This window comes from Giraffa tippelskirchi, chromosome 8, assembly GCF_054371585.1.
Source record: "Giraffa tippelskirchi isolate mGirTip1 chromosome 8, T2T-mGirTip1v1.2.pri, whole genome shotgun sequence".
In the NCBI taxonomy this organism is placed as follows: Eukaryota; Metazoa; Chordata; class Mammalia; order Artiodactyla; family Giraffidae; genus Giraffa; species Giraffa tippelskirchi.
Genome location: NC_137282.1, coordinates 138,094,643 through 138,231,224, shown reverse-complemented (window position 1 = coordinate 138,231,224; position 136,582 = coordinate 138,094,643). Strand labels below are relative to the sequence as shown.

General features: G+C 39.4%; 4 protein-coding genes and 1 long non-coding RNA gene across 11 annotated transcripts; 3 read left to right on the top strand and 2 right to left on the bottom strand.

The window, feature by feature from the left end:
• Nucleotides 1-9,988: 9,988 nt before the first annotated feature.
• Nucleotides 9,989-39,367, bottom strand: LOC145517712 (uncharacterized). 2 transcript variants are annotated; one of them, XR_014062278.1, is made up of 10 exons: nt 33,272-36,680; nt 32,988-33,167; nt 32,874-32,886; nt 30,542-30,669; nt 19,980-20,129; nt 18,054-18,148; nt 16,114-16,184; nt 13,963-14,093; nt 13,450-13,575; nt 9,989-10,244 (listed from the first exon to the last, which is right to left on the bottom strand). It is a non-coding gene; the product is annotated as an uncharacterized LOC145517712 (long non-coding RNA). The 2 variants fall into 2 exon arrangements; XR_014062277.1 differs by lacking the exons at nt 32,874-32,886; nt 32,988-33,167; nt 33,272-36,680 and adding an exon at nt 39,205-39,367 and having other exon boundaries at nt 30,546-30,669.
• Nucleotides 18,742-31,739, top strand: LOC145517709 (cysteine-rich secretory protein 3-like). The gene is made up of 8 exons (XM_081520818.1): nt 18,742-18,957; nt 20,073-20,143; nt 24,583-24,699; nt 26,128-26,215; nt 27,654-27,802; nt 28,361-28,455; nt 29,004-29,092; nt 31,182-31,739. Exons 1-8 carry the CDS (start codon nt 18,948-18,950, stop codon nt 31,307-31,309), a joined length of 747 nt encoding a protein of 248 aa, XP_081376944.1. The 5' UTR covers nt 18,742-18,947; the 3' UTR covers nt 31,310-31,739.
• A 90-nt stretch (nt 39,368-39,457) lies between the features above and the next one.
• CRISP2 (cysteine rich secretory protein 2) lies at nt 39,458-61,366 on the top strand. 6 transcript variants are annotated; one of them, XM_081520820.1, is made up of 11 exons: nt 39,458-39,548; nt 40,495-40,515; nt 40,761-40,855; nt 44,105-44,141; nt 46,793-46,863; nt 50,388-50,504; nt 51,346-51,433; nt 55,325-55,470; nt 55,875-55,972; nt 58,527-58,615; nt 60,791-61,366. In XM_081520820.1, exons 5-11 carry the CDS (start codon nt 46,795-46,797, stop codon nt 60,916-60,918), a joined length of 735 nt encoding a protein of 244 aa, XP_081376946.1. In that variant the 5' UTR covers nt 39,458-39,548; nt 40,495-40,515; nt 40,761-40,855; nt 44,105-44,141; nt 46,793-46,794; the 3' UTR covers nt 60,919-61,366. The 6 variants fall into 6 exon arrangements, with proteins under 6 accessions (XP_081376946.1, XP_081376947.1, XP_081376945.1 ...); XM_081520821.1 differs by having other exon boundaries at nt 40,495-40,660; XM_081520819.1 differs by lacking the exon at nt 40,495-40,515.
• Nucleotides 61,367-86,085: 24,719 nt separating this feature from the next.
• Nucleotides 86,086-107,050, top strand: RHAG (Rh associated glycoprotein). Its single transcript, XM_081520815.1, has 10 exons — nt 86,086-86,266; nt 96,784-96,967; nt 97,574-97,724; nt 99,551-99,698; nt 99,893-100,059; nt 101,890-102,027; nt 102,572-102,693; nt 104,774-104,847; nt 105,057-105,130; nt 105,863-107,050. Exons 1-10 carry the CDS (start codon nt 86,113-86,115, stop codon nt 105,935-105,937), a joined length of 1,287 nt encoding a protein of 428 aa, XP_081376941.1. The 5' UTR covers nt 86,086-86,112; the 3' UTR covers nt 105,938-107,050.
• A 7,081-nt stretch (nt 107,051-114,131) lies between these two features.
• Nucleotides 114,132-136,170, bottom strand: C8H6orf141 (chromosome 8 C6orf141 homolog). The gene is made up of 4 exons (XM_081520814.1): nt 135,217-136,170; nt 132,175-132,454; nt 116,905-117,068; nt 114,132-114,696 (listed from the first exon to the last, which is right to left on the bottom strand). The coding sequence occupies exon 1, from the start codon at nt 136,076-136,078 to the stop codon at nt 135,500-135,502; it is 579 nt and encodes a 192-aa protein (XP_081376940.1). The 5' UTR covers nt 136,079-136,170; the 3' UTR covers nt 114,132-114,696; nt 116,905-117,068; nt 132,175-132,454; nt 135,217-135,499.
• Nucleotides 136,171-136,582: the final 412 nt, after the last annotated feature.

The window sequence follows — 136,582 nt, the reverse complement described above, 5'->3', positions numbered from 1 at the left end:
TGACAACCAAAAGTATAAAACATGGGCATAATCTTAGCCAGAAACAGTCAAATTCTTCACCAGAAACAAATCAATGGAAAGACACAACATAGTCTTGTATAGGAAATCTCAATAGCATAAATGTACTAATGTTTCCATAGTTAATTTATACTTCAAATGTGATCTCAATAAACATGCCAAGAGTTTTCCCTCCTACCAGGAAAAAAAGTTTATTTAAAAGTTCATATATTACAAAAGAATTTTAATACTGCTGACAGAAAATTACCAAATGAATTAAATTAACAATAAATACCAATTTAAATTTTGCTTGTACTTCTTTTTAAAAGATATGGTATCAAAAGATATTGTGACTTTTAGTGGCTATAGAAGATAACATAATTCACCACACCATCTTTTGTCATGTTTATATATCAATCACTAAAATATAAACTTATCACTATTTGAATGGATAGAACAAATTCTTTGAACATCATTAAATGATAAAGCATATGGGAATACACAGAAGATACTAGTGATAACTATAAAAATTTCAGGTTGTAGAAATCAACTGCTAGGATTTAAACTTGTGCTACAAATACAAAAGTTGAGAGTAAAATGAACTTTTTAATGATAAATGTATCTTGGAATGTTGACTGAGGAGGGAAAGATGAATTAGAACAGACAGTAACAATTATTAAAGCATTCTTGTCACTTGTAAAATTCAAAGCCTTTTCATAGACAAGGATATCCAGCCTGCCTTGTTAGGTAAAAACTTATTAATGCAATTATAAATTTACATTAATCTATAAATGTAAATTTATAAATTTGCACGTGGTCCTAGGGAGAATACCAATACAAACACCTGTACAAGTTGGTTGTACAGGCAGTCATCCTGATTGAAAAATATTGCTGAGATTGTCAGAAAAGCATCACCAAAAAGTTCATTTGAAAATTATTTGCCTTTAATTTCTAATTTGTTTTCTTGCTTTCTTTATTTGTAATCACCATGCTGTGTATTTTCCAAAGGTAAAATATGTCATCCCCATAAATCACGCCACTCATCTTTTACCTACGCGCAAAATTCTCAATGTATCAACTTCCCCCTCAGATAACAAAAGATACATTTCCCTTCCTCATACTTTTAAAATAACAGTGAAGATTTTAATCTCTACTCATAAATTGCATAGATACACAAATATTTATAATGACCTTGGTATTTGAAGATACCACCGTGTATGACAGTAATTTCTGTATATCTAACCATTTGTTGCAAATCTAATTCCCAGGTGGCGCTAGTGGTAAAGAATCTGCCTGCAATGCGGGAGACCTGAGTTTGATCCCTGGGTTGGGGAGATCCCCTGGAGAAGGAAATGGCAACCCACTCCAGTATTCTTGCCTGGAAAATTCCATGGACAGAGGAGCCTGGCGGGTTATAATCCATGGGGTCGCAAAGAGTTGGACACGACTGAGTGACTGAGCACTATCTAATTCTAACGAGTGCTATATCCATATTCAGATCATGGGTACAGTTCCAAAATACAGGTCAAAATTTACAAAGAGTGATCAAATTAGTTTTTATTTGTCTGAAGTTAGGACTTCAGAGACTTCCCTGGTGGTTCAGTGGTTAGGACTTTGCCTTCCGATGCAGGGGGTGCAGATTTCATCCCTGGTGGGGGAGCTGAGATCCCACATGCTTCATGCCCGAGAACCAAAACACAACGAAGCAATATTGTAATAAATTCAATAAAAACTTTAAAAATGGTCCACATCAAAAAAAAAAAAAATCTGTTTTAGAAAAAAAGGTATTAGGACTTCAGTTGAATATTGCCCTTCAGATTCCTTAATTTCTAAGACTCCATATTTCTAGCAATGATTGAGTGCTCAGATTTTAAAACTTTGGTTTAGAGCATTGAGCATAAACATAGCTCTAAGTTTAAAATGATGGGGTCATGCATAGTTCTATACAAAATAAGTAACATCAAGTTCAACTAAAATTAATATGAATATCTTACATCTTATATATAAAAATTGTCATAGTTTGACTAAACCCAATAAACATATAAACTGAATTATTAAACATCACAAATAAGCCAAGAAATATGGTGTTTCTACTAGTTTAAAATATATTGAAATTAATTAATGATGCACACCATTTCGATCCCTGGGTCAGGAAGATTCCCTGGAGGATGAAATGGCAACCCACTCTAGTATTTTTGTCTGGAAAAAATCCCATGGACAGAGGATCCTGCTGTGCCACAGTCCATGGGGTCACAAAGAGTAGGACATGACTGAGCAATTAAACACATAGGTAATGTCATATTTTGTCATAAGGAAGCCAAGCATGGGTAGCAAGTTTTCTGTAGAAATAGACACATTTTTCTAGGGGAAATTAAAATATAAAATCCAAGTTGTTTTGCTTTGATCTGTTTGTTACCTTGATTGTGTTGATGGTACCACAGATGTTTGCATCTGTCCAAACTCATCAGATCCTATATATTAAATATGTGCCATTCTTTGTATCAATTATACCCCAATAAAGCTAGTTTTTAAAAATCCAGCTAGATTTGGTAGCTCTGTTAGTGCTCAAAAACTTGTCCATTCTTTAACGACAACTCACCTTCAACTTTCTTCATGTACCTATGTGTTATTTACCCACAACATGTGCCTCTTCTCTTGAATTCTTACAACTATTGCAATGAGCACCACACATTGTCACCAATCATGTGCACTAACATATTGCTCTATATTTTTTCAAATGCCAGTCTTTTCTCTTCCACAACTCAGGGACAACTGTTCACACTCCTCATAACGTTTAGTTCTATATATTGGATATGTCGTACATACTGAATGAATAATCATTGAGTAACCGATTAGTTTTCTAGTGACTCTATTCTTTGGAACAGTGGTTCTCAACCTTATCTTCAATTCTAACAATCTGGGGAGATTTTAAAAGTGACTCTATTCAGGATATACCCAGATCAATTAAATTATGACCTCTGTGGGTAGATCCCAAGCATCAGTATTTTTTCAAGACAAAATTTTGGGCTAACTATTTTTTTAAAACCACAACAATAAATTCCAATATGTATGCAATCTTTAGGGGAACAGTGGTGTGCCCTAAGAATATTATATCAAGTTACAATATTTTTAATGTTCAGAAGCCACAGCAAAACAGATTCAGGTACAAGGGACTGTAGGCCTTAAAAACTTCATTCCTTAAAAACTTCTTTGGTACTGTACTTAAGCCACCCAAAGGAAAAATACAATTAAGAAATTAAGTAAGCAGAAATCATAATATGTTCACATAGATGAGGTTCTCTTTTACATTGTGAATCCCCAGTTTATTAATTCAATTGCGACATCTGAATTTTGCATATTCTTATGTTAACTATTCTTCTGCTTCTCCTCCTTGCCAGGAACTCTCTTAAACCAGATTCTTAAGACCCAGTGTTTATGGGATACCTACTACTGTATCTGAACAGTAATCTCTAAAAATACCAAAACTAGTTTCCTATTTTGGACACTGAAGGAAGATTAATAATGTTAAGTTTCTCGGGTTTTTTTCCCCCTACATCTGAAAGGCAGAAGGAGCCTTTCAGGAGCATGTAACAGCCATTAATACCAGATACATTTGAGTCATGAGTTTCTGCACATTTAAAATTTGCTCTGAACTGCCTGAAAACTATTATTTTTTTAAGAGAACAAACATTTTAAAAACCATTCAGCGGTAGATGATTACCAAAATGCCAGTCTTTTTATCATCTTCCAAATAGGTCCTGTATTAACTATGTTAACTTTGCGGTGGGGAGGGAGAGGGCAAGGGAAAAGGCTGACTTTGTTTTATAAAATAAATAATAATATAAAAGAGACTGTAAGAAATTACCACAAATATTTACTATTTTTATTTATGAGTGGTGAGATCTTAAATGATTTTTTAAGTAATGTTCTTTCAAATGTATTTTCAGAATATGTACTATGTGATCATAATTATAACCATGAAGTTAATTTCTGGCTTTATCATAGGAGTTTGAGCAAGGAGTACTCAACTGGGAGGAATTTGTTTCCATCTCTTCTACCGATCTTACTTTTTTCTTATAAAATGTTCAACAAAACACTAATATTTATTAAAGCCCTATTATGTAACTACAATTTTAAGAACTGACTTACCAGACTCAGTTCCTACTATGAAAAATGTCTAGTCGTCTTGTGAAAATCTTGTCTGGTATATATATTTTTCATTCGTTGTCACTGAATTTTAGAATACCAAATATAAGGCTTGTTTAACAAAATATAACAATTCCTCTCCCCAATTTTGAATACCTTTTTACTAACTTCCCTTCTGCAGAGTTTCCTGTTCAGTAAAATACCAGGAAATACAGGTAAAGACACAGGTAATACAGGTATTAAGACACATAAGTGTATAATCCTTAAGCTATTTATTAGTTTTATGAACCTTATTATGATAAATGCAAATTTCATCATACTTAAAGTACATTTTACAAAATCAAAAATCTAGTGCTGAATAGGTCTTTTAACACCATTTACTATAACCTCACTGCTTTGCTGCTGCTGCTGCTGCTAAGTCGCTTCAGTCGTGTCCGACTCTGTGCGACCCCATAGACGGCAGCCCACCAGGTTCCCCCGTCCCTGGGATTCTCCAGGCAAGAATACTGGAGTGGGCTGCCATTTCCTTCTCCAATGCATGAAAGTGAAAAGTGAAAGTGAAGCCGCTCAGTCGTGTCCGACCCCTAGAGACCCCATAGACTGCAGCCTACTAGGCTCCTCCGTCCATGGGATTTTCCAGGCAAGAGTACTGGAGTGGGGTGCCATTGCCTTCTCCACTCACTGCTTTACGCGTTTCTAATTGCTAGTATTAATGGGACACTTACTACATGCTGAATATTTTTATAAAATGCTTTCCATACATTAAATATATTTAATCCTCACAACAGTAAATACTATTTTTATCTTTGTTTTACAGATAAGGAAACTGAGAACTGGATTAAACAGAAACTAGTAAAATTCAGTTACCTAGCAAATAAATGCTGTTGCTGCTACTTAATCATTCATTCATGTCCAACTCTTTGTGACCCTATGGAAATACACATTTAATAATGAAAGAAAGGGAGATCGAACCTTGTTTTCTCTTTTCCTAAAACAGAGACTCCCAGAATTTTAGGAGTGGGAAGGGCTTTTAGATTATTTAGTGTGCCCTCTTATTTTTCAGATGAGATAGCTGAACTACAGAGAGGATAAATGCTTTTACCGTTCTTCACATCACCTACATGCATATGGGCACTAGTTATAATAATGCAAATATTGTCCCATACAGTGGTAGATGCTGTTTAGAGATTTCACACAACTTCTGTTCCAGAGGCATTCTCTGCTCTCCAGCTGCTGTAGGTGTTGACTACTGTATCCATAGCCACTAAAGAGGATTGCCTGTGATCTATGGGATTCACCTTGCTGGGAAGTCTCATCATCTCGTCAGTGCTAGTAACTGCCTGATTCATGGTTAGAAAAGGATTATCTGGAACCCCACCCCTGTTGATCGGGAAAGGCTGGACTTTACCTGAGACCACAGTTTTTCTTAGCTCTTTGCCCTTCCCAGAAATCCCTCCTTCACAGCTTTTCCCTGAAGGGCACTTCCTTAATGATCCACATGCAATAATCTGTACCTCAGCTTCTGTTTTTACAGAACCTGACCCAAGACACATGTATATATATAGGTATGCTTGTATGTAAATGGCTTACACACTGAAGGAAAGAATACATAATTAATTTAAAATTCACATATTTTGCTCACATAGTTAAGTATATGAATATAAGAAGAAACTGGAGAAGATGTGGCATGCATATATATATGTATATATATGCATATAATGGATAATATATGGACTATTATCCAGCCATGAGAAAAGACATCCTTTTGTATGTGACCACATGGATGGATCTTGATCACATCATGCTAAGTCAGACAAAGAAAAACAAGCTTCTGTGATATCACATGTGGAATCTAAAAAAGCCAAACCTATGAAAACAGACGATGAAATAGAGGTTACCAAGGGATATAAGGTGAAAAGATAAGATAGATGTTGTTTTTAAGGGAACAAACTTACAATGAGTAGTAAATAAGTCCTGGAGATCTGTACAGAGTATACTGAATACAGATAATATTATATTATAATCATCAAACTTGCTAAAAGACTAGTGCTTAATTATTCCAACCACTAAAAAGAAAATATAATTATGTAACATAATTACTGTACAATAGCAATCATATTCAATATTACAATATACAAATACAAATAAGATTAACATGCTGTACACCTTAAATTTACACAATCACATATCAAGTATATCTTAATTAAAAAAAAAGAAATTGGTGAATTAACTGTAGGGACTAAGGAAATGAGAAAGCAATGCCAATAAATTGGCACTCAAACCCTCCTTTTCCTGAAAATTAATGTCTCTAAATTAAATTATTATATTGAAGAATAATTCAACAAAACAACTCATTTATAAACATACAACTTATTTATGAGATCTTAGTTAAATTAATGCTAATTCTAAACTGCATCTAGGCCTATGCCCCTCAATTTCTTTGTGAGGATACAGAGATGATCAATCATTCTATTGAAGGTCACTCTGACAGTTTTTAATAGAACAGGTCTTTGAACACTTGCACTTCTGATTAAATTATACTGATTCTTTTCTATGACATAAAAGAAGAAAAAAAGATATTATAAACACTCCAGCATTAGCAATTCAATCCAGCAAAATTCATTTATAGAAACAATGTATGTACTCAGCAAATACTAGGCCTTGCAGAATAATAAAGATGTTAACACCAGGTACTGAGTATTATATGCCAGGTATTGTAAGCTTTGTGTACATTATAGTTTTCAATCACCAAAGCAAACCTATGATATTAAAATCTGTGTTTTACAAAAGAGAAATCTGAAGCTCAGAGGCATTTCTCAGACCTGAAATTTCCCAAAGACTATGCTCTTAACAGTAAACTATAGGTATTTGGCAATTAGGAATTATAAATCATAGAAAGCTGGGACATGAGACATCAGCTATATAACAAGGATCCTGTTTACCTTTGTAGTAACTAGTTAATTTTGAGTGATCAGCACCAAAATGCCCAAAAAAGGCATCATCCAGTTCCTACTGTGTCTGAGAGGAGAACTGGTTAGGGAAGGAGGAAGCTGTGCTTTATTTATTCATATTATAGCCAATTTGGTTAGAGTATATTGGTGTTATAGCCAGCCTACTTAGGGTGTACTGGTCCAAACCCAAGAAGAGAAGATTAATTTTAAGAAGTAAGAAAAACAACATTCCCTAAACAGCATGTACTTATTAAAAACGATGGTCACTGAAATACTCAGTTACAAGTTCCATTAGGATAATTGGAACTGATTAAACTATATACAGGAGGAGGCAATGGCAGCCCACTCCAGTACTCTTGCCTGGAGACTCCCAGGGACGGGGGAGCCTGGTGGGCTGCCATCTATGGGGTCGCACAGAATCGGACATGTCTGAAGCGACTTAGCAGCAGCAGCAGCAGCAAACTATATACACAGAAACAAGTGATTTGCCCTTTTGACATAAAGCTAGCTAGGTGGCTCAATGGTAAAGAACCTGCCTGCCAATGCAGGAGCCAGGAGACACAGGTCTGATCCCTAAGTAGGGGAAATCCCTTGGAGGCGGAAATGGCAACTAACTCCACTGACTCCAGTATTCTTGCGTGGAAAATCCTATGGACAGAGGAGCTTGAGGTCTACAGTCCATAGGGTCCCAAAGAGTCAGACAAGATTGAGTGGCTGAGCACACAACATATACACACCTAGATACACAAATAAGAATAAGCTGGCAGATATTTACTGATAAAATTGATAGGGATAGGTCACAAAAGACCAACAATGATCATGCTTGATATAAATACAGAAAAAGAAAAATAATGAGAGGTGAGGGAGCAAAGATGGTTGCAAACAACCATTTTGGAAGATCAAGGTCTTTCTGTCATTCTGATATATGTGCGTGGTATTTCATGATTCAAAGGATCCAGATACTTTTTCATACTTGTGTCACTTAACAACAGGGGTACTAATATTTGAAAAGTAAGGTAAATTCCAACTAATTGTGTACCTAGTGATCATTTAGATCACTTAACAATCATTTAGATTGTTGACTGAAAAAAGACACACAATAAGAGATCTGTGAGTTCAGTTTTATTGGAGGACTTATGTGGACTGTAGCCCAGGATACAGCCTCTCAGACAGCTCTAAAGAACTGTTCCAAAGAGATAAGAGGAGGGGCGGGTGTCAGTATATATATATGATTTGGTGAAGAAGGGATAGATGCAATCAAGCACACATCTCAGTAGAAAGTTGCTGCCAGTCAGAAGGAGCAAATGTCTCCATTAATTATTTCAGTGTTTTTCTAGATATGAGAGAATGCAAGAAAATGGGCTTATAAAATTTTCCCCTGAAAATATCTATCTGAAGGCCTGTTCTGTCAGCTTCACTAGCACACAAAGGGCCTCATTCCTGATCTCCACCCTGAACTCCTTTCAGGATGTGTGGAAGGTCAGTGACTGCAGTGGCTGCTGACTTCAACCTTGCAGAACTAGATGGGGAGGGACATTTTTTTGTTGCTGTCAAGCCATGTTTACAAATGCAAAATAAAAAAAATTATATTAAGCTTTAATGAGTCAAAACGTAGCTCCATTTCTTGTAGCATTTTCTATCCACTTCTTAGGCTCATCCGGTGGCTCAGTGGTACAGCATCTGTCTGCCAATGCAGCAGACGCGGGTTTGATCTCCCTGGGTCAGGAAGATCCCTTGGAGAAGGAAATGGCAACCTCACTCAGTATTCTTGACTAGGAAATCCCATGGACATAGGAGCCTGGCAAGCTATAGTCCATGGAGTTTCAAAAGAGTTGGACATGACTTAGAAACTAAACAACAAAATTCCTCTTCTTATGGTAATCTCTCACAGAAATACCTATATCTTAGTCAAACCATCTGTCTCAAAATGTGCAGTCCCATAGCTTAAAGTGTTAGGGGCAATTTTGTCCAGACATAGAGGGAAAGAAGCACATAAAATAGGAGGGTACTAACACTACAAATTTTTACCAATGGCATGCAATTTACATATGTTTTCTCATCTTAGCACTGTTAAATAAAATATTATTTTTCCTAATTACTTAACATATTTACAAACTGTCTTTAAGTAATGTGACTGTTGATCAGGCATTGGTCTGTTCTAGTGTATTTTTGCATATGACCCAAGAAATCTAGTATAAACATGAAAATGAACCAAAATTATTGAATTATATACAACCTTGTGCAATCTATAAGCTAATATGAGCAGGCAGAAATGTCTGCCGATGATACATATATGCTGCTTGTGATTAATTGATTTATACTTCCTCATTTATAAAAATTCAATACTTGAAAACTTTACATTTTAGAGACAGAGGAAACCTGAGATTATTTGTTCAGCTCTTTTCCTTTCTGAGATGTGGAAACATGCTTAGAATTACTAACTAAGCTTTCATAGACAAATAGAATCAAATGATGATAATTTAGTATGTAATGTAGGATCAATGGTATGCTGAATTTCATATAGCCAGGAAATAAATGTTAATATCAGGAGAACTTATAACTTAGAAATACCAATAAGTTATGGGGTCTCTTTCCATTTTGTTTTGAAAGACACTGTGACCTTGCATTTACAAAGATAAAGACTAAATTATTCTCCAAAATAATAAGGTTCATCCAATTACTAATGAATATAGTTTAGATCTCTGGAAGAAAGCATTGCATTCTCTAGAGTTCACAAAAAATGATAAACGAGATTTATTCTTACAGAAAAAAAGTAATCTTGAAAACTCTGTTGTAATGAGCATAGTTTGGTTAAGCACGGTCAAAATCCTGATTGACAAAAATGTGGATAAATTGTAGCATGATATGCACTTCAAAGAATAAGTGTACAGTAGTTAAATGTGAAATAGCTATTTACTTTTTAAAGTTGTGTGGGGAATCACAATATAATGTCAAAAGTTCAGTTAGACAACGAGCAATGAAATTTGAGACTACTGGTATTATGACAAATCCGGTTTCCAACCTTGTTGACAGATTTACTTGCACAATCAGAATCTGTCAGAGCAGGAAATAGGTATAATGTATATATACTTCTCTAACGTCATTCTCTCCACTTGTCTCCTTCCCAACGATAAAGCAGATAACTTCATCCTGCCCCGAAGATCAACAGTAAGTGGCAATATCTTTATTTTCAAAGTGAACATTTTATTGTGGCAAAGTACTTAATGCCTTGTCAGTGAAAAAATGATACCTAGTAAATGACTCTGTGGTTTTCAAGCCTGTTCATAACCTTTATTGAGAGTAATGGTCTTAAGTTATTCTATTCTTTTTAAGCTAAGAAAGTAACATATAGCTCTAATATTAACAAAAAGCACTTTTATCTAATGTAATAAATTAGTTTTTACCTTTTGTTCCAGAATAAGCAGTATAATTAATTCCTATGTCTGTGAATTTTGGAAATAATTATACCAGAATTTCCTTTAATATAAAAATGAAAACCTATGGTTATATGTGTGTGCATACTTCCACAATAATAACTTAAGGAACATGTTTGAGTCAGTGCTAATGAAGTAGATGAACCTAGAGCCTATTATATAGAGTGAAGTAAGTCAGAAAAAGAAAAGCAGATGTCGTATATTAATGCATATATATGGAATCTAGAAAGATGGTACTGATGAACTTATTTGCAGGACAGCAATGGAGACTCAGATACAAAGAACAGACTTGGGAGAAGGAGAGGGAGGGAGGAATTGAAGGAGTAACATTGAAACATATATTACCATATGTAAAATAGATAGCCAGTGGGAATTTGCTGTATGCTGTATGATACAGTGCTCTGTGACAACTTAGAGGGGTGGGGTGGGGTGAGAGGTAGGAGGGAGGTTAAAGAGGGAGGGGATATATGTATATCTATGGCTGATCATGTTGAGGGAAACTAACATAATATTGTAAAGCAATTATCCTCCAATTAAAAATTTTTAATAAATAAAATAATATAATTTTACTAATATTAACATATATGGACATTATATAATATAGACATTATTAAAATAAGTATGGGAAGCTATTGCTAATAGTTTTAAATCCACCAAAACAAATAGCACCAATCTTGAGACAAAAAAATTCTAAAGATTACCAATCTAAGATAACATATCCCCTATGAAATGCAGTCAAATAAAAAAAATATTTAGAAACTTTCCCAACAAAAGTCAACCTTTTCAGGCATTTACATTTATATAAGTGATGTAAATATAATGTCAGTTGAATTTATTTTATATAAGGAGGCAATTTCTATGTAAAACTTTATATTCCTTGGCAAATAAGAAGTGATCCTAGGTAAGCAAATATCAAGAGACCACATACTTACCTCTGATGACCTGTGAGCAGGTATTCACTTCACAGAGGAAAGGTTTTACTTTAAAAATATTTTATATTAATGCTTTTCTCTTCTGTGGTTAAATGGCATCCAGGAAGCTTAGGGAAGACATATTATTGCCAGAGAAGATTTCGTGGTCCCACTTCTGCTATTTAAAACTAAAACCTACAATGTCTATATGACTCATACTCTGGAGAAAAATCAAAGGAAATTAAACTGATTTCAAGTTTAAAGCCTGGGAGCTACTCTACTATGATAGGGCTTCTGAATTGAGGTCATATTTGTAAGAGGAAGAGATAAATTGTGAGGAGGAGTGTCAGAACTCTTGAGTAATGTTTAAATCCCCATACTGCTAAGAATTCCAGTAACATTTTTCAGTAAATTCAAGTAAAGAGGAGAGAATTCATCTTTGGGAAGAAGAAATAATTGCTTTCTGGGAACTTCAATGTGATATTTAGATATCTTTGTAGATTTCTTACATGATGAAGTCTATAAGGTTTGCAAACTCTTATAGGCTGCTTTCTGTCTCACATGTAAGTGGTGAGATGAAAGAACTTGTTATATTGAAGATTAAATATTACATTAAACTATATTTGAAAAATATTGCATCCTATAGTTTTCTGAGGTCTTCCCTGGTGGCTCGGTCAGTAAAGCGTCTGCCTACAATGAGGGAGACCTGGGTTCAATCCCTGGGTTGGGAAGATTCCCTGGAGAAGGAAATGGCAACCCACTCCAGTATTCTTGCCTGGAGAATTCCATGGACAGAGGAGCCTGGTGGGCTACAGTCTATGGCATCACAAAGAGTTGGACATGACTGAGTGACTAATACTTTCACTTCACATAGTTTCCTGAACTGTGGTTAGGTATATAAATATGTCTATAACTATTATGTACACATTATGTACACATGTGTTAATACTTTTAATGGCATTTTTTTCTAGTCCCCAAAATTCTTTAAAACATTTCCATTCCCTTTTTTCAGGAGCAAGAGCTTTGAGCCCAAAACCTCTAGTTTTATCCCCCAGTTCTGCTTGCAAGTTTATGGCACTTCATTATTGAATCTCTGATGCTGGGACTGCCCATCTGTAAGCCAGGGTATTGAGCACATTATTGTGAGTTTAAAGTGAGCCCATAAAGAAAAACCCAATACTTCATAAGAAAGATGTGCGTGCATGCTCAGTTGTGTCTAACTCTTTGGCAACCCCATGTACTGCAGCCCCTCTGTCCATGGAATTTTGCAGGCAAGAATACTGGAACTGGAGTGAGTTGTCATTTCTTTCTCCAGGGAATCTTCCTGACCCAGGGATTGAACCCATGTCTCTTGCATCTCCTGCACTGGCAGGCAAATTCTTTACCACTCTGCCACCTGGGAAGTCACCATATAATGGCATCATTATATATGGCTCACTTAGGGCAAGGGGCTTCCTGCCTGTTCACAATAGCCTATAGATTGCATGAGGTGGTACATAATTCAACAATTTTGGTTCATTTTCATGTTTATACTATCTTTGTTGGGTCATATGGCAAAAATATACTGAAACAGACTTAATCCCAGCATCCTTTCCATTTGCTGCCATTCCTTAGGTTCACCTTAGGAAGAAACAGCATCAAGAGGAAGTAGTTCTACTAATTCATACTCACATAACCCTAGGGAGTGGGATGGAATAGGTGTATGAATGTAATAGCAATGTAGAATAGTCCACACATTTCTTTGCATCTGATGAAGGTTATGTTCCCCTGTTACTATCTTGCTGATACATGGCCCCAGGACAGGTGGCTAGTTCTGTTGCTACAGAATTTTGCAATAATGGGGAAGCAGTGATTATCTTGAGGCAAGAGCAAAAATTAAAAGGCTTGGCTATCACTACACACTCAGGCCAGCTATTGCCTCAGGATGCAACCTCTTCCTCCACTTCACACCCATCACACACACATACACACACATCAACACATACACACTAGAGGTCATGAGAGACTTACTTCTCCCCAGATTTTCTTCCTAACTTTTTGATATTTCTTGAAAGTCATGATTCTATTTTGCTTCTGTCATTCCTTCCATATCCACGTTGGAGTGAAATAAGACGCCTGCTTATATTGACATCCTGACTGGAATAGAAACCCAAAAGTTTTCTTTGTAAATGGACCCTTTTATGAACTCTCTTCTTAGGAACAAAGCACATTCTCCTTAGTTTATACTTTGAAAATTCTTATTTCCACAATATGGACTTTTAAGGCGATGTATGCATGCATGATTTTTATAAATGTGCTTTTTATCTTCTAATAAGCAGTGATAGCATGTCATTAGAGAAAATAATATTTTCTTTTTCAAGTGAGTGTTTCAAACTTAGCAAAGAGTCTGACATCAAGGTGAGGAAGGAATAATATGTTACAGTTTAACTGTATTATATACATTTTCACTTTAAAAAGACTTGTTCTGCTCTTAGTCATTAGATATTAGGGCTTCCCAGGTGGTACTAGTGGTAAAGAACCCACCTGCCATTGCAGGAGACATTAAGAGATGCAGGTTCAACTCCTGGGTCAGGAAGATCCCCTGGAGGAGGGCATGGCAACCCACTCCAGTATTCTTGCCTGGAGAATCCCCATGGACAGACAAACCTGGCAGGCTACAGTACACAGGGTCACAAAAAGTCAGAGATGACTGAAGCAACTTAGCATGCACATGTAAACCATCAACATTTGGAATTAGAAATTTTTCAAATCCTGTATTTGGCTTTTCTCTAGTCACACTTAGGAGGGATGACTAATCACCTAAAAAGGAAAATGATGAAAAGCAGAAGGAAAATCATGTAAGGAAAGCTGCAATGACTTCTACATTGCAAAATGGCTTTTTAAGGGAAATAGGTGGAAAGGAATTTAAAGTTTGTTGCTAAGGAAATAGCAGCTGAAACATATAACTACTCACATTTAGAAATCGTCTACATGCAAGCAGACAGAAAGAGGCAGGTATTTTTCCTAATTCTTTCCATTGATTTCGGTATGACTGTACCAAACATAATTGCAAGTAAATCATATCTGATCTGTACCTGCTATTTAAGGAGGCCGCTGAAGGAGAGAGGTGGAATGGAGCTAAAAGCACTGGTCTTACAGTTGCTGATGGACTTTTATTATATTTGCATCATCTGACATACTTATTTCCAGAGCCCTGTGCTATGCTGGATTTTTTCCCCTCCTTCTCCAAAAGCACCAGAATGGGCCAAGGCAAAAGAAAAAGAAAACCTTTCCCTCCACTTTTGCACACTTTGGGAAAGGTTCAACAAGTTCATATTCTAGGTGCTTGAATCATGAGCTACCCTAATGATATGCTGAGGGTCAGAAAGTGGATGAGAATCATATTTTGTTAACTTGAATATGTCGAGTATATTCTAGCCTGCTGTCACAGATAGTGTGCAAAACTTGATGACTGACTGTTAAAGGAAAGAATAATAACTGAGTGTCACTGATTTGCAGAAAAAGAAGGACTTATTTTTCTCTTTGGCTTGCAAATTCTCCTCAAAGCCCACTTGAGCCCACTGCCCAAGGAATGTACGTGTCCAGGGACACTAACCTAAGAAAGAGCCCTCTGGAAACTTAGCTTCTGAAGCTCCGCCACTAAGCACATAAAGAGGGAGCTGTCTTTAGCCATAAGGCATTTAAAAGAATGAAAACGGTAGTCCTTCCTTTCCACACTCACGGTCAAATTATAGAAAAAAGTTAAAAGTACATGAAAAAATTGAGAGAAATAAGATCTTGCAGATGGGTCAGAGAAAATGAATATATAATCAAAACTTTACATGGTAAGTTTTAAAGGCTCCCATTCAGTGGCAAGATCAGTGTTTTTGGAGTTAACTTGTGAGTTTCGTTGGGAAGAGGCACTTAGAAATGTTTCTGAAGGATGTGGCTAGAATCCAGAGTTGAGGATTAATATGATCTAAGGCACTAATGGCACATGATCAAAGGATAACTAAAGAAGCCTGGCTAGAGTTAAGGAAAATTAAAAAAAAAAAAAAAAAAAAGACTATCTAATGAATGATGTCACAGGTTGGCTCCTCTAGGAACAATATCTGAGAAATGGAAACTTTATCAGGAAATGCACTTGAGATCAATTCCTCTGGGAGGAAGTCGGGGGGAAGCAAAATTAGGCAAAGGTGTGATGTAGTCTCATTGGAGACATCAGCCAACCAACTACTTCTGAGTAGTTCAGAAGTTGGGATGGTGTTTCAGAGTTGTCTCTACTTGGAGCAAAGAGGTCAGGCCTTTATATCCCACATCTGACAGCCACAGGATGAGGGTGATTTAGGATGGAGCATGACCTTGGGCCAGGAGGCTGCATTCAGCAAAGCCAATCCCTGAAGAGCCTGAGAACTGAGAGATTTCTGCTGGAAGAGCAAGCATCCCAAATAATAATAAAAATAGTAATGATAATGCTAGGATGTGTGGGGATATGTTGATATTTTTAATGTTTTCGATTGCTTTGATGTTATTTATCTTCTCAAACATCACAAAATTCATATAAGATGGCCTTATGTCACCATATTCTAACTTGATAAATGAATATTTTCAATTTTATATAACTAGTTAAAGATAAGCTGGGTAAAACAATATCAACAATGATAACAACAAAGTCCCAGGCTTGTCAATACTTACGGTGCTTTCTTTCCTTCATGACAATACCAGGTGCCAAAGTTTAGATTTGCTCAGTAAAGGGCCAGGTTTCCCTGAAAAATACAAATGGCTCTTTTTAATATTAAATTTATGTATCTGCTTTATACAGAAATAAGTTCATTTTTCTTTCCATATTTTTCCTTTCCTGTTTTCATATTTTCATTCTTTTCACCCACCTCTTCCATTTGCCCAACTAAAATCTAAACAAAATCAACCTTTTCCTATTGCTTTGAGTGAAATTTTAATGGTATAGAAGAGCTTAAAATTTCAAAATCCTGTAGAAACACTTCTATAATTTGTATCCTTCATAGAACCCTTATAGGAATAAGCTATCAGTTTTGTGATTTCTAATCCAATTAAATCCCTTCTCATAACAGACAAAAATACTTCATTAAAATGCCAACAAAGTGCTCCATTATTTCAACAAAGTTACATAAATGAGGGTTATTATAATGGCTTATGTTTTGAAGTCAAGAAGGATATCCTAAGAAAATATTATTTGCACTCTCCAAGTCTTAGAAGTTTTATATTTGAAAAACAACAGAAAATGATTGACTTAATTGTTAATATTCTCTAATTTTTTTCTAATTTTCTCAAATGTGTTCAGTCATTTATTGGCTATTTATCAGCTACAAAAAGATTTATATTAATAGTAATGTAGGACTATTTCTGTCAAGGCAGAATGCTTGACATTCTTACCCAGAACCCCACACCCCCCACAAAAGTATGATACTGTTTAGTGGGAAATGTTTATTGAGGTTAAAACAAATACTGGATTCTGTCCCAAGTATCCTCTAGGCAATGAGTCTGTCAGAAGGTTACTTAACACCTCTGTGCCTCATTTCTTTATTTACAGAGACATAATAATGCCTAAACCATTAGCTTCACTAGGTGGCAAAAAGAGCAGCTAAGACAATTAATCTGACAAAGGTCAGAGGCACTTTTCCAAGAGTGCCTTCACAATAATACTCAAATTATAGTAATATAGACTGGTTCAGATGGTAAAGAATCCTCCTGCAATGCAGGAGACTCAGGTTTGATTCCTGGGCCTAGAAGATCCCCTGGAGAAGGGGGTGGCTACTCACTCCAGTATTCTTGCCTGGAGAGTTTCATGGACAGAGAAGCATGGCAGGCTACAGTTCATGGGGTCACAAAAAGAGTCAAACATGACTGAGCAACTAACACTTTCACACTTTTCACTTCACAGACTCGTTATAGAAAAATGCAGAGAAGAAAATAACACCTTATCACATGAGGATGAACTCATTCTTTTGTATTTTTGTTTAATTTTATTTCCTGTTTGCCTAGCTTTTTGTCTGATCATTTATTTTGTAAGAGAATGGTATGAGGTTCTATTTTTGCTGCTGTCTTCCAGGTGAATCATAATGTCTGCATTCCCAAACTCCTGAGCATCAAGGTCCCCAATATCACTATGCCATACAATTTCTTCTGTTACCCTATATTAAAACTAGTCCCAGGACTTCCCTGCTGGTCAACAGCTAAGACTCAGTGCTCTCAACACAGGGGGCCCAGGTTCGATCCCTGGTCAGGAAACTAGATGCCACAGGCCACAACCAGGAGTTTGCGTGCTGCAACTAAGACCCAGAATAGGCAAATAAAGAAATATTAGGAAAAAGCCTGACCCCAAAGAAACCTGTGTCATAGAGCTTTTGTCATATATCCATGAGAAAAGCCAAGGTACGTTGTTATATGGATGATGAGTGGCAGTCAGTAAACACTAAACGTAGATATGCAGCTTCAGATTTCCAATGACTACATGTCATGGGCCTTGGAATGCACTTGAAAGTAATCTGACCCTCAATATACATGAGAAAGTATATTAGTCTGCTGGGACTGCTATTACAAAATACCACAGATTGGGTGGCTTGAGCAACAGAAATTTATTTTCTCACAATTCTCACCTGAGACCAAGGTGCCAGTACGGTCAGTTTCTGGTGAGACTTCTCTTCCTGACTTGCAGACAGCCACCTTCGTGGTGCCTCACATGGGCTTTTCTCTGGGTTCGTGGAGACAAGAGAGGGAGACAGAGAGAGGGCTTGAACATCTCTTCTGAACTGAACACTAATTCTGTGAATTAGAACCCGTTCTTATAACCTCATTTAATCTTAATTACTTATTTAGGGCCCCTGATATAAATATAGGCACACTGGGGAGTTAGAGCTTCAATACATAAATTTTGGAAGGGCCCATACTTTTTCACAAAAGGCTAAGCACCTCCCAGGTATCATTTGGTGTTCCACTTTTTTCAAAAAAACTTAACTTCAAAATATAAACATTTTCCTTGTTACAAAATCATCATAAAATAACATTTATGTCTAATATGCTTAAGCAAGAGGATGTGTTTGAATTTATTTAGACATTTTACCCCTGTGATATTGAATATTTAATTCATTACTATATTCACCTTCATAAATATTAATGTGATGAAAAAATATGCGTAAAGTTTTACCAGTGTATATTATTATTTTCTGGGGATTCCAAGAAGTTGAGTTAGTGAGGCAAATGATGTGAATATATTAAGGGTGCTCATAGGATTGGGTTGGTATTAATAATACCTTGAAATGTGAGAACTGTACCTTTTGTTTTTAGATCCAGAAGGAGAATGTTGCCTTTTTGGAACTTAAGACATTGTAATAAAGAGAAAGACTTGAATGGGAATGAATGGGGACACTGGGCAGAGTTGAAGAGAGCTGTTGAAATTACCAAAGAAAAGCGTTTACTCCTTAGTCAATTTACCTAGGTCTGTAGGAAATGCAAGCATATGAGCCAGAACTCTGACAGGAAAGAAGGAGCAGATGTTCACCGGTAATTTGAGATGTTAATTGGGGTTATAAAGGATTAAGCAAGGTGTAAGGAAACCAGCAAGGGCTAGTCCTTCCTTTCTTTTTTCTTTTAATGTCCTCTCCCTCCTGAAACTCCTGAACCTCCCACCCACCTCCTTCCACATCTGATCCCTCTATGCAGAGCCCCAGTTTGAGTTCCCTGAGTCATATTGCAAATTCCCATTGGCTATCTATTTACATATGGTAATGTATGTTTCCGTGGTACTCTCTCCATACATTCTACCCTCTCCCTCCTCCTCCTCCCCACCCCCCTACTGTGTCCACAAGTCTGTCTATGTCTGTATCTCCACTGTGCGTTTTGTGCTAAGTCGCTTCAGTCATGTCCGACCCTTTGCTGTAGCTCACCAGGCTCCTCTGTCCATGGGATTCTCCAGGCAAGAATACTAGAGTGGGTTGCCATGCCCTCCTCCAGGTGTGTCTCCACTGCTGCCCTGTCCTGCAAATAATTTTCTCCAGACCATCTTTCTAGATTCCATATATATATGTGTGTGTTTTATTATCACAGTTGGGCAATGTGGAGAAGCCATTCCTAGCACCTGGAGAATAGTTATATGGAAAAACTGTGCAACTAGGGCAGAACTGGACTTCCCTTGTGGCTCAGTGATGAAAAATCCACCTGCCAATGTAGGAGACACAGGTTGGATCCCTGGGTCAGGAAGATGCTCTGGAGAAAGAAATGGCAACCCACTCCAATATTCTTGCCTGAGAAATCCTATGGACAGAGGAGCCTGGCAGGCTACAGCCCCTGAGGTCACAAGAGTCAGATACAACTTCGCGACAACAGCAACAGGGTAAAATTGAGTTATTTATCACCAACATTCACAGGTGATCTTCAAGGGCTTCAATCCAGGGCTTCCATTTGTTCTTTACTGTTCCCATTCGAGGCTCAGGTCTGGGGCCGAATCCATTATCATTCTACTGACTCCTGGTGACACTTCTTTTTTTCATGTCAACTAATGAATCTGGTGTAACTGAGATCCTTACTTTGTATGTTTTGTTTTTTCCCCGTGTTCCTCAGAAGTTCATGCACTAAACATTCCAATGCAGGTCTTTGTTCCTTTTGTTTTGTTTTTCCAGCAATGGCATTATTCACGGTGGTTTTGTTCCTGGCTGCTGTGTGGCTTCCATTCTTTCCTGCAAAGGGACAGGTATGGTCAAGGGTAAAAATCTTTTCACAACAACTCATGCAACTTTGAGGGATCAATGTTTGAAAGTAAAAAAGACCGGAGTGTCTGGTACATCGCAAAGTACTTCTCAGTTGCTCACTGTGCTTAAGTCTAAGGCTGTGGCAACCAATATGGTAGCTTCTAGCCATGCGGGGATGTGGAACACTGGAAATATGGATAGTGTGAGTTGAGACCTCCATAAATACAACACAGTATGATTTAGTGAAAAAAGAAGGTAAAAATCTCATTAATAATTTTAATATTGATCACATAATAACATTGTAATATATTCATCAAGTGATATATACTATACTTAACAATTTTATATGTTTATTTTTTCTTTTTTTAAATTAAAATTATATGTGATGCCTTAATTATATTTCTGTTGATAGCACTGGCTTGTGGATTTAAAAGCTAATGATACTTCTCCTCTCCCAAGATCTTTTCTGATTTACTTTTATTTAATACATTTCAACGTGACTCCCACAAAAAATTAGCAATATATTTATATGATCTCAAATTAGCAAAACTTCTTCCCACACATCACCACATTTAATTTTTATAATTACCCTGTGAGAATAATTTTATCTATATTTTAAATTAAAAGGCAAGAAAATTTACAAAGATATTAAGTATTTGGATTTTGCCCATAATTTTACAATTAGTATGTGTTAGGTAAGATGTTCTACTTATTTCTAATATGCTGCTTCACTTTAATAATCTCCCAAACAGGATCAGTCATGTTCTGCAATGATTGGTGTGGAGATGCCCATATAAGGTGTCGACCTCCTGATCAGAGAACCTCTCAATGTGAGGAGCTTTGGTCACTGTTGTCTGTTCCCACACCCTCCTTTGACTCTGGGCACACAAGATTAGCTAGGACTCCTCAGACCACAGGTTTCTGACATTGCATTTAACCTCATTTAGCATTTATAAATATAGCTAACATTTACAAATATAGCTATTGTGTTACCATAATCAAAATTTCAATCCAAATACAATATATTCATCAGCTGGGGTTTCATTCAAGTAGTTTGCTATGTTCCCAATTTCTTCCCTGAAGATTCCTTCCATGGCCCTTTCCAGTCCCCTGTTACATGTCCAGTCCATCTCCCAGTCTTTATTTATAAAAGTATTTAAAAGGGAGATATCATTTGGGTCCTTGGCACCAGTGAATGTCTCTTGATCAGATACTCTACACACCTTCTGCCCAGAGTATCTTCTCCAGATGTCTGGAGAAACACAGAAAACACAATTTATCTTTTAAAATCCCAGCCCAGACCATATTTTGTGAATCTTTTCTAAGCTCAATCAAGAAGAATTAATCCTTCCTCCCTTTATATCTAGTAGATCCCTCCTATCATTTCAGTTATCAGGTTATAATTATCTATTTATGTCATATAGCCTAACCAATATGAACTCTTTAAAGATAAATAGGTACCACCTATTATCCATTGTACTCTCAACACTTTTCATATCACCTGTCACTTAATAAAAATTTTATCGATGCTTATTTTTAAAACAAACAAACAAAAGACATGTCTTCTTCAATAGAATTTATCTACAAAGCAAGATAGGGCAAGAAGCAGGAAATAATGACTTTTCAGAAACCAAATTTTGATATGCTTTGAAATGAAACTACATTTTTCAGAGTCAAAAGGACATATCCAGGAAGCTATTCTACAATTTGATGTATTTAGTGCAAAAGTAATTGTGGTTTTGCATTGTTGAACTTTGCTATTTGATATTGGAATACACTCTTAAATAAATATGGCTAGGTATACATCATTTTAATATGCACTTCTCAATTTTTTTTTTTGCTAATGACGTTGCTTGCTGTTTATTTTGTGTTTATTTTAGACTAGGGAAATGATGTTAGACAAAAAGCAGATTTGAGCAATTTTCTTATTTGAGTTCAGAATGGGTTGGAAAGCAATGGAGATAACTCTCATCATCAACAATGCATTTAGCCCAGGAACTGCTAAGAATGTACAGTGCAGCGATGGTTCAAGAAGTTTTGCAAAGGAGACAGGAGCCTTGAAGATGAGGAGCGCAGTGGCCGGCCATCAGAAGTTGATTGCCAACTGAGAGCATCATCAAAACTGATCCTCTTAAAACTACAAGAGAATTTACCAAAGAACTCAACATTGACCCTTCTATGGTCGTTCAGCATTTGAAGCAAATAGGAAAAATGAAAAAGTTCAGTTAAGGGGTGCCTCTTAAGCTGACTGAAAATAAAAAATATCGTTTTGAAGTGTCATCTTCTCTTAGTCTATGCAACAACAAACTATTTCTTGATAGAATTGTGACATGCAACAAAAAGTGGATTTTATACAACAACTGGCACTGACCAGCTCGGTGGTTGGACTGAGAAGAAGCTCCAAAGCACTTCTCAAAACCAAACTTGCACCCCAAAAAGGTCATGGTCACTGTCTGGTGGTCTGCTGACCATCTGATACACTACAGCTTTCTGAATCCCAGCAAAACCATTACATCTGAGAAGTATGCTCAGCAAATTGATAAGATGTACTGAAAACTGCAACACCTGAAGTTGACACTGGTCAACAGAAAGGACCCAATTCTTCTCCACAGCAACATGTGACCACACTTTGCACTACCAACACTTCAAAAGTTGAACAAATTGGGCTATGAAGTTTTGCTCTATCTGCCATATTCACCTGACCTATTGTCAACCAACTACAATTTCAAGCATCAAGACAACTTTTTTGCAGGGAAAATTCTTCTGCAACCCAAAACGGCAGAAAATGCTTTCCAAGGACTCATTGAATCCCAAAGCAAGTATTTTTATGCTACAGGAATAAACTAACTTATTTCTTATTGACAAAAATGTATTGATTGCAATGGTTCTTATTTTGATTAATAAAGATGTGTTTGAGCCTAGTTATAATGATTTAAAATTCACAGTCCAAAACCACAATTACTTTTATACAGAGATTGGCCACAACTGGTACTTCACGTCGGCATCCTTGCTAATTTAGGAATTAATAGCTGGGAAAGCACCCAGTCTGGTACCACGCATTCAATATTGGTCCTTGTCTTTAGGAACATACAAACAGGCAGGAGAAATGGACACATAATGAGATCATGGCAATAAAGTGTGGTGAGACCCATGTTCACAGTATTTGTAGAACTTTGAGGAGACTTAGCACTGGGGGAGGGAGAGAATAACTTACCCCAGAGTGTCAGGAAAAATCAACAAAGGCCTTGTCTGGGCTTAACACTTCAAAATTTTGCTCATGTACATATAACATCAGTTCAGTTCAGTTCAGTTCAGTCACTCAGTCTCTTCTGTAAATTTAAGTCACCAAATTGCTCAAACTTTCTGAAAACTATTCACACACCCTACTCTACCTCCAGACACAAGCCTCCCCAATATACATACAAAGATACACCAAAAATATCAGCACCTGACTTAATACCCTGTTAATTATATTTCTGTTACTAAAAGGAACAAAGTCAGCAATAGTTCATTAATTGGAATGGCATTGCTTCCTCCAAATTGCTTTGGAGATTTTTTTATAATATTGTCAAACTGTCTTTTGAGAGACCCCATAAAGTCTGTCACATAATAGGTAGAATTATTTACTGGAATATTGAGTGCACTTGGACTCCGCCTAAACATGCTTTCTCTAAATACACAAGCCTGTCCATTCAAGGTTCCCCGCACATCTAAAACAAAGGTTCCCAACCTCCAGGATCTAATGCCTGATGATCTGAGGTGGAGCTGATGTAATAACAATAGAAATAAAGTGCACAATAAAGGTAATATGCCTGAATCATCCTGAAACCATCTCCTACCCACCAGGTCCATAGAAAAATTGTCTTCCATGAAACCGGTCCCTGGTGCCAAAAAGGTTGGGGACCACTGGTCTAAAAGGAGCCACCTACCTCAACCCTTATCACTCCCTTTCTGCAGCCTGATTGAGTGTGAACAAGAATGTTTAATGGCTCCAATCTTGTAACTTTGTCATTGTGTTTTCATTTATATGTCTAGAAAACTCACACTGAGATGTCTCTTCATTCTAGAAAGTGGCATTTATAGCCTTGGAGGTGTTTTTATTTTTTGGCTGCACCACGCAACTTATGGAATCTTAGTTCCCTGACCAGTGATCAAACCCGTGACCCCTGGAACAGAAGCACAGAGTCACGGGACCACCAGGGAATTTCCATCAAGGCATTTTTAATCATCACGGCATGAATTACAACCTGACTCTTAAAATTCAACATTATTTCTTTCTTAAAAATTATAGTTTGGGCTCAGATTCATTGGCAGTGCTTAATAATACTGACTTGAACTGAACATGTCTGAAAATAATCTTTTTTCTCTTAAATTAAGTTATGCATTCTTCTATACAATTTCAAAACTTTTAAAAACTAATCCTAAGCTGACTTTCCTTCAGGATCGACGTCTTGCTGATTTGTCGACCACCTTGGAAAATGTCCAAACTGAGATTGTAAAGAAACACAATGACCTAAGGAGAGGAGTCTCTCCACCTCCCAGTAACATGCTGAAGATGGTAAGCAGCAGTCACATAAAAAAAAGTGGCTTGAGCTGGCTACAGTAAGAGCTGGCACCTAGTAAATTACATCTCTTAAGAGCTCTTCAGCTTCGGAAGTCCTGTCTCTGCTTTGTGATTTCATTTGAGCTGTGTTATGGACAGAGAAGAAATTCTTCTTCTTTTAAATTCCACATACTATTTTTTGCTTAAAAATCATACTTCCTCTTCCTATATTCTATTCACTAGAATAGTTTAATCTGTCAGAATCTATACTCTATCATGCGTATCTCAGAGTTTACCATCTTTGAAAGTGGAATTTCTCCTCCCAGAAAGAAAAATGCATCTACATACATACATATATAATCAGTATGAAGTTTCAGGGTGTCTGTGGAACCCCTGAAGCCTCTCCATGAACCCCACTGCTGAGGTTAGTATGTGCCTTCTGATCTTAATAAGCCGACTTTTAGATACTTGCACTAGGCTTTTTCTGTTGTTTTTGATAAAAACAGCTGTCTCATAACTTCTCTGGCTGTGTGCTCCCTTCCTTCTAGTTCTTCTCTGTACAGTCATAACTACAATACCATCACCCACACCATCCTCATGATTAATGTCCAAACCATCTGGGCTGTACTTTATGACCTAGACCTTTTCTAAAAGATATGTTATTAGTAGGAGAAATCCAAGTTTTGTTGACTTTAAGGAAGAGAGCATAAAAATATCTTCCCACTGCAAATGTTACCACTCTCTCCCCCAAAAAATGGCCAAACATCTTCTGAGGTGCCCTATTGCCACTCTGAAAGGCCCTATGCAAGCGAAGGGCCTTCATTAGCTCATTGTCTCATTAGTCTCCTAAATTTTGGTTTATTATAGTGAAGCAACTTGTCCAGTTTGAAGGGCTATTTAAATTGTGGGGGGCAGAAGTAAAAGCAAATCTTTAGATATCAGTGAGAGATATCTTTCTGCTCAGTATTTCTTCTAACTTAGGATCAAAAAGGCCTTGATCTAGGGTAAATAACAGCCTACTTTTCTAGGTCCAGTTCTGGAGGCCACATGTCTCCCAGATGTACTTACTTAAAAAAAAAAAAAAAAAAGGAACTAAGAGTAAAGTATGCCAGCTCAGTCCTATAGGAAAAATAATCTCAACACCTCCGTGTGTTGATCAATATTTAGAGAGGATCATTACTAAAAACTGAGGTGTGTCTACTGTGCCATCAAAAATAGACCATTAACTCTCTTAGATTTTTCGATTACTTAGGGTAGATGTACAACTTTGTGCAGCAGAAAAAGACACGTGAAAAAGATATCCGTGACTATCATGATAAGCAGAAGATGCACATAGAGAAATTTTGTACTCCTATAGAATAGTCCATTACTCTAATCATAAAGCTTATGCTCCTTTGTAATTTAAGTCATTGAGTGCATCTTTTTTTTCTCTTCTTGTTTTAGCAATGGAACAGCAAGGCAGCAGCAAACGCCCAAAATTGGGCAAACAAGTGCCTTTTCAAACACAGTAAGAAAGCGGATAGAATAGTAGGTATGTAATTTAATATATTTGTTGAGTCCATGAACAAGCAAGACCATGAGCACTATTTTTGACCTTACGTTAAGAAAGCTTTGTGAATAAATGTTGCTTCTAATGCGGCCTTTTTCAATTTAAAAACTCTCTGCAGGAGAAAGAACTCTGAAAAGTACCACATTGTGCTTATTGCGTGTTTTATATTTTACAAAAACTGGCTCACACAATATTGTATTTGTGCCTCTTAACCATCCCCTAAGTAAAGCAGTCATGAGTCATCTCTTCCTCTATTTTATAGAATAGAAAACTGTCAGAGAAAACAGTTGTGATTTTTAAACCTATTTATATTTGTATTTATAACATATGTTTGATTATATCATTTTTGATGACAGAATGTCAACTCTTTTGTATATTCTGGGTACTTTCCATACAATCATTACTATATAGATTAAAAAATAACCTGTTAGACATGACTTCTGCATCAAGAAACAGTCACAATAAGATAAAATATCTTATTATTAAATATTGGATAAAATATTTACTGAAATTATCAAAAATGACATAGATTTAGGCAAGCCCAATTTGAAAGAAGCAAATGACTTATCTGTTTTAAATGTAGAACTGTCATTGTTACTTGTATTTTTTTACTATGATTTAGTGAAATCAGGAAGAGAGATGACTATATTCAGTAGAAGATTGGAACAAATTGTCTTGAAGATCCCAATCTACTGTTAAAATCTTAGCTTCTTTCTTTCCTTCTTAAAGGATTTATCCAAGAGTAATTTAGTTTTCACTCCCTTAAAGTAGCATGTAGACATTATATTTAAAGCCATCTAATTCGAAATATTCAATTTGCAAAATATATTGAGATATATATTGAAAAGTATCTCGAAATATTTCTATTGTGCTACAAGGCACTTCTTTCCTTATTCTTTGAGAATTTGGTCTGCGATGCTCTTATTTGCTTATTAAGGGGAGACTCATAATCTTTGAAAATATTGTCTCTTCTAGTGCCATTTGCTTCATACTGGGGTTTTAAATTAAAAGCTGAGTGCTAGCTTTTTTTCAAAGTTCATACAGAATAACAATCATAAACATTTATTTAGGGTCCTATGTATAAAATAATCTCTGATGAATGTGGGCAAGAGTCAGAAAGAAATTGAGTTAGTCTCCGCCTTCAGCATACAAAGCAGAGTGTGCGTTAATGCATACACTCATGAAAAATTTAAAGTGTAAACAAATGAATCTAGGGAGAGAAGATACTAAAGAAAAAAAAACTTGATGTACTCAAAACTGTGCATGTTGAGGCCATTCTTAAGGTGTTAAGCACATCTGACTTCTTTCCAGCTTATAGCTGATGAGAAACTCCCTCATGGATTAACAGCTATGAACGCTGCAAAGAACAGGGACTCTGCATGTTTATGGCTTTCCCCATGAATGATCTGTTTCTTCTCAGGTACAAGGAACTGTGGCGAGAATCTCTTTATGTCAAGTTACCCTTCTACATGGTCTAATGCAATCCAAAACTGGTATGATGAGGTCCATGATTTTGTTTTTGAAATAGGGCCGAAGAGTCCCCAAGCAGTAGTTGGACATTTCACCCAGGTAAGGGGAACAGATAAAAACATTCTGACATCAATACTTTAAAAAGGAGGCTTCTCCAAATTTTGACTGGTTCCAATGTTGAACTGAAAGGAAGATCTCAAATGAGTCAAGGGTAGTTTTACTGTGTTGTGGGTATTTCAGCCATGAGCTATCATTTGTCAAAAGCCTGTACACTTTGAATGGGGAAATATATCCTGTATTTTTCTTACAGCCTAAATGGATTAAATAGTGAATGTACATGGAAATGTAGTATTTTAAAAGATTTTTAGGGAATTTCCTGGCAGTCCAGCAGTTAGCACTCAGCACTTATACTGCCGTGGCCTGGCTTCCATCCCTGGATGGGGAACAAAGATCCTGTAAGCTGCATGGAGTGGCCAAAATAAAATAAAAATAAAAGGTCAGTACTTCTACTCAGTAATTTAACTAAATATATTCATAAGGTGTGCAGAAACATAATATATCAGTAACATTCTTTTCAGTTTTGTATTTCTTATTATAGTTTTTTATATATAGTTTCTTCTCTAATGAACTCGCCTATCTTCACTTATGTGCTCATAGGTTGTCTGGTACTCATCTTTCCTTATTGGATGTGGAGTTGCCTACTGTCCCAAACAAAGTCTAAAGTACCTCTATGTTTGCCAATACTGTCCTGCGTAAGTATGTACTTTCAAGTTTGCTGTCAATACATAATGCCATCAGCAATCTAGTATTTTAACATTATTATCTAATGGACAAACCAGACTTTTAAAAAAGAATTTTTCAGCAGAGGGGAGGAGGGATAAAAGTTTAGAAGAGTTTTTTTTTAATTTGAGGCACAACCAATTTCTCCCTGTCTCTCTATGGGATATGTTTACCTCTTGCCAGCATGTGGGGATGCACAGCCTTACCAATTCCATCAAGTTTACTATGAGGTAAAAACTGTTACCACACTGAAATGCACTCTGTAAATTTTAGAGCCTATTATTAGCCCATTTCAGCTCACGCTTTTAGACTAGGGTCAAGAAAGTAAGTACACATGTGAATTATTCTTACTGCACATTGTGATCTGAGTACACTTGGGGAATGTTAGTTTTTCAGTCATTTGACATGATTTAAAACACTGAAAGATATTTAGGCCCATATGATGATGGATGCTTCCCTTGGAGCATAAATTAAACTTAAAAAATGAAAAATGCTTGACATTTTCTCTTTCAACTTTCAGTGGTAATATTGTTGGCAGACAACATGTCCCTTACCAAAAGGGAACACCTTGTGGCAGGTGCCCCAACCATTGTGACAACGGACTATGCAGTAAGTTTGAAACCATTCACTTGTTAATATATTAAAATGACCTGACATGGCTAAGCATTGGAAAATATTCTGAATGTAACCAACTTAAGCAAGGCCTTCCTCCAAAAGGCAAAATTAAAATTATTCAACAGAGTGCCTTTAAGCAAAAAGTTTACACTGTTGAGAATTCTTACTTGCGATGAAGTCTGTTACTGTACATAACCTAGAGAAACATCTACCGCCAATGTATATTTGTAGCTGTGTTAAACCCATGACATATTGGCATATCTGAAAAACTTTCCATGGAAATTAATCATTGTAACTGAATATGAACTTTCTTTTCATCCAAGTTAATGCCATTATAGCAAAGATGGAATTTTAAAAAGAAAAATATGTACAAATATAACAATGTGATACCATGGAATATGACTTAACCTGAACAGGCATATTGAAAATTATAATTCCTTATATGTTAATGAGTTCATCATACTAAATTCCTCATGTTTCCCATAGGGTAATTTAATCATCAAATTTAGTTTAATGAACACTTGCACGTTTGTCTGCTAATAACTTTTATACACTTTTAAAATGTCAATCAAATCTGCTTATAGTGTTATTAGCTCACAGAAACTTCAAAAATATCTTAGCAAAAGAAGTGAAATTAATGTCATATAATGTCGGACACGATTGAGCAACTTCACTTTCACTTTTCACTTTCATGCATTGGAGAAGGAAATGACAACCCACTCTAGTGTTCTTGCCTGGAGAATCCCAGGGACGGCGGAGCCTGGTGGGCTGCGTCTATGGGGTGGCACAGAGTCGGACACGACTGAAGCTACCTTTTAAATGCATTCACCTAACTGAACTACAGCACTCTCTGGCAGAATTGCTCAGCCATAATTCATAATACTGATGATATCAAAGCTTTGTATAAATTAAGTACAGAAGAAAATAATTACACCTGTGCTGAATACTATTTGTTGAGGAGCTCAGAATTTATCTTAGTAGTAATGAGCAACCAATTGAAAGATTTCAAATGGAAGAATGGTGAAATCAAAATTGTGTTTTACAAAGAGCTCCCAGCAATAGCATGCAGAAGCAATTGGATGGGAATCCAGCTTGGATACTGTTGAAAAACATGGGTTTAAAAACAAATATCTTTACTGCATGAGGGCAAAATGAATGAAGAGAAATGGACAGTGATAAGAAATAGGAAGAATGTAGAAGAGCCAGTGTTTATTACCTGGGCTTGTTGCACACTGATGAAAAATAGGGGGAAAACATTGTTAATCAACTATATTTCAGTTTAAAAAAAAAGAGAGAGAAACTAGAAATATAGAAGGAAATGAGTTCAGGTTAATTCCTAGTGCCTGGTTTAAATTATGCCACTTCTCTGAGTCCGGGTGAAAGGAGGGGAGAGTTGGGAAGCAATACTATAAAACTGCCAAGCTTGTAGGTAGGATAATGTACTTGCTTGAGATGTGTTGAGTCTGTGGCCACTGAGGGACATCTGAATGGAATTGCCCAACAATCACGGTGTAATTTCCTTTTGTTTTTGCATTTTTTCACCCACATCTTCTTAAAATGATTTCTTATTCCTGAAAGAAAGACTAGTAGTATTAGAGTCTACAGCAACAGAGTCCAATATAACTTTTTGCATTCATGGAAATGTTAAATAATTGCACTGTCTCTCAAAGTATCCCTTGGACACATTGGTTACTGAGCACTTGGTTTTAATTTTATTTTATTTTAATTCAATTAGGTTTAAATGTAAGCAATCACCTGTCTAGTGCTGATCATTTTGGACAGTGCAATTCTAGAGAGATTCATTGAAATTCATTGTACTCTGTTTTCTGAGGAAGGAAAAGAGGCCAATTCATTTTAGAAACATTTCAAAAGATTAAAATTTTAAAATAAATGATGAGCTAATCAATTAGTTTAACTAAGAGACCTTGTGTGTCCCTCAAGCTATGAAGTGCTCGTCACAGTGTAATGATGCCAACATGTTTGCTCAATTTTCTCTTTCTAACTCACACTGAATTTACTGTTTGTGTTGTTGCTATAGAGGAAAATGATAATGAAGTGACTACTTTCTTTGCTTTTATTCCAGCCAATAGTTGTGAGTATGAAGATACCTATTCTAACTGTGCATCTTTAAAAGAAACATGGACCTGTAACTCTAAATTTGTGAAGACCAATTGCCAGGCTGCCTGCAACTGTGAAGGCAAAATTTATTAAATTCCCAGTACTGACCGAGCAGGGCTACATGATGGAAGCCTGCATCATCTACTCAGATTTGATATTTACTAACAAGGAAATCACAGACATGTTAGCTACAAATTTGATTTCAAGTAGTAATGAGTCTTTTTCTCCTGGTTCTGCTTTTTATTTTACAGACTTTTTTTTTTCATACAAAAAAAATTTAATGTAACCTAATCTATGACAACAACTTTGGATTTTGATATAAATTGGGTGATGTAAATTTAATTGAATTTAATCAAGTTGAAGATTCTGAAAGTTGTATTCTCTTACAAATATGATCACTAGAAATTTGAACTGAAATTGAGAACCATGTATAAAATAAACAAGCTACAAGGATATTTTGTATGGCACAGGGCTTGTAGACAATATTCTATAGTAACTATAAATGGAGTATAACCTTTAAAAATTGCAAATCACTATGTTGTACACCTGAAACATATAATGTTGTACATCAATTATACCTCAAAAAAGCCTGAGGAGGAGGTAAAGAATTGTCCTCAAAAAAGCCTGAGGAGGAGGTAAAGAATTGTATCAGAAAACTTGGGAGCCCCAAGGCCTGGGAGATGGGATAGAGGAAGCTCTGACTTAGAACTCATTTTTCAGCTCCTACAGGCAATGCCCAGACCAGCTCGCTTGCCAGCCTAGGCATGTTCTCCCAGGCTCCAAGGCTTCCTGCTTCTCCTCCATCTCTCAAAACCTGGCTTGGGGCCCTTAGCTGGAGGGTAACCCCATGCTGGGGACATGCTAAGTCAAAAAGAAAGAAAGAAATTGAGAATCATATTTCTAGAACAAGATGTATGAAAAGGTCAGAATGCAGTATCATTGTCTCATGAATCCTGAACTACAGTCCTCATTCCCAGTCCCACTTTATAGCTAAACATCTTCAAAGATATATATGCTATCTTTAATTCTTTCTCTCCCAGCCACCCTCTTCCCACTGATGTCTCCCATTTTTACAATTAAATTCAAATCATTCTTCCTAAGGTAGCCTCCATCTTCATTTTGCCAAAATCAGTGAAGATTTTTGGATCTTCATCTGCATAAATTGTACAGTAGAATGTGACCACGCCTTCCTTTTTAAGTCTCTCTTCTTTTAGACAAATCTTCCTTAAAGAAGAATTCAAAATAATATATTTTAAATATACCTCTTCCTTCAGGAGGTAGAACTTCGTCCACTCGCTGTTGAGTCTGAGCTGAACTTAGGACTCGCTTCCAAAGCGGGAAGTATGAACAGTGGAGAAATCTGGCAAATACCGTCCTAACTAAGTGATCAAAATTCCACATCATTACTGACTCAGTAATGAGTCATGTGGATTCACATACCACCGTATATGATATAAATAGAAGAGATATCACTCCTATGATGCTCTTTGCAACCCCAGTCTTATTATGCAATAAAGCATCAAGCAAACCTAAATAGAAAATACCCTGATCAGGACTCCTCAAAGCTGTAAAAATCATGAGCAATAAGGAAATTCTGAGAAAACATTACAGACCAAAGGACAATAAGGAGACAGAACAACTAAATACAATGTGGTACCTTGTATCGGATCCTGGAACAGAAGGAGGACATAAATGGAAAATTGATGAAATCTGAAAAGGATCCTGGGTAATTTTATCAATAGTATTAATTTCTTAGTCTTGATCAATGTACCTGCTGCTGCTGCTGCTAAGTCGCGTCAGTCGTGTCCGACTCTGTGCGACCCCACAGAAGGCAGCCCACCAGGCTCCTCTGTCCCTAGGATTCTCCAAGCAAGAATATTGGAGTGGGTTGCCATTTCCTTCTCCAATGCATGCATGCATGCATGCTAATTCAGTTCAGTCGTGTCCGACTCTGTGAGACCCCGTAGACAGCAGCCCACCAGGCTCCTGTGTCCCTGGGATTCTCCAGGCAAGAATACTGGAGTGGGTTGCCATTCCCTACTCCGATCAATGTACCAGAGAGATGTAAAATGTTAATATTTGGGGAAACTGTAACTGGGTAGAGAGTGTATGGGAATTCTCTGTACTATATTAGCTAAATTTCTGTAAACCTAAAAATACTCCAAAATAAAAACGTTAGTTCCTCAGTCGTGTCAAACTCTTTGCGACCCCATGGACTGTAGCCTGCCAAGCTCCTCTGTCCATGGGATTCTCCAGGCAAGAATACTGGAGTGAATAGCCATTTCCTTCTCGAGGGGATCTTCCCAACCCAGAGACTGAACATAAGTATCTTATATTGCAGGCAGATTCTTTACTATCTGAGCCCTAATAAAAGGTGTATTACAAAATTCTTTATTCCTTGGTTCCATGACACTTCATACTTTTCCTCCAGATTATCTGGTTTTTCTTTCTCGGACTTCCGCCCACCACCCCACTTCCCTCGCCCCTTGCTCCTGCCACCAACCATCAGGTTTCAATTCCTCTATTTCATTGCTAAATGATTTTTTTTCATGGGCCTTTCATACTGCAGATGATTGGAATGTCAAATCAGACTCACTGGTTTATCCAGTGTCAAGCTTCACTTATTATTTCAAGCATAGGCATAGCCATAAAGCCAAGGGACAGCAGGGAGACCTCAAGGTCACTAAGGCAACCCCCTGCTGCTGTTTGGCAGCACATTTCTTTATCTCTAAAGTGACAGACTTCCAGATTAATCAACTTTCAAAACCTTTTTATAGACTTCTCGAATACTTAGGAAAATATTCATACTCTTAAACTGATCTGTAAGAAGCTGAACAATCTTCTTTATACCTGCTTTCTTTCTAATGTTAATTCATTCCGCTCTCCACCTTATTTCTTATGCTCCAAGTACAATGGTCTCATTAAATTCTCTTAAGCATCTCAAGATCTTTCTGACCTTAGGGCACTTTATATGCTATTAGCTTTGTCTAGAAGTCACCACTTGATTATTTGCCAGAACAGCTCCTTCCTATGAAATGTCATTTCATCCAAGAGATTCCTTGGTGTAAATAATCTGAAGAACGCCCCTCATTCTCTCACATAACTCCCTGCATTTTTCATAGTAATCACCAGAATGTGTCATAATTAATTCCTGTGTTCAACAAATATTTGTTGAAACAGTTATGGCTCAGGTATTTAATAAGGTACTTTGAAACAAAGAGATAAACAAGACAGATTAAGTTGCAAACTTCATGGATTTCACATTCAAATAGGGGAGAGAGATAGAAAACTATTTTGCAAATAAATACTTAATATAATGTTGGAAGTGATAAGTGCCATGAACTAAAATGGGCAAGAGAATAAAGTATCATGAGGACTGGCTCTAGGGGAAAATGTTTATTTAAATAGGATAGTCAGGTAACTCCTCTCTGAGATGATAACACTGGGTTGAAAAAGTAATAGAAGTGAGAGAACAGCCAATAAAATGATTTGATTGAGAATGGTAAGTACAAAGTTGTTGACCAAGGAAAAAACTTGACATATTTGAGAAAAGGCAAGGAGCCTAAAATAGCTAGAGCAGAATGAGCAAGGTAAAGATTATCTTAAAAAGGGGGTCAGAGGACTTCCCTGGCAGGCCAGTAGTTAAGACACTACAGTTCCACAACTAGGGACATGGGTTCGATCCCTGGTCAGGGGACTAAGATCGCACATGTTGCATAGGGGGGCCAAAATTAAATAAAAAATAAAAAGGAGGTCAGAAATAGAAGCTTAGTCAAAGGGTGCCTTCTGAGGCAAGTAAATAATTGATATATTATTATAAGATGGCAGGCCATGAGAGTATACTTAAGAAGAGAGTGAGATGATGAAATGCATGTTGTAAGAGGACCAGAGTAGAAGCAAGAAATGAGTTAAGAGATTATTGACTAAATGAGATTAAGTTAAATTACACTAGATTATAGATGTATATTATACCTGCATGTGTGTCTACCATATATATTGTACAATTTCAAGATAGGTTTATTTAAATCATGACAGAAACCAAGAGAACTATTCCCAACTCAGGTTATTATTACCCTATGCCAAAGCCAGACGAAGACATCACAAGAAAAGAAAACTGCAAGTCTACTATTCTTCATGAATATAAGTGTAACATATAAGATTATTCACCATGAGAAAATGAGGTTATCCCAGGAATAAAAGGTTGTTTCAACATTTAAAAGTCAATTAATGTGACATACCATATTAAGAAAATAAATACATCATACGATCATCACAAAAGATGCCCCAAATACACTTGACAAAATTCAGCAAACTTTAGTGAAAACAATTTTCAAAAAACCAACAATAAGAAGGTAACTTCCTCACATTAAACAGGAACACCTTACAAAGTCCTCTAACTTTATACTGAGTAATGAATGCTTTCTCATTATATCATTTTATAGGTGAAAACATCATTATAGTGCTTTTCAATCTGAGATCTACTGTCAAGAATAGAGCAAGGATATCAGCTTGCCCCACTGTGTCCACGTTTTAAGTTTATAGCTAATGTAATTAAGTAAAGGGAAGAAATGAAAGGCATGTGGATTAGAAAGGTAGAAACTGACTTTCTTTGCACATTAAAATAATCTTTTTTGTAAAGATCCACAGGAATATATTAAAAAGAATTAATAAGGGAGTTTAGCAAGGTCACGTGATAATGAGAGGGAGAGCATCTTACATGGAGAAGAACAGAATAAGAACTGCAGTAGATTTCTCATCAGAATCCATGCAAGAACCGAGTCCTCCCAACTCTCAGGCACTTTTAACACTGTTCCTTTCAAAGCTGCTCACTTATGGTTTCACGGAAATATTTAGAAGTGTTTGTAACGTCTCTCTCAGTAACAGAGATGTGCTTTCTATCTGCTCTCAAACAAGTGGAGACTTAACACTGGAAAGTTCTATTCTATCCTGGATTTGCCCTTATACCATATTAATCATCAACACTGCTTTATTATCTCCTCACATCCCAACCTTTTGTTCTATTTCTACTGCTCTAAAAAGAGAAATTGTCACCACACTCCTGTTTTCCCAATTTCTCAGCTCTGTAAATCTCCTGGCACAGTGATATCAGGCAGCTTTCACAAAATAATATTCAGTCATATACTTTCCCCCATCTCTAAACATCAGCTTTCCTATGTTATGCAAAGAAGCTACTCTCCTTAGACTTCTATAGAGTTCCCCCAACATAGGGCTTCCCTGATGGCTCAGTTGGTAAAGAATCTGCCTGCAATGCAGGAGACCCCGGTTTGATTCCTGGGTCAGGAAGATCCACTGGAGGAGGGATAGGTTATCCACTCCAGTATTCTTGGGCTTCCCCCGTGGCTCAGCTGATAAAGAATCCACCTGCCATGGGGGAGACCTGGGTTCAATCCCTGGATTGGGAAGATCCCCTGGAGAAGGGAAAGGCTACCCACCTCAGTATTCTGGCCTGGAGAGTTCCATGGACTGTATAGGCCATGAGGTCACAAAGTGTCTTACATGACTGAGCAACTTTCACTTCCCCCAATATTTTCAACAGCCTATCGTTCTGATAAATATGCCTTTTGATACATATTTAAATTTCTGTTCTTCCAACCGTTACAAACTCTTCTTCTTTCTGATCAAGTGACATATATTTTTCAAAGCAGCTCAGATGTCACTTCCACCATCTATCTTTTACCCAGATAATCTCAAGGCACAGAACTCCCAATTACAATATATATTCTTTGTTCCAATTACTTGACACCAAACTATACCACCTGGTAATGTTCACATATGTGCGTCTTTCCCTCATTATTGTAAGTGTCAGAAAAAAGACCATGATGTGTCCTTCTCGCTGCACTCCCTAAGAATCTAGGTCAATATTTATTCACTCTACAAATATTTACACTACCACCTAGGTAACTGATCCTGTGTGGTAAGCTTTGGAAATACAGCAATAACCAAGAGAGACATCATGTCTCAATACATGCTTTCTGACAGTATCCATCACTGCAACACTCAAGCTGCTCTCATTCTGACAACATCTATGGGAACAAATAATAATTATAGGTATGGTATCTTCAAGAATGAAAAACAGGCTATTCACAGTAATTATAGATCATCACTAGATAACAATGTGTTGCTTTGTACTGAAAAAAGAACCAGGACTTCCCTGGTGATCCAGTGGTTAAGAATCTGCCTGCCAGTGTAGAGGACATGGGTTCCATCCCTGGTCCAGGAAGATTCTACGTGCCGCAGGGCAGCTAGGCCCCTGCGCCGTAACTACTGAAACTCACAGACCTAGAGTCTGTGCTCCACAACAAGAAAAGTTCAGCATTAAGAAGTTCATGTATCCCAATGAAGATAGTCCCTGTTCCCTGAAACTAGAGAAAGCTGTAAGCAGCAAAGAAGACCCAGTGTGGCCAAAAATAAATCAATAAATAAAATATTTTTAAAAAGAACCAAAGTTCTAAGCAATTTTATTTATTAAAAGTTGAGCAGCTATTTTGCGGCTACAAGTATTTGAAATGTTAAATTAGTAATTAAAGCAAGATACAAATGAAAACGGCTTCCTGGGTGGTACTAGTATTAAAGAGCCTGCCTGCCAATGTGGATTCAATCCCTGGGTTGGGAAGATTCCTGGAGGAGGGCATGGCAACCCACTCCAGTATTCTCATCTGGAGAATCGCATGGACAGAGGAGCCTGGCAGGCTGCAGTCCTTAGGGATGCACAGAGTCGGACACGACTGAAGAGACTTAGTACCCATGCACACAAATGAAAACATGACTATAGTAGTGAAAAACAGAGATCCATGGATGGACTTCATGAACGTTCGGAAGGGCAACTGTCAGGAGTTACCTGTGACTGAACATAACCATAGGAGTAAAGCAGTCTAGGAAAACTTCTAAATTCCAAGATCCTTTCAGTTAGTGGTACTTGAACTAAAATAGCAGTAAAGGAGAAAGAAAATAGCATCTGTGTATTGGCCACTTGGAATTTTTACATTGCCGAGGGAAAAAGGCTCTCAGCCTCAGGACATGTGGCGGTCATAGTTACAGTTGTTCCTACAGGAGTCTAAGGGTTGGAATGGGAAATGTCAAGCCTCTTTATATGGGGTACAGACAGCTACTGTGTGATGGATCTTAACCTTCTAGTCAAAGCTATGGTTTTTCCTGTGTTCATGTATGGATGTGAGAGTTGGACTATAAAGAAAGCTGAGCACAGCAGAATTGATGCTTTTGAACTGTGGTGTTGGAGAAGACTCTTGAGAGTCCCTTGGACTGCAAGGAGATCCAACCAGTCCATCCTAAAGGAAATCAGTCCTGACTATTCATTGGAAGAACTGATGCTGAAGCTGAAACTCCAATACTTTGGCCACCTGATGTGAAGAACTGACTCATTTGAAAAGACCCTAATGCTGGGAAAGATTGAAGGTGGGAGAAGAAGAGGACGACAGAGGATGAGATGGTTGGATGGCATCACCGACTCAATGAACATGAGTTTGAGTAAACTCTGGGAGTTGGTGATGGACAGGGAGGCCTGGCGTGCAGCAGTCCATGGGGTTGCAAAGAGTCAGACACTACTTAGCAACTGAACTGAACTGAACTGAAGATAAGGAGTTAATTCATTCTTTTAAATCTTGAAAACAACTAAGCACAGAAGTAAATCATCTATGACTTGTCTGCCCTCAATGAGGATAGGCATATCTTCAACCAGTGCCTGCTGAACTTGGAGCCTGCAGCCTTGGATCAGGACTTCTGGGCATTTTTCCAAGACTTGAATTTCCAGACCACAGAATTGTTGTGGAAGGGAAAAAGAGGAGTGAGACCACGGCAAGTTTGTGAGCAAACCATCAAAATGCCAATTTTATCTGAGTGCATTGTTGGCAGTACACTGGTATTGGGCAGCAAACTCAAGTATCTATGGACTTTTCCAATCAGCCCTTTAGATTCTGTTAATTCAGGAGATACTGTTTGGAAAGGAGCACCTCCTTTCTCAGCCACCTTCTGGACATTTTGAATCCTCATATCTCCGTCCTCCTCCTCCTCCTCCTCCTGCTGTTCTGTTTAGGTGTGTGAGCAGACATTTATTTTTCCTCATCAAGTGATGGTAATGGTGGTAAATGTGTAGGGTTTTCACGCGGCGTCTCTGGAAGGAGTCCAAGGAGTTGAGCGAATAATTCAATTGGCCCGTGGCTGCGCTGAGGTCATAAAGCCGGGTAACGTCACCCCCACGTGGCTGGTACGGTATTTTACAACCGCAGCAGGAAGGGCGAGCCAGCAGGTGTCTGGCTGCAGCTCTGTGACAGAAGATCTCTGCTCTCCAACCAGGGTAAGAATTAGAGTGGACTGGAAAACTGGAAAACCCCGGGGCTGGGAGGTGGGATGAGTTCGAAGGGGTGAGGGGTCTACTCATCCTCCACGCCTCTTCTCAGGTTGGTACATGAGCTGTTTCAGTTCAGATGAAAGGGTGGTCAGTTTGGTTGCTCCGCACCTAGCACAGAGGAACCTGACGGGCTATGGTCCGTAGGGTCGCAAGGAGCCGGACACGACTGAAACGACTTACCTAGCACACACCTAGGCACCAAAGATTCTACATCCTCTCCAGGGTGTCCTGTTGAAATTCTTTACCTATCTGAAAAGTAAATCATTCAGTGCATGTGAAACACTCTGGGACATAGCAGAAGGCTGAAGTCATTTCTAGCTCTGGCTTTTCATGAGATCAAACTAAGAGCTTTGGATTTTATTTATGTAATGAATGAACAGTTATTAGAAACTGTTTATTATAAACAATTAGGATTATGGCTGTGGACTCTTCTGGATTTTATGTAATCTGCTGGCTTCCAGGAAAAAATATGAAGAAATATAGGTGGGACCCTTCCCCCAGATCCACTCAATGCATGCCCAACTATATATAGAAATTACTTTCTAGAGAGTGTATGGGTTGGAGGTATAAATAAGGAGTTGGGAGTCTTCAAAATATATTTTATATGTTATATTTATATTTTGAAGTCTTCAAAATATCACAGTATACTGTGATATTCCAAGAAAATTAGTCAACCAACAGTTAACTGAGCTTTTTTAAGAAGGCCACATCTTTGTTAATGTGTGAAGGAAATACCAGGACATCAAAACACAATCTGATCTCAGAAGGAGATTATGGTCTTAGTGATAAGATCCAATAAATGCAGTAAATTATTGGAGAAAATATCAACTAAATAATTGAGTCAAGTTGTAAGTTTGTGACAGATTGTTGATCTACCTATCTCTTCTTCCAGCTTCCCTGGTGGCTTCAGATGGTAAAGAATCTGCCTGCAATGCAGGAGACTCAGTTCTGATCCCTGGGTCAGGAGGATCCCCTGAAGAAGGGACAGGCTACCCACTCAATATTCTTTCTTGGAGAATTCCATGGACAAAGGAGCCTGGCGGGCTATAGTCCATGGGGTAACAAAGAGTCAGACACAGCTGAGCAGCTAACACTTTCACACACACACACCTCTCCTTCGTGTCTTTGTTTTAAATGTTCTCTTTTCCCTTGTTCTAGGATTATGAAACCATACACCATGCTCTTCCTGCAGACACTGTAGAAGAACCATGTAACCCTGGTCTTATACGAAAGGGCACAGTGCTTTTCCATTTGTAAGTATCCAAGGAAAATAATGGGATCCATGAATGTGGGTTTAGAGGAATAAAATAACAACTTTTCTTTAAATATACTCTCACAAAAAGTGTCATTGCTTTCATTGATGCGACAAAAACGATTATAGGCTGGGTGAGTGAGGGCGTGGGAGAGGAAAGAGGCAAAGAAGAGTATGTGGCATCTTTTGTCTACTGAATTATGGAATTATGGGTTACCTAATGCAAACCTATAACATGATTAAGCTATACAAAATCATCAGGCTCATGTGTATGTCTTTCAATGAGTGATGAGGATACAACAGCCCAGATGTTAGATCATTTTCCTATAGTTAGCCAGAAAGTCTCCAGTGACACTGGGCCTTGAATGTAAGAATATATGATTAGATTATACTGATTTTTTCTTCTGACACCTGGAAGTAAAAGCAGGTTTTATAAACACTTCTAAAACCAGCAATTCAAACAGTATGCATTTACTTAGAGAGAGTATGATCTCAGCAGACTACCACTCATTGCAAAGGATAATAATAAAAATATTAATCATTTCCTTTTATTGAGTATTCTATACCAGGCAATGTATTAGGTGTTTTGTGTATATTATGTCATTCAGTGTTCAAAACAAACCTATGATATGATAATCCACAGTCTATAGGAAAGAAAACTAAAGCTCAGAAAAGATTTCCCAGAACTGATGCTTTCCAAAGACTATCCAATAAACTGTAGAAAGTTGGTAAATGAGAAGCAAAAGTCATGGAAAGCTGAGCACGGATGTTCAGCTTTAAGGTAAGATCCGGGTTACTGCCACAGTGAATAACCAGTCTTCAGAGCTTATTATAAAAATACTCAGCCAAAAGGCAGCATCTATCCCCAAGAAAAAGAAATGCAAAAAAAGCAAAATGGCTGTCTGAGGAGGCCTTAAAAATATCTGTGAAAGAAGAGAAGCAAAAAGGAAAGATATTCCCATTTGAATGCAGAATTCTAAAGAATAGCAAGGAGAGATAAGAAAGCCTTCCTCAGCGATCATTGCAAAGAAATAGAGGAAAACAATGGAATGGGAAAGACTAGAGATCTCTTCAAGAAAGTTAGAGATACCAACGGAATATTTCAAGCAAATATGGGCACAATAAATGACAGAAATGGTATGGACCTAACAGAAGCAGAAGATATTAAGAAGAGGTGGCCACAATACACAGAAGAACTGTACAAAAAAGATCTTCCTGACCCAGATAATCACGACGGTGTGATCACTTACCTAGAGCCAGACATCCTGGAATGTGAAGTCATGTGGGCCTTAGGAAGCATCACTATGAACAAAGCTAGTGGAGGTGATGGAGTTCCAGTTGAGCTATTTCAAATTCTAAAAGATGATGCTGTGAAAATGCTGCAGTCAGTATGCCAGCAAATTTGGAAAACTCAGCAATGGTCACAGGACTGGAAAAGGTCAGTTTTCATTCCAATCCCAAGGAAAGGCAATGCCAAAGAATGCTCAAACTACCACACAATTGCACTCATCTCACATACTAGTAAAGTAATGCTCAAAATTCTCCAAGCCAGGCTTCAGCAATACATGAACCATGAACTTCCAGATGTTCAAGCTTGTTTTAGAAAAGGCAGAGGAACTAGATATCAAATTGCCAACATCCACTGGATCATCGAAAAAGCAAGAGAGTTTCAGAAAAACATCTATTTCTGCTTTATTGACTATGCCAAAGCCTTTGACTGTGTGGATCACAATAAATTGTGGAAAATTCTGAAAGAGATGGGAATACCAGACCACCTGACCTATCTCTTGAGAAACCTGTATGCAGGTCAGGAAGCAACAGTTAGAACTGGACATAGAACAACAGACTGGGTTCTAAATTGGGGAAGGAGTATGTCAAGGCTGTATATTGTCACCCTGCTTATTTAACTTATATGCAGAGTACATCATGATAAACCCTGGGCTGGAGGAAGAACAAGCTGAGGTCAAGATTGCCAGGAGAAATATCAATAACCTCAGATATGCAGATGACACCACCCTTATGGCAGAAAGTGAAGAAGAACTAAAGAGCCTCTTGATGAAAGTGAAAGAGGAGAGTGAAAAAGTTGGCTTAAAGCTCAACATTCAGAAAACTAAGATCATGGCATCTGGTCCCATTACTTCATGGCAAATAGATGGGGAAACAGTGGAAACAGTGGCTGACTTTATTTTTCTGGGCAACAAAATCACTGCAGATGGTGATTTCAGCTATGAAATTAAAAGATGCTTACTCCTTGGAAGGAAAATTATGACCAACCTAGATAGCATATTTAAAAGCAGAGACATTACTTTGCCAACAAAGGTCCGTCTAGTCAAGGCTATGGTTTCTCCAGTGGTCATGTATGGATGTGAGAGTTGGACTATAAAGAAAGCTGAGTGCCGATGCTTTTGAACTGTGGTGTTGGAGAAGACTCTTAAGAGTCCCTTGGACTGCAAGGAGATCCAACCAGTACATCCTAAAGGAGATCAGTCCTGGGTATTCATTGGAAGGACTGAGGTTGAAGCTGAAACTCGAATACTTTGGCCACCTCATGAGAAGGGTTGACTCATTGGAAAAGACCCTGATGTTGGGAAAGATTGAAGGCAGGAGGAGAAGGGGACGACAGAGCATGAGATGGTTAGATGACATCACCAACTCAATGGACGTGAGTTTGGGTAAACTTTGAGAGTTGGTGATGGACAGGGAGGCCTGGCATGCTGTGGTTCATGGGGTCTCAAAGAATTGGACACGACTGAGCAACTGAACTAACTGAACTGAGAGTTTAGTATGCATAGGAAAAGTGAGAATATGCTTGACTTGTGTGCATGCTCAGTTGCTCAGTCATATCTGATTCTTTGTGACCCTATAGACTGTAGCTTGTCAGGCTGCTCTGTCCTTGGGATTCTCCAGGCAAGAGTGGATTGCCATTTCCTCCTTCATGAGATCTTCCCCACCCAAGGATTGAACCTGTGTCTCCTGCATTTCCTGCATTGACAAGCAGATTCTTTACCACTGAGCCACCTGGGAAGCCCTGTTCTTTACTTACTCATGTTAAAAGCTAAATGGAAGCTAAATAATGTCAAAAACAACATCAGATAACTGGCAATGGAATTGGAAGCCATTGGTGTAAAAAAAATTCTGTTTTGGAAATGTATTGATTTAGATTTACTTGAAAATCAGAATGTTCTAAAACAGAAATAGATGTAACATATATTGTGCTTTAATCTCCTCTGCACACTTTTTCTTCCTACAGACAAAGCAGACTCTTCATCCTGCTCTGAAAACCAACAGTAAGGCATAACTCATTTATTTAAATGTGAACATTTTGTCAATCATTTTTATTTTGCCAGTGGTAAAATCATATGTTTAATAAATGTATCCATGATTTTCAAGCTTAATGGATAAATGTTAATTGAGAGAATGATCTTGGGTCAATTCTACTCTTACTATGCCAAGTTGAAACAAATGAATTTTTTACATCTGATTCTGAAATACATAATATAAGTTCCCCTTTTTTGGAAAATTTTTTCCAAAAGTTTCCAATTTTTGGATATGTAAGTTTCTATTTTTTACTTTGAAACAATTATACTAAAACTATGTTTAATAGAGAAATGTAAAATATGACAGTCTGTATATATTATATACCCTTCCATGTTAGTGATTTTTATTACGAACATATACATTTATATATTAACATAGGGATTGTTAAAATAAAGTATCTCCATTAGACTGCAAAATGATTGATTTTTCCCAGTAGAAACTATATTTTCCTTTCAATGTGCATTGACTTGGACATCATAATTGGATGAAGGTTAATTTCTAACACTCAGTTCAGTTCAGTCGCTCAGTCATATCCGACTCTTTGAGACCCCGTGAACTGCAGCATGCCAGGCCTCCCTGTCCATCACCAACTCCCAGAGTCCACCCAAACCCAGGTCCATTGAGTCGGTGATGCCATCCAACCATCTCATCCTCTGTCGTCCCCTTCTTCTCCTGCCCTCAATCTTTCCCAGCATCAGGGTCTTTTCAAATGAATCAGCTCTTCACATGAGGTGGCCAAAGTATTGTTGGAGTTTCAGCTTCAACATCAGTCCTTCCAATGAATACCCAGGACTGATCTTTAGGATGGACTGGTTGGATCTCCTTGCACTCCAAGGGACTCTCAAGAGTCTTTTCCAACACCACAGTTCAAAAGCATCAATTCTTCAGCGCTCAGCTTTCTTTATAGTCCAACTCTCACATCCATATATGACCACAGGAAAAACCATAGCCTTGACTAGATGGACCTTTGTGGACAAAGTAATGTCTCTACTTTTTAATATGCTGTCTAGGTTGGTCATAACTTTCTTTCCAAGGAGTAAGTGTTACTTTAAAACTTTTCATTGGCATAGGTCAATTAACTCTGCTATAAGCCTCAATCCCTTCATTGGCAAAATATTGCCATACCTACCAAGGTATGAGAGTGAGATTAGACATTGCATTTTACCATAAACTATCCATAAATGTTCATTCCTCTCCCTTTGAAGATCATACTATTGAGATGAAAGGCAATACATGGAATAAGTATGAATTGTCTACTCTTTACAAATTAATAAGAACTAAGAAGTACTGGCTTCTCTGGTAGCTCAGATGGTAAAGAATCCACCTGCAATGCAGGAGACCCAAGTTCAATTCCTGGGTCAGGAAGATCCCATGGAGAAGGAATAGGCTACCCACTCCAGTATTCAGGCCTGGAGAACTCCATGGGCTGTATAGTCCATGGGGTTGCAAAGAGTCGGACATGACTGAACGACTTTCACAAGAAGTACTGCAGATAAATAATTTAGAATTTTCTTTCCCTCCAAGAATTTGGGAGTACCAATTTCACAGGAAGAGAGCTAATCAAGGTATCATTCCTTAATTTACAAAGTGAGCAGTTTATATGACTAATGGTGGAGAGGGAATATGAGTTCTTCCTAAACTTAGTTCTTGTTGCTTTATCTAAAGGACCAAGGATTTTTTGACACATTGAGGAAGGGAAACCTGGGCAACCCAATGCTGAGTGTGGTTTTAAAAATTAATAAAGATATTAAACCACCTTTCTACCTAATCATGGATTCAGCAGGTTTGAACAGCCTGGACTTTCAGTACATTTGTTTTATTTGCATTTTTTCTATACTCGGAAATTTGATAATATAGACAGGTATAAGGAAAAAAATAAACATCACTTCTAATGCCTCTGTTGGAGAAATAACTGCTAATAAAGTATTTGTACATTTATTTCTGTGTAGTCACAACCCTGAAATCTTGATTAGAGTTGTTTGTAAATAAAAAGACAAACATCTAGTTTTCATAGAGAAGAGGAAACTAAGAGATGGTATACACTGAAAATAAGCTTTCCTCAAAATTGAACCGAATAACCAATTGTTGCTATTGTTCTGTTGCTCAGTTGTGTCTGACTCCTTGCAACCGCATGGACTGTAGCATACCAGGCTTTTCCGTTCTTCACCATCTCCTGAAGCTTGCTCATGTCCATTGAGTCAGTTATGCCATCCAACCATCTCATCCTCTGTCATCCCCTTCTCCTCCTGCCTTCAATAATCAATGCAGGATCATAATTATCTGTGAAGAAACCTGTTTTTTTTTTTCCCGTATTTTCTTTCTGATGAGTTCAGGAGCAATAGAACTGAGCAGAAAAAAGATAGTATGTCCCTTGCCTTTACAGGTTTAATTCAAGGGCAACTGTCATGTTCTTCAGCTTATTGTTTCTAAAAGGGGTGGTTCCACTAGGATTCCTCTGGCACCGTATGGTAATTCTCTCTTGTTACATTACTTATGAATTTGGGAATCACAGCTCAGTTGAAATAACCAATATAATTACATTCGTTCTTCCATCTTAGTCAGAGGTCCCTGTACTACATGTTTTGATGCAGATCTGTGTTCTCTTTGACTTACTTCCTAGCAATGGCTTTACTCCCAGTGGTGCTGTTTCTGACCGCTGTGCTGCTTCCATCTTTCCCCACCGAAGGAAAGGTAAGGTTAAAATCAAAAATCTTTCCAGAGCTCTTTGGGATGGCAAAAAGTGGAAAGTAGAGAGTGGAAAAAGTGAGTGTCTGGTACATCGCAGAGTACCCCCTCATAGCTCAAAGGACTTAATTATCTAGATGAAAGTTTAAGGATGCTATCAGTCACACAAGGCTATTGTGAAAACTTGAAATGTGACTTTTCCATAACAAGATAAAATATAGACCAAATTTCAAAGATTTAGTATTTAAAAAAAAAGAGAGAGAAATATTTCAGTATTTTTATATTGGGTACGTGATGAAATAATCTGGAAAATTAATATAGTGGGTCTTTACGGTTGTAAAGAAATTAACACAATTTTGGTGGCTTTGCACAAAGAAATTTATTCTCTCACAGTTCTGAAGGCCAGAAGTGTGAAGTCCAGGTATCAGCAGGGCCATGCTCCCTCTGGAGGATCCAAGAGGAAGTCTGTTCAGTGTCTCTCTCCTGGCCTCTGGCGGTTTCTACCAGTCTTTGGTGTCCTTGGCTTCTGGCTGTATCACTGCAATCTCTGCCTCCATCTTCACATCACCTTCTCCTCTCTGTGTCTCTTATAAAGGCACATGTCACTGGATTCATTTTTCATTCAGTATTGGTCTCTGTCCTTAGGAACATAATAAGCAGACAGGAAAAATGCACGCATGATGAGATGATGGTGATAAAATGTAGTCAGACCCACGTTCACATGATTTGCAGAGTTTTGAGGGGACTCAATGCCAAAGAATGTTCAAACTACTACACAATTGCACTCATCTCAGTTCAGTTCAGTTCAGTCACTCAGTCACGTGCGACTCTTTGCGACCCCATGAACCACAGCACGCCAGGCCTCCCTGTCCAACACCAACTCCCAGAGCCTACCCAAACTCATGTCCATTGAGTCAGTGATGCCACCCAACCATCTCATCCTCTGTCGTCCCCTTCTCCTCCTGCCCTCAATCTTTCCCAGCATCAGGGTCTTTTCAAATGAATCAGCTCTTCGCATCAGGTGGCCAAAGTATTGGAGTTTCAGCTTCAACATCAGTCCTTCCAATGAACACCCAGGACTGATCTCCTTTAGGATGGATTGGTTGGATCTCCTTGCAGTCCAAGGGACTCTCAAGAGTCTTCTCCAACACCACAGTTCAAAAGCATCAATTCTTCGGTGCTCAGCTTTCTTCACAGTCCAACTCTCACATGCACACATGACTACTGGAAAAACCATGGCCTTGACTAGATGGACCTTTGTTGGCAAAGTAATGTCTCTACTTTTTAATATGCTGTCTAGGCTGGTCATAACTTTCATCTCACACTCTAGCAAAATAATGCTCAAATTCCCCAAGCCAGGCTTCAACAGTACATGAACCAAGAACTTCCAGATGTTCAAGTTGGATTTAGAAAAGGCAGAGAAACCAGAGGTCAAATTGCCAACATTCATTGAATCATTGAAAAAAACAAGCGAGTTTCAGAAAAACATCTACTTCTGCTTTGTTGACTACATCAAAGCCTTAGACTGTGTGGATCACAACAAACTGTGGAAAATTCTTCAAGATATGGGAATACCAGACCACCTTACCTGCCTCCTGAGAAATTTGTATACAGGTCAAGAAGCAACAGTTAGAATCAGACATGGAACAACAGACTGGTTCCAAATTGGGGAAGGAGTATGTCAAGGCACTATACTGTCACCCTGCTTATTCGGCTTTTATGCGGAGTACATCATGCGAAATGCTGGGCTGGATAAAGCACAAGCTGGAATCAAGATTGCCAGGAAAAATATCAATAACCTCATATATGCAGATGATACCACCCTTATGGCAGAAAGTGAAGAAGTACTAAAGAGCCTCTTGATGAAAGTGAAAGGGAAGAGTGAAAAGTTGGCTTAAAACTCAACATTCAGAAAACTAAGTTTATGGCATCTGGGCCCATCACTTCATGGCAAATAGGTGGGAAACAATGGAAACAGTGACAGACTTTTTTTGGGGGGGGGTGATTCCAAAGTCACTGCAGATGGTGACTGCAGCCTTGAAATTAAAAGACGCTTACTCCTTGGAAGAAAACCTATGACAAACCTAGACAGCATACTAAAAAGTAGAGACATTACTTTGCCAACAAAGGTCCGCCTAGTCAAAGCTATGGTTTTTCCAGTAGTCATGTATGGATGTGAGAGTTGGACTATAAAAAAGCTGAGCACCAAAGAATTGATACTTTTGAACTGTGGTGTTGGAGAAGATTCTTAATAGTCCCTTGGACTGCAAGGAGATCAAACCAGTCAATCCTAAAGGAAATCAGTCCTGAATATTCATTGGAAGGACTGATGCTGAAGCTGAAGCTCCAATACTTTGGCCACCTGATGTGAAGAACTGACTCATTGGAAAAGACCCTGATGCTGGGAAAGATTGAAGGCAGGAGAAGGGGACGACAGAGGATGAGATGGTTGAACTGCATCAATGACTCAATGAACATGAGTTTGAGTAAACTCCGGGAGTTGGTGATGGACAGAGAGGCCTGGTGTGCTGCAGTCCATGGGGTCTCAAAGAGTCGGACACGACTGAGTGACTCAGCTGAACTGATGGGACTCAATACTAGAGGAGCAGAGAAGAACTTACTCAAGGTGTCAAGGGAAAATCAACAAAGGACCCCATCTGTTCAGACTTATACTTCAAAATTTTACTCATGCTCATGTAATATCAGCCTTTTTTGTAAATTTAGGCTATCTAATTGCTAGACCTTGTGGGAACAATTCACATACCCTACTCCATCTCCAGGTTTAGGACTCAACCCTCCCCCAGCACACACACACAATGATACACCAAGAATATCTGCACCTGGTTTAATACATTATCAATTATATTTCTGTTACTAAAAGGAACAAAGCCAGGTATGGTACACTGATTGGATGGCTTTGCTTCCTCCAAATGGCCTTGGAGATTTTTTTTTAATGGGGTATTTTGAGTGATTCCATAAAATCTACCTACAACAGAATCATTTTACTAGAATATTGAATGCACTTTGACTGAACCTAAACATTCTTAATCTAAAGACATTGCTTCTCTAAGAACCAATACCATGTCAGGTCAAACTTACCCTTAAAGTCCAGCGTGATTCTTGAGTCTCGCTCTTATCCCCCTGCGGCAGCATGTAGATGAATCTGTCTTAATGTTCTTGTTGTATGGCTTTGTAGGCAAATTATAAAATATTATAAAGCATTATCACTCATATATTGAGAAAAATCACATTGAGAGTTCCCCTGAAACTCAAAATTGGCATTCGTAGCTTCAAAAGAGTTTTTAATTTGTCATGCCATGAATTACATCCCCAATCTCAAAGCTTGAAACTATCTCTTTCCTATTTGTCATTGCTTTGGCTCAGTTCATTGACAATGCTTACCAATTCACAGTGTCCTGAATGGAACATTTTGTAAAGTAATCCCTGGTTCCTTAAATTAACTTACTTCCTCTTAAATGCAATTTTTAAAAAATGTTTTAAAAAATAACCTTACTTTTATTTCCCTTTAGGATCCATCCTTTACTGCTCTGATAACCACTCAAACTCAAGTCCAAAGAGAAATTTTAAATAAACACAATGAACTAAGGAAATCAGTCTCTCCACCTGCCAGCAACATGCTAAAGATGGTAAGAAGCAAGAATGTAAAGAAAGTAGGGTGAACCAGAGTTGGTAAGAGTAGGCAGCTGGTAACTGGCCTGTGTTAAAAATTTTGTGGCTTACAAATTTCTGTCTCTATTTTTTAATTTCATTTAGCTGTGTCATGGGCAGGGCAGAAATGAGTTTCCCTTTATAATGGTTAAATAGCTTGTCAAAGTTATAAGGCAATAAAATGGGGAAGGCAGACCTAGAAGCCAAGTCTTCAGACATCAAATGTGAAGTCATTACATTTTTTTTGTTCACTATCTTCCTCAGTCGAAAATAAAGAAATCTCCTATCTTTCAGGATCAATGCCTTGTAGGGTGAATATTATACCAGTCCATTTTCCAGGAAATAGTCCATAAAAACTATCATCTACCATGTGGACACAGTGGGCTACAAATGGAATTGGCAATAACCTGGGTCTGCTTATTACCGTTGAAATGTAGATACACTCCCTCACATGTTAATTAGTATTAAGAGTAGCACCATTACTGAAAGATCTTAGGTGTGGCTGCTAGGCTATCAGAATCAGATAATATTGTATTATCTTAGGTGTTTCTCTCATTAAATATATCACCTGGGGACTTGACTTTGTAAGGTAACTGGCACTGGGGCAGATAAAGACACACATATGCAAATAAAAAAATATTTTAATACCAGTGACAATTAGATAATATTATAACTTAGATGATAATATAAATTTTGGCCAACCTAGCATATCTACAGAAATTTTAAGGTAGTGCAAAATCAGCCTACCAATCAGATTTTAAAGCATGTACTTCACTGGAGTTGAATCTTTGTGTCTTTTGTTTTTCTTGGGATGTTTAGGAATGGAGCAGAGACGTGACAGCAAATGCCCAGAAGTGGGCAAACAAGTGCACTTTAGAACACAGCGATCCAGATGAACGAAAGACCAGTACGTAAATCAATAAATGTTTGCTGAATAAATGAGCAAATAAAATATGGGACAAATAAAATAGGTTAGACCACTCTGGGGCATTGTACTAAGAAGACTTTGCGAATAAATATATGGCTGTATTTTTAAAACAAAGTGCCTGTATATGGAGAGATGCATACTCGTACTAGATATGTACTAGTACACAAAAAAGTACTATATTGTGTTTGTTGATTGCTTCCATTATGCAGATTTATTTCTTAAGCAGCATCTCATTTGTTCCCCTTGACCAGCTCATGGTAAAGAGGTCATGCATAATCATTTTTCCAATTTTCAAGACTAAAATATAAGGATGTGGAAGGAATGTATTATGCAAAAACAGAACAGGAAAGAGTGTCATACATTGGAAAATTAACCAGGCTTCCTAATTTCTCATCCTTTGCCTTTTCTGTGTAGCTGTTTGGTGTTTTGAAATCCATTTCTTTTGCATTCACAAAGTATATTAAAATATGTTGAATTTTCCTAAATTTTACACTAAAAATATATAAGCTTTTTAAAATCAGGATAGATATTTTGGGTGTGTTGATTCATTTTTTAAATTTCTGATAACAAACTGTCAAATATTTCATATAGACTATGTGCCTATAATGTGTAGAATAATAGACTCAAAAAATTATAAGACATATCAAGGATCATAAAAACCATGGAAGAAAAAAAACTTGTATGCATAAACATTACATAAAATAGTTTACATTATCAAGCATGATATGTACATAGACAAGCCCAGTTTAAAAGCAGTGAATAGCTTACCTGTTATTTCAGCAGAATTATTATTGTTTATATTGTTGGATGCAAGCATTATGATGAAATTATAAGAAGTGACTGCATTCAGTAGACTATTGGAACAAATGGCCTTAAAGATCCAAGTCTACTGTTAGATTCTTAGTTTCTGTCTTTGCCTATCAAAGGAGGTATTCACAAACATTTCATACTCTCTTTAGGCAGCACACAGACATTGTATTTCAAGTCACCAAAATGTAAATACTAAATGAGGGCTAAAAAAGGTAAAGGAAAATTTTCTGGACTACAAGGTACTTATTTCTTTTTCAAATTATTTTTTGTGGTAAGAACACATTTTTTCAATCTTTAAAAAAGATATTATGATGGTAAAGACTCAACATGAGATCTACCCTCTTAAGAAATGTTTAAGTGTATAATACAATATTGTTAACTACAGATGCCTTGTGGTCCATCAGATATCTAGAACTTATTCATCTAGCTTCCCTGAAAGTTTATGCCCATTGTTTAGTAACTCCCCATTCTCCCTTCCCCCAAGCCCAGCAACCACCATGCCGCTTTTAGATTCTATGAATTGAACCACCATGCCGCTTTTAGATTCTAGGAGACACTTCACAATGATGGAATCAGGCACTCATTGTCTGTCTGTGACTAGGTGGTTTCACTTAGCATAATGTTCTCAGGGCTCATCCACGTTGTTGCATGTTGCAGAATTTCCTTCTTTTCTGAGGATGAATGATGTTCCATTGTATGTATATGCCACGTTTTGTTTATCCATGCATCTTCTGGTGGACCCTTGGGTTGTTTCCACATCTTGGCTGTCACGAATAGTGCTGCAATGAACATAACAGTGCAAATATCTCCTCGAGATCCTGATTTCAGTTCTTGTGAATAAATACTCAAACTCAGGACTGCTGGATCATTTGATAGTTCTACTTTTAATATTTTGAGGAAGTTCCCTACTGTTTCTCACAGCAGCTGTACCATTTTGCATTCTCACCAACAGAATATACAAGGATTCCAATTTCTCCACATCCTCGCTCTCACGTGCTATCTTTTGTTTTTTTTTAATAACATCTTGACAGGGGTAAGGTTATATATTTCACTGTGGTTTTGATCTGCATTTTCCTGATGATTACTGACTTTTGAGTGCCTTTGCATATACCTGTTGGGCATTTGTACATTATTTTTGGAAAAATGCCTCTTCAAGTCCATTGTGGTCAGAAAAGATTCTCAGTCATTTCCTCAGGAAGCTCCCAGGAAAAAAAAATGACTTTCTGGACATTCCATCCAATTCTTTCTCTCCCCAGGGAGAGGCTAGCCACTAGGGTATTTTGTTTGCTCACTCTGTGCTGAACCAGGAAGGGAAGTTATGGCAACCGCCAGCCCAAATCTCTGTCTCTGTTCTTATTAGCCCCAGACAGTGAGTTTATGCTAGGTCTTGTTAGCATTCCAAAATGGGCAAGTCAGGAGGCGGTTCTTCAGGCAGCCTCTGGAAAATGCGTGGCATCAGGTAACCAACTTCTTACCTCCCCAGGGGGAAGCAGGCAGTTGAGGTCTTTTTCTGCTTACTCTGTGCTGAGCTGTAGGAAAGGGCTGTGATATCTCTCAATCCAAATTGCCAACTGTGTTCTCCCCCAGGGAGCAAGATAGTGCTCCAGGACTGGCAGGGAAGGTGCCAGTTCTTTGGGTAACCCCAGAGAAATTGGAGCACTGTACACATTGATCAACTCTACCTCCCAGGGTGGAGTTCAGAGCTAAGATTTTTCATCTGTTTGCTCTGGCGCTGACTCAGGAGGAGTTATGGGATCTATCAGCCCAGTCACTATCTCCCTTTTTACCTGACTATCAGAGCTCCAACACTAGCAAGACAGAAGCCAGCCCTGTGGGGAAAATTTGGGTTGCGGGACACATGAACCAACTCCTTCCCTCCCCTGGGAGAAGCTGGAAGCTAAGGAGTCTCTTCTGATCATATGGCACTGTGCTTAGGGTAGGGACTCTTGCAAGAGGGTTTTCCAATCTCCCTACTTCAGGGAGTCTGGTTGTATATCCTTCAGAGTATGAAGCCTTAAAATTTGTTTCTGGATTTCTCACGCGGGCAATCAGTTCATGAATTGTTGCTGAGTCAGTGTGTCTGTTGAGGGTAGGAGAGGCCAAAGCTTCCTGTCCCAACATTCTGCCGATGTCACCTTCTGCAAAGTCCTTCCTGCCTAACTCCCTGAGGAGGGTTTGGCTTTCAGACATCATGATTTATTGATTAAGGAAAGATCAACAAGTTTTGAAAGTTGTTTTCCTCCTGATGTCAGTTGCCTCTTGATTACAGGTCTTAAAGGCTATCTTGGGGGACTTCCTGGTGGTTGTTAACACTCTGAGCTTCCAGTATAGGGGGCTTGGGTTCAATCCCTGTTTGGAGAACTAAATTCCCGCATGCTCTGTGGCACAGCCAAAAAAAAAAAGACTGCCTATAAACTTTTTTCCCTGAAGTTTACACAAATCATAATCATAAATAGTTATTCTAACTCTTAGATGTGAAAAATCACTACTAAGTGTGAGTAAGAGGAAAGAAATAATAGAAGTTGTTTGCTGCCTTACTCAAGCTTACAATACAAAGCCGAAAGCACACACATTATACATATAAAGGATTTAGCATGAAAAAGAATGCATCTTTGACAATCCAGAAGGAGAAGGATTTGTTTCGTTTTAATTTTTATTGAAATAAAGTTGATTTACAATGTTGTGTTAGTTTCAGATGTACAGTAAGTTGATTCAAATATACATATATATAAATATATATATTCTTTTTTTACATTCTCTTCCACTATAAGTTATTACAAGATATTGGGTATCGTTCCCTGTGCTATACAGTAGGTCCTTGTTAGAATAAAGTCTTCTCGACCTAGTCAAAGGTTGCACGTTGTGACCAGTCTCAGTGGGCTAGGTAGATCTATCTTACCTTTACCTTTGTAATTGATTAGGAATGGAAGCCCTTTTTTAATGTAATACAGTTAGAAAATACAGGCGGAGTTTGAAGGGTAACATTCTTGTGTTCATATAGTTGAGTTCTCTCGCCACGCATGTTTGTTGTTGTCTTCATAATGATCTGTTCCTCTTTAGGTACAAAATGTGGTGAGAATCTGTACATGTCAAGCGACCCTACTGCCTGGTCAGATGCAATCCAAAGCTGGTTTGAAGAGCGCCACGATTTTGTCTATGGCGCAGGACCAAAGAGCGCCAGTGCAATTGTTGGACATTATACTCAGGTAAGCGGAACAAATGAAAAACTTCGGCCACAGATGCTCTAACGGAAGAAGCTCCTCCAAATGCTGACGAACTCCAATGTTCACTTTAGGAGAAGAGCTTGAGTATAATAGAGTCCTGGCGTCTGGCTGGTATTTCATTTCAAACCGTCATTTTTACCACGGTCTGCAAAATTCTTGGCAGGGAAGTACAGTCTGTACTTCTCCAGCATTAGAAATGGATGAGGTAGTGAATGTACATGAAATTTAATATTTGTGAAGTTTGTGACTTTGTTTCAATAGTTTAAATATTTCCATAAGGCATATGGCTAAGAACGAGTCACTGTTTTACATTTGCTGTTATTTGTATTTTAATATTTACCCCTCTTCTTTAATGTACTCTCACGTATTCCCTTATGGATTTGTAGCTTGTCTGGTACTCATCTTTCCGTGTTGGATGTGGAATTGCCTACTGTCCCAATCAAGAGACTCTAAAATACTACTACGTTTGTCAATACTGTCCTGCGTAAGTATATACTTTTAAACTTTATACCAATAATTCATTGGCAATTTAATATTTTAAAATGCTCTTATATTTAACCAATCAAAATATAAAGCCTACTTCAATAAAGGGAAGGGATAAGTTTTTGGAAATGCTTTTTAAAATGAGATACATTCAACTTACCAGAGAAGAAATCAAGTTCTCAGTTCCTGAAACACTTTCCTCGGTTATGAATTGATGTCTTTTCTCTCAATTCCCTTTCCCTAGAGCTCAAGATTATTCCCTGAGCAGGTGTTATATACATTTCTCTAGATTTTGTGTCATTAATTCTTGTTAATTTCACACCTTAGGAAGGTGGAAGCTTGTTGGCTAAAGCAAGAGATAGAAGTAGAGTAGAAAATAAAGGATCGTAAATTGTGATTTCAGCCCTTTCTGCTAAAATATTCCTACTGCTACCTATCTTAAAACCATGCACGTTATTATCATTAGAAATGATTCATTCTTTGGGGTCTCAAAGGTTTTTCAAGAGATCTTTAATACATTTCAGAGTCCAAAAAGAGGTAACAACTTAAGCTTTTGTTTCTCAGAAGTTTTCACAAAAACTTCATAACAAAACTCTGTAACAATCCTTAAGATCTTTATTTATAGCAGGAAACATGCTTTTCAGTAAGCAAAATGTTTGAAGTTATGCAGAACAAAGCCTACAAATACACTGAAGACCTAACCTTAACATGTCTGTTAGTCTTGATTTCTTTTAAAACTTGGAATTCTTTACCACTACAGTCAAGGGGTCCCCAAAACCAGTCCTCCTACAGGATTTACTTGATACTATAGGTGACTCAGTTGGTAAAAAAATCTGCCTGCAATGCAGGAGACCACCTGCAATGCAAGATACCTGGATTCAATCCCTGGGTTGAGAAGATCCCCTGGAGAAGGAAATGGCAACCCACTCCAGTATCATTGTCTGGAAAATCCGATGGACAGAGGAGTCTGGGGGGCTACAGTCCGTGGGGGGTCACAAGACCCAGACACAACTTCATGACTAAACCACCATAGGCAACCAGGGACATGAACCTCCTGTTTGAGGAGTATGGCCTCCAAAGTCATTTTCCTGCAAACACCTGTCAGTGTTTAGTATTAATAGAAAGAATTGGTAGGTAATTTGGAGAAGGACAGTTGAGGCCTGATAAGATGCTGAACTGACCTCCTCCCATGGAGACAATGAATCTGCACCTACATACAGAGCAGGTCGTCCTGAAGAAGACATGAGGGCTGATTGAACGGCTACCGTACATAGAAGGACCGCATAGAAATGGGAGGAAAGATGGAGAATGGATCCAAACTCACTGCCTGGCTGTGAGAGACGAGGCATTTGGAGCCGGGCATCTGAAGTGAGAGTTGGCGTGAATAATGAGGACAAGCAGGTGTGAGAGAAACTCTGGAACACTTTTGTGTCTGCGTCATAATTCTTCCGAGGGCCACCACCACGCATACTGCTGTGTTCTGTGCAGGGAGACTGAGATGCAGATTCATTGCCTTGGGTTCTTGGCTCCCTTGACACTGTTGAGATTTGGATTCCCGTGTATTTTCCAATGAATTACATAAACAGTCAATAGGATAATGATTGTCAGTGAATTATAAATTAGTCAGTGTAATTGATTATACCCAACCAATTGATTGCATTGGTGTTTATCAAAACTTTTACAACTAAGGTTCTTTTTTTAGTAAAGATAAAAATCTCTTGCATACCACCTCTGAAAACTCACAAGCCTTCCCTAGCTCTTCTGGGCCCACAGACATGCACACCATAAACCACTTAAGTACCAGAACATCAACTAGAAATTAAATATATGTATATTTAATGTGATATATATATGGGAGCTTTGCTGTCCTTAGTTCATAGTAGAGAAATTTTGGTATTTATCCTCTTTTAAATATAAAATTATATTGTAACATTGAGTATTCTTTTTCACACTGCAACTCCCTACCACCAGGACCTTCCCCTGTCTATGTAAGGGATATATTTACTCCTAGTCAGCTCATTGAGGTGCATAGTCTTACCAGTTTGACTGAGGCTTCCCTGGTGGCTCAGATGGTAAAGAATCTGCCTGCAATGTGGGAGACCCGGGTTCGATCCCTGGGTTGGGAAGATTCCCTGGAGAAGGGAAAGGCTACTCATCCCAGTATTCTTGCCTGGGAAATCCCATGGGCAGAGGAGCCTGGCAAGCTACCATCCGTGGGGTCACAGAGAGTCCAGAGACACAACTTAGCTACTAAACAACAACTGGGAGATGAAAAATGTGTTGCCACAAACATTTACTCTGAAATCTTTAAACGAATTACGCCAACGTAGTTGCTCAGCCTGAAGAATTAGAGTCAAGGAGATGGGTCAATGTGTGTGAAGTGTCTCCTTAATTTGTATGTTATCTAATTACATGTTGGGAATTGTAATTTGTTAGTTTCGTTAACATGACTAAAAAACATTTCATAACTTAACATACATTGAGTGATTGATGTTGCTCTTGGCAACTAAACAGCAAAGTGAAAAATATTTAACGTTGTGCATTTTAAATTGCAGTGGTAATAACGTGAGTAAAAAGAATACCCCTTACCAGCAAGGAACGCCTTGTGCCAGTTGCCCTGGTAACTGTGACAATGGATTATGCAGTAAGTTTGAAATTATATAGTCAAACTAATTATAGTCAGGAATTTATATTTAGGGACTTCTCTGGCAGTCTAGTGGTTAAGACTCCATGCTTCCAATGCAGGAGACATGGATTTGATCCCTGGTTGAGGAACTAAGATCCCACATGCCCCACAGAGTGGTCAAAAAATTTTTTTAATTAAAAAAAAAAAAAGAATTGGTAGTTAATTTTCTTTTTATGGATTAAGAAACCTCTTAACAAATTTAAATAATGTCATGTCTTTATGCAAAAGACAGAACGATTACTCAGCAGAGTGTGTTTAAGTAAATATTTTACACACTTTGTATTCTTTGCAATGAAAAGAATACAGACATACCTCAGATATACCTCACTACAAGATAGAGATAACTATACAGAAAGTCACACACATTTGGGGGTTTCTCAGTACACATAAAAACTATTTTACACTATACTGTAGTCTGTTAAGTGTGAAGTAGTATTATGTCTAAAACCAATGTACATAAGTTAACATAAATAGTACTTTCAGAAAAATGACTCTAATAGATTAGCTTGATGCAAGGTCACCACAAACCTTCAATTTGTAAAAAGCAATACCTGCAAAGCACAATAAAGTGAAATGCAATAAAATGAGATATGCCTATATTACCATATGTAAGATGAAATGAAACATCTAGCATTCATTTGTTTTTGTGACCATGGAGAGCTCATTAACAGCTATACATCCATGCTTCTGATAAATAGTTTATTTTATCAACATTAATACCATTACCCCAAAGATCATATTTTGAAAGAGCAAAATGTATAAATTTAAGGATGTGAGACCACATTATGGCTCAGTCTACACAAACAATTTATTTTTGTGCAAACGAGTCCCTCAGGATGATTTATCTTTTTTTTCTATAGTATAATTAGAAGCATGGTGATTAACATAATAAATGATCATGATCCTATAATTTAATCATGATTGTGTGCACATTTTTAATGACAAAATCCAACCTGTACATGATATTGGTTCATCGAGTCCACGAACATATTGTTGAAAGGGAAGGAAAATAAATGTTATAAATGTCATTTCTAAAGTTGTCATGATCTGAAACAAAAATAGCTGATGGATTTTTATAGTTGGGATACTTTTATTAAAATTATTACAAACAGTAGAACCTTCATATTCTCTGAGATTTTTACCTTCAGATGAATTCACCTTTAGTCCACATTCTTTCTTACTGAATTATAGAACTAGAATTCAGAATACTGATGATGTCAGAGCTATAAGTCGACTAGAGGAAAAATATCAACTTAAAAAAAATGTGGAATATTTCTACCTCTACTGAATGCTATACTTGCTAAGGAGCTTGGAATTTATCCTATTAGCAATAAGTACACAATTCAAAGGTTTTCAACAAAAGAGTGACGAGGTTAGAATAATGTTTTATAAAGAGCTCTCTAGCAATGGTGTGTAGAAACTATTGGATGGAATTCAGCTAGAAAACTGTTGAAAAACATGAATTAAAAAGAAATTGAGGGACTTCCCTGGTAGCCCAGTGGCTAAGACTCCAAGCTCCTAATACAGGGGCCTGGGTTTGATCCCTAGTCAGGGAATTAGATCCCACATGCCACAACTAAGACTCGGTGAAGCCAAATAAAGAAATTAAGAAATTGAATGTCTTGACTGCATTACTGGCAAAGTGAATGAGGAACAATGGACAGGGCTGAGAGACAAGACGTAGAATAGTCAGTGTTCGTTACCAGACTAGCTTACCAGTAGCTGCTGGTCTCAAGTGGTCTTTGAACACCGTGGCTAGTAAGATTAAGGAACTAAATTTTTAATTTCACCTAATTTAGAATAATTTAAGTTTCAATAGCTCTGTGTGGCTGGTATGTCCCACATTAGAGTCCGCAGGTATTTTCATTTCACACTCTTGGCTATGGGAGCAAAGTAGGTCAATTCATTTTAGAAACATATCACCAAGTTCAACATAAAAAGTGATGGGGTGATCAGTGCACTCAGCTAAGGCACCTTGTATGTCCCTCAAGCAATGGAAGGCCCTTCGTGGCTTAAGTGACCCTGACCTGCTTATCCAGTCTTACTGCCTCGTGTGTACACTCTGAATGTGTGGATTGCTTTGTTGCTACTGAGGAAAACGATAATGATATTAACTCATCTGTTTTGTTACAGCCAATACTTGCGAGTATGAAGATCTCCTCAGTAACTGTGATTCCTTGAAGAAAACAGCTGGCTGTGAACACGAACTGCTCAAGGAAAAGTGCAAGGCTACTTGCCTGTGTGAAGGCAAAATTTACTGAAATGCCCGATTTGCAACATGTAGGACTAAATGGAGAAAAGCTGCCTCATTTAGTTGACACATACCAGGAGGGAGACTGTAGACATGTTAGATATACATTTGATTCCCAACAGTAATGAACCGTTTTTCTCCTGGATATTTACAGAGATCCCTTTCATACAGCAATTTACAAAAGTAGCATTGTCTAGGATGACAGCTTTGGACTGATACAAACTTATCACGTTACCTTTAATTAATTGAATCAAGTTGAAGATTTTGAAAGCTGTACAACCACAAGACTTAGTCTGGATTAAAATAGTTACATGTTTCCTGAAACAACATCCCCCAAAAAAGAAGACTGTAACATGGTCACTCCTTAGAATGAATTCAAAAATTGACATCTACCTTTGTTTTCCAACCTCCTCTTTAAACAAAAACAACTTTAAGAATAAAGAACTTATCTAAGCAAACATAGGGATGTGATTTAAATAAATAAAATATAAAATCATACTTTATAATGTTTATACGTAACCCTAGTTAGACTCAGCCCAGATAAATGACGACACAAAGCAAATTTCTGAAAACAGCTGCCTATAAAATTAAATTTTAACAACAATAATAACAAAAAGAATCCGTTGTATTCTCATATGCTTTTTGTTTTTTGACTTTTTGATCTCCCCCTAACTGGTTTGGTAGGACTTCCTTGGTGGCTCAGATGGTAAAGCGTCTGCCTACAATGAGGGAGACCCGGGTTCAATCCCTGGGTCAGGAAGATACTCTGAAGAAGGAAATGGCAACGCACTCCAGTACTCTTGCCTGGAAAACCCCATGGACGGAGGAGGGTGGTAGGCTACAGTCCATGGGGTCGCAAAGAGTCAGACACAACTGAGCGACTTCACTCACTTTTGCTTTCACTTCACTGGTTTGGTATCCTATTTTTTATGTTAAAAAAAAAGTCAATACAAAAATACACATGTATTCATTGGCCAAAATGTTTGTTCAGTTTTTTCTGTACTATGTAACGAACTTTTTGGCCAATCCAATACTTTCACATTTATGGAAAATGTACATGCAACATATGAAAAGTATACCAGAAACTAATGAGATTGGTTACATAGAGTGGACAAGAAGGGGGTAGGCGGGATGGGGAGTGTCAAAAGGGCAGGAATAAATGTGTGAGGGGAGTGACTTCTTCATCTGTATAGCTTTAGTTTGTGATTTTTGTTAATATTTCACACACTCTCAACATAAAATATAATCAACAGGATGGAGAGAAAATCCAAAATGTAATAGAAATAAGAATAAACTGTTGATTATAAAATAATCACCATAAAGAGTGAAAAAGGATCAATTCAACTAAAGTTTGAATGCTGTATTTGGACTATATGTCTTCTATATATTTATACAAACAAATGTTCAATTCTAGTGAATCAAATTTTGCTTTTAACATAGGCCTGTGGATGAGTAGCTCTGAAACTACTATGTACCCCGTGCTGTGCTGTGCTCAGTCGCTCAGTTGTGTCCGACTCTTTGCGACCCCGTGGACTGTAGCCCGCCAGGCTCCTCTGTCCATGGGGATTCTCTAGGCAAGAATACCGGAGTGGGTTGCCATGCCCTCCCAACCCAGGGATCGAACCCAGGTCTGCTGCATTGCAGGCAGATTCTTTACCGTCTGAGCCACCAGAAAAGCCCAAGAATACCGGAGTGGGTAGCCTATGCCTTCTCCAGGGGAATTTCCCAACCCCAGAATCAAACCAGGGTCTCCTGCATTGCAAGCAGATTCTTTATCAGCTGAGCTACCAGGAAAGTCCATGATGTACCCCACTATCGCAAATAATTACAAAGAGTGGAAGCCAGGTTTCTCACTGCTAGAGAAAGGATTTACACATATAGAAATAAAGGATCAAATCCTGTATTGTACTGGAATTGAGATATTGGTGTGAATTTGTGGTTTTTCACACACAGAGACAGAAATGCTAGAGAAATATCAGTGATAGAAGCAGAAGGAATCACTCCCCTTCTGAAATCTGAATGGTTGATTTCTGAAACTGGAAGATAAGAACATAGGTCCCCATTAGGTCCCCAGAGCCACTAGGGTTACAAACCATACTTTGGTATGCTAATTTTTGATGATAATTATTCATAAAATGTAACCGCAAAGGGAGAAATGCAGTCTTAATCACTTTTCCGTGAAACACATAGTACCTTTGAGTTTAAAATGTTCCAGAAAAAATGCTTTCAGACTGGCCACAGTATTCATCCTTCTCTCTGGAACACAAAGCTGGTGGTAACTTATGAGCGGCCATTGGAGGGCTCAGTGGTGTCCAGAAGACAAACTCATCTTTGAGATCTGAAGCTACTGAAAACATGTTCAGTGAGAGTCCCCAGACTTCAGAATCCTTAGAGTCACAGATCTGTGAAAGAAGCTGGTGCAGAAGCCTAGAGAAAGGGCAGGCGCTATGGAGGAGGTGCTAGCATCTGTTAGCACAAGTAAAATCCCTGGGGTACCCAGGACCTTTTGGATTAAAAAAAGGGTTTCTGGCTCTTTCAATAGCAGGAAGAAGGGAACACTCCCTCTCCCCATCACACATATACATGTACATATACACATGAAAACAATTAATGGAAACTGTTTTAAAACCAAAACCACTAGTACTGGGAAATACAATTACAACATGTACTTTGATCTGTATATAGAATATTTAAATGTCACCAGATACTGATTTCTCTTTTCAAATTGAGATGGTCTTTTCTTTTTTAAGTGAAATAATGCATGGAAGATACTTAGCAGTAAGAGAGACTAATAGTGCTCGAGAAATTCTAATTTACTTCTCTGTGTCTCCTTCATGCTACTGAAGTTAATGAGAAAACAGTCTACACTCCAGGTGGTACGCTGATTGGCGTATAGTCATTTTTGCACTTTATCCTCCCAATAGTCCTTTGTCTCCATCCTGCAGGTAAGTGAACAGTGACGGGAGAGTTTTTTGGTCTGGATGTAGACAACCATTTCTTTTTCTTGGGGATGCTCTTGATTCCCGTCTCCTGTACAGTGTCACGAACCTCCATCCGTAGTTCATCAGGCACTCTGCCTATCAGATCTAGCCCCTAAAATCTATTTCTCACTTCCACTATGTAGTCATAAGGGATTTGATTGAGGTCATACCTGAATCAGTTCAGTTCAGTCGCTCAGTCGTGTCCGACTCTTTGCGACCCCATGAATTGCAGCACGCCAGGCCTCTCTGTCCATCATCAACTCCCGGAGTCTACCCAAACCCATGTCCATCGAGTCAGTGATGCCATCCTGCCATCTCATCCTCTGTCGTCCCCTTCTCCTCCTGCCCCCAATCCTACCCAGCATTAAGGTCTTTTCCAATGAGTCAACTCTTCTCATGAGGTGGCCAAAGTATTGGAGTTTCAGCTTCAACATTAGTCCTTCCAATGAACACCCAGGATTGATCTCCTTTATGATGGATTGATTGGATCTCCTTGCAGTCCAAGGGACTCTCAAGAGTCTTCTCCAACACCACACTTCAAAAGCATCAATTCTGCGGCGCTCAGCTTTCTTCACTGTCCAACTCTCACATCCATACATGACCACTGGAAAAACCATAGCCTTGACTAGACTTTTGTTGGCAAAGTAATGTCTCTGCTTTTAAATATGCTATCTAGGTTGGACATACCTGAATGGTCTAGTGGTTTTCTCTACTTTCTTCAATTTCAGTATGAATTTGGCAATAAGGAGTTCATGATCTGGGCCACAGTCAGCTCCCTGTCTTGTTTTTGCTAACTGTATAGAACTTCTCCATTTTTGGCTGCAAGGAATATAATCAATCTGATTTTGGTGTCAACCATCTGGTGATGTCCATGTGTAGAGTATTCTCTTGTGTTGTTGGAGAAGACTCTTGAGAGTCCCTTAGACTGTAAGGAGATCCAACCAGTCCATCCTAAAGGAGATCAGTCTTGGGTGTTCATTGGAAGGACTGATGTTGGAGCTGAAACTCCATTACTTTGGCCACCTGATGCCAAGAGCTGACTCATTGGAAAAGACCCTGATGCTGGGAAAGATTGAGGGCAGAAGAAGAAGGGGACAACAGAGGATGAGATGGTTGGATGGCATCACTGACTCAATGGACATGGGTTTGGGTTGACTCCGGGAGTTGGTAATGGACAGGGAGGCCTGGTGTGCTGCGGTTCATGGGGCCGCAAAGAGTCGGACACGACTGATGACTGAACTGAACTGAACTGATAGACAGCCATGCAAAATCAGAGCACAGACTCAACCCTCAGGCTTTTATGCAATACACAATGTTGTTTCCTGATCTAGACTAAAACTAATTGACAGTTTAGATTAAAAAATGCACTCAGACTGAGGATTTAAAGTGAAATAAAACAAATGTTTCTACAACGTTCCTAAATTTCTTTGTTCCGTATTCTTAGAAATGTGTTTACCTTTGACAATCAGACATTTAAGACTTGTAGTTCAATTGTAGCCAGACATAGAATACCTTCATATAATTGTATAAAATTACATAATGACTCACTTATTGACTTCCATTTTATTATTTTAAAACCCGGTTCTATAAACCGTAAAATTACTACAGAAATGTTCTTTGTGAGACTGACATAGATTTGTTCAGACGTCAAAGGTTGCTTTACCAAGAAGGATGTATTGCCAAAGAAATCACTAACATACTTCCTGCTAAAACTGTGCGTGAAAGAACACTGTCTGCTCTCTAATTTAACAAAAAGAAAGAAAAAATAATTGTCATCTCCACCTCTTCTGTAAATATGGCCCACCACTACTGTTTCTGTGGGGAGGAAGAAATAGGAGCTTGGCCTCAGTGGATGCGGCGCGAAGGCTTAGGAGCGCCTCTGCACCCGGGAACTACGCGGATGGGGAATACAGCATCGTCCTTTGCATTGCAAGTCCCTGCTCGTGTAGAGCGGGCTTCTCCCGGGACTGAAATTTCGTGGTGAAGCGCACAGACGCTAGGATTCGAGGGCTTCACTAGTTTCAGCTCTCTGCCTCAGTAGTTGCGGCTGCCTGGCTGTAGAGCGTTGGCTTAGTTGACATGTGGCACAAGAGCTAAGGAGCTCCCCCACTCGGGGAATCTTCCTCCACCAGGACTTGAACACCTGTCCTCTGCTTGCAAGTCAGGTTCTCAAGCCCTGAGTCACCGGAAAGACCCACAGCACCTTTCTTGAGGGCCGATGTTCCCTAAAGGTCTGCAGGCCTTGGGAGTGAAGATGAAGTGGTCCCCAACACCAGCTTTAAAGCTGCAGCTGCAGGAAATGTCCACAAGGCGGCAGCACTCTTGCATTTACTACTAGAATTCCTAGAGCCAGCAGAATCCTGGAGAAAGTCGTGTTCCTCAGTTGCAGATCAGAGGCGGGTCTGCCAGGTAACGGGTCTCATTCCTTCTTCCCCCTTAATCGCCAGCCCGCGGCAATTGCCAAGCCATGCCCATAGTGCGATGCAAATGGTGCTGTTTCTTCCTCCTTAGGAAGTAACCGCCAAAGAAGAAGCCTGGCACTGGCAACCCCACCATGAGGGATGGGGTGACCAGCTGACGTTTCAGCTCTCTCTCTGCCCATGGGAACCACTGTTTTCTGGGTCCACTCTACTCAGCTGAGCTGTCAGAAGACCCGTCTAGATCTGGAGGTTGCAGTCCCATGCACATGAGACCAGATGCTCCAGCTCCAAAAGGGGCTCCTCTGCTGGCACCTCCTCTCCAGGCCCCTCAGCTCCACTTCACTCCAACCCTGGGCTCCAAGGCTCTTCAGGCTCCAGGGAGGTGACACCAGCCTGGGTGACTGAGGCCTCAGGGGACAGACTTTGGTGTTTTCCCCCCTGTTCTTTTTAAAGTTAATTTATATTTTTTTATTAAAGGAGAGTGAATTTAACATGATGTGTCTGTAACAGGCTACAGCAAACTGATTCAGTTACCAAGGTACATCAATCCATCCTTGGGTACCCTTTTCCCACATTAGTATTACAGAGGGCTGAGTAGACACCCCTGGGCTAGACAGAAGGCATTTGCTGATTCACTTTTCATATCTATTAATAGGCATATGTGAAGCCCTGCTTCCTCATTTCTTCCTCCATCGCCCCAACTTTTCGGAAACCAGATGATGTTTGTCTGCATCCTTGAGCCTGGTTTTGTTTTCAAAATCAGTTCATCGGAATCAATTTTTAGATTCTACCCATGAGCCGTAGCCTAGGTTCATTCTAGTTCTCTCTCTGACCGCCCTCACTCAATATGACCATTTCCAGGGCCATCCAAGAGCCTGGAAAAGGCATTATGTCATTCGTTTTGATGCCTGAGTAATACTGCCCTGTGTGGATAAATATATAAAACATTTTCTTTATCCATGTCTCTGATGTTGCCCATTTTCGTTGATTCCACACCCTGGGTATTGTAAAGCAGCGTGCATGAACGTTGGCATACAAGTGTCTCTTAGTATAAGGATTTTTTTTTTCTGCGCATACAGACCAAGGATGGTATTGCCACAGTGTGGAAACTCTGTTTTGACGGGTTTAAGGCACTTCCCAACTCTATCCTGGCTCTTACCACATTACATGCCCTTAAACAGGGTAGAAGAGTTCTCTTTTGTCCAGGCCCTCATGCCACGTAGAGTTCCTAGACTTTTGGATGATGGCCATTGTGACCTGGGAAGAGAGATACCTCATTATAGTTTCATTGTGCAGTTCTATAATCAGGAGCTACGGGGAGCATCTTTTCTCATGCTTTAAAATACAAACACCAAAATAAAAGCCCTCTGCCTTAACCTTATCTCTGGACACCTGATGTTGGAGGGACAGTCACTTTGAAAACTTTTTCCATTACTTATCGCAGCACATTTCCTTCTTTCTCTCTCACTTTAATTTATAGATTTGTTTTGGACTGGGCTGTGTCTTTCTTACTTTCCAGGGCTGTCTCTGTTTGTGCAGAGCGGGCTTTTCATGCACTGGCATTTCTTGGGGCTCGCGGGCTCTAGGATTTGCTGGCTTCACTAGTTCCAGCTCTCTGGCTCAGGATTTGCAGTTGCCTGGCTATAGAGCCTGGTCTCTGTAGACGTGGCACTAGGGCTTAGGAGCTCCTCCGCAGGCGGGATTTTCCCGACCAGGAATCGAACCCTTGTCCCCTGCAATGCATTCTGAGTCTTAACCACTGGACCAGCAGGGAGGCCCCACAGGGCATTTCTTGAGGACGGGTGTCTTTTACAGCCCCCAGGCCTTGTGTGTGTATATGAAGTAGCCTCAAGCACCAGCTTTAAAGTTGTAGTTTCAACAAATGTCCACAAGGCGGCAGCACTTTTCATTTCCTCCTGTAATTCCTCAGGCAGGCAGAGCCCTTGAGAGAGGAGTGTTCCTGGGTTGTAGATTAGAATGGAATGTGCCAAGGCGCTGGTCTTATTACTTCTTCTTGCTTAGCCTTCATTCCCATCCATAGCAAATGCCAAGCCTGGATTTGCAATGCTGAGAGTGCTAGCCTCCCTCCTTCGGTGGGGAAACACCTAGGACAGAAGCTTTAGGTGGCAACCCTACCTCCAAGGAACTGACTGACGCAGGAGACTTTTCAAAGCTCTCTCAGCCCATAGGACCCACAGTTTTCTGCATGCACGGGGCTTGTTTGACGTTAAGAGGGCCTGCCCTGATCTGGAGGTCACGACCCCATGCACATGGAACCAGCTGTTTCAGGTCCAAAAGGGGCCCCTATGCTGGCACCTCCTCCCCCTTCCCTTAGCCCCACTACACTCCAGCCTTAGGCTCCAAGGTTGTTCAGGCTCCTGGGGTGTTCATCAGCCCTGATCACCGCGGCCTGACAGAAAACCCTGGGGGTTTCTTCTCTGCTTTTTTAAAGTCAAATTTTTTTATATTAAAATAGTGTGGAATTACAATGCTGTGTTTTTATTTCGGTCTACAGAACCTGATTCCGTTGCACGTGTACATCAGTCTTCCTGGGCAGATTCGTTTACCACGCAGGTACTACCGAGTGCTGAGTAGACATCCATGTGCTACACAATAGGTCTTTTCTGATTCACTTTTCACATCTATTACTGGGCCTACTTTAAGTTCAGCTCCCTCCTATCTCCTTCCCCCTACCCTTTCTGTTTGGTAATTATCATTTTGTTTTTTGAATCCTGAGTCTCTTTCTATTTACAAAATCAGTATGCTGGCATCTATTTTTAGATTCTACTTAAAAGCCATATCCTAGGCTCTTTGATTTTTCACTGTTTGACTTTCCTCACTCATTATGATCATCACTAGGTCCATCCATGATGCTGGAAAAGGCATTATATCATTCGTTTGGATGCCTGAGTAACACTGCCCTGTGTCAGTAAATATATTAAACATCTTTTATCCATGGATCTGATGGGGCCCATTTAGGTTGCTTCCACATCCTGGTTATTGCAAAGTGTCCTGCATGAAGGCTGAGATGCAAGTGTCTCTTCAAAGGAGGATTTTTCTCTACATACAGGCCCAGAAGTGACAGTGCCAGATCCTGAATCAACTCTGTCTTGGGGGTTTAAGGCACTTCCCGCCTGTGCTCCATCCTGTCTGTTACCACTTTACATCCCCTCAAATCAGGTAGGAGAGTTCTCTTCTGTCCAACCCCCATGCCACGTGTAGCGCCTAGACTCAGATGACGGCCATTGTAACCTGTGAGGAGTGCTGCCTCCTCGTAGTCTGGATATGCAGTTCTATAATAATGACTTATGTGCAGCATCTTTTCTCATTCTTCTAAATGCAAACAGCAAAACAAAAGCCCGTGTGTTAACTTGACCTCCAGAGACGGAGTTTTGGAAGGATGGCCACTTCGAAAACTTTTCCCATTATCTATCCCAAGAATATCTTACTTTCTGTCGTTTTCATTTATAGGTTTGTGTTTGCCTGGGCTGTGTCTTCCTTCCTTTTTCAGGGTTGTCTCTGTTTGTGTAGAGCAGGCTTCTCATGGCACTGGTGTTTCTTGGGGCACACGGACTTTAGGATTCGAGGGCTTCGCTAGTTTTCACTCTCTGGCTCAGTAACTGCGGCTGCCTGGCTGTAGAGCGTTGGCTTAGTACATGTGGCACAAGGGCTTAGGAGCTCCTTCCCACGAGAGATCTTCCCTCACCAGGAGTCGAACACTTGTCCTCTGCATAGCAAGTTGGGTTCTTAAGCACTGGGTTACCAGAAAAACCCACAAGATATTTCTTGAAGACCAGGTATCCTTAACCCTAACCCTAACCTTAACCCATCCTTAAAGATCTGCTGCTGCTGGGGCTAAGTCGCTGCAGGCCTTGTGAAAGAAGGGGAAATGGTCCCAAACAGCAGCGTTAAAGAGGCAGTTGCAGGAAGTGTCCACAAGGCGGCAGCACATTTTCATTTCCCAACGGCAATTCCTAGGTCCCGCAGTGTCCTGGAGAAAGTCGAGTTGCTCAGTTGTAGATTAGATTCGAATGTGCCAGGTGTCGGTTCTCATTACTTCTTCCCCCTTAGCCTTCTGCCACCCCGAGACAAATGCTAAGCCCTGGGACTTGGGCCTCCAGATCTAGACAGGTTCTCCAACAGTCTCCGGAGGAGACTGACGTTCGGGAGGATGGCGGCATTGAAAAACTTTCCCCACTGCGTATCGCAGGACATTTGTTTCTTTCTCTCTCACTTTAATTTATCGATTTATTTTTGGCCCGGCTGCGTCTTTCTTGGTGCCTCCGGGCTTTCTCTGATTGTGCGGAGCAGGCTTCATACTGCAGAGGCTTCTCTTGCTGGGGAGCACAGACTCCGGGTTTCCCTGGCTTCACTCGTTTCAGCTCTCTGGCTTGGTAGTTGCGGCTTGCTGGCTGTAGAGCGTGGGCTCAGTAAATGCGCACAAGGGCTTAGGGCTCGGCTTGGGCGAATCTTCCCCGAACCAGAATCAAACCCTTGTCCCCTGCATGGCAGGTCGGATTCTCAACCACTGGACCACCACGGAAGCCCCACCGGACATTTCTTGAAGGCAGATACATTTTAGAGCCAGGCTGGCCTTGTGCAAGCGGCCCCGAGCATCAGCTTTAAAGTCGCAGTTGCGAAAAATGTCCACAAGGCGGCAGCACGTCTCAGTTTCCCCCTTGGAATTCCTCTGGCCAGTTGAGCCCTTGAGAAAGCCCTGTTCCTGGGCTGTTGATTAGAGGGGGATGTGCCAGATCACAGGTCTCATTACTTCTCCCCGCTTGGCCTTCAGCCCCACCAACGAAAAATGCCAGGCCCTGCCCAGACTGCAACGCTGAGGGTGCTGTCCTTCGTCTTCTAGGTAGGGGGGCTCCAGGAAGGAGGGAAGAGGTGACCCGTTGACTATTCAATGCTCTCTCAGCCCGTAGGGCCCACAGCTTTTGCGGGTGCCCTAGGGGTGGTTGAGCTAACAGAGGGCCCACCTGGATCTGGAGTTCGAGGTCCCATACACAGGGGACCAGGTGCTCCAGGTCCCAAACGGGCTCCTTTGCTGGCACCTCCTCCTCAGGTCCCTCAGCTCCTCCACACTCCAGCCTGAGGTTCCAAGGCTGTTCAGACTCCAAGCATGTGACCCCAGCCCTGGTCACCGAGGCCTAAGGGAAACATCGTTTGGCCTTTGTCTCTGTTCTTTGTAAATTTAAGTTTTCAGTTCAGTTCTGTTCAGTCGCTCAGTTGTGTCCGACTCCTTGCAACCTCTTGGACTGCCACACGCCAGGCCTCAAGGTCCATCACCAACCCCCGGAGTTAACACAGACTCATGTCCATTGAGTTGGTGACGCCATCTAACCATCTCATCCTCTGTCGTCCCCTTCTCCTCCTGCCCTCAATCTTTCCCAGCATCAGGGTCTTTTCCAATGAGTCAGTTCTTCGCATCAGGTGGCCAAAGTACTGGAGTTTCAGCTTCAGCATCAGTTCAGTTCAGTTGCTCAGTCGTGTCCGACTCTTTGCAACCCCATGAACCGCAGCACCAGCACTCCTTCCAATGAATATTCAGGACTGATCTCCTTTAGGATGGACAGGATGGATCTCTATGCTGTCCAAGTGACTCTCAAGAGTCTTCTCCAACACCACAGTTCAAAAGCATCAATTCTTTTGCACTCAGCTTCCTTTATAGTCCAACTCTCACATCCATACATGACCACTGGAAAAAAAACATAGCTTTGACTAGACCGACCTTTGTTGGCAAAGTAATGTCTCTGCTTTTTAATATGCTGTCTAGGTTGGTCATAACTTTTCTTCCAAGGAGCAAGCGTCTTTTAATTTCATGGCTGCATTCACCATCTACAGTGATATTCAAGCCCCCAAAATTAAAGTCTGTCACTGTTTCCATTGCTTCCCCATCTATTTGCCATGAAGTGATGGGACCAGATGCCATGATCTTAGTTTTCTAAATGTTGAGTTTTAAGCCAACTTTTTCACTCTCTTAAATAAAATTTAAGTTTTATTTGATGTTAAAATAGAGTGGATTTACCATGTTTGTTTTGGTGTACAGCAACCTGATTCAGTTACACATATACTCTTGTGTGATTCCTTTCCCATGTAGGTATTACAGAGTGCCGAGTAGACTTCCATGTGCTAGACAGTAGGTCTGTGCTGATTCACTTTTCATATATATTACTGAGCATATGTTAACTTCAGTTTCCTCATTTCTCCCTACTCCATCGTTTCTTTTTGGCAGCCATGCTTTTGTTTTTGGAGTCCTTGAGTGTCTTTCTGTTTCCAAAATGAGTTCATTTGCATCAGTTTTTAGATTCTACTTAAAAACCGTATTCAGATCTCTTCCTCTTTCTCTGACTTCCTTCACCCGTTATGACCGTCTCCAGGTCCAGTCATGTGGCTGGGAGTGGCATTATTCATCTTTTTAAATGGCTGACTATCTTGCATTGTATATGCATATATGTGTATGTATATAACTCCCTTTAATCTGTTCATCTGAAGACGGGGATTAGGATTCCTCCCACATCTAGGCTGTTGTAAAACAAGCTACAGTGAACGCTGTGGTGCATGTCTCTTTTCTAATTATGGTTTTTCTCCACATACAGGCCCAGGAGTGGCATCTCAGTTCCTTCAGTAGGTCTCTTTTTAGTTGATTAAAGAACCTCCATACTGTTCTATAGGGCTTCCCTGGTGGCTCAGATGATAAAAAAAAAAATCTGTCTGCAATGCAAGAGACCTGGGTCTGATCCCTAGGTTGGGAAAATCCCCTGGAGAAGAGAATGGCAACCCACTCCAGTATTCTTGCCTGGAGAACTCCATGGACAGAGGAGCCTGGCGGGCTACAGCCCTTGGGGTCTCAAAGAGTCGGACACAACTGAGTGACTAACACAGACTGTTCTCCATCCTGCTTGTTGTCAATTTACATTCCCCCAAACACTCTAAGAGGGTACCCTTTCTCCACGCCTTCTCTGGCATTTATTTTTTCTAGGCTTTTGGATGATGGCCATCCTTACCAGTGGGAGGTGATACCCTACTGTAGTTTGATTTGCTGTTGTTTAATCATGGGTCAATCCTAAAGGAAATCAGTCCTGAATATTCATTGGAAGGACTGATGCTGAAGCTGAAGCTCCAATACTTTGGTCACCTGATGCGAAGAACTGACTCATTGGAAAAGACATGCTGAGAAAGATTGAGGGCAGGAGGGCAGGAGGAGAAGGAGATGACAGAGGATGAGATGGTTGGATGGCATCACTGACTCGATGGACATGAGTTTGAGCAAGCTCCGGGGGTTGGTGATAGACAGGGAAGCCTGGCGTGCTGCAGTCCATGGGGTCTCAGAGTCGGACACGACTGAGCGACTGAACTGAATCGTGAGCCATATTGAACATCTTTTCACAGGCTTTAAAAAACAAACACAGAAGGAAAAACCTTGTAAGTTAAAATGACCTTCTGACACTGGCTGTTTTAAGGACAGCCTCTTTGAATTCTTTTCCGATTACCTATCACAGGACATTCTTCAGGGCGGGTGGTCTTTACAGCCGGGCAGGTGCCTTCATGAACAGGATGTGTCCCTAGGCACCATCTTTATAGTTGTAGTTACAGGACATGTCCACAAGGGGGCAGCACATCTTCATTTCCCACTCAGATTCCCAGGTCAACAAGAGCCCTAGACAACAGTCGTGTTCAAGGGTTGTAGATTTTTTGGGAATGTGCCACGTCTAGGATCTCATTGCTTTCCCCCCTTAGACTTCACTCCCTGCCCAAAGCCCTGCCAAAACCTCGAGGTGTGGGGTGCTGTCCTACTTAGGTGGGGGGACCCTGAGGAAGAAGGTTGCCAGTGGGAACTCCAGCGCTGGGAGTCACGGAGGCCAGGCGACGTTCCAAGGTCCATCATCCTCTCAGGGCACTAGGCGTGGCTGAGCTGTAGGAGGGCCCCCCTGGATCAGGAGGCCGGGGTGCCATGCACAGGGGACCAGGCACCCCAGGTCCAAGTGGGGCTCGTTTGCTGGCGCCTCCCCCAGTCCCCTCAGCTCCACCACACTCCAGCCTTAGGCTCCAGAGCTCTTCAGGCTCCAGGGATGTGACACCAGCCCTAGTCACGAGGCCGAGGGAAATTCCCTTGGCGTTTCTTTTCTGTTCTTTTTAAATTTAATTTTTATTTTATATTAAAACAGAATGGGTTTTCAATGTTGAGTTTGTTTTCAGTATACAGCAACCTGATTCAGTTACACATGTGCATAAGTCTGTTCTTCAGATTCTTTTCTCATTTTGGTTGTTACAGAGTGTTGAGTAGAGTCTGGTTTGTTATATAGAAGACCTTGCTTTTTGTCCATCCTATGTATACTAGTTTGCGTTTGCTAACCCCAAACTGCCAATCCTTCCCTCTCCCACACCGCTTCCCCCTTAGCAACCAGAAGACTGTTCTCTATTTGAGGAACTTTTTGTAACTGTGGAGGTCATAAAATATTTAGGATTAGTGGGCTACATAGCACCTCTGTCTCATATTCTTCATTTTTAAAAACACACTGTGGGCGTAGCCCTCTTATCATCAAATGGGATATTCTAGCTAATAAAAATCATTCATTTGCAAAGATGGAAAGTCATGTGAAATGTGGTTTAGTGAAACCAAAAAGAACATCTTTTCTCTATCTAAAGACCTTGTTCCTTTTTATAGTGAAAAAAGATGTTATCCATCAGCCGTACATACATATATATTCATTTCTTCCCTCTTGTTCAAATGGGAAAACTGTCTTGCTCTATCCAAGGCCAACCACGGCATCTGTTCTCTGGTTCCCAATTCATTTTGGTCACTTGATAAACTTTTTCTTTTTCATTTGTTTCCTTTGCAAGGAAATTTCAAATTGTTTTGTTTTGCTTCATTGCCACCCCACAGGGCATAAAGGATCTTAAATACTCAACCAGGCATCAAACCCATGCTCCCTGCATTGGAAGCATGAGGTCTCACCACTAGACCACCAGGGAAGTCCCTCCAATTGTTGTATTTATGAATTCCTTCACTTCTGCTTTTCCATTTTCTCCTTAAGTCACTCCATTCTTTCTTTTACTACTGCTACGTCTCTGAAATCCTTGTCATTAAGGTCAGTAATACCTACAAGACTTAGTAAGATAGCATCAGCATCCATTAGCCAAAGAAAAAGAGCAACAGTCAAATAGACTGCATTCTAATCTGAGCCCTGGAATTTTTCTAAATGCTATTAGGCTTTGGGAGTCATTTATTAATAGTTTCTCCGTTTTCCTGTTTTATGATAGCAGTAATAAACAAACCTACCTTGTTGGACAGTTTGAAGGGTTATAATTAGCCTATAAAGAGCCTGGCAGCTATCAGGCACCAGTGGTTGTTCAAGAGGCCACTAAATGCTTACTGGAAAGATACATTGGTGCCTGAAGCCCAGTGAGCTGAGGCACCTTGATAAAACACAGTTGGGAAAGGACCAAGTTCTGGAAGGAAAAAAAAAGGTCGTCATCCTTTCGGGGAGGCTCTTCAGTTCTCACCTTATCTTTGGAGAGCAGCTTGCCCAGCACCAGGCCTGGTTTACTCGACTTCCCTTTCACTCTAGCTGTCCCCTCCTTTGGCCCCAGCGGCCAAGGCCCTGATCAGGTGGGATCTCCCTGGAACGCAGATGCAAATTTCTCTCCCACCCACCTCCTTCTCTTTTATTTTTCTTGTTTTTTAATTTTGTACAGTGGAATAGCAGCTGCTGCATTTTATTAAGAGTGAATTTAGGGAAACATGTTTTGGACCTAATCTTTTCTTGGCAAGACTATGAAGGGTGTAAATTTCTCAACATCAAACTTCTTCTCCACCTTAACCACGTAGCCAAGGCTGACATCCCCAGTGATAAAACATATCCATGTCACTCACTGTGATATGACAGGAGGAGAAGTGCATTTCACCCCTGGAGTAGTTAGCCCTAAAATCCATAACCCCATCTAATCGCGAGAAAACATCTGGCAAACCCCATTCTGCAAAACACCTGACCAGTATTCTTCGAAAACGTCAGTCATCAGAAACCGAGAGAGCTTGAGAAACTCTTGTAGATGAAAAGAGTTTAAAAAGACACGATGGCCACATGCAACATCAGACCATGGGTTGAACTTTGGAAGAGAAGGGACACTAGCAAAAAAGTCTGGGACCAGTAGTGTTGTACTGTTAGCATTGTGGGCTTCCCTGCTAGCTCAGCTGGTAAAGAATCTACTTGCAATGCAGGAGACCCCAGTTTGATTCCTGGGTTGGGAAGATCCCCTGGAGAAGAGATAGGCTACCCACTCCAGTACTCTTGGGCTTCCTTGGTGGCTCAGATGGTAAAGAATCCACCTGCAATGCAGGAGACCTGGGTTTGATCTCTGGGTTGGGAAGATCCCCTGGAGGAGGGCATGGAAACCCATTCCAGTATTCTTGCCTGGAGAATCCCCACGGACAGGGGAGCATTAGTATTGTGCCGGTGTTAACTTCCTGATTTTGACCACTGTATTATGATTATGTTAGATGTCAACTTCAGAAGAAACTGAGTGAGGGATAATAAAGGACTCTTTTGTCTTTGCAATAGAGATAAACCTAAAATTTTTATTCTAAACCTAAAATTATTTAAAAGAGAAACTTATAAAATCTCTTCTGATTCCTAATGTTGATCAGATATAAACACTTTAATAGTTTTATAATTTAAATAGTATGCTTTTATTTTTCCAGCTTATACTTGGTGTACTTGTACTTATACCAAGGTTTCAAAATTTCCCCCCAAACTGCCCTATACATTTTCCACTTTGTTAGTTTCTCATCTCATTTTGATTTATAAAGTACCTGCATACATTCTCTCTTACCTAGTCTTTACATCTTCTTGAGATGGATAAGAGTCCTCAGCCACATTAAAGATGAGAAAAATTATAACAAAGACAGTTTGAGACTCACTTTATATGGTATCTGAGTTAGTGACAGAGTTTTGTCAAGAACCTGAATTGGTGCAACACTTTAAAAAAAATTATGAGCAAAGGATCTGAGCAGACATTTAAGATATGCAAATGGTCAAAGCACATGAAAAGATGTTTACCATCATTAGTTATCAGGGAAGGGCAAATCAAAACCACAAGGACATAGCGCCTCATACCCACTAGAATGAATGGCTGGGTCACAAATTCAGACAACAGCAAGTGTTGACGAGGGTGTGGAGAAACAGAATCCTCATACGCTTCTGGTGGGAACATAAAACGGTGCACCCGCTTGGTCATGCTCAGTCACATCCAAGTCTTTGTGACTCCGTGGACTGTAGCCCTCCAGGCTCCTCTGTCAGTGGGATTTTCCAGGCAAGAATACTGGAGCGGGTTCCCATGGTGCAGCCACTTTGGAATACAACCTGCTAGTTCCTCAAATGATTAGTCATAGTTATCATATGATATAGAAACTCCACCCCTCTATATATTCCCCAAAGAAATAAAAACATACTAATATATCCACAACAAAAACTTGTACATGAATGTTCATAGCAGCATTTCTTATATTAGTCAAACATTGGTCTGAAAATTCTGAAAGTAGCAAGAAGTGACCCCCTTAAAAAGGGGATACTTTTATAGAATGTCAACTATGTCTCAACTCCTAACACATAGTATCAATCAAATTCAAAGATTCTTTGTACCCGTTCATTAGTTGATGAGATTTTTCCATTTAACATGCAGGGGTAAATAAATGTTAGTGATTCCCACTCTTTCAGAGTAAAAACATTTAAATAAATATATAATTATATTTTAAATATATAATATATACTGCAAGTTTAAAACAGTCCTGAACAGAATAGAGATGTAGTTTCCATATTTTTTAAGATTTTTTTTTTTGTGGATCATTTTTAAAGTCTTTATTGAATTTGTTACAATATTGCTTCCTTTTTTATGATCTGGTCTTTCAGCCACCAGGCATGTGGAATTTTAGTTGCTTGACCAAGGGTCAAATCTGCACCCTCTGCATTGAAAGATGAAGTCTTAACCACTGGACTGCCAAGGAAGTCCCTCCATTTCTTTTGATTTGAAAATTACATAGAGTGTATTTTTTTCCTCAGTCTACAATGTTTGACGTGCATAGCAATTTTTCAGATTCTATGATAAAGCCATTATGTATCAGGGACAAAGTTTGGGGACAGCTATTAAATAACTATTGTTGTTGTTCAGTTGCTAAGTCAGGTCCAACTCTTTGTGACCCCATGCACTATAGCACGCCAGGCTCCTCTGTCCTCCGCTACCTCTAGCTTGCTCAAATATCGAATAACTATATGCAAACATAAAATATTCTTTATTATCTAGATGTATCCTCACTGGGAAAAATTATCCATGTAAGAAAGTTGACACCTATCTTCATTTGATAGCACCTTCCAAACTAAAGCTAAATAAAACATAATAAACAGAAGAAAGAGCTAAAATTTTAAATGTCTTCCTTTGATATTTCAGAAGTTTCTTCGACATTTTTGGTACCTTGAGACCAGTGGGAATCCAGTTTGTCTTACATAGAAAACAAAATGATATAGCAGAAAAAAGTTAAATTTAGGAAATTGGACAGACATGTTTGGCCAGGCTCTGCTTTCTATCTGCTGTGCAACCTTGGGCAGGTTGCTTAAACTCTCTGAGCCTCAAGTTATTATCTGTCTATAGAGTTCTCTTCTACTTGGCAAACTTAGTTTTACTGTCTTTGCTAAGGATAACTTCACATGTCCTCTAGCTCTTCTTATGTCAAGCCTACCACATAAGGGGATTGAATTAACTTTTTTAAGGAGCACAGGCTCTCCTAAGAAGATTTTGACTTACACTCCATTTGTCCCTGGGATGTCGAGTTAAAAGGAGATTTATTGCTATAAATGAAGGTATCTATGAGAATTACCAGGGACAAAAAATGATGAGGAGATTCCTGAGGTAAAATTACATTGAAACAGAGGACTTCCCTGACAGTCCAGTGGTTAAGACTTCACCTTCTAATGCTGGAGATGAGGGTTCAATCCCTGGTCAGAAACCTAAAGCCAAAAAACTGAAACATAAAAACAGAAGCAATATTGTAACAAATTCAATACTTTAAAAATGGTCCACATTTTAAAAAACATCTTTAAAAAAAACAAGTTCAATAGTTTTAAAATGGTCCACATTGAAAAGAAATCTTTAAAAAAAAAAAAAAGATCAACAGATATTTTTACCCACAGTTTCATGAATAGAATTTAGGTGGTCCATGTAGTTGAATAGGGGGGGAAAAAGTTCATTTAATTGAGATTCAGTATTTCCATTAGTAGTTTTATGGTTTTTGTCATCAATAGAAATCCCAAATAATTTTCTCCCATATTATACTTGTTCCAAATACCTTAAAATACTCATTACTCCTTCTTTGAAGTTTTACTAGTTATTAAAAATGCCACTAGGTCATGTTATTTTCTATATTGTGAAGACGCATCTCTATCAGACTTTTAGGTTTTATTATATTTAGATCAACAAATTTCAGGGCATCTGGTCACCTTGATAATTCTATCCACGCTATTTTGTACATTTAAGAAATATTTCAAGGGTGACTTCCCTGGTGGTTCAGTGGTTAAGACTCCATTTTCCATGCAGAAGGTACAGGTTCAATCCTTGATTGGGGAGTTAAGATCCCACATGCCTCATGGCCAAAAAAACAAAGCTTAAAAGAGAGACAATATAAATTCAATAAAGACCTTTAAAAAATGGAATACATTTTTTAAAAGATCACTTTAAAAAGGTAAATTTAATTAAAAAAATATATACTTCGAGAAGAGATTCAGAGACTTCAACGAACTGCTGAAAGTATCCATGGAACAAAGAATGTTAAGAACCCTTGGCTTAAGACAAGGGCCTACACCCCCCAAACAGCTGCTCTGGGGGTGCTGTGCTCTGCCGGGGCTCACTTGGTGGTAATGTTCTGGGAAATCATTCCACAGGCAGGAAGGCTGATGAGGAAGCCCTAGGGAGGGTACAGGGCCCCCCAGCTATAGCCCTGAAAGGTGGAAAGAGCCTTTGTGGGAACAGGAAGAACTTTTTCTTTACTAGATACATCTGAACCAAAGAAGGTTCCTGTTTTCTCACCACTGGGAAGAGAAGCTGGACTAACCATCCTATTAGACTAAAGAAAGCCTATGACTTTTTCTGGAAATAAAGCATTCAGTTCAGTTCAGTTGCTCAGTCATGTCCGACTCTTTGCGACCCCATGGACTGCAGCACGCCAGGCTTCCCTGTCCTTCACTAATTTCTGGAGCTCGCTCAAACTCATGTCTGTCCAGTCAGCGATGCCATCCAACCATCGCATCCTCTGTCATCCCTTTCTCCTCCTGCTTTCAAGCTTTCTCAGTATCAGGGTCTTTTTCAGTGAGTCAGTTCTTCCCATCAGGTGGCCAAAGTACTAGAGTTTCAGCTTCAACATCAGTCCTTCCGATGAATATTCAGGACTGATTTCCTTTAGGATTGACTGGTTGGATCTCCTTGCAGTCCAAGGGACTCTCAAGAGTCTTCTCCAACACCACACTTCAAAAGCATCAATTCTGCGGCGCTCAGTTTTCTTTACAGTCCAACTCTCACATCCATACATGACTACTGGAAAAACCATAGCTTTGACTAGATGGACCTTTGTTGGCAAAGTAATGTCTCTGCTTTTTAATTCACTATCTAGGTTGGTCATAGCTTTTCTTCCTAGGAACAATCCTCTTTTATTTCATAGCTGCAGTCACCATCTGCAGTGATTTTAGAATCCCCCCAAAATAAAGTCTGCCTGTGTTTCCATTGTTTCCCCATCTATTTGCCATGAAGTGATGGGACCGTGTGCCATGATCTTAGTTTTCTGAATGTTGAGTTTTAAGCCAACTTTTTCTTTCTCCTCTTTCACTTTCATCAAGAGGCTCTTTAGCTCTTCTTCACTTTCTGCATAAGGGTGGTGTCATCTGCATATCTGAGGTTATTGATATTTCTCCTGGCAATCTTGACTCCAGCTTGTGCTTCATCCAGCCCAGCATTTTGCATGATGTATGCTCCACAGAAGTTAAATAAGCAGGGTGACAAAATACAGCCTTGACATACTCCTTTCCTAGTTTGGAAACAGTTTGTTGTTCCATGTCCAGTTCTAACTGTTGCTTCTTGACCTGCTTGCATACAGATTTCTCAGGAGGCAGGTAAGGTCGTCTGGTATTCCCATCTCTTTAAGAATTTTCCACGGTTTGTTGTGATTCACAGAATCAAAGGCTTTCGCATAGTCAATAAAGCAGAAATAGATGTTTTTCTGGAATTCTCTTGCTTTTTTCAATAAAGCATTAGTGAAATAATGAAACGGAGTCTCTGGACGTCATACCAGGATGACAGTTGGGTGCTTGAGTAACTATTAAATTGTTTAAAATCAGTGGACCAAGTTCAACTTGTAAAAACAAAAAATTATATCCACCTGTGGCAGGATTAGAGCTTTCCAGGTGGCAAAAGCAGTAAAGAACTTGTCTGTCAGCGCAGGAGACACAAGACGCAGGGTTCAATCCCTGAGTCAGGAAGATCCCCTGGAGGAGAGCATGGCAATTCGCTCCAGTAATTTTGTCTGAAGAATCCCACGGACAGAGGAGCCTGGTGGGCTACAGTTCATCGTGCCTTAAAGAGTCAGACTCGACTGAAGAGACTTAGCCTGCAGTACCCCCGTGGTGGGATTAAATGTGGTGGATAAATAGGCACCTAACTCCGGGTCTAGAATATAGAAAATGCTGGAAATCTTTCAGCATCTTTATCCTCCGATATCCCTCTATTGTAAGATCCACAAATGTGGAGAGAGAGAAATCATTGAAGAGCAGAAGTGGGGTTTTTTCAACCAGGTTTGTTAACAATAAATAAGCACCCTCAAATTAAAATTTCTAATTTTCTAATATTAATTGTTATCCCATTTTACAAATATTCAGAAATTGAGATTAAGAAATTGTGTCGCTCTCCTGAAGCCACCCTGCAGGTTAAGGATCAGCCCAGGGTGGGATCCTGGCTTATCCATCACTTTCAAAGTTGCCTCACTTACTGAAAGTCTGTGAGTGGCACTAAAGGAAAGTCATCGCTATTTATGCTTCAAAATCCCCTACTCTCCACCCTGTGCTCTTTGCAGCTAAGAACTGTCAGGAGAGGAACTTCCCTGCAGTGACTGAGACTCCGTGCTCCCAGTGCTGGGGCCTGGGCTCGATCCCTGGTCAGGGAACTAGATCCCATACACTGCAACTAAGACCTGGTGCGGCCAAATAAATAATTAAAAAAAGAAATGTCAGGAGTTTTCCAAAGACTGTTGAAACCTTCACGGTCACCCCTTGAAGGGTGTGCACACGCATTGTGTGCCCTGCACCTTTTATGCCATCTTTGTTCCTTCTAAACTTCCTACTTTGTGCTTGACTTTAGTTTTGTTCAAGCCACAGAGGTCCTGATAAGGACCCCTTGCTGACCAGAATCACGAAAGAGCAAACAGCAATATTAAGGTTATAGCTGTGGTTCTACAAACCATAATTTAAAAGCAGCTTGTAAAATGAAGTTGTCTCTATCGCCCTTCTGCATACCATTTGGACTGCCTTCTGAGCTTTTTGCTCCCGTCAAGTCTGTCTTGAACTTAATTCATCTAAATGGTATTTATCAATTGTCCACTGCGTGCTGGGCATGGCACTGACTCTAGATAACAAATGATGGTACAACAAAGATACAGCCCTGGTCCTCAAAGTGCAACAAGCCAGCCAGGGAGAAAGCAACTTTTTAAAATGCCATCTAAATAACACACACCCCATAAACACAGCACACACAACCAACTAATTGTGAAAAGTGCTGTGAAAGAAGAGGTTATGATTCAATGAGAGATGACTGCGAGAAGTTCAGTAAAAATAGGAGTGAAGGAAGAAACATTTTAAGAACTAAGAATGATGTGCATGAGGTATGGGGAAAGAGCGTGTAGAGAGAATGCTCCAGATGCTTAGAGAGAACAGCTTGAGTGAAAAGCTGAAGTACTTTCCCCAGATCTCAGATGGCTGAGATTATTTCAATGCAAAGGTCCATAATCAGAAGAAGGGCAACAAATCTGAACTTCTCAATGTCTAATAAATACTCCCAATATTTCTCATTTTTTGGAATAGTTTAAAACCTCATGGATTTCTGATATTGTTTAGATCTCCATGCAATGTATAATTTGTTACTTGATGGATTTTTTTTATAAGGGACAACCATTTTCTTTTAATTTTTTTTTTTGGCTGCCCTGTGTGGTTTTTGGGGTCCTAGTTCCCCAACCCAGAGAAAGCAACCGACTCCAGTACTCTTGCCTGGAAAATCCCATGGATGAAGGAGCCTGGTGGGCTGCAGTCCATGGGGTCACTAAGAGTCGGACACGACTGAGCGACTTCACTTTCACTTTTCACTTTCATGCATTGATTGGAGAAGGAAATGGCAACCCACTCCAGTGTCCTTGCCTGGAGAATCCCAGGGACAGGGGAGCCTGGTGGGCTGCAGTCCATGGGGCTGCACAGAGTCGGACACAACTGAAGTGACTTAGCAGCAGCAGCAGCAGTTCCCCAACCAGGGATTGAACCTGGGGAAACCCAACCAGGGATTCCCCCTGCAGTAGAAGCATGGAGTCCTCACCACTGAACTCTCAGGGAATTCTCTGTTACTTGGTGTTTTACAACCTCATGTAGAGTTTATCAACATGAGTACTTTGCACTTATTGTCTGTTGGAATTATCTTGAGCACCCTTTGGGCCACTGCAAAACCAGAAATCAAAGTGGGGAACATACCTATGTGTTCCCAAAGTTAAACCTCTAAACCTACTCCTATAGAGTCTCCTTGGAAGGAACAGTGGAAATAGCCATTATCAAAAATGTAGAAAATAAACTTATAATTACTAAGGGAGAAAGTAGGGGGGAGGAATAAATTGGGAGATTGGGGTTGACATATACACACTACTATTATAAAACAGATGAATCATATGAACCTACTGTATGGCAAGGGGAACTCTAATCAATAGTCTAATGATCGGTATGGGAAATGAATCTAAAAAAGAATGTATGTGTGTGTGTGTATGTGTGTGTGTGTGTATAAAACAATCATTTTGCTTCTGTTGTTTAGTTGCTCAGTCATGTCTGACTCTTTGTGACCCCATGGACTGTAGCACATCAGGCTTCCCTGTCCTTCACTATCTCCTGGAGTCTGCTCAAACTCATGTACATTGAGTCAGCGATGCGATCCAACCACCTCATCCTCTGTCACCCACTTCTCCTCCTGCCCTCAATCTTTCCCAGCATCAGGGTCTTTTCCAATGAATCAGTTCTTCGCATCAGATGGCCGAAGTATTGGAGCTTCAGCTTTAGCATCAGTCCTTCCAACGAATCCAGAACACCTGACCTGCCTCTTGAGAAATCTGTATGCAGGTCAGGAAGCAACAGTTAGAACTGGACATGGAACAACAGACTGGCTCCAAATAGGAAAAGGAATACGTCAAGGCTGTATATTATAACCCTGCTTATTTAACTTATATGCAGAGCACATCATGAGAAACCCTGGGCTGGATGAAGCACGATCTGGAATCGAGATTGCCAGGAGAAGTGTCAATCACCTCAGATATGCAGATGATGACACCACCCTTATGGCAGAAAGTGAAGAAGAACTAAAGAGCCTCTTGATGAAAATGAAAGAGGAGAATGAACAGTTGGCTTAAAGCTCAATCAAAACTAAATCATGGCATCCAGTCCCATCACTTCATGGCAAACAGATGGGGAAACAGTGGAAACAGAGGCAGAGTTTATCTTGGGGGGGGGCTCGAAAATCACTGCAGATGGTGACTGCAGCCATGAAATTAAAAGATGCTTACTCCCTGGAAGGAAAGTTATGACCAACCTAGACAGCATATTAAAAAGCAGAGACATTACTTTGCCAAGAAAGCTCTGTCTAGTCAAGACTATAGTTTTTCCAGTAGTCATATATGGATGTGAGATTTGGACTATAAAGAAAGCTGAGCGCCGAAGAATTGATGCTTTTGAACTGTGGTGTTGGAGAAGACTCTTGAGAGTCCCTTGGACTGCAAGGAGATCCAACCAGTCTATCCTAAAGGAGATCAGTCCTGGGTGTTCACTGGAAGGACTGATACTGAAGCTGAAACTCCAATACTTTGGCCACCTGATGCAAGGAACTGACTCATTTGAAAAGACCCTGATGCTGGGAAAGATTGAAGGCCAGAAGAGAAGGGAACAAGAGAGGATGAGATGGTTGGATGGCATCACCAACTCAATGGACATGGGTTTGAGTAAACTCTGGGAGCTGGTGATGGCCAGGGAGGCCTGGAGTGCTGCAGTCCATGGGGTCGCAAAGAGTCGGACACGACTGAGTGACTGAACTGAACTGAGCTGAACTTCCAAGGAATATTCAGGGTTGAGTTCCTTTAGGATTGACTGGTTTGATCTCCTTGTTCTCCAAGGGACTTATATATACTTTTATATAACTTAATCGTTTTGGTGTACAGCATTTTTAATTTGAAAATGTAATAGAAAGAAAAAAGAGTTTGGACACTTGTGTGCAAAGGGTCATTTCTATCAGCTGGCTACTTCCGATCTACACTGTATTTCTTCAAACCAGCATTTACAGCAGTCTGATTACTGAGCATAATTTTCTCCACTGGATGGGCGTTCTCACCAGTCTTGCCCCTTTTTTTCTTGCAGTGTCACTGGAGTGCCTGGAGCTTGTAGCCTAATTCCACACGCTGAGCAGCCCCTCTGTCCTTATCAGCCTGCTACAGCCCGTGGAGGCCTCAGTGTGCCTCTGTCCTTTGCCACAAACATGAGGTTCCCGTTCGCTCTCGTGGCCATTGGCCTGGAAGTTGTCATGATTATTTTATTCGCATTGTTTGCTCAGTATGAAACGGGTACGAACAGTTCCAACAGCACCGAGTCTCCTGCCATAGACGTGGAGAAGTCCATGGAATTGTATCCTCGTGAGTGAGCCGTCTGCTTCTTATTGTACATTTTTGGGTTCTCAGAATGCGAGGTCTGTGGATGTTGTAGCTTCTAGCGCTCTACATTGGAGCCCCTTGTAGAATTATGTGACCGTTCTGAGTGCTAAGGGTGTAGAAGTTGATGCTGGGACATTTGGTCTCTATAGTTCATGTGTTTGGATAGAATCTGTATGTATTAAACTACCAGAACAAGAAGCTGAGAATTGAATTAACTGATTTTGGACCTTCTTCTTCTTTTTTTTAATTAAAAAAAATTTTTACTGGAGTATAGTTGCTTTACAATATTGTGTTAGTTTCTGTTGTGCAGCAAAGTGAATCAGTTATATGTATACATATATCCCCTCTTTTCTAGATTTCCTTCCCATTTAGGTAAATGACCCTGCTTTTTCTTTGATTACTAGTTCTGCAAGGTATAAAAATATCCCTCCCCCACCGAAAAAAAAGACTTAGAGTTAACTTTGGAGGAGAAACTAGAAACAAAATATAATGGGGAAAGGGAGCCTGGATTTCATGTGAAATTCCTAAGGTTATAAGAAGGAGTATTAAGGATGATACAGGATATAAATGATATTGTTGTTGTTTAGTCACTAAGTCATGTCCGACTCTTTTGTGACCCCATGGACTGTAACTTGCCAGGCTCCTCTGTCCATGGGATTGCCTAGGCAAGAATACTGGAGTGGGTTGCCATTTCCTTCTCCAGGGGATTTTCCCACCTGAGGGATGGAACCCATGGATCCTGCATTGGCAGGCAGATTCTTTACCACTCAGCCACCAGGGAAGCCCTGGAAATGCTGTACTAAGCGTTTTATAATATTCTGAAAGGAAGACTTTTGTTTGTTCCTCTGAGATGAGAATAAAATTGTGAGCAAACAACATAGTTTAAAAGGAGAACCCTTCCCTGGGAATGGCGACTGAAAGAAAGAAAGGATTTAGTTTCAAGTTTGGAAGGACAGGTTATGAAATAGTATAATAATAATAATTACCATTTACTGACTGCTTATTATGAGCCAGGCATACTCCTCACCCTGTTAACCAAGGAGGGAGGTAGTGATATAATCCTATTATATAGACTGGTTTTTTAGTAAGGTACAAATAATTTATTATTTATTAAATGTTAAATTGTATTAAATTATTCTAATAATAATATTTATTGTAGTTCTGCAGCCTATCTCTAAGCTTTTCAAAGACAATATGACATTTGTTCTCTCATTTCTACATTTTTTTGAGGGAACATATATAATGGGCAGTATTCTTGAATAGAAATTATGACCTAGAGTTGCTGAGTCAAAATGCACAATCTCAAGTAAAGGACACAGTTAGGGCTGTAAGTCAGAGGCTCTGGGTCCACATCTAGTTCTCTTTACACTACATAGATATCCAAAAGGATTCTGGATGAAAGAATTTTACAATTTGCAAGTTCAAGAACACCAAAACAGAAAGGAATTCCGTTCAACTCTGTGCACTTTTGTACATTTCATTTCATCACCTATTCTTCTGGCTATAACTTGAAAGTATCGCTAACAGGATTTTCTGTTGTATCAGCTACATCATACATGAAAACAAGAGAGGAATCAAAAAAATGATGTCAAGGGCAGGATGCTTTTTCATTTTACAAAGGAAGCATCAAGTCACCATTGTCAGTAATAATAATAATTAACAATCAATATACTTTGAAACAGCCAACACACATACACACACACACCCCCCACAACCTCTTCCTCACCATAGGGGCGGTGAGGCCGGGACACAGGCAGGGTGCAGGGTAAGGGAGGGAGACTTCAAGCAATAGAGGCCTGGGGGCCCAGAAGAAAGGCAGTAAGCAGAACACAAAGTGACATTTTACATGGCAGTCTTCTGCATTCAAAAGGCTCTCCACAGCCCAGTCTGTATACAATTCAAAGTTCTCTCTTCTAACAGGTCCACAGATTCAGAGAATAGACTTGTGGTTGCTGAGGAGGAAGAGGGGTGGGGGAGGGATAGACTGGGAGTCTGGGATTAGCAGGTGCAAACTATTATATACAGAATGGATAAACAAAATCCTAGTCATCTAGCACAGGGAAGTATATTCAATATCCTGTAATAAACCATAAAGCAAAGGGAAAAAAGTTCTCTCTTCAGTAAGGTGGCTCTCAAAATGCAAAATTCCATTTAGTACTAATCTTCCAGTTCAGCTACCTTATCACTGGTTAAAATACTTTGTAGAACAGCCCTAGAAATGACATGATTTTACTGATTATATGTATATATTTTTCCCCACATTTCAAACAACCTATGTACACCAAGCTTGTGTAACAGCATAAGTCACTGAAGAGAAGTTTGTTAAACATTTACTAATTAAGAAGCAAAGTTCTAGTCAACAAATATTTGAGGGTGCCTGCCTAGAACAATGCACTGTGCCAAGCACAGGGATTCAAGACAGAAAAGGCTCAGTTCCCGTCTAAGAAGCTCACAGTGCATTACAAGAGTTCTCAACTGCAGTATGCTGAAAGTTATGAATTTTTCACAAATAAATCAGCGTGTTAGTCACTATGCTATGTCTGATTCTTTTGTGACCGGAGCCCAGCAGGCTTCTCTGTCCATGGGATTCTCCAGGCAAGATTACTAGAGTGGGTTGCCCTGCCCTTCTCCAAAGGATCTTCCTAACCCAGAGTTCGAACCCAGGTCTCCAGCATTGCAGGCAGATTCTTTACCATCTGAGCCACCAGGAAAGATCTAAAAATAAATCAAGTGGGATATTAATTTATATTTTAAACAAATTCAATTGAACATAGTTTTATTCATCCCTCTCACTTACTGCATTCAGCTATGCAATGCAGAGAAAGGGGCGAGGTCACACAGACCTGGCATCTGAGCCCATCCCAGGGCACAACCACAGAAGTGGGTGGCACACCTGATATCACATTGCATGTAATGACAGACCCCAGAGAAACTCATTTGAGAAACTAGCTCTACTCCATGGTTTTGGCTTTCATGGCACCCAGCAAAGTGTTGAACACTTTGTTGAGGCAAATAATTTGACAATAAATGAAGCCTGACTGTGACTAAGGCTCAGTGGCAAAGAATCCGCCTGCCAAGGCAGGAGACGCAGGAGATACAGGTTCAACCCCTGGAGTGGGAAGTTCCCTGGAGGAGGAAATGACAACCCACTCCAGTGTTCTTGTCTGGGAAAAGCCATGGACAGAGGAGTCTGGTGGGCTAGAGTCCACGGAATTCCAAAGAGCTGGACACGACTGAGCACGCGTGCATGTGACTACGAAATAATCCTTGCTAACACGTAGAATGACTAGAGAAAAGTAGAGTTTAAGAAGAAGGCTCTTTGAAGACTGTTAACATGCTGTTAGAAATTCTACAAACACAAGGTGTTTAATGCTTATGGGACATTAAAACCACATCAATGAATTCTTCATCCTCTGTTAAACATTAGAATCCATTAGCCTATCTTGTCACTTTGAGTGGGTCATTTATCCATGTGTGATCTTGTTACATTGTACATTGATCACACTTGAAGAATTACTGAAGATATAGCAACAGATTAGTACAGTGATTTATTTTTAAAATCTCCATTTAAGGAGGTCCCTATATTTATTCAGATTTTATTTATTTATTTCCTTATGTTTGGCCACTCCAAGGCTTGCAGGACCTTAGTTCCCAACCAGGGACTGAATCCAGGTCACAGCAGTGAAAGTGTCAAGCTCTAACCACTGGACTGCCAGAGAATTCCTCCTTCAGTTCATTTATTACAAAAGATTCAGCAATCTAGATATATGTTATAGGCAAAGGGTTACTGAAAGTGCAGGAAAACAATTCTTAGGAAATTCTTTGCTTCTATTCTAAATGATACCTGAAATTGTTTCAATAACTGAGTTAACATGCTGTGTTTTAAAATCTAACAATAAGATACTGGTCTCTGGTATTCTGCCTTTGAGGTGAACAGTTTTGTTTACATGAAAGAACTGGAAGCAGTGAATACAAATAGAACTGAAATCTTGGATTCTAACTACCTTCTCCGCTGAGGGGCTCATTCCAGGTCAGGGCAAAGAAAGCACAAGGTAAACCAAGTAGGTATACACTAACAGGGATGTGTCAGGAGAACACAGGATCCTACTAGAAAGAACACCAATTAGCTGAATTGGGGGTAAATAGAGCATTAAGACGGAGAAGGCAATGGCACCCACTCTAGTACTCTTGCCTGGAAACTCCCATGGATGGAGGAGCCTGGTGGACTACAGCCCATGGGGTCACAAAGAGTCGGACACGACTGAAAGACTTCACTTTCACTTTTCACTTTCATGCATTGGAGAAGGAAATGGCAACCCACTCCAGTGTCCTTGCCTGGAGAATCCCAGGGACGGCGGAGCCTGGTGGGCTGCCGTCTATGGGGTCGCACAGAGTCGGACACGACTGAAGCGACTTAGCAGCAGCAGCAGACCATTAAGAATAAGAATGGTGTGATGATAGATTATAACACACTGAAACAAAAAAGGTTTCACTGAGTCCATAGAAATATACCCTAAAGCAGGGTAAGGGGATCAGGATGGAGTTCTTTATATACAAATGCCAACTAATTAATAAAAAAGAAGCAATAGATAAAAAATTATAATTTTGAAATTACAAAATGTAACAATTGACTCTAGCAAGGTTCACCAATGACTGCTAAAATTATTAGGTAAAAAGTGATTGGACAACACAGGATGAAAGGTATATCCATAGGGAGAGATCTAGTGGAACAGCCTTAAGCAAGTGATCTCATGTATCATCACCAGTAGTAAGACAAACAAATTATGTGCTACCTGGTATGATGAAATGGCAATTGCACAACACCATCTGTATTAATAGTCTTGCCAAAATGTAGAGTCTGATTCTAATTTTGGTGAAATAGCCAAATACAAACTGTGGTACATTCCACATTAAAGACAAATCAATACCACCACCATGGTGTGAGGTGAAGTGGAAGTGGCTCAGTCGTGTCCAACTGCTTGCGACCCCATGGACTATACAGTCCACGGAATTCTCCAGGCCAGAATACTGGAGTAGGTAGCCTTTCCCTTCTCCAGGGGATCTTCCCAACCCAAGGATAGAACCCAGGTCTCCCTCACTGCAGGCAGATTCTTTACCAGCTGAGCCACAAAGGAAGCCCAAAAAAGCATGGTGAGAGACTCTAAATTAAAAGAGTCTAAAGACATGTAATAAGGGCTTCCCAGGTGACTCAGTGGTAAAGAATCCACCTGCCAGTGCAGGAGATGCAGGAGACACAGATTCGGTCCCTAGATCGGGAAGATGCCCCGGAAGATGAAATGGCAACCCACTCCAGTATTGCTGGGATAATCCCATGGACGGAAGAGCCTGGAGGGCTACAGTCCATGGGGTCACAAGAGCTGAGCAACTGAGCATGCATACAAAGACACATAACAAACAAAATATATGAAACTTGAGTAGATAAAGGGGGTCAAAAAACCCTATAAGAGGACAATTTGGAAACAGCTAAATAAATTCAAATATAGATTCTAAACCGAATGTTATTGTATCCATGTTATACTTTTAGATGTGAGGATAATACTGTGGTTATTTAAAACAATGCTCTTTTGCTTAGGAGATTCACGCTGAAGTGGTTTAGGGAAAAATGTCATACTTTTCAATTGTTTGAGAGATATATCTGAAAAGAGAGAACAAATACAGAAAATATTAGCAACTGATAAATCTAGGGAAATAGTACATAGCTCTTTATTGTACTATTTTTTCCAAACATGTGAAATATATAATAACAGAATATGTGAAAGTAGGGTAGGAAAGATACCACTACTAGGATACTACTTTTCAGAAAAGATAAGTTCAGAATGAACCCCCAAATGGTTCAAAAGATTGGAACTCACTAAGAACCAATCGCTATCTGCATGCAAACAGCTTGCCAGCCCTCAGTCATTAAAGAAAAACAAAACCAGCCAACCAGCTTCTAATTGGAGAGTGAGTTGAACAGTTTTAACTACCTGATCCAGAAGAATCATTTCTCTGAATAAGAGCCCTAGAATCCCAAAGAAGCAAATTCTCAGCGACCGTGAGTCATTTATTCCTGCATAAGCGAGGCATCTCCTGAAAAGCTGCAGTTGCCAGACTTTCTGCTGGGTCTCCAAGGAACAAGCCGTTTAGAGATTCGTACCTTAACACTGGCACTCACTTTCTCCTGAAAGAGTGCCTTACCAGCAGTACTCATTCAATAGTCTATCTGAATAAATGATAAACAGGCACAGACAAGCACACAAACAAATGAAATAAAACCAGAGGGACAGGCACAGTGTTACAGCTGTGCCCAGCAACACTGGTTCTTGAAAGGCATCTAGAAGTAGGCCAGGTAAAGAAGTGTTGGATGTGGAGGAATTCCCTGGAGGTCCAGGGGTTAGAACTCAGTGCTCTCACTGCTGGGGCCCCAGGTTCAATCTCTGGTCAGGGAACTAAGATCCTACAAGCCTTACAGAGTGCCCCCCCAAAAAAGCTGGGTGTGGGGAGGAGCAGACATTCGAGGCAGCAGGCATGTACAGGAGGTAGAGGGGAAAGAAGGCTCTGTTTCATTTTGTTTGTGATTGGTGGTGGAAGAGGAGAGTTGAAACCATCAGTTACATTTTAAAGTTATCAGGGCTTTAAAAGACATCCTAGTGCAAGCTAAATGTGGTAATAGAATACAGAATAAAATTACCAGACATTGCCAAATTTACTTTAGACGCTAAAATTGCCTGCTATTGACAGAAACAGACAAATACATATGATATCACTTATATGTGGAATCTAAAAAATAATACAAATTAATCTGTATACAAAACAGATATAGACTCACAGACATAGAAAACAAATTTATGGCTACCGAAGGGGAGAGGAATGGACAAATTAAGAGTATGGGATTAACAGATATAAACTACTCTATCCAAAATACATAAGCAACAAGGATTTACTACATAGCACAGGGAATCTGACTCAATATCTTGTAAAAACCTATAATGGAATATAATCTGAAAAAAAAAAAGTGAATCACTGTGCCTTAAACCTAAAACCAACACAATATTTTAAATCAATTATACTTCAATTTTTAAAAATTGCCAGCTATTGAGAATATCTAATTTAGATGAGACTTGGAAGTCCTTGAAACCTGTCAGAATAGTTCACAGAAGTTCCAACCAGTAAAGAAACGCCTTTTTCCTTCTGTAAAGAATTCCTTTAATGCAACATAATTTAATTGCACCATAAAACTGACTTCATGGCCCTCTCCCTAGTGCTCACCCACAAAAAAATTCCTAGAGCAGGATGAAAGATAATGCATAATCCTAACTGTTTATAAACCTTTTTATCCATACCTTTTATACAGAATCATTACCTGTTAAGAGTCAACTTTGTAAGCGCTCTTTAGCAATTTAAATAATAGATGAGGTTCTTGGGCCCCCTTGTGGCAAAAAGCAGTAACAAGCATGAGATTACAGGAGAAAAAAAAAAATTGGAACACTGTCAATACAAGACATCCCTTCCTCCTATAACATGTCTGGTTTTCCATCAGCTGTAAGAGCTACTCTGGGGACAACTAGGGAAATCTGAATATGAAGTGTTAGATTATAATTATAAATTGTGATTATTCTGCCAGGAATGATGATGGTGTTGTGATTGTGTAGAAAAATGTCCTTAAATTTTTAGGGATACATAAGTATTTAGGAGTGAAATGTCATGTCTGTTATTTACTTCAAAATATTTCAGAAAAAATATGGGATGAAGCATGTACACAGCAAAATGTTAACAACTGTTAAATCTAGGTGATGGATATATTTTTGTCCATTATACTATTCTACTTTTCTGTAGGTATGAAAATTTTGTATAATAAAAATTAAAAATAAAGGGGGAAAATATCTGATTTACCATGAAAGGGGGAGGAGGATGGAAACTGAAGAATTATTACTCCTAGTGTGAGACATTAAAATTAGTTAAACCAATTTTTAAATTAGTTGGCTACTCTATATTTTAAAATCAGCAGACTATAGGAGAAATGAGAGCACTCTAGGGAAAAAAAGGAACAAATTTTAGAAGAATAGCTTGAAGTAATGAAAAAACCCAGTGAAGTCAGTAGACTGGGTTCTTATTTTTATTTTAGCTTTGTGAGTATAAGCAAATCATCTAATTTCTCTGGATCTTAGAGTCTGATCTAAGAACAAAATAAAACAAACAAACAACAAAGACCTATTGTACAGCACAAAGAAATCTTATAATAACCTATAATGGGAACACATCTGAAAAAGAATGTAGATAGATAGGTATGAATAACTTTATTATATGTACATTTGAAACTAACACAATATTATAAATCAACTATGCATCAATAAAATAAATATCAAAAAAGTAAGTTGTAGAGCTAGGAGAGACGTTAGACTTCATCGAATCCAAACTGTTCTCTAAAAGAGGAGAAAACTGAGTTTCAGAAAGGTCTAGTAAAATCATAGCAAGTTAGTAAGTCAGGCATATTCTCTGAGCTCCACTCCAATTTATAGTCTATCACCTAAATCAAATGTTTACATTAAAAAGTGGTAAAACAATTTGTAAAGAAAAAAATATATATATGTGTATATATAGTTACCTATATTTACAAAACCAAACAATTTGACAGTTGCCTGTTGATAAGTCAGGTAAAATCCCAATTCAGAAGTTTTCTGGGTGAATATGCAATAAGATGAGGGTGGGCATTCAGAATGCGGGTGTAAGTCAAATTGTTGCCAGTATGCATTAACTCACTAGGAAAAAAACACTGCAGCATTCTCCTCTCTGAGACCTCCTTCAAAGCTGCTGAGGAGAGAGAATCTTCAGAAATTTATTGTTTCCCCTTCTCACCCTTCTCATACTGACTCTTGGGAGGTTGTGCCAATGAACAATAAAATGATCAAAAGACTCACTGCCTGGATGGGGTTGAAAAAATGATGATGCTGTGTGTGCCTGAATTAGGAAGTTTGGGTCTGGTTTTCTCATTCTCTTTATTTTTCCATTTGCTAGACTCATGCACAAGTGAGACTAGCTTCTAGACCACCAAAAGACCCTTGTGATTCAATACATGATGCCAACCTCTGTCTGTCCTGGTATTTGTCATAGAATAAGACTGTAGGGTGAGTTCCCACATCTCCAACCAGCCCTTTTCAAATACTAGGAACCCTTGGAAAGACAGCATCTTCACCCACTTCCAGCTGTGTGATCACTGCCATAGATTAGTGCATCAGATTTAATTTGCAATGTTTGAAAAAAATGTGGTATGAAAGTTATGTCGGAAAGAAAGTCAGGAAAGCTCTACAGAGACAAGGGGAGCCCCCAGGGAAGGTGCTACAGACTCTAAGAGCAGCATTATCCTGAAGGAAGTTTACTGGAGCATATCTTATGATCCATACCTGCAGCAGAAGGGTTTGGGCAAAGAGAGAAAGCCTCAGGTGACCTCATAGGAAACTCTGAGACTGGGATTGTCTAGCTTCAGATAGCTCTTTTCCCAAGGAGAGGGGATGCTGTTGTGAACCAGTCATTGGGCTCAGGTGACCCAAGGGAAGGTCTGTGACTGGACAAGAGCGTTTCTCAGAGAGAATTGAGAGCTGTCACTCGGCGGCACTCCCTACTGCCCCGGAAAATGTGAAATAGAGCCTTTTCAGTATTGCAAATGAGAACGCCAAAGTGCCCCGAGGATAAGTGACTTGCCCAAGGTGATTTGCCCAAGGTCACATGGTCATGTGACACTGTTGGGGGACCTCAGACTCCATCTGCAGAACCAAGTCAAGAATTTGTTCCTCAAGAGGATACAGCCTTCCTTCCATTGGCTTAGAAAGGGTAAACAAAGACATCAACCCATATGACTTAAATAATGCTCTGTTAAGATTTCCATTTGAGACATAAAGATACCATCTCAATCATTTAGTCAATAGTGCCTCATTCTCTATATGCAGGCTTTTGTGACAGATTCAGGGGATCAAAAGATGAGAAAGCCCTAATTCCTTCAACCAGGAAACTCACAATCTAGTGCAGGTAATGGACCCCTCATCAAATAACGATTACAGTATGATACGTGGTAAATAAATGGTCATGCAATGTGACAACTGCTAAAGCTGAGGTTTGGAGAAGACCGGAAGAAATATTAATTTTCCCTGGGAGTACTGGGAAAGTCTGCAAGAACAGGTGATTCTGGTACTGTATTTAGCAAAGGTGTCCTCACGTGGAAAGTGATGGAAAACTCTTCAGGGAGAGGATGAAAGACATATTGGTATGATAGTGCCTAGTCTTCCAAGAAAAGAAGGCTCAAGCACTGAATCACTTGCCCAAGGTCTCCTCGTGGGTAAGTAGCCATGCTGGTACCACAACCCAGCCTTTGGCTGTGTGGTTAACTTTCCTTTTGTAGTGTTTTCTGAAAAAGATGCAGCACTTAGTAAATGGAATATACTATGATGTCACACTGTCTCAGTGCTCCCCTATGCAGATTTCTTTTTCTTTCTTCTCTTTTGCAGACTTCCAAGATGTGCATGTTATGGTATTTGCTGGGTTCGGCTTCCTCATGACCTTCTTGCGGAAATATGGCTTCAGTGGTGTGGGCATCAACCTACTCATAGCTGCTCTGGGACTCCAGTGGGGCACTTTTATACGGGGAATCTTTCATAGCCATGGACAGAAATTCCAGATCGAAGTCAAAGAGTGAGCACCCGTTACTTTCCAATCATTGTGTTTTCAGAGCAGTTGTTTCTCTGCTTAGTCTCTTGAAAGTCAGCTTCTGAACTAGCTTGCTGATTGTCTCCCTTCCATGAAACAAAGATCATTGGGATCCAAGGATCTAAATCAATGCCTTGCTCGACTGAGCTGGGCCATATATTCATGTCTATATCCTCTCTGATTTGACCTTAAGGGTATGAGAAATCCCCTTCCACAGATTATTATCCCTTTCATTTCAGCTAGAGAGAGCAAAAATCCTTCTTTAGTAATTTTTCTGAGACTGTTTTTGACATGTAAAGGCTCCAGAAGGTAATTCATTTATCAGATCAACAGAAATAAGGTAAAACCCTAAATGAAGTAAAGAACAGGTAGACTAAAGGAAATGCGAGAACAACTAAAGATTGCGTGGTGAATGGAGGTGGGGGTGGGCAAGGAAGTGGGAGAGGATAAAAGTAGGTCTGGAAGAAGCACCTGGTGGGAACAGGTGGGGAGAGGGGCCTTGAGCTCTGGACAAGGTGACGCTATATTCATTACAACTCACATATTTGAGGTGTGCATTGTTTTTCAATGTCTTCTTTCTTCTTCCCTCAGCATGATAAATGCAGACTTCAGTACAGTCACAGTTCTGATTTCTTTTGGAGCTGTCCTGGGAAAAACAAGTCCAATCCAGATGCTGATCATGACAATTTTAGAAATTACTGTCTTTGCTGCCAATGAATATCTGGTTTTAAGGATATTTTGGGTAAGGGTCCAATTGATACTTACCTAGCTTTGAACAGCACAATACATGTTAAATGCCCACCATAAATAAGCAGGAACAAACCATGGTGGCTGTGACACCACAGCAAGTAATAATCATAGTCATCATTTGAGTAACTATTGCAAACTAGAAATTCTACAAACATTATCAAATTGCATTGACACCGCAACAGTGCTAGACAGGTATTATGATGTGTTATTATGATTCATTTATACACAGTGAAACTGATGATCACAGATACTAAATGACCAATTTGCCTGAATCTTAATTCAAATCCAGAATTTCCTAGCTCTATGACTCTTTTTATGTAAATATACTTCCTATCAGTGACCAATTTCTATTTATATTTCTACTACTAAGTGAACTGCCCTTTCAAAGTCTTTTATTAAAGCTTAGATCAAATGTCTTCCCCTCCATGAAAATCTGATTGATTTCCCCCAAGGGAAATTGAATATGTCAGGCACTCTCCAGTATTCTATTTATTCTTGTTGTTGTTCAGTTGCTAAGTTGTGTTCATCATTTTGGGACCTCATGGACTACAGCACACCAGGCTCCTCCGTCCTCTACTGTCTCCCAGTTTGCTCAAATTTGTCTCCATTTACGCTTCTATTGAACATGCAACTTGACACCAAATACTTTGGCAAACTTCTAGGTATCACGTGTTGGTGATTCAGTTGCAAATGTCTCTTCATAGAGTTTACAGTCTAGTGGGGGAGACAGACATCCAACAAATTTTCATACATTCAACCACCTACGCATAGAATCACAAACACACACAATTATTACTATAAATCACAACACATACTATGAAAAATAAATAGAAGGGCTCTGGGGGAATATACCTAAAAGTCCTAATTTAGATTGTGGAATCAAGGAAGGCTTCTTTGAGGAAAGTGACAGCTAAACTGGACCTGAAATGTATGTAGGAGTTTATCAAGCATGAATATTTAAATAATTAATAAATTTATATCGTTTTTCTACCTTAATAAGTACAGAGCAATGCCTTGGGTTTGGCACTCTGAATTTTCCCTCTAGAGAAAAGAACTGTAGAAAACTGCATCATATCCATTCAGTATTCTAAAGAGGGGCCTAAAATATATTTCTTCAAATGAATCTTGGACATCAACTGGTTTTCATGTCATCATAGCAGAGTCAATGAATGCAAAAGTCATGCTTGTTTTGTATCAGGTGCAATGCATAATATCTCACTAAGAATCGGTCTAATCTGAAAAAGTAACCTGAAATGTACTATTGAGTGCCCACTAAGGACCTAGCACTTGAAAAACGCGGTCCCATCTAAATCCCACAACAACTTGTACTGGTTGGGTAACATTTCTCCATTTCACAGAACTGGAGATTCAAAGAAGTAGAACAATTTGTCTAAAGTCACATCAGAGACATACCTGACCTAGGACTGAAAGTCAGTTCTCTGTTGCTCCAATGCCTGTGGCTTTTCTTTTACACAATCCTGTTTCATTCCCCTTTCTCCGACGCATTCGTTCTCTCTCTTGATCTTTGTTTGTTTAACGCATGAAGCGATCCTTCATGACCTCCCTCCTGTGTTGAGTGTCACTTCTATGAACGGCAGGCGGGGGGAGGGAGGGGGGCTTCCCTTGTGGCTCAGCTAGTAAAGAATTCGCCTGCAATGAGGGAGACCTGGGTTCGACCCCTGGGTTGGGAAAATCTCCTGGAGAAGGGAAAGTCTACCCACTCCAGTATCCTGACCTGGAGAATTCCATGGACTATACAGTCCACGGGGTGGCAAAGAGTCAGACACGACTGAGAGACTTTCACTTTTCCTCCCTCAGGCCTATGATATTGGAGGATCAATGACTATCCATGCTTTTGGGGCTTACTTTGGTTTGGTTGTAGCAGGCATCCTGTATCGATCAAAGCTGAAAGAAGGACATCCCAATGAAGAGTCTGTATACCACTCGGACTTGTTTTCAATGATCGGTGAGTTGGGATGAAGTTGCCTGATTTTTGCCTATTTGGTCAGACACAAGGGAATGCCTCTCTTTCCCCCAACTCTTAGATAACAAAGCCTAAAAGTAAAGACAGCATGTCTGTGCCCAAGGTAAACAACTTCCCCTGGACTGTCTTTCATATTCAGAACTATTAATAATATCTGTTTCTGTGATTTACTGCAGGGTCTCTTTTCTTATGGATATTTTGGCCTAGCTTTAATTCTGCCACCGCTGAGGATGCAAACGAACAGTACAGGGCCATCGTGAACACGTACTTCTCTCTCGCTGCCTCCGTGGTCACAGCCTACGCATGTTCCAGCCTTTTCGAGAGCCAAGGCAAGCTCAATATGGTGAGTGCTATGGTAACCCCTGTGGAAGTTTGCTAAGCGACCCTGATGGCTGCTCGGATGAGTAACTCATTTCTGCATCACTGCTGAGCTGCCCGAACAAATCACAACACTGCAGACCTTAGAGAATAATCTGAAAATAACATTCCTTTATTTTTCAGAGTGTACTGTGACAAACTAAAAAAAATATTATCAAGGAATTTACAGTTTTACAGGGAATATCGTCAGGTTTCCCAGGTGGCTTAGTGGGTAAAGAATCTGCCTGCAACGCAGGAGATGCAGGAGACAAAGTTTCAATCCCCAGGTCGGGAAGATCCCCTGGAGGAGGACATGGCAACCCACTCCAGTATTCTTGCCTCAAAGATTCCACGGACAGAGAAGCCTGGCGGGCCACAGTCCATGGGGTTGCAAAGAGCTGGACATGACTGAAGCAACTGAGCATGCACACAGGAATATAATCATGCAAAAAATCAAAGATCTGAAACATATTTCTTTACTGATAGAGCCAACTGCCCCCAAGTTTTCATAAAATCTTTCTTAGAAACAGGACTTTCTATAAGAGTAGGAAAAGAGTGGGAGAATGCCAGTTGATTCTATTTTTCTAACAGCAAATATTTCAAAGAAATAACAACTAAATGTACTGTGGGATCCTGAATTGTGGTTTAGTCACTAAGTCGTGTCCAACTCTTGCGACCCCATGGACAGAGGAGCCTGGCAGACTACAGTCCATGGGATTCTCCAGGCAAGAATACTGGAGTGGGTTGCCATTTCCTTCTCCAGGGATCCTGAATAGGATTCTGGAAAAGAAAAGGGATATTAGTGGGAATACTGGTAAAATTCAAATAAGGTCTTCAATAGTAGTACACCAATGTTAATTTCTTAGTTCTATGATGATGTAATATGTTAACATTGGGGGGAAATGGATGTGGTATATATAGAAACCCTCTGCAATATTTTTGCAACTTTTACATGTCTATAATTACTTCAAAATAAAACATTTAAAAAAATTCCCCGTAATGACCTTTTTAGTTTCTTGCCTATGAGCTAAAGAAATGTCAGTGAAGGAATAATCCTCAAATCAGCCACTCTTCTAAGCTGAGAGAGAAAAAAAGATATTGTATCAAAATATTTCTAAACATAGCGAAGGACATGTCTTTCAGTTCTCTGCAAATTGTTTCATGAGAAAAATAAATGAAAACAATTAAAAGAAGCGATCATGCATGACTCAGTGGATCTCTTTCAAAAGTACTGAGAACCTTTTTTCCTTTGGCAGAACAGCCAGAATATAATTTTTCTGAGGAATTCTGGTAAATGGAAACTGGTTGCTCTTTCTCTTATCCTCAGATGTTCTCAGAACAGAGACACTTGCGAAAGCTGTTGTCTTTGATGTATAATACGTACATTTCAATGTCTTTAAATCCTGTCCTTGATTAGTGGAATATCATGGACTCAGCAAAGCACACAGCAGCCATAAGCCTGTTTCAGTTCACAGTAACCATAAACGCATTCCAAAGCTGCATAAAGAGGCAGAACATTGCCAGAATAACTGCTGCATATTCCCACCCCCCCACAACTTCTCTTGATTCTCCCACATCCCTCCCCACCCTAGTCTTACTAACTTGATCTCTCGTGCACAGCCAAGGAACCTTACAAGAAAGATACCACAGATCAACTGCTGGGAAGAAAGGCCTTCTGGAACTACAAAGAACCTTCTTAAAAAAGAATACATAACCCTTCCAACTGAAGAATGTGTGTGGAATCCATTGAACCCAAGATTGCTACAGTCCTTCTGAACTCCACCTCCTCTCACTCATATTTCTGTGCGCCACACAGGTTCACATTCAGAATGCAACTCTAGCTGGAGGAGTGGCTGTGGGCACTTGTGCGAACATGGAGATTCCCCCCTATTATGCTATGATCATTGGGAGCGTTGCAGGAATGGTCTCCGTGTTTGGGTTCAAGTTCCTGACTGTAAGTATTAACAGACACTCTCAGTCAAACTTTGGATCTGCCCCACCACCTTCTTATATCCCACCAGGAGAAAACGCTATGAAAAGTCCTTTCCTAAGCACCTCTCCTTGGATCACTCAACACGTCAGTGTTCCAGTGATTTCTACTCTTTCTTGCTTTCTTTTGTGGATATCGGTTACTTGTAACAACATGAACTGAATGTTAAGTACTTGTATTACTTTTCTCGGGTTTTGTTGTGGTTGGCATTTGTTGATGATGTTTGCTTTGCATGGTTAAAGACTCTGAGCCCTTTTCAGAGGATTTAGGATCCCATTAGTAGGTAAGAATGAGCAGGACTTAAAATCACTTACCTTCACATCCATCTACCTAAGACTGAAATGAGAAGTTTTGCCACCAGTGTATTCAGATTCTTTGATAAGTGGGTTTCAGGTGTAGATGGGAAACTGGCCTGGAGATAAAAATTTTCCTGCGTGTTCATTTACTTTAGTCACAGGGCTCTCTATAGCTAACAAAATAATAAGGCTTCCTCTTTTTACAATTTCAGCCACTTTTCACTACTAAACTGAGGATCCATGACACATGTGGGGTCCATAACCTACACGGCTTACCTGGTGTGATAGGAGGCCTTGCCGGCATCATCACCGTAGCCTTGGAGAAATCTGACTCGTGAGTGAAAGAATATGTTTTCCTGTTCCCCAAGGTCAAGTGCTGTTTCCTCTCACTCTTGGAGAAACCCAGTGATGAGAGTTTTTTCTTTAGCAATCCAGACCACAGTTTGTAAGTACTGTTCTTACTGAAGCCAAAGAGACATAACTGAGGGCCAAAGAAACATTACCCAATTTGCATTTTAATAATCTGAATAGACACATGAGAGTAAGCAGGCCTGATTCTTGCTCAGTGGCCAGATTTGGGGTAGATTTCATGGCTGAGAGTCTAGTCCTTGGGTATAAGATTCAGCAACAACCTAATTTACTCAGGAGGAGTTGAGGGGGCAAACCTTGGAAGGGCCATTCACATGTGTGGGCAAAATTCACACACATCTCACACAGCAGATACAATACTTTGTCCTAGAGTCGAGCCTACTTACTCACATATGTCTATTCAGATTATTAAAATGCAAATTGGGTTTATTGGCAAACATAGAACAAGGAGAAGTTAATATACCTAGGGGACATTTTTTCAAATCATGGCAGCCTAACTCTAACAATGCTGTTAATTTTGTCTAATCCAGTGTTTTCCAAGTCTATTTTATCATGGAATATTTTTCATCAAAAACATCTTTTAATACTTTGTAAAAGATCTTGGTAAATTCTGGTAAAATTAACAGACGGCTTACAAAAGAAGAAAATCAAATGAGTAAAGATATATTAAACATTCAACCTCACTAGTAATCAAAGAAATGCAAATTAAAACAAGTTATCCATTTTTCAGTATATAATATTGATAAAGATTTTATAAATTATAATATAGAATGGTGGCTAAAGTAGCAAAATGGGGATATAAATTGTACAAGTTCCTATCTGGAAAAGGCCTTATTAAGTATATAAACTTTCAAAAATAATCTCATTTCTAGTTAGGTTCTATTTTAGGGAAATTATTGGGCAAGTCCATAAACATGTTCATAAGAGGATGTATTCTCACAGCTTATTTAAAAATATGAAACATTAGAAGTAATCAAATATTCAATCTATAGATCTGTAATTACAGTATATTTGTACAGTGTAATACTCTGTAGCAATAAAAGCTATGATCCAGATCTACATTTACTGACATAAAAGAACATTAAGATTTAATGTGAAAACCCAGTATCATGATATGATTGCATGTTTATAAAAATACTTGTTTATATTTTACACATTTATACTGTAAATTGGAGGGAAATTAAACTTTTCCCTTTCTTTTCCTTAAGGGTTTTGTATAGTTTTACAATAAACACACATTTCTTGGACAACTTTTCCTTCAGTAGAAAGAAATTAAACCCTTTAAATCAAGAGAGAGAGAGAAAAAAAAAGAAATCTGAGTTTGGTACATTCTTTCCCTTGAAGGATGAGAAAGAAAGAGAAACACACTTTTGTCTTCCAGCAGTTTGCTGTCCTGCAATCATTTATTCGACCTTTCAACTATTTGTTAACTGCCTGCTAAGAGTGAGGCATGTGCTAAGGAGATTCCCACACTCCTAGTTCTTTTGACAGCTTTGTGCATTTCTATAGCTTTTTATCATATTCTTCAATTCCCCAAATTATAAGGAATTTTTCATTCACTTCATTTCAAGGCAACTACTACTTCTAAGATACAGAGACACACTTTAATATCTTGTCCCTACACTACACGCCCAAATTAGCTTTTCTGATTTTTAATTTCATCACAACTGTTTTTAGGGGGATGGGGTGAGGAGAGGTGTCAGCTTCCATTTGTTTTGCTCATTGCTCCTTTCTCAGTGCCTAGAAGAGAAACTGGCACAGAACAAGCACCCAATAAATATTTGTTGAATTAGATCTCCAATCACATTTTTAGAAATACTAAACCCTTTCTAAGGAAGATATTTTCATCATTTCTGAAGAAAAAGGTGGTTCTTGATTAAGAGTTTCAAAGAAATTATATGAGATTAAAGAAATTGTAGTTAACCGTTTGCTGGTATGTCATGCTGCACTCTGGCCTGAAGGTGGCAGGCATGCACACCCTCAGGAAATGTGGCTTTTATCACCAGGCATCTTGGACAAACAATTCTGTATTTTTGGCCTCCTAGGACTGTGGTGCTCAATCAGGCAGTTGCACTAGGTTCTTCCATTGCAACAGCACTTGTTGGAGGGCTAATCACAGGTGAGCATAAAAATAAACATTTCCCTCTATCTCATGCTCTCAGCATAAAAGATATTATTAAACACTGGTAAACTTAAAATTTTTCTACACCTCTGACAGTAATCATGTAGGCTCCAGGGGATGACTTTATAACAGAATTTTAATTACTAAGCAAGTTGATTTTCCTTTTCAGCCTCATAACATGACTTATTTTCTTCCCGCTTTCACAGGTGCGATTCTAAAGATACCTATCTGGGCACAACCACCTGATGAGGACTGCTATGATGATTCTGTTTATTGGGAGGTACTGTGTAGTGTTCTAAGGATATATATGATGACTACGCTAGGCAAAGTTTTGCCCACCACATGTCTAGATGTCTGTGTGCCATCCTTATGACAAAATTGGTTGAACTCCCTACTTATAGAGAGAAATTGAAACAATGTGCCCAGAAAGATAAAATCAGAAGCTATGATATCTTGCAAAGCAGAAACTAGATGAAGAAAAAACAGACTTTAGTTGACAACTGCCCTTTCACTCCTCCAAGAGCAATAAAAAAAAAAAAAAAAAAAAAAAGCTCCTCATAAAAATATAGGAATCCTGGGCAGCCGTGTGAGATTTTACGTGATATATAAGTAGGCCAAGCAGGTGGGACACAGGGTTGAAGAATCTCGGTGAGGATGTAAGAAGTTCTGTGACTCATGAAACACTAGCTTCTTTCCATCCTCCAGTTTCTGCCTCTTTATTTCGTTGACATTTTCTTCCAAATTATTTCCTGCAAAGCCTAAGAGTGATAGATATTTGGATGCGTTCAAATGGGATTTTCAAAAAGAACAGGTTTGCGAAAGAGAATGTAGTCAGGATGGGTGGGATAAATCTTTTTGTTCTTTTGTTTCTTCCCAACTCAAACAATGTTTATTCCCAGTTCTTTCCATACTTGAATAATAATTACAAAAAATATCTTTGTTTCAACACTAACCTTCGATAAGCCTAGTAAAACTGTAAAAAGTGCCTTAATCTTTTTTTTTCTTTCTTAAGGTTCCTAGGAGGACAGAATATGACAACCGTTTGCATGAACTTCTTGACCACATCCAATCAGAACGTGCAGACTAAAAGCCTGTGCCTCAGCTTCTTTTTCCATTATCTAGACTTGAAAGAAAATGGCAGCATCCAATGAGTATATGGAATGGAATGGATAGATCCTGAGCCCCACATATCCAGTGTGAAAACATTTCAACAAAATCTGGAGCTGCCTCTTCATATCAATGATTGTTTAATTGGAGAAATGTGACTCATACAACAGATGGTCAAATGGATTCTTGCCAGTGGGTAGTTGCAGGGTGAATATTCCATGTATTTCCTTGTATTTTTTTCCACATGGAGGAGGATTTACAATGAAACCAACACTTTCTAATCATGTCAGTTCCTTAATGTACATACTATGTCTTCAATCCTAAAGATTATAACTGAAGCCAATGAAGCAATAATTTATGTAAGAAATCTATGTAAGAAATCAGAAGGAAATGTATGTATGTAAACAGTAATATGACTTTTTTTGACAGTGCTTTCTGGATTTTAAAAATGGCCTATTTTAGAAGAATTGTGTTTTATTTAGCAGACTTGCTGAGGATTTAAGTTCAGGAGGCAGTCTCTGAAATAGCTCTGAGGACTGTTCCAAAGAGCAGGGGCAAAGGGGGGGCAGGATACATAGGAGTTTTGCAACAAAGACCAGGTGATCAGAGCATCAAAAAATTACTGTTAATTAAAGAAAACCAGGTATTTCAAATTAATGAATTTAACTCTTTTCTAAGTATGGGAAGATGCAAGAGTCTGAGCTCACTGAAATCATTCATTTGATTTGCACCTTAGCTCTCTAGGGTCAAGTCTTGTTCTTTTCCTTCCTGAGTCCCCTCAGGGTGCACTGTTGAAGGTGCCTGCAGTGACTGAGGGCTTGATGGTGGGCATTCTGTGTTTTCATCCTGAGTTCCTTCAAGGCTCACCCTTGGGAGCAGAGTTAGCGGCTGATGGTTGCAACATCCTTTGTATTCTGATATGGCAGGCAATATTTTTCATTCACAGTTTGAATATTCTTATACTTCACTTCTTTTGCATGTTTACTATTTGAAACAAGAGCTCAAATGCTATCTGACCAAAGTCTATTTTGTATAAAATACCAGTGGATTAAATGTCATTATAAAATAAAATGTTTGTCTTTGGCTCTTTTTTCTTCGGTGGTTAGAATTCATTTTAGTAATAAGCACCTGCACACGCGCACACACACACACACACACACACACACACACACACACACACACACACACACACACACTCTCTCTCTCTCTTCATATTTAGTCCATGCTCAATTCAAAGAAATTGTTACTTACTATGTAACAACTTAACTAAATTTGACCATTCCAGTTCATTTTAGTTCATTGATTCCTAAAACGTTAATGTCCATTGTTGCCATCTCCTGTTTGACCACTTCCAAATTACCTTGATTCATGGACCTAACATTCCAGATTCCTACACAATATTGCTCTTCATAGCATCAGACTTTATCTCCACCACCAGACACATCTACACCTGGGCGTTGTTTCCACTTTGGCCTAGCCTCTTCAATCCTTCTGAAGCTATTTCTCCACTCCTCTCCAGTAGCATACTGGGCACCTACTGACCAGGGAAGTTCATCTTCTGGTGTCCTATCTTTTTATCTTTTCATACTGTTCATGGGGTTCTCAAGGCAAGAATGCTGAAGTGGTTTGCCATTCCCTTCTCCAGTGGACCACATTTTGTCAGAACTCTCCACCATGACCCATCCGTCTTGGATGGCCCTACATGGCATGGCTCATAGTTTCTTTGAATTAGACAAGGCTGTGAGCCACGTGATCAGTTTGGTTAGTTTTCTGTGATTGTGGTTTTCATTCTATCTGCCCTCTGATGGATGAGGATTAAAGGCTTGTGGAAGCTTCCTGACAGAAGGGACTGGCTGTGGGGAAACTGAGTCTTGCTCTGGTGGATGGGGCCATGCTCAGTAAATCTTTAATTCAATTTTCTGCTAATGGGTGGGGCTGTGTTCCCTGCCTGTAGTTTGGTCTGAGGCCAAACTATGGTAACAGTAATGGCATTAATAGCAACCTCCTTCAAAAGGACTTTTACCAGCATGCTGCAGCTCCCGGGACTTAGTATTCAGTGCCCCTGACTCATCCCATGCCTCAACAGAGACTCCTGAACACTCACAGGCAAGTCCGGGTCAATCTTTTGTGGGGTCACTGCTCCTTTCTCCTGGGTCCTGGTGTGCAAAAGGTTCTGTTTGTGCCATCCAAGAGTCTGTTTCCCCAGTCCTGTGGAAGTTTTGTAATCAAATCCCACTGGCCTCCAAAGTCAAATTCCCTGGGAGTTCTCAGTCCAGCTCCCTGGGAGTTCTCAGTCCCTTTGCTGGACCCCCAGGCTGGGAAACCTGTTGTACAATATATCCTTTTAGTTTATTTTATACATAATCATTTGTATCTTTTCAATATTTTTTTAAAAAGATACAAATGATTATGTATAAAATAAACTAAAAGGATATATTAAAAAGATACAAATGATTATGTATAAAATAAACTAAAAGGATATATTGTACAACACAAAGAATGTGGCCAATATTTTATAATAACTATAAGTGGAATATAACCTTTAACAATTATGAATCACTATATTGTGATTATATAATATTTTACATCAACTTATAGACTTATGTAATACTCTGCATCAGCTATGCTTCAGTAAAGTTATTCCTTGATATTTTTGTAGGTTTTTTTTAATCAACATAAATCCAAATATCAGCTTTCTGTATATTTTACTGTTATCCTCCTGAGATGAAATCTATTAAAAGATGGCCAAATATCCTCAGAAAATAACTTGGATATTTTGCTCAATACCTTTTTGAAATAACTAGACTTCCCACAAGTTTTTATTTTAAAATAATCTCAAGCTTTCAGAAAAAGTTAGAAGTAGAGTACAAAGAGCTGTTTTTTCCTGCAGTTTTTACGTTTCTAGGTTGCATAAACCATGAATACTTTAGTATGCATTTCTTATTAAGAAATAATCTCTCAACCAGAATAAAACCATCAAAACCTAGAAATAAACATGGTTGAATTATGACCATTGTTAGTTCAGGCTGCCATGGCAAAATATCATAGATTGGGAGGCTTAAACAACAGAAAGTTATTTTCTCATTGCTCTGGAAGCTGGAAGTCCAAGATCAAGGTGTTGGTCAATTTGGTTTCCAGGGAGAACCTTCTTCCTGGCTGGTAGATATCTGCCTTCGTGTACTCACATGGCTTTTCTAAAGTGTATGAACACACAGAAAGAAAGAGAAAACCCTTTGTCTTCTTATAAAACAACCAATCTTACCAGATAAAGACCCCAACCTTATGATCTCCTTTAACCTTATCTCCTAAAAATTCTATCTCCAGATAGTCATATTGGGAAGAGGGTGAGTGACTAGGGATTCATGAATTTGAGAAACACAATTCAGTCCATAGAAACTGTCAAGTCCTGAAACACCATTCCCAGGGATGCCCTATACAGCAGAAGGATCCAGTTCAGAATCACATTTTTGCCTTTAGTTGTCATGTCTCTATAATCTCTGTCTAACAGTTCTTCATTCTGCCTTTGATTTTTACACCTTTATACTTTGGAAAATTACAGGCTAGTTATTTTGTAAAACAAAATAAAAAGGCCAGAGGTCTTCCCATCATTTTCTTAACTAACATACAGTAGAAGTTCTATTTACTGACATCCATTTTACTCAACTGATGGAATTAAGCAAACTCTCTGTTCTATTACTGTAATCATATTATTACAACAAATACATGTTACCAGTTTACTTAATAATTGAACAATGCAATTTTAGCAATTTGTCAATAAGGATTCTTTCTAAAACACCCAATTCAAAACTTATTCATGTTTTATAAATATATTTAATGCGGCCAGTAATTTTTATGGTAAATTTCTATTTTGAATTTATTAGAAAGTGAAAAGTTTGGGAGTCCCCAAGACCACACTCAGTTTCAATAATTTGTTAGAAAGGGTTACAAAATTCAGAAAAGCCATTATGCTTGTGGCTCCAGTTTATTACAGTAAAAGGATACAGATTAAAATCAGGTGAAAGAAGCAGCACATAAGACAATGTCTAGGAAAGTTCCAGACAGTCTTCCAGTAGTCTGTTCCCTGTGGAGTCAAGTGAACTGGACTTACTAGTAGCAATGACTTGTGGCAACGTGCATGAAGTACTGGCAACAAGATCACCCAGGCTTGGTTTCCAGAGTTTTTATTCAGGCTTGGTCACATAAACATGACTGACCACCCACATGGTCTTCACCCTCCAGAGACTGAGCTGTTACCACAAAGCCCAAGACCACATCATAAACCACATTATTACCAGAGACTGTCCAGGTGGCCCAAGGTTTCCAGGTAAACAAATACACTTTTATCAAGCAGGACACTTCAAGCTGTAGGGGTTACCTCCCAGAAGCTCAGAGCAAACACCAGACCTCAAACAATTATATGTTATCAGTTTACTTAACGCTTTCTTGAATGATGTGTTTTTAATAAGTTGCCTATATAGCACCTCTCAAAAACATCTGATTCAGTGTTCACTTTTTTTTTTAAATGCAATAAATGAAAGTGGTGACTTCTAGGTTGGATACATTAGAAAGACTGTAAAGATAAGTTACGAAAACAACAACAACAAAAAGAAACAAACTGCACCTGCGTCAGACAAGAGCAGCACATAAAATAAAGAATGATAAAGCCTGGAAAGTAAGCAGCACAAAATTCTAGGAAGATTCTTCATTCAGAGCTCTTGTCTAGCTACTTTACATTCTTAAAGAATGTGAAGTTGAACATCTTAGACAAGGGACTTTTTGTGTAATTTATGCCAGGAAGAAGATAGAAAATTTCAATCAGCAGACAAACGCAAGCCCTTGACCTTACAACAAAAGGTTGGTGAGTAAATGCATGTGCATGGGTCTTTATTCTCTAATTCTTTTTTCACTTTTAAGCAATTTTTTCAATAATATGCCAGACATTAAATAACAGGGATTTGACTATGTTGAATTTTATCTAAACCCTGTGATTCTGGAAATAGGGAAGTTTAAAGGAATCTTAGCATTTTGTGTTCAAGAAAACAAAACAGTTTACTGAAAAAAAAAAAAGAAGCCTTTCACCGTATGTTTAGTTAAGACTCACAAAGCCCCCTGTTTACCTATAACAAGGCCAGGCACAAATTTCTATGCTCTGCCTAAATTATTTCCTGAACAACCGGTTTCACTGATCAATCAGGACAAAATACTTGTTAGAAAGACTGGCTGAGTTTCTCTCTTTCCTTCAGAGCCCTGAACTTTAGCCCACCCCCACCCCAGCATGAACCTTTAATTTATCAGTCTATATTGTCTAGTGACATTACACCACTCTTTACCGTATAAAAACTATAACTTACGACAGTGTATGTCCATTCCTTCCTTCCTGGTATTTATGCTGCTGCTCTTAGACATTTTACTTTACACATTAGAAGCCTCAGAGTACCTTGTCATTATTTTTGTTTAAAAATTTAATTATCTTTTAAAGCGCTTAAATAGTAAGAACATTTTTATATATTTACCCAAATAGTCACCATTTCCAGTGCTCTTCATCCTTCTATGTATTTTACTTCCATCTGGTATAACTTTCTTTTTGCTTGAAAGATTTCCTTTAACATTCGTGTAGTGCAGTACTTTTGGTGATGAACTCTTGTATCCTTTTTTCTTTTCAAAAATACTAACAACAAAAAAATACCCCCAAAATAGTTCACTTATTTCTCCTACTCCCTACTCCCTGCTTCTGGCAACCATCAGTCTGTTCTCTGTATCTATAAGCATAGTTTTTAAATATATATATATATTAGATTCCACACAAGGATAGATTATGTGTTGTCTTTCTCTGACTGTTATCACTTAGCATAATACCCTTCAGTTCTATCTATGTTGTCGCAAATTACAAGATGTCTTTCTTTTTTATGGCTCAACAATATTCCATTGCAATACATGTACCATAATTTTTTATCAACAGGCATAAGATTATAGTTAATAACAAAGGAGATAAAATCAATTCATATTTTTAAAAGAAATAATCCAAAAGAATGGAGAAAAACAGGAGAAAAAAAGAGCAACATGTAAGATAAAATATACTTCACAACACATCAAATATAAATCGTCTAAGCACTCAAAAGACTGAGATTGTCAGATTAAATAAACAATACAAAACTCAAATATATGCTGTCTTTAAGAAATAGACTTTAAATATAAGGACAAGAATGGGCTTAAAAGTAAAAGGTTGAGAAAAAGATACTCCATACTAACACTCGTCATAAGAAAGCTGGGAGAGTTGTATTAATATTGGACAAAGTAGATTTAAGAAAAAATACAGCTAGGTATTTAAAAAGGTAATTTCATAATCACAGAGGGAGCCTGGCCCTGCCAACACCTTGTTTTGGACTTCTGGCTTCTAGAACTGTGAGAGAATATATTGCTGTTGTTTTAAGTCAAAAAAACAATAAGTTTTTCTTTTTCCTCAAGCAAATCATTTATTCTAAGAATCAAGCAGAGTTTTTGTTTAAGTGACCTAACTGGTCATAGAAAACATTATTCAAAGAGGAAAATGACTACTTTCCACCAGTCTAGTAATCCAAAACTATTCAAATGGGTCTACCCATTCTTATACGAATTTTGACTAAGCAAAAGAAAACTTTAATATTTTTGTTATCATTGGACCATTTTAGAGTGTTTATTTCTTCATCTTAAATATATTTAGGACTTTAGGACTAGTATTTAAAAGAAGTTCAATTACTCATGGTGTGAAATTAATGTTCTTCATATTTTTACCCCGATAAAGATATACCTTGCTCTTGTGGCTCTTTGCTAAATGTCTTATTAAATCCAGATACCTTCCAGTATTAGAGTATTAAAGGCCCACAGAAGTCCCTCTTTTAGAGAATAGCAGTAACTTCATAGCCATACCAACCCACTCCAGTATTCTTGCCTGGAGAATCCCAGGGACAAAGGAGCCTGGTGGGCTACAGTCCATGGGGTCACAAAGAGTCGGACACGACTGAGTGACTAACACACACACGCACACACAGCCATACTGTATTCTAAAATGTGAACGCTTAAATATGCAGGCGAGCTAGTTTGAAGAGCCATATTTGTTGAATTTTATTTAGTACTATATCTATAGACAGATTAACATTTTATTAATATAAGAACTGAATGTGAGTAGAATCGAAACTGCACCCATGGTCTTTCAAAGGAAGGCGTGCCCTGACATGAGGTAGCAAAGCAACTCTGCAGATATTTATCTTTTTCTTTTAGATTTTGTATTGAGAATAGCAAAGCTGGTTCTACCCCATTGCTAACAACTAGGATGACTTAAGTCTATGCTAATTTCCTAATTTTGGCTATCAGTCAAACTCAGCAGTTCCTTCTCTATCTCTTAAGCTTCCCTAGAAAAAGAAGAAAAATGCAAACAGAGGAAGATCTGGGGCTGGGATCTGAGCCAAAGGAATAATGCCACTATCCCAGAAACTCCACCAAGGAAAGATGTGGTCAAGCTTAGCAACTGTCTCTTTCCTTAATTTTCTAAAAGCTATCATATGCTCTAACTTTTGTAAGAAATTTCTCTCGTATGTTTACTGTTATTTCCTTTTGGCATGCACAAATTCACATACCTATTTAGTCAATAAATATTTACTGCACATCTACTATATGCCACAACATGTGTCTCTAGAGACTAGGAATAGGTGCTCTATGCAGATTAGGTATGTACAGCAGTAATGTAGAAGCTTGCTTACAACCTTTGGTTGTGACTTTTTATTTGGGTAGTCTTCTGTCTACTAGTCTGTACGTTTCCCCAGCAAGACAGATTTTGTTTTCTATTGTTCACCAATCCCTTAATCACATCTATCATGATGAAAGCACAGCGTACATACTCAGTAATTGTTCATATAGAATTTTTAAAAAGAATCTTCTCCAAATCCAGAAAGCCTTCTCTCCACAAAGGTAATAGAGAAAGAAAACAATTTTATTACTAAACTGCATTAAACCAGAACATGGTGTGCATCACATAATCTGCTAAGAAATAGCAAAAACAGGAAGAAATCTCACCATTTTATATAACCAAGCAGACTCAACCCATTACAAAAATGTTAATAAGATAAAAAAGAATTAGTCCCCAAGTAAGAGGATTTGACAGCACCACTGATCACTGTTAAAAGATAAACTGAGGCATATTAAACATTTTGAGTTTATTTGAGCAAAAATCAACTTGAATCTGCCAGCATCCATTCTAGCAGCAAGGAAGGAACACTGAGAAGCTGTACAAAGTGAAAGACTTTTATAGTCAAAAGGGAGAAGGAACAAGGAAATTATACTGGGCAAAAAAATAGGGTTGTTATTTTAAAGTTATTTTCCTTTAGGGGATGGTAGGGGTCTATCAGGTAGATGATCTAACTAGTGTGATCAGGTGGTTCCTGATTAACTGGCTTTACAATTCCACTTATGGGACAACTGAACTATAATTAACTCACCATTTGGTGACTTGAGGCTTAGCATAACCGACTTCATTTTTGGCCTGTTGCCTTGCTTTTAGCATCACACAGAGTTCATCTTAGATTCACTGGGTAATTGGGGTGACCATCTGTATTAGCTGGCTTTATACACAGGAAAAATGAATTTCTCATATCTTTTTCACAGGAGGTAGTTTTGCAACTTGGAGTCTTGCCAGTCACCGAAGTGAGGTTCCTCTCCTTTCAGAGATACTGATGTTTATGTTCCAAAGAAATGGCTCCCAGGTCACTGAGAAAGACATTCCTAGGTCATAAAGCTGACCAAAGACCTATGTAGTTTTCAAAACACTGAATAAACAATTCAAAGAGAGGAGAAAGTACTTACAAAGTTTCCTAAAGTAAATATTCCAAGAGAAAGAAACTTCCGCCCTTATTTTCAGTAGGGAGAATTTAATTCTTTTTAATTTTTATTTATCCTCAGAAATTGGATTGTAAAAGCTTTGAGGAAATAACTCAAGAACATTTTCCTTATTACAAGGAATTTTCTTCTCTCGTGGTGATACTTTGAAAACTATAAGAAGATTCACCTTGACCCCCTTACGGAAATTTGGAATGGGCAAGAAGGCCCTAGAAGACACAATTATAGATGAAAGCCAGCATCTCATAAGGAACTTTGAGTCTCACAAAGGTGTGTAGGATAAAAAATCCATATCTTATTTTTTTATGAAAAAGAAGCCAACAAAAGGTATACTTTCAGTTATTTATTTTGATGCAATTTCAGACTTGTAATATCTTTCTAGTCTTCTCCAAAATTCCCTAATGCCATCCTGTTACTTTTGTTATTTTTTTCTCTCCCTCTTTCTCTGAATTGTTTGAGATATTCTGCAGAAATGCTGTCCCTTTATTCTTAAATATATTCATGTATTTTCTCAAAATAAGCAGACATTCCCTTTTATTTCCAAAGTCTCATTTTCCAAAATCACAAAATTAACATTAAAATGGAGTCATTAACTAATCTGAAGAATTTATTCAGATTTCATCACTAATGTTCTAAACAAATCATGGCTCACATATGGCATTCAGTCATTGTGTCTTCTGCCTTCTTTAATCTGGTACAGTCTCTCAGTTACAGGTATGTTTCTGATCCCTTTAAACAATGTGCAGATAATGTCAGGTTACTTTTATCAATATGAGGGGATAAATAAACCAAAAACTCATTTTTCTCATTTCCTAAAGAATTGAGCTCATTCCTTATTAAAAATGAGTCCATTTGAATATTATCATCACTGATGCCAACATGAATATGGAGAGAAATTATAAAAGGTGAATGACATGGCAACCCACTCCAGTACTCTCGCCTGGAAAATCCCATAAATGGAGAAGCCTGGTGGGCTGCAGTCCATGGAGTTGCTAAGAGTCGGACACAACTGAGCGACTTCACTTTCACTTTTCCTTTCACGCATTGGAGAAGGAAATGGGAACCCACTCCAGTGTTCTTGCCTGGAGAATCCCAGGGGTGGGGGTGCCTGGTAGACTGCTGTCTATGGGGTCGCACAGAGTTGGACACAACTGAAGCGACTTAGCAGCAGCAGCAGATGACCCTGAGATGAATGCAGAGGAGAAATAGAAGCCCTGGGGACCCACGTGCTAAATTAGCAGTCCCTGTGCATTTAGCAGAAGCTCTTGGCAGTTTGGAGAAAGTACATTTAGAAAAACCACTATTCCTTCTCTAGTGCTAGGCTCCTAACAGACATTAATTTCTCAGGGCTATGTATACACAGCAGCCCATATGCCCTTCTGCTTGTATCTATGAAGAAGAAAATATATTCTCTATAAGAATTCCCCCTTCGGCTTTACATTTAAGGTAGGTGCTGATGTTAAAAGTGAATCTTAGCAACTAGAACGTGCTTCACTTGAAAATAGATGCACATCTGCTGATACACGTTTAATACTCTGAACAGTTTTCAGTGATACTGACAAAAATAGAACCCAGTAGCAGAAGAGGCTAAAATAAGGAATTGCTCTGAATGAAGTTCTTTAAAATAGGATCATTTTAACCATCTAGATATCCTATTTTAAACTTTTAAAATTGAATGCAGCCTAGAAGGTTGAACTATTTCCCCAGATAATATGCATTAAAACTCTCCTACACACACATGCACACACACTGAAATGCCCCTCACCTGGCCCATTCTAACTTCTTTGAGTCAAATGCAGCTTTCCTTTGACATACATTTTTAGTTTTCCTTGTGGCAATCTTTTAACCAAATTCTGGGTATTTTTCAAGGTCCAGTGTAGTCTCACCTCTCCTTGTAGGGCATGGTCACCAATAATCCCTTTGCTCTATGAAATCCTTCATTCGACAGTCTATCCCAATCAGTCTGGAATTGATTTAATACTCTGTATGTGAATACGGTTTTCTCCTACCACCCAAAAGTAGACCATTCCTACTAAGTCTTTCATAAGCCAGAATGGCATAAAATGATGAAGCAAATACCTTGAGATTCATCTTGATAAGGGATGCACAGAACATATCGAGATAAAGCACAGATGCTCACAGACAGTTCAAAGCTATGGCGGCTTGATGCTGAGTGTAGTTCCTCGGGGAGATGTTTGGTGATGCCACTCAATCCAAGTTCCAGCTGCCTTTTCAAGGGTTTGCTGCAAAAAAACAAAATCAACAAAACAACAGAAACCCCACTTAAGGATTTTTGCTTTTTTTTTTTGTAAAAGAAAAAATCATCTTCGGATTTTTTTTTTTCTTTTGGTTTACGAAACAAATACTAATATAGATCTTTTGTGAAAGTGAAGTGGCATAAAGCAAACTTTTGAGAATCAGCCACCTGTATTCCAAATCTGATTAATGAATTCTCTTGCAGGAAAGCCCCTTGAGGTCAAAACACTAATTAACGCTTCTGTGGCTAACATCAACGTGTCTGTGTTGCTTGGATAACGGTTTGACTACCAAGACAGCCCATTCCTAAGACTCTTAACCTTGATAGATCAAAGTGTGAAACTCATTGTCAGTCCTCCAACTGCGGTACCTGCATCCTTCTTATTCACTTTTACTTCCTCTAAGGTGCCCTGACTGTTCAAGAGACCAAGAAAAAATACTTATTAGAGAATCACCATTTCAAAAATATATATGTTCTGAAACACTGAGCATTAACCTGCTTGGTTAAGAGATCTGATCAGTCTCCCATCACAGATTACTGTATCAAGTATCCTATGATGTAGGCATTGTGAATTACACCAATAAACAGTTTATTATATGGCTTTAGTAGATTCTTACCATCTTGACCATCTTCGATCTGTCCTACTAGTTATGCATGGAATGCGGATAAGCCATTAATGAGCAAGGAGCACTCAGTGGAATCCACTCAGGAAAGTGAATTTTAACAGAAGAGGACTGTCAGTTATCACAAGAATTATAAAGCACTAAATAAAACCTTAATATTTATTCTGAGCCATGTCAATGCACAATAGTTCTACAATCCAATGTTTTACATTTACAGATGAAGTTGCTATCTTATAGCACATATGAAAAAAGAGCCTTGTCCATTAGTTCTCCTTTTCAATAATACCACGGACAATCGACTATATTATTTCACTTTGAAATTTAGACTCAACATAAAAATGCAGATTTGCTCTAAACACAAGTGCTAGAGAACACTGGGTTGGACAACAATGAGGACTAATTTTAAGTGTGATCTTTTATCTCTGGTATTTATTAAGTCATTTGGCAGGGGTTAGGAACCCCTTTGTGAATCTGACCAAACATATAAAGCGTATCTCTCAGAAAATGAATACACTGATAAACACTAAATTTAACAAATAGTGAACTTGTTAAGGGTCAGGGAATATTGGACTTACATGATACTTCTCTGAGACCTGTGGACAGTCATCCTGTTGCAAATTTTAAAAAGAATTATTCTGATCCTTCAAGGGAATGATAGTCATAAATTTGTTGTTGTTGTTCAGTCACTAAGTCGTGTCCCACTCTTTGTGACCTCATGGACTGCAGCGCGCCAGGCTTCCTTGTCATTCTCTATCCCAGAGTTTGCTCAAACTCATATCCATTGAGTCAGTGATGCTATCTAACTGTCTTATCTTCTGTTGTCCCTTTCTCCTCCTGCCCTCAATCTTTCCCAGCAACAGGGTCTTTTCCAATGAGTCAGGTCTTAGAACATCTGGTGGCCAAAGTATTAGAGTTTCAGCTTCAGCATCAGTCCTTCCAATATTCAGGACTGATTTCCTTTAGGATTGACTGGTTTGATCTCCTTGCAATCCAAGAGACTCTCAAGAGTCTTCTCCAGCACCAGAATTTGAAAGCATCAATTCTTTAGCACTCAGCCTTTTTTATGGTCCAATTCTCACATCTGTACATGACTACTGGAAAAGGCATAGCTTTGACTAGACAGCCCTTAGTATACTACATTGAACCAGAATAGTTTGACTTGGAATCACCTGGGATTTTGCAAGCAAAACTCTTAGATTTATAACCCTGACCATAAAGCCAATATCATTTTTATGTCTTATCTAAACTCTAAGTACATACGTCTATGACCAGAAGTGTAACATGCAAAATAATTTGGGTACACAGAATTTATTGTCATATCAATATTTATTATATGTTAACTAAATTTTGATAAATGAAATCCTGTTGTCTAGTCCAGTCTGCCACTGCTAATTGAAATAAAATCTAAATCTATAGGAGATGCTATTTCTATAACACTTGTAGAATAAGGGTGTCATTCCCATTATCCCAAGCATTACATATGTATATTTAATTTACTTTGTTGTCTTTTACTCTCTGAGCTTTTCAGTGTGTTTCCTGTCTTGGGGCTCCTCCTAAAAACTTACAAGACTATATTCAGGAATAAAGATGAATTATTTTCCATTATAAGGATGACTTTCCTCCATCGCCATCATAAACTTGACAAAAATGATACAAGAAGCTTAATTGATGCCTTTTTGGTCAGACAGCAGGAGGTAATGGCATTTTCTCCAGGGGTCACTTTAGCATATTATTTATTATTTGATTTAGTTAACAGCATCTTGAGGAAAAATACTCCTTTCAGAGAAGAAAGATAACTGGACTCAAGTTAATAATGATAGATTTGTACACTACAAAAAAACATTACTTATTACATTTTGCATTTTCAAATATTTTCCACTTCTTTTCATATCACTGTCTGAAAAAAACAAGATATATGGAAGATCTCAGATATGTTATCTTGTGGAATTAATATTCTTTTTTCTTTGTAATCTTGAAAAATATGTTTCAATTGACAAACTCAAGAGATCATTTAATCTTGTTTTAAAGAAACAGTGCCAGGAATATTCTAATCACTTAGTTGAAAACATTCCCAATCTTCCTAGATGAGAAACAGACTTTCCCAGTTTTTAGAATTACTTATTTTTTATTAGTATATGTGATGTGCTTTATCCTAAAATTCTGCACAACAGTCTCAAAAACTTTCCACTCAATCGAGGGAAGAATGTAAAGTTTTATTCTTTAAATTCACATGAGGTTGTGATGATTATCCAGACAAAATTATTTCATCTTTAATTATTCCTTTTCCTCTTTCAGGAGAAAGACACATCTACTGATTATTTCAATGATGATACTTTGGTGGTACTTGTTAATAATCTGTTTGCAGCAGGTACAGAGAGCATGGTTTCCACCCTGTGCTGGGGGATTCTGTTCATGTCATGATATCCTGAGATCCAGAGTAAGTCTCCTAAGATTCAGGGCATTGCCTGAAGGAGAGGAAGCAGAAATCTGTTGGATTGGACAATGCAGAATTCTGGAGCCATCCTGGATACTTTAATTTGTACCCTTGAGGAGAGTTTGTGCCTTTAGTCTCCTTGTGATATAAGAAAGCAGATTTTGCTCTCTAAACATCCTGAGATGATCTAAAGGGTCCCCAGGGGAGTCTAGGAATAGAGGACTGGGAGTGGAAGCAATGTGGGGTAAAGATGAGTCAGAACTCAGAGTTCTTGGGTTTGACTTTCATATTTAAAGAAAGTGGAGAGACTGTTCCAACACCCCCTCCCACCACGGGCTCTAACCATTCTCTCTTTTATCCCGAAAAGGTTCATGATGAGATTGCCAAAGTCATGGGGTCCACCCAGCCTCAAATGGCACACAGAACTCAAATGCCGTACACAGATGCTGTCATTCACGAAGTGCAGAGATTTGCTGATATCCTGCCCACAGGCTTACCCCAAGCAACCACCACAAATACTAAATTTTAAAACTACTATATTCCAAAGGTAAGGGTTTAAGAAGGGGAGTGAGGGGAGAGGAAAAGAACATCAGAATGTTGCTCAAAATCACAGAAGTGCTGAGATGAACTGTCAGGCAATCTCTGCCCTTGCTCTGGTCCCTCCATCCTGCCTTCTTCCCTCTCTCCTTGTCTCCCCTTACCCCAGCCGTTCAACCAGAGGTAACGGAATGTCTACATACACAGTAGGTGATATTTGCTCAGTGTGACTGTGTAATGTTTTATTAATTTTTATGTCATAGCTGAGGAAGTTGGGGTGGCTTATTTTTGAGGATTTGTTTTGATGGGTTTGTTAAATTTAGTTTGTCCATTGTCACAGTCTCTGGAGATAAAAGATCAAGCCTTTTGGAGCCCCCAAACCCACGAGGAAGGCTCACAGTCACGAAATGAGGACTTTTAAACTCCCGTCACATGAATTTATCAAAAGTTAAATGACATGCTGTTATCACACAGCAGATACGTGACTAAGTCGGAATTTGTTCCTAGTTCTGAATCCAAGGTTTGTTTTTCAGCAGGTACCAGATGAAAACTTGTGTGAGTATATGAATACCCCGCACTCAATCTCAGGTGCCATCTCCCCCTTCTCTACTTCCTGTTCCTTCTAGAATACACTGCTTCTCTAAAATTGCCAACCGAGGTCATCGTATGTCTCTAAGAGCCAACTTTTTAGGAAGGAATTTCATCTCTGTCACTAATAACACTTTTATCTCTAGGACACTGAGGTCATCTTTTTGCTGACCTCTGTACTTCGAGATCAAACAAAGTGGGGAAACCCAGACACCTTTAACCCTGAGCATTTCCTTGACTCTACCGGGAAGCTTATCAAGAAGGAAGCTTTCATACCCTTTTCAGTAGGTAAGGCATCTTGATAAAGGTGATTCAAAAAATCTGGAGAGATCTGGCCCTGTCTCAAGGCCAGGGCTGAGGTTCTGTATTTTGCCATGTGGCACTAAACTTCAGAAATATGGAAGAGTTCTCCCCCAGCTTTCAGTTGGCCGTAGGACATTGGGCATTGGAATGACACTTTCTTAAGGGCTCCTGGAAGGTTCCTTGTGGCCGAGGCTAGGGCAGAGCCTTGGGAATTTGAAGAGAAAGTTGAGCAGGGCGACTATGGGCAAATCCACTTTGCTCCATCTATTAAAAAGCCTTGCTTTAATTGTGCAAATACCAGTGTTTCTTTTAGAATTTTTTTTTTTTGCAATATAGTTGATTTATAATGTGGTGTTAGTTTTAAGTGTACAGAACTATGACTCAGTTAAATATATACATATATCTATTCTTTTTCAGATACTTTTCCCTTTTAGGTTATTACAAAATTTGAGTATAGTTTGTTGTGCTATTTGATCTAGGTTATACCTGAATGGACTAGTGGTTTTCCCTACTTTCTTCAATTTAAGTCTGAATTTGGCAAAAAGCAGTTCATGATCTGAGCCACAGTCTGCTCCCGGTCTTGTACGTCAGGCTGTATATTGTCACCCTGCTTATTTAACTTATATGCAGAGTACATCATGAGAAACGCTGGGCTGGAAGAAATACAAGCTGGAATCAAGATTGCCGGGAGAAATATCAATAACCTCAGATATGCGGATGACCCCACCCTTATGGCAGAAAGTGAAGAAGAACTAAAGAGCCTCTTGATGAAAGTGAAAGAGGAGAATGAAAAAGTTGGCTTAAAGCTCAACGTTCAGAAAACTAAGATCATGGCATCTGGTCCCATCACTTCATGGGAAATAGATGGGGAAACAGTGGAAACAGTGTCAGACTTTATTTTTTGGGGCTCCAAAATCACTGCTGATGGTGATTGCAGCCATGAAATTAAAAGACGCTTACTCCTTGGAAGGAAGGTTATGGCCAACCTAGATAGCATATTTAAAAGCAGAGACATTACTTTGCCAACAAAAGTCCGTCTAGTCAAGGCTATGGTTTTTCCAGTGGTCATGTATGGATGTGAGAGTTGGACGGTGAAGAAAGCTGAGCACCGCAGAATTGATGCTTTTGAAGTGTGGTGTTGGAGAAGACTCTTGAGAGTCCCTTGGACTGCAAGGAGATCCAATCAATCCATCCTAAAGGAGATCAATCCTGGGTGTTCATTGGAAGGACTGATGTTGAAGCTGAAACTCCAATACTTTGGCCACCTCATGCGAAGAGTTGACTCATTGGAAAAGATCCTAATGCTGGGTAGGACTGGGGGCAGGAGGAGAAGGGGACGACAGAGGATGAGATGGTTGGAGGGCATCACCAACTCGATGAACATGGGTTTGGGTAGACTCCGGGAGTTGGTGATGGACAGTGAGGCCCGGCGTGCTGCGATTCATGGGGTCGCAAAGAGTTGGACACGACTGAGCGACTGAACTGAACTGAACTGAACTGTTGTGCTATACTGCTATATGAACTTATTCCAGTTTTTAAACATCTTGACATTTCCCCCAATAATTCATATTTTAAAAATATTACTCTTCTTCAAGTTCTTCAGCATGATCTAGTTTCTAGTCATACACGTGGTCTCAGGTCTGAGCCTTGTGACCTCGTGCTTGGAGTTCTAGTCAGAGTCCTGTTTCTTCCCACCCTCCAATACATCACCACACCTGACTCACCTTCCCTGTGTACCTGGCTCACTTCTCTCCGTGTGTACCAGAACTTAGATACAAAGATTTCATACGAAGGTGAGACCTCCTTTAGCTCACTTTCCTATGGGTTCTCATCACATACTTGGTTTTACCTGTGATAACATGTTTCACATTAAAACCTTAAAATTGTCTCCCTCAGGGAAGCCCAATTAATTTTCTATTTCCAATGCTTCAACTAGGAGACAGAGCCTATAAAACTCACAAAGGGTTGACTGACTCACACATTCTGAAGGAGAAGAAGTCACACATAGATGGTTTCCCTCTTTGTCCACACCATTTTTTCAGATTTCTGATCTGTCTTATAACCCTTCACTACCATCCATCTCTCTAGGTCCCCAGATGTGTGCTGGGTAGTCACTGGCCAAGATGGAGCTTTTGCTTTCCTTCATGAGTCTCCTGCAGAAGTTCACCTTCCAGCCACCCCCTGAGGTCTCCCATCTGGACTTGGACCTATCCCAGGATACTGGTGTCATCATCCAACCAATGCCTCACAAGATAGGTGCTCTGACCTGAGCCTAGGGTCTGCATGCCAGCTACCATCCCAGTTCTCTGTGTTATCTTGTGGTCCTTTGCACTGACTGCACTGTTCTGCATCTTGACAGCCATGTACTCTGCCAAGTCCTTCAGCATTGCTTCAGCAGGCAGTCACATCATCCCAGAGGCCTCTAGTGTTAAATCAGATTGGGTTCCTCTGTTAATCTCTTTAGCAAAAACCTCCTTACTGCCATTCTCCAAGACAGTACACATCAGCACAACATTTGACAAATAGAACCTTTACTTAGTGCCCTAAGGTTTTGCCCTTCTCCAAGAAACTGTCCTTTTCCTCCAAGGCATATGAGACATCTATGTATTACTAGTTCTAATTGCTTGGGGCAGGGGAGGGGGGTGCTGTATGATGCTTTGTCTAGAATGCTCATGAATATCTTTAAAACTGCAGTGAAGAAAATTCAACTCTTAAGTGAGGGTCCCATTAAACATAGGATATTGGCTTCATTCATTGGTTCAATCAATATAGGATGATTAACAGATTATTGCTTGTGAGTATGACCAATTTGCTGAGGTCAGAAAATGAGGCTCCTGTTTCTGACATAACTAGAGCTTGAGACCACCCCCCTTGTCTATGTTCAGTGCTGAGTCCCAGTAAAGTCACACCCAAGGGACCTATGAGCAAAATAAAGAAATCATTGTCAGTTCCCATGAGACACAAAGCATCTTTAGCCTTTACAAATCAAATGGATGTCCCTAATATCAACATAAATGATTTTCCCCTGCTCTTATCTGATTCCTGTCAAAGGCAAAATTGCACTGGACAAGGCTAAACGGTAAAGGAAGGTTTTATTTAAGCCTATTGCAATAGGGGAGAGAGGCCAGAATTTAGTCTGAGCTCAATTCAGCTGAAACAAGGGAGGGAAAGGTTTTAAGTGCTAATGTGAGCTAGTGGATTCAAGGGATTAGATCTGATACACAGAGTGCCTGAAGAACTATGGATGGAGGTTTGTAACATTGTACAGGAGGCAGTGATTAAAATCATCCCCAAGAAAAAGGAGTGCAAAAAGGCAAATTGTTGTCTGAGGAGGCCTTACAAGTAGCTGAGAAAAGAAGAGAAGCAAAAGGCAAAGGAGAAAAGGAAAGATATATCCATTTGAATGAAGAGTGCCAAAGAATAGCAAGGAGAGATAAGAAAGCCTTCCTAAGTGATCAATGCAAAGAAATAGAGGAAAACAATAGAATGGGAAAGACTAGAGACTTCTTCAAGAAAATTAGAGACATCAAGGGAATATTCCATGCAAAGATGGACACAATAAAGAACAAAAACTGTATGGACCTAACTGAAGCAGAAGATATTAAGAAGAGGTAGCAAGAATACACAGAACTGTACGAAAAAAAAAAAGATCTTAATGACCCATATAACCACAATGGTGTGATCACTCACCTAGAGCCAGACATCCTGGAGTGCAAAGTCAAGTGGGCCTTAGGAAGCACCACTATGAACAAAGCTAGTTGAGGTGATAGTATTCCAGTTGAGCTATTTCAAATCCTAAAAGATGATGCTGTAAAAGTGCTGCAGTCAATATGCCAGCAAATTTGGAAAAAACTCAGCAGTGGCCACAGGACTGGAACAGGTCAGTTTCCATTCCAATCCCAAAGAAAGGCAATGCCAAAGAATGTTCAAGCTACCGCACAATTGCACTCATCTCACACACTAGCCAAGTAATGCTCAAAATTCTCCAAGCCAGGCTTCAACAGTATTTGAACCATGAACTTCCAGATGTTCAAACTGGATTCAGAAAAGGTAGAGGAACGAGAAATCAAATTGCCAGCATCCGTTGGATCATTGAAAAAGCAAGAGAATTCCAGAAAACCATCTACTTCTGCTTCATTGACTATGCTAAAGCCTTTGACTGTGTGAATCACAACAAACTGTGGAAAATTCTTCAAGAGATGGGAATACCAGACCACCTTACCTGCCTCCTGAGAAATCTGTGTGCAAGTCAAGAGCCTACAGTTAGAACCGGATATGAACAACAGACTGGTTACAAACTGGGAAAGGAGTACGTCAAAGCTGTATATTGTCACCTTGCTTATTTAACTTATGTGCAGAGTACATCATGCGAAATGCTGGGCTGGATGAAGCACAAGCTGGAATCAAGACTGTGGGGAGAAATATCAATAACTTCAGATATGCAGATGACACCACCCTTATGACAGAAAGCAAAGAGGAACTAAAGAACCTCCTGAAAGTGAACGAGGAGAGTGTAAAAGCTGGCTTAAAATTCAACATTCAAAAAATTAAGACCATGGTATTCGGTCCCATCACTTCATGGCAAATAGATGCAGAAACAATGGAAATAGTGACAGACTTTGTTTTCTTGGGCTCCAAAATCACAGCAGATGGTGACTGCAGCCATGAAATTCAAAGACACTTGCTCCTTGGAAGAAAAGCTATGACCAATCTAGTCAGCATATTAAAAAGCAGAGACATTACTTTGCTGACAATGGTTCATCTAGTCAAAGCTATGGTTTTTCCAGTAGAGTTGGGCCATAAAGAAGGCTGAGTACCAAAGAATTGATGCTTTTGAACTGTGGTGTTGGAGAAAACTCTTGAGAGTCCCTTGTACTGCAAGGAGGTCAAACCAGTCAATCCTAAAGGAAATCAGTCCTGAATATTCATTGGAAGGACTGATGCTGAAGCTGAAGCTTCAATACTTTGGCCACCTGATGCAAAGAGCTGACTCATTGGAAAAGATCCTGATGCTGGGAAAGATTGAAGGCAGGAGGAGAAGGGGACGACAGAGGATGAGATGGCTGGATGGCATCACCAACTCAGTGAATGAGTTTGAGCAAGATCCAGGAGTTGGTGATGGACAGGGAAGCCTGACATGCTGCAATCCATGGGGTTGCAAAGAGTTGGACACAGCTGAGCGACTGAACTAAACTGTGAGCTAGTGTAAAAGTCCTGGAGTGTGGAGGGTCATCAATGGGATATGTCCCGCACACTGAATTATTCTTTCATTTGCAAATGTTTTTCTCCGATTCTAGATCTGTGTTTGCTCATTTTTACCAACAGAAGTTAGGTTCCTACTCGCCCTCAGAGCCTGGGAGATAGGGAAACTAAGTTCCGTAAAGGTTACATTTCCACGGGATGTCTTCCATGTCCTTAAGACATCCCTGTATTGTAAAACTGGCAAGAGACTTTCAAAAATATTTACATCTTAAAGGGGCAGAGAAATAATTTCTAATTAAAGGTGTTCTCGAGTAAATTCTCTAAGGAAAGGGAGGTCAAGGTCTAGAGTCAGAAACTAGCCTGCTTAAGGTTAATCAAGTAGAGAAAAGTACTAAGGCCTTGGTCATCCCCAATCCAGCATTCTCCACAAACCCTTTTTAGAATGAGTCAGATGGGGGACTTCCCTGGTGGTTCAGTGGTTAAGAATCCACCTGCCAATGCAGGGGACACAGGTTTGGTCCCTGGTCCAGGAATATCTCACATGCTGCAGGACAACTAAGCCCATGCACCACAACCACTGAGCCCATGTCCTAGAGCCCGTGCTCCACCACAAGAGAAGTCACCACAGTGAGAAGCCCACACATCGCAACTAGAGAGCAGTCTCCACTCACAACTAGAGAAAGCCTGTGTGCAGCAACAAAGACCCAGAGCAGCCAAAAATAAAATAAATAATAATTTAAAAAGAAAGAACGAGTCAGACTGGGAAATACTCAGGCACCTTGGCTTCCCAGTGGAATTAAATGATTAAAAAAAAATGGGGCTTGCTAATTTTAATTTATTTAGGCATATTCAAGAGACAGCTGCATTTTCTGAATTGCCCATAATACATAATTGATATTCAATAATATACAGTTCATTCTAAATCTAAAGTCAAAATTAATTCATGGACTGCTTTCTTTTACAGAGATCAACAGAAATAGCTTTGATTCAAAATCAGGAAATTTGAGTTTTAATTCCAATCCTTTCAGTTCCCCATTTTTATGACTTTATGACTACATATTGGCAGTGGCATACTTAGTGAATGTGACACCAGAAGCAGATGATTTTTAACATTAATATGAGAAAACAATATTCAATAGTAATCATACAGTAAATAATTTTGATCCTTTGGTGAGTCTGATATAATTATTATATGTGAACAACTGTCAAGCAACTAATACACTTTAGTAAAACTGTCTAGTTTTTACATTTAGTAGAAATGTCTACAAAAGAAACAGAAACTACTAAATTATACCATTCATGAAATGTTTTCTTTTCTTGATTCACTCTTTAAAAAAAAATCAATAAATAATAAACTTCATATTAATTATCTAAATCCAATAAAACTGTTCATGAGTGAACTAAATTTGCACTTATTGAACAAAAAATATTACATTTCACTGTTTCCCTATCTAAAATTTTATACGTAAGTCACAGATAATATCAGAACTGAAGTAACTCGAGTTCTCTTTGGTAATCACTACAACTCCTGTGTTACAAATTTATACTGCATCTACTGTTGAAACACAGGAATATATAGGGGTTGGAGACACAAAGTGCATTCCAAGTGAGTAAGATTCTGAAGTCTTAGGAACTTGGTCTCTAAATGAATGCAAGTTGCTGATTCTGTGTGTGTGTGTGAGAGAGAGCGTGTGTGTGTGTGTGTGTGTGTGTGTGTGGTTGAGAGAGAAAGGGAGAAAGAGATTGATTAGGGGGACAACACTGAGAGTTCTTCTATTATCTTCCACACAGAAAAAAATCAGTAAAGGAAAATAAAAGTATGCTCATTGGAGGCTTACCTTTGAACTGTTAAAACTTCAAACAGTAATCACAGGAATTTTTTTACAGTTTAGATTAACAATAGTTTTCTTCAGAGACAAGTATTTTATTACTAAGCCCATAGTGATGATAAAAAAGCAGACAGGCTTTTATTCCAGCGTTGTCATTATTTTTAAATCTCTGAAGATGATGTACTGCTTACTTTTCACTCCTGGGGCAAACTCTGCTCATTGCCTGTAGATATCTCTGTCACTGAATACAGGTCACAGGACCTCCTTTCTTCTACTTCTATATCTTAAGATTATTTCACTTGTTAAGTTTGTACATTTTCCCATCCAGCTGGGATGTTGGGATGGAAAGATTGTAAAGCCTGAACCCATATAACCTCTGGAATCTTGGTCAATATTGAGGCTAGCTTGGGAAGTCCAGGCACAGGGCTTCTCTCTGAAACGTGGACATCAGTGGTCAGGGAATCCTTACACATGGTGGCTGTGTTCACAAGTCCTCCCTTAAAGTCCTTTGATTTAAAAATCATCTGGTGCCCTGTATACCTCCTTGTCTCTCTCCCAAGTAAGCTGAATTCAGGGTATTCATTTGTACCTACTTTTTCATGGACCCAGCAGGCTTTCAAAATAAGCTCAAAGTCACAAGAATTTTTAGAAGTGAGACATGTGCCTAAGGATTATCCAACAGCCACTCAAATCAGCTTTAACACTCAGGGTTCTGAGCCTGGGGCAGGTTTGTCCAACACATCAGCCTTAGGATTAGGCTTGTGCACTTAACAGCCTCAGTGATCAATGGATTGTGCCCTCTGCCTACACGGACGCTGTGCAGTTCTTACTTTACTCTCAGTAAGGTGGCACTAATCCATTATACAGCATTTTGGGTGTCAACAGTCAGGGCTGAACTATGCCAAAGTATAGTTCACTCCATAAAGAAACTCCTTGCAATGCTGCATTCTAAGAATTATAATGTGATTTTCTCCAAAAAATAATTCTGTGACTGGACCTTCCAGAATTCTGTAACTGGGTCTTCTAGTTTCTGTCTTCAAAACGAGTGATGAACAATATAAATGGACAATAGTCAGACCACATAGGATAATAAATTAAAAAGAAAAAAAAGACAGAAAAACAGTCTTAGTAAACACCTGGTTTGAGAGACTGACCTCAAGTCCTCTGAAACAAAAAGTGAGTTTCTAAGCACTGAGGTTAGCTGGGCTCTGAAGTTATGAAGCTGGGTCCTGACTGCCTTGCAGAAACTAGGAGTTGGGACCCTCATTTTTCTAGATTATATTTCAAAGGAATTGCTTCTGGTCCTTGAAACAGACAGTCCTGTTCCTGGGTTGTAAAACTGGTAAGAGATCAGGAGATTTATGTCTCAAAGGGGCAGAGAAAGAAATTTACAATTTCAAGTTTTCTCATGTAATGCTGAAATGCAGCAAGATCCTACGGTCTTCCCACCGACATCTTCTACCTGCCTTTTGTCTGTGGAAAAACTTTAACCAAAGAACAAGTTTAATCAGAGAACTGAAAAAACACAGAAGCAAAGAAAAGCGGGACAAACAATAATAGGTTAGCTATTAATACTAAGTGAAGTTAAGGACCTTTAGTCGCTTTTCAAGGGTTATAGATAATATTCTGAACCATATCCTGTGAGCAGTGTTGCAGGTACTGAAATCCCCACCAGGCAGAAGCCAACTACATGATGACTAGACTGTAGCCATGACTTAAGCTGGCACAGTTTCAAGTACTGGCCCCAAGGAAACAAACAGACTCTGGAACTGAAGATTAACTGTACTTAATCACAATGACACGAGTCAGACCACCGACGACCAATTTCAAGATGACTGTCAGAGCTGATGGTGCTGTTTCTGCATGTAGCCACCACCCTTTGTCTATAAAAGCTCTAGTCGGCTGGAACTGTCAGTGGGCCAGCATCTAAAATAAGGCAAACTGTCCTTTCCACCAACCTTGCTTCAGAATTGGTGTTTGAGTGGCCAGCAGCCTGATCCCACTTTCAGTTACAATGATTGAAGGAAAAGCTGCTCAGAAGCTATAGTCAGGAAAAAACCTGAAGTTTAGCTTGAGCTGAGAATAAAGTTAACATCATCTTGGTCACTATAAAAGTTTCCCTCTGCCATGCCTGCCTTCACTCCCCTGTCCAGGACAGGTGATAATACCTGACTCCCTTTCTATAACCAAGCTCTGAATGAACAGCCTCTGTTTGTCCTATTTTTTTAAGAAGGCTGCAGCCTCCTGAAAGTACTCATTGGATCTTAGAAGTCTAAGTTTGAATTTAAATTAATTCCTTGCTTTGAAACTAACCAAGTCTTATGTTTTAACTATTAGCTACATTGTGCCTAATAACTGATTACAATTCCTTACTCTTTCCAAAGTAAACTGGATTGTTTCTTTCCTTATCTTCATCTACAGAAACAAAGTTATAAAGATTCGCCCTCCCTAATTAAAGAGCAAAGTACTGACCACAGTTAGAAGGATGTCAGGGTGTTCAAGAGTCCAGTCTTTGTTTTCTTATCTGAATCAGTTGATTCAAATTCAGGCTCCACCTTCCCCCCAGCCCCTCCCAATTCATTACTAGTGGCTGGCAAGTCCTGACTCAGCCTGTAAGTGTCGTAATTGGTCTTTCTTTAAAGACTTCCTGCCCACTTCCCTTAGGTAGATTTTTAAGTATTGTTACACATTCTTAGACAATAAAAGAATCACATTTCTGAAATATTTTGAGCTCCAATAACCAATCAGTCTTTCATTAGGAAAATTTTAGAATAATAAGGCTTAAAAAAAAGAAAAAAGACAAAACTTTTTAGAGATCGCTTTGCCAATTCACACAGCAATACATATTCCACTCTAATCACTAAATGTTTCCATAATTCTACAAAGTGTTATTTCCACAACATTGTTAACAATTACTAAGGAATATAGAAAAAATAATTTTTTTTTTTTTTAGTTTTTGTAAGTGACAGAGTAGGATACAGCAGTAAATATAGCATATATGTCAATACCTGTCAAGCTTTAATGTGAATCACCCAGGGATCTTGACAAAATGAGAAATCTGACTCAACAGACTTAAGAGTGGGGCCTAGAATTCTGCATTTCTTAAAAACCTATTCTTCATGATGCCCAAGTTGCTGGTTCACAGACCATACCTTGAATAGCATCCTAGTATGCATTAGTTTATATGAAGACAATACTCAGATTTTATATATTGTTTATGCTTGGAAAAGTTGTATATTTATATGCACATATATACATACATTAAAAAATCAAATAAATAAAACCAGACTGGAAACATACCAAATATTAAAAGAGATCTGGGGTCATAGGTGAGTTTTTGCTTTATTTCATTTTTCTTTTTCCTCACAAACTAACATTTCCTTAAATTTTTTTGCAATGAATGTAACTTTTTCTGTTGAAGGAGAGCTTTTTCTCTTTATCCTTTTTTTTTTTTTTTAAGCAAAAAGGCACATCAAGTGCTAGTGATGACCAACAAGAAGAAGATCAGCAAGTGGAATGTAATGACTCTCAAAGCTGACGGAGGCTGTGGACAAAGGTTAAGAGGCTGACACTTGCCTGATCCATGGCAGTTATGTGGCCACTTGAGTGGTCAGCTGGCTTCCAAAGTCATTGCTGTGATTCATCCACATAAGACAGCTGTAGATGATCACATTTTTGGTGAGGTGGAGGTAAGACCAAAGATCCAAGACCCAGTCATTCTCAGAGACTTGGCTTTAAATCAAGTTGGCATTGAGGATACCCAAGTTTCCATTTGGATTCACTCCCAGGACACTGTTAACTGGGAGATACCTCAGCTTCCGTCCACGACAGGGTTCTGCTCAGGGATCAGGAACACCTGTGAAGCAAACCCAACAGGATTTCAACTTCTTACTTTTTACATCAGGGAGACAGCTTTTAAAAGAAAATCTATTAGCATATTGTAGGCAGTTGGCAGGGAGGTTGATAAGTGCTTTAAAAATAATTTTGACTTAAAGGAAAGAAAATTAACCCACATTTGGATTAAAGGAATTTGACTGACTAAAATAAGTATATTTTTCAAAGAAAGGAGATGAAATGAATTCTCTTATTCTGCTTTTCTGAGATGACAAGAGTGTCAGATTTCAAATCCCAGAAGGCAGATAGACTAACCTGACAGGTCCTAAAGAAAGTATTCCAAGCTTGAAGCTGCCAGAGAATCAAGCAGTCTGTGAATTTCAGCGCAACATAGGCCTCTTAGACTTAGGATCAATCTTATCACAAGCTGGGGAGAAGGGGGGCTATTACTGAGGAATTTAAGGAATGTATTTACTGATCTATTACATGTTAGGAAAAGCTAGAAATAACCCTCTTCTTTCAAGAATGCAGGAAAAAGTCCATAAAAACCACTCGTTTAGGATCTATAAGATTTTTTTGTGTTGTGTGCCTTCTGATGCTTTTTATTAAATAAAAGCCTAAAGTGAACTAAACAATAAGAAAAACAATAATAATCGTTAACCTTGAGCATTTACTATATGCCAAGCACTGTTCAGAATATTTTTCATCTAACTTAATCCTAGGAAAAAACCCTTTAAGGTTGATACTATTTATTATTCTTATTTAACAATTAAGGACCCAGAGGCACAGAGAGGTGTGAAGCACTTGCCCCAGTGCACACAGTTAGAGGTGGAGTGGTTTTGCACCTGTCTAAACCTAAGTAGTTCAGCTCCTGAGTTTGCTCCATAGAGAAGGCAATGGAAAAATGCTACTGTTTGGGGTCAACTTTAAAGAGGCTTTTCGAGAATTCCCTGGAGATCCAGAGGTTAGGACTCAGCGTTTTCACTGCTGAGGGCGCAGGTTTGATTCCAGATTGGATAACTAAGATCCTGCACGCGATGCAGACAAAAAAAAGCAACTTTTCTTGTCTATATTCAAAGCTCAACCATGTGGGGCACATGTTGACTCTCAACAACTTACTAAGTCAGATCCGAAATTTGTCTGCTAAGTTAAACCTCACATTGGAGTCAGGCAGGGTTGTTAGGTGAAAAGATAATTCATTTCATGGAGTCTATATTACCTTTTTGACCTACCAAGCAATTCTGAGCACAGATGAGCTCTCAAGATACTTAATTCCTCTCAAGTGAGGGTCACACTGGCCTGAGGACTGCTAGTGGTGAGTCTCCAGGCTACAGGACTGGCCAAACTCAGGAACACCAAGGTGATCTTAGTATTTCTCATAAACATAAGTCAGAAAACCCAGGCTGCCCTCCCTCATCTGGTTCCTTAGAACTGAGTCCTAAAGGCCATCCCCAAACTTTTACAAGGGAGATGATCAGATCATATTCTTATCTACTTAGTAAGTATACGCAGTAACTAGCTGTGTGACCACATGACCTCCAGGTCTAGGTTGGCTCATCTGTAAAACAGGGATGTACCTTACCTATCTTGTCTGGCAAGAGGTGGATCAGACCACATCTGAGGGTCTGTTAAGCTCTAAACTGAAAATAAGGGTCAAAGGAGGAGTCTGGGAGGGGGTCATGTTCAATAGTTTACTCCGCAAGAGTCAGAGTCCCCTCTTGTTTCATTAATTCCTGCAGTAACCAGATACTCCCTCAGTTCATCAGATCATCTCTAGAAGGGGTGCTTTGCTCCTCACACACCTTCAAACCAGGCCCCACTCACTACTACAGAGTTAATAAAGATGATGTTTAACAAAAAATTTTAAAAATAGTAATAATGAGTTGCTTCAATAGCATCAAAAGAAATTTTTTTTCCAACAGCATCAAGAGAAGTGTATTTTTGATTCAGTCTCGACTACAAATCTTATTAGTAAGAAACTCTGAATAAGATATAGTCATTTTATGGCAAACTATACATTTCTATCTACCTTTATCTGCAGTATTTCAAACATTAAAATAACTAAAATTTTCATATTAATGACATTTTTACTGAACTAGATACTTTGGGGTAAAGTCCTTTTAAATGGCATTTCACTTTCAAAGTTCTGCCTTCCGTTTCCCGCCCCCCCCCCTTTTCCTAGCGCCTCTTTTCTTCTCAACGCCTGTGTTAGTCGCTCAGTCGTGTTCGACTCTTTGAGACCCCATGAACTGCAGCCCGCCTCTGTCCAAGAAATTCTCCAGGCAAGAATACTAGAATGGGTTGCCATTTCCTTCTCAGAGGGATCTTCCCGACCCAGGGATCGACCTCTGGTCTCCTGCATAGAGGAAGCCCTAACACTTAAATGTGAAAAAAAGAACAAGAAGAAAGATGTGCACATCAGAAGAGTAACAAAAAGAGATTTGGTTTACTGACTGCTTTGTTTTACATTTTATTTTCCCATTTCTTTTACTCTCTATTTCAGTTTTAAAACAAGCCTCTCTCCCCAGATATTCCCACCTCCACCCCTTGGCAGAGAGCCGACCTCAAACTTCCCTTCTGCTTTCAGGTCTCATAGAGAAAGGGGGCGGAGGCAGAAAAGTGACCAATTGAGAGGAATTGCAAAGTAGGAATTAACAATAGATTTTCTTATTCCAAAATTCCCGCGTTCTACAAATTTGAAAATATATTTCTTTCCCTCTTCTAAGGTCCCCAGACCGTCACAGTATTTAAGCCACAGTATTTAAGGAGGTATTTGTTGCTTACAGTTCTTAGTCTGCATTGGGTGCCCTGTGCCTTCCTGGAGAGCACGGCCAGACTCTTAAAAGGTTCCTGATGTTTTGTTAATCACAGGTTGGAGTTTCCGGAAGCGCATTTTCCTGATAAGCGCTGCTTCACCGACCCCGAACATTACTCGGGCTCCTCTAGCCCACTGAATCTCCTCTGGGTATCAGGTCCGTGAAACGATCCTCCCTGCGTGGACAGGGGTGCTTCTCTTTGTGCCGAGAGCGCGGGGTTCTCCAGGGATCCTGGCGCCTCGCAACGCGTCTCACTCCCTGTTGGTGCGGAACGTGACCGCGGTCATGGCGCGCTCCTCTGTCAGCGTGGTCATGCTGCCCTTCGCCCACGCGACCTCTAGGACTTCTTGTGTCACCTCATAATCCAAGACCCGCACGAGCAGGGGTTTGGGTGGGTCCCTCGGAGCTCGAGAGGGAGCGTCTACACGGCTGCCAGAAATTCGAATTTTCCGTGGAAAGAGAGGAGAAGAGCAATTGGGTTCCCGGTCTTGTCCTTCCGCTTTGAAAAGGTCCTCCTCATCGGCCACCTCTTCCCGCGCGGCGTCCCCCTGAGTCCCCAGCCACCTCTCCGGGTGCAAAAGAAAGAGCACTTTATCTCGGACCCAGGAATCACAGTCCGCATTCTCCCCCGCCCCGCGGTCCTCGTGGGCGCCGCCCTGCCTGCCGCTCGATTCCGCCGCCGAGGGGTTCGGGGCGCCTGGGGCCGAGGGAGCCCCGCGCTCCGCCTCGCGCGCAAACAGCCGGGAGGGTTGCTCGCTGGGGGGCGAGTCTGCGAGATCTGGAACTCCGCGGGGACCCGGGGCCCCCATCCCAGTATGAGAGCCATTCATTCGGTGGGTCTTCCACGGATTTTTGCAGCGAACGCCGGCGGAGCCCCGGAAAGCGCGGGACAGACGGCCCTGGGCGTGGCCTCGCGCGCCCCGCCTCCTGGGACTCGGACTGGCCACGCCCGCTACGGTATTCCGCCCAGGCTCTCCGGTATTCCGGACCTTTAAAGGCGAAAAGCCTCCCCTCCCAAACACCTCCCGAGCCCCGCCCCCTCCTCCCCCTACAGCCTCCCCTCCCCCGCCCCGGATCTCACTTCGTCTTCTTACCTGTGATCCTAGCCCTGCAGCTGTGGTCTCATTTTTGAGTCTCTCCCCTCTTTCTTCTCCGCTCTATACTAATTTCCAGCCCATCTCCAGATACGGTAGACACTTGGACTGCACACACACACCCACTTCCCCCTCGAAATGCCAAGCACAAAGTATGCCTTCTTTCCAAGGACTCTCCTTGGAGTGAAGGAACAAGGAAGTAAAAAAAAAAACAAAACTAATTTAATCAAGTTCTTCTGA

Excerpts from the sequence above, each read along its gene's own strand:
- RHAG (XM_081520815.1), top strand. The coding sequence starts at position 86,113 with ATGAGGTTCCCGTTCGCTCTCGTGGCCATTGGCCTGGAAGTTGTCATG. Across the intron at positions 86,267-96,783 it reads GTCCATGGAATTGTATCCTC|ACTTCCAAGATGTGCATGTT; the intron begins GTGAGTGAGCCG and ends TCTCTTTTGCAG. Across the intron at positions 99,699-99,892 it reads GGACTTGTTTTCAATGATCG|GGTCTCTTTTCTTATGGATA; the intron begins GTGAGTTGGGAT and ends GATTTACTGCAG.
- LOC145517709 (XM_081520818.1), top strand. Across the intron at positions 20,144-24,582 it reads TCTTTCCTGCAAAGGGACAG|GATCGACGTCTTGCTGATTT; the intron begins GTATGGTCAAGG and ends ACTTTCCTTCAG. Across the intron at positions 28,456-29,003 it reads GTTTGCCAATACTGTCCTGC|TGGTAATATTGTTGGCAGAC; the intron begins GTAAGTATGTAC and ends TTCAACTTTCAG.
- CRISP2 (XM_081520822.1), top strand. The coding sequence starts at position 46,795 with ATGGCTTTACTCCCAGTGGTGCTGTTTCTGACCGCTGTGCTGCTTCCA. Across the intron at positions 55,973-58,526 it reads GTTTGTCAATACTGTCCTGC|TGGTAATAACGTGAGTAAAA; the intron begins GTAAGTATATAC and ends TTTAAATTGCAG. Across the intron at positions 58,616-60,790 it reads CTGTGACAATGGATTATGCA|CCAATACTTGCGAGTATGAA; the intron begins GTAAGTTTGAAA and ends GTTTTGTTACAG.
- C8H6orf141 (XM_081520814.1), bottom strand. The coding sequence starts at position 136,078 with ATGAATGGCTCTCATACTGGGATGGGGGCCCCGGGTCCCCGCGGAGTT.